We start from the raw sequence: 144,179 nt of genomic DNA, 5'->3' as shown, positions 1-144,179 counted from the left end.
AACAGGGACTGTTCCCCAGGACTGCCACATGGCAAATGTGGTGCCAATATTTAAAGAGGGGTCAAAAGGTGACCTCGGGAATTACAGATCTGTTAGAAAACCCTCAAACTATTTACATACAACGGAGGTTAAACTAAGAGATGCTATTTTGGATTATATTGATAAAAATAAATGTATGACCCCATATCAGCATGGCTTTATGAAGGATCGTTCCTGTCAAACTAACCTGATCAGCTTTTATGAGGAGAAGAGCTCCAGACTGGACCAGGGGCAATCGCTAGATGTCGTATATCTGGATTTTTCCAAAGCATTTGATACGGTGCCACATAAAAGATTGGTGCATAAAATGAGAAGGATCGGGCTGGGGAGAATGTGTGTAAGTGGGTTAGTAACTGACTCAGTGATAGGAAACAGAGGGTGTTTATTAATGGTACTTATTCTGATTGGGTGACTGTTACTAGTGGGGCACCACAGGGGTCAGTCTTGGGTCCTATTCTATTTAATATATTTATTAATGACCTTGTAGAGAGGTTGAATAGTAAAGTAGCAATCTTTGCAGATGATACTAAACTCTGTAAAGTGGTAAACACTATAGAGGACAGTGCACTGTTACAAATGGATCTGGATAGTTTGGGGGGTTTGGGCTGAGAAGTGGCAGATGAGGTTTAACCCTGATAAATGTAAGGTAATGCAAAAATCCGGGCTGGGATTATGTATTAAATGGGAGAACACTTGGGACGACTGATGTGGAAAAGGACTTAGGGGTCTCAGTTAATAGTAAACTTAGCTGTAGTGACCAGTGTCGGGCAGCTGCTGCCAAGGAAAATAAAATCATGGGGTGCATCAATAGGGGCATAGATACCCACGACAAGGAAATAATTCTACTGCTGTACAAATCACTAGTCAGACCACACATAGAATACTGTGTACATTACTGGGCACCAGTGTACAAGAAGGATATAGTGGAGCTGGAGAGGGTTCAAAGACGGGCAACCACAGTAATACGGGGAATGGGAGGACTAAAGTACCCAGAAAGATTATCAGAATTGGGGTTATTTAGTTTAGAAAAAAAGAAGGCCTAGGGGCGACCTAATAACTATGGGGGGATACCGTTAAATACCATGGAACCGCCATAACTTACAAAAATACCACGAAACACATTTTTTGGTCATACCACTCAGCACTAGTTTTAATACCCTTTTCTCATTGCGTAGTTGAAGCAACTTTGACAGGAATTCCAGCTTTCAGTCTTCTTGGGGATGATGCCACAAGGTTTGCACACTTGGACTTTGGGATTTTCTGCTGTTTTCCTCTATAGATCCTCTCAAGCTTTGCCAGGTTGGATGGAGACCATCAGTGAAAGCACATTTCAGGTCTCTCCAGAGATGTTCGACTGGCTTCAAGTCAGGGCTCTGATGGGGCCACTCAAGGGCATTCAACGTGTTCTTCGAAACTGCATGAGAATTTTTTTTAAATATTATTTTTTTTATTTTTTTTTAATACCCTTCTCCAGATCTGTTCCTCCACACAATCCTAAATGAGGAGAAAAAGGCAAAAAATAGAGAGGACAGGGCCTTGTGTAATTCTGCAAGCAACAAAGGAGACAATTAGATGACATCTCTTGGACTCTCACCTGTGCAGGCCATCAGTGTGTGGACCGGTAACCATGACATACAACCCATACAGATGAATGAAGATGCGGTGAAAAAGATGTCCTGAAATAACTCTGCCAAGCAAAGATCTAATTAGACTCTGTAGATGGTATATTTTGATAATTTTTTTTTTTTGTTAAAATAATAAAATGTTAAGTGGAACAGATAAGGATGACCCTTATGTTTCTAATGACTGATCAATATATTAATACTAATATGCTTTTGCTGATGCTGGAGAAAGATATTTGTTAACTACCCTTAACCCATACATCAGCTTGCAATCTGCTCATGACTAAGATGGAAACCTTGTAATGACGCCAGGAGGCCCAAGATGAGACATCAGAAGACAAAACATTTGAGGAAGATACAGACTGTATGGAAGGACAAAGATCTGGTTTTTCCAGTTCTGAGTGAGAGAGATGCATAAATGAACTTAAGCCAAGAAAGAAATGGATGCTAAATATTCTAATATATACAGAGATAAAGCTCAACTAAACAATCAAAATGTAACATACTGATTTTGATGTCATAACTAACCACCCTTTTGTCAAATGTAAAAACTAAATGTACTTGCTTAATTAAAGCAGAACTCTCTCTGAGAGCTCTCTGATAGCATTTGGGAACTATCTGAGCTTCTTGCGAGTTTATACCAACATTCTTTCTGGTGTATATTTCTTTATGTCAACACTCAGCATTATACAGCAGCAGTCACACACATATTAAGGCCTCTTCCGCAACTATCCTTGACATAACAACCATAAGCAAGGTGCATTTTGGATGTATAATCACCCTTTCTCAATTAAAGCACAGAAAAACTTTTTTTTGTACCCTGCTCCAGATCTGTTCCTCCACACAATCCTGTCTGTAAGCTCTACAGGCAGTTCTTTCCACTCTCATGGCTTTTTGCTCTGATATGCATTGTCAGCTGTGAGGCCTTAGGGTCTATTCACATGGCGGAATTCCACCTGAAATGAAAGCCCAATACACTTCTATGTGATTCCACACTACCGTTGACACTTCTGAAATCCTGTTTGCGGGATTTCTGAAGCGTCAACGGAAGTGCGGAATCCCATAGAAGTGTATTGGGCTTTCATTTCAGGCAGAAATTCCGACTTGTGAATAGACCCTTATATAGACAGGGCTGTGTCTTTCCTAATCACGTCAGTTCAACTAAATTTACCACAGGTGACTCCAGTCAAGGTGTAGAAACATCTGAAAGATGAAGTGTTATAGCAGCGGGTCTGAATACTTATGTCCATGCAACATTTTAGTTTTTCCTCTTGAATACATTTTCTAAAATTTATTTTTTTCCATTCTCATTATGGGGTACTGAGTGCAGATTATTTCGGGGGGCGGAATATATAAGATTATTATTATTTTATTTTATTTTTTTACCACAATGCCTCAACATAACAAAATGTAAATAAAAAAGTGAAAGGGTCTGAAGACTTTCCGAATGCATTGTAAAAAACCCTAGGCGCTTCATGGTAGTTTGGTGTCCGCTGCAGTGCCTACACACATACTAACAATGGCGTATATGTTTCTAATTGCAGCTCTCAGCCCTTATGTATTAACCCCACACAGCTGCCTGAATGAAATGCTTTTTATGAATGAATCAGGGAAATTGTTCCCAGGGACTGTACCAAGTAACAGAGAGAAGGTAGAAGGTAGTGTACACTTCATGAGAACCAGATGTGCGGCCAACATTGCGCTGTTAATAAGCATAAAAAGAGTTCTAACAGCAAATGTATAAAGCCAATTACTGTGAATTCCATATATGTATTTGCTACATTTCTGTGCATTCAGAATTATTCAGTATCAAAGAGACTTGTTAATCAGAACAATGTGAGGAGAACAGAAAGGTTTTGTTTCAGTTCCAGTCACAGGAAATGATGGAGCAGCCAGTGGAATGTGTATGTTTAGTCAACCAAAGATAAACTCTGCAATTTGATGTCCGTAAGAAAATAGATGTAATGTAATGCTTCTACATGTACACTTTGAAGTGCTGCCTGGGCTACTACTTGCAGAATGTGTCTTGTACCAACAAATTCCACATGGAGACTAAATCTAAGTGTGAATGCGGTGAGCAGCCATACCCTACACAGCTCTGAAGAATATAGAGTAACCGCAGAACAATGGAGCTTCTTTATTGAAAAAGAAACATGGAAATGTTACTCCAAGACCCAATGATGTCATTGTGTTCATTCTCCATAAACGCCAAGCTTGAGATATCTTATTTTGGCAATTTTTGCAGTAAATTGGAACGGCTTTCCTTATTCCCTTCCCCCAATGCATTGTACATGTATGGCGCTAGCGAGAGCTGCTTCCTACACAGAACCATAAATGTATGAAGCAGAAACGATACTGGCTCAGGAGCTGTGCTCACAAAATCCATAGAGGGTGTCCACAGGAACATACAGTTAACACCTCTCTGCAATGGCCGGGATCAGAGTTAACCTCAATCTAGGCTGTTTAAAGGGGTATTCCAGGATCTTTTTTCATTTGACTGTGCTACAGGGGCTGTAAAGTTAGCATAGTTCATAATATAGTGTCTGTACCTGTGTGTGATGGTTTTCTCACAATTCTTCTGTGATTTTCGCCCTAATATTTATTTTTAACAGCATACAAAGTTACTCATGTCTCATGATTTCCCAGGGTGTAGTGCATCAAGACCTGACATCACTAGTCAGGTGATCAGAGGGAGCCACACCGTTTTATTTTACAATACCACACACAGAAACCACATCCATGTGGCCAGAGACAAAAAGTGGAAACGCGGCCTTAGGGTAGGGTCAGATGTGCCGTATTTTGCTGCATATTTTTTGCAGCTGATTTTGCTACCCATTGACTTTAATGAGTAGGAAAAGCAGCAAATACACAGTAAAATCCGTCACGTGTGACCCTACATTATAGTGAACAATACATTTAGGTGAGATGAGTTGGATTCTTTTTTAGGGGGAGGGTGGAAAGGGAAAAGGAAGCGATTCTATCTTCTTACTAAGATATTGTGTAATACGGTTAATATGGTAAGTGTAGTTGTTTTTTTTTTTTTATTCCCTTTACAATATTTGGATATATGTTTTCATATTTACTATGTGAGATGAATGACACATTGGGGGAAATTTATCAAAACCTGTCAGGTGGGAAAGCTGACCAGTTGCCAATAGCAACCAATCAGATCACTTCTTTTATTTTTCAGAGGCCTTTTTCAAAGTAAAATAAAAAAGCAATCTGGTTGCTATGGGTTACAGCACTACTTTTCCTCTGCACAGGTCTTGATATATCTTCATAATCTGCTTTATTGTATTGGCTGGAATAGATACCACAATAGATGTTTTTTATTTTTTTATTTTTATTTATATTTCATAATCAAACATCATATAATGTTTTTTATTATTATTATTATTATTATTATTATATATTTTTTTACATTTAGTCCTACTTGACTTGACTCTAAGATCCTTTGATTTAGTTTACAATACACTACTATACGTTTGTATTCCCGTTGTACCTGCCACTATAAAACTGCAGGGTTGCTGATCGGTCTCCTGTGCACAAGAGCCTATAAGACTGCCTGTGAGGCTGGGTTCACATCACGTTTTTCCCAATACGGGACCGCCCATATGAAATGTATTTCAAAGAGCCGACTGAAGTGAACCAGTCGGCTCATTTTTGCCCGTATGCGGTTTTCTACCGGACCTAAAACCGTGGTTGACTACGGTTTTAGGTCCGGTAGAAAACCGCATACGGGCATACCACATACCTACATCTAAGAAGTGTACTATTTTGTAGCCTATTAACTCCTTAAGGATAAGCAGCCAGCCCTGTGATGTCACAGCCCTATATAATCTGCAGCCATATTGCGGCCAGCCACTTCATTCATTACACTACAGAGAGATAGGACGGACAGCCTGTGTGTGTGTGTTACACAGAAAAGCTAATTCCAGCAGCGTTTCATCTCCTAGTCACATCAGCGTTCTGGTGGACAGAGAGCAGTGCTTTTTTCCACTGAAAAGGATTTTTATTGCAGCCATTAATCTCCCAGTCACTTTCTACAGCATTGTATTACAGAGGCACATAGCTGTGTGTTGCCTCACACATTCTAACAAGCTGCCTCAACTTCATAAACCTTAGCAGAGGAGGCAGGAATAATTTTTCAGAGCAATTCAGTGTCTTTGTTCCACAACAAATCAAATCATCTGCTGGTTATACTAGTCTGTAGACAGTATAATATCCAGCAGTCCATTCCTAATAGTCTTTTATAGACTGCAATTTGGGGTTTAGTACACAGCTTTTGTGTGCTCCAGCACTGTTGTGTACTGGTGGTATTGTGCAAAAATAATATTTTTTTTTAAGCATTCTGTAGCGCATTTTTCTGCCCTCATAAGTGCATGCCACATACCTACATCTAAGTAGTGTACTATTTTGTAGCTGTTAACTCCTTAAGGATGCAGGGTGTACCTGTAGACCCTGAGTCTGCTCCCTTTCTATAATGCAGGGCCACAGCCGGGACCTCTAACAACGGCCAGGACTCGTGGCTAATAGCGCACGGCACTGATCACGGTGCCGCGTGCTATTAACCATTTAGACGCAGCGTTCTAAGTTAATCGCCACATCTAAAGTGAAACTAAACTGCTGCCGGTTTGCTCAGGGTTTGCTCAGCTGTAGGACACGGGGATGGTCCCCTTACCCGCCTTTTGGTGTCCGATTGCTGAATGACTGCTCAGTGCCTGAGATCCAGGCATGAGCAGTCAAGCTGCAGAATCATCGAACAATGGTTTTCTACGAGAAACCATTGATCAATGTAAAAGATCAGTGTGTGCAGTGTTATAGCCCCCAATGGGGGCTATAACCCCACTTTTCCCATTAAAAAAAACAAAACAAACTGTGTAAATAAAAATAAACATATGTGGTATCGCCGCATGTGGAAATGTCCAAAATATATTGTTTATTACCACCTGAGCCTGACGAAGCACTTTGGCGAGATAATAACCCGTCGCTCCATACCCCGGTGTCTCCACCACCTGCCTCCCCGCACTTGTCTCCCGTGTTTTGTTCGTATGAACGAATAAAGAAGCCGACACAGCAAGACCTGAGTGAGTGCTCCGTTTTTTTTTTCTTATTGATATATATTATTAATTAAACCGCAAGGTCAAGGTCATATACGCACTAAGTATTTCAGGCAAAGAAGTGCCAAGACATGCACAGAGGAGTGGCAGAGGTGTAAATTCATCAGGCGCAGGCAGAGGTCGCAGCAGAGTAGGGGTGAGAGGCAGCAGGAGTCGCAGCGAGACGCCTGAGCTCCTGGTATCAGCTAGTGGTTGTGTCTCGACCAGCAACCCATCTGCCATCATCGATTGGTTAAGACGGTCATCCACTTCATCACAAGTGACATCTGATACCCTAAGTCAACTATCGGTGGGTTCCTCAGACACAACCCTCAGTTGGCATGGCCCAGAAGCAGTCCCTGTCCTCCCATTGCCTCTGTCCTATGCTGTTCCCTCCCCTACAGAACTATTTTATGCTGTGGGTTCAGCTCCACTATTCACTGAGGACGATCTAATAGAGGACAGTCAGCAGCTACTGCCCAGCCAAGAGGTGGAGAAGACATCCGCCGCTTCCTCTGCTAGGCAGACAAGTAGTAATGAGGAGAGTGACGTGGGAGGTGGTGTTGCCAGCATTCCGGGTCCTGAAGCAGCCACATAAGGAACCTGAGGATGACATCATTGACGTGCAGACACTTGATGATGATGAAGCCGATCGCAATTGTGAGCCGGGTGCAGAAGGGGCTTCATCATCATTAGGAGAAGAGGGTTGCAGGTTGCCCATGAGGCAGCAGCTGAGCCAGCAAGGTGGTAGCAAGGTTGGCAGTCAGAATGGTGGCAGAAGTGGAAATTCTGGAGCCAAACATGCCTGGGGGCGACCACCTGCTTTGCGGCAGCCTACCTTCCAGGGAGGTAGTGGAACAGGGGTTCCTGGAGACGGCGGCAGTAGCAGTCAATTAGTGCAAACTGCTGGTGGGAAAATCAGCTACTCTGTGGTGTGGAACTTTTTCATCAAGCATCCGGAGGAGGTTAACATAGTAACATGCAAGACGTCTCGGCAGAAGGTGAAGCGTGGACAGGGTCCCAATGTCGGCACCACGGCCCTGAGTCAACACATGCTGTGCCATCATAAAGCGGCCTGGGAGAACCATGGCTCCAATGTAGTGGTCCAACTTGCTGCATCACGCAGTGGCACACCGCTCCCTTTTTCAGCCAGCCAAGGCTCCACCACCTCAGCCGAAGGAAGCTGTGTGTCATACCCTCCATCTGTTGCTCCAGATGCTCCTGCTCCTCCAACTTTTAGTCAGTCATTCTGCGAACAATCCATCGGTGAAGCCATGTCCAAGAGACAATAGAATGTGCCCACTCATCCAACGGCGCAGAAGCTGAATGTGCTCCTGTTCAAGATGCTGGTGCTGCAGTCCCTCCCTTTTCAAGTGGTGGACTCTGCACCTTTCAGAGAACTGATGGCGTGTGCCGAGCCAAGGTGGAGAGTGCCAAGCCGTCATTTCTTTGCGAAGAAGGCAGTACCATCCCTGCACAATTTTGTGGAAGATAAGTTGGGCCAGTCCTTGAGCTTGTCATTGTGTACCAAACTGCACGGCAGTGCCTACATCTGGAGCTGTATTTATGGTCAGGGACAAAACATGTCCTTTACGGCTCACTGGGTGAATGTGGTTCCTGCACATCCACGACACCAACTTTGACGGGTCACGCCGCTTCCTCCTCCACGCTTTCAGGCCTTTGACAGTGGTGTCACGCGGTTCTTCACATGGCTTGCCTTGGCGAACAGAGTCACACAGGGGAGGAACTGCTAAAAAAAAAAAGTCATTTGTAAAGAATTCGGAGCATGGCTTACTCCTGGAAAACTGGAAATGGGAACCATGGTGACTGACAACGGGAAGAACATCTTGTCTGCGCTGCAACTGGGAAGGTTGAGCCATGTGCCCTGCATGGCACACGTGTCAAATCTGGTTGTGAAGCAGTTCCTGAAATGTTTTCCCCATTTGCAAGACATCTTAACAATGGGAAGGAAACTTTGCATGCACTTCAGCCACTCGTACACCGGAAAGCACACCCTCCTTGAGCTGCAGCGTCAGAACGTTATCCCCCCCAACATAGTCTGCTTTGTGACGTTGCTACACGTTGGAATTCCACCCTTTATATATATATATATATATATATATATATATATACGAACAGAGAAAAGCCATCACCGATTTCTTGATGATCCAAGCGGATAGGGGTACTCCCCTGTGTAACTTCAAAGTCAACCAGTGGCAGCTCATACGCGACACCTGCCGTTTTCTCAGGCCCTTTGAAGAAGCCACATTATAAGTATGTCGCCAGGATTACGGGATGAACAACGTCATTCCACTGCTTCATTTCTTACAACACGTGTTGGAAATGATGGCTGTTCAGGGCAATGGAGACGTGGCGGCCACATGAGCCCCGTGGGGGCCGAACTGGAGAAGGAGGGGGAGGGGCACAGTGGAGCACAGTTTAGGTTTCGGCAAATGGGCGGTTTTTCTAGTAATCTGACTGGAGAGGAGGAGCAGGTGCAGCCAGAGGGTTATGAGGAAGGTGAGACAAGGGACCCAGACACACCAAGGCAGTATGCAGTGGAGATGGAGGCAGGGAGTCCCTCCGAGTCACTTGCACAAATGGCACGATGCATGTTCACTTGCTTGCGTAGTGACAGCCGAAATGTCACCATTCAGCAGCGGGATGACTTCTGGCTCTCTACCTTATTGGACCCACACTACCATCACAAAATGGGGGCCTTTTTAACACCCACTAAGTGGGAGGACAAACTGACCTACTAGAGACATCCTACGTAGTCAGTTGGCCGATGCCTGTCAGCGCCATTGTCCATCCTCTCACAGGTCTGATTCGGGGGGCCCTCTGCGCTCACCTTAAACTGCCATGGCTGCTGGGGAGGGGAGGGGTGGCAGGAGCAGTACCAGCTCCATCAGCAGCAGCCTGAGTCTACAGTCACTGATGAGTATCTTTCTTCACCCACATAGTGAAGCAACTCATCAGCAGCAGGTAGACCTGGAGCAGGACCTGAACCAGCAGGTGGTGGCATACCTTGACATGACCATGCCAACAAACCTTGAACATCCGCTGGACTTCTGGGAAGCCAAACTTGATTTGTGGCTGCAACTAGCAGAGTTTGCCCTGGAAAAGCTGTCCTGCCCAGCCAGTAGAGTGCCATCAGAGCTTAATGCGGCGGGGGCCATAATCACCCTAAGGAGAACTCATCTGTCCACGAAAAATGTGGAGAGACTGACCTTTGTGAAGAGGAATCAAACATGGATCAGCCAGGATTTCCAACCACCAATGCCTGATGCCTGAGAGTAGATTGACCATGGTTCCACACCAACACTTCACAAATATGTATAGTGCCAAACAGATTTAAGGAGCTGCTCTCCAGTTATAAACATTCTTCTGCATCAGACTTTTTTTTCACCCACCTTCATCACCGGGTACTGGTATTGCCACCCACCGCACCACTCTGTCACCGGGTCACTTTCAGGACTCCTGATGCTGCTGCTGCCACCTCCAGGCTGTTTCAGTCAGCCACTATATGGTCTCCTCATGCGTCAACCAACTCCAGGCTGTGCCATTCAGCCACTATATGGTCTCCTCATGCGTCAACCAACTCCAGGCTGTGCCATTCGGCCACTATATAGTCTCCTCATGCTTCAGCCACCTCCAGGCTGTGTCAATCAGACACTATATGGTCTCCTCATGCTTCAGCCAACACCAGGCTGTGACATTCAGACACTATATGGTCTCCCCATGCTTCAGACAACTCTAGGCTGTGCTATTTAGCCACTATGGTCTCATCATACTTCAGACACCACCAGGCTGTGCCATTCAGACACTATATGGTCTCCTCATGCTGCCACAAACTCCAGGCTGTGCCAATCAGGCACTATACGGTCTCCTCATGTTTCAGCCAACTCCATACTTTGCCATTCAGCCACTATATTGTCTCCTCATGCTTCAGTCACCTCCAGGCTGTGCCTTTCAGACAATTAGTGTTGAGCGGCATAGGCCATATTCGAATTCGCGAATATTCCCGAATATATGGACGAATATTCGTCATATATTCGCGAATATTCGCATATTCGTTATATTCTCGTTTTATTTTCGCATATGCGAAGATTCGCGTATGCGAAAATTAACATATGTGAATATTAACATATATAAAATTAGCATACGCGAAAATTCGCATATACGAAAATTAGCATATGCTAATTTTCGCATATGCGAAGTTTTGCACGCCAGTCTCACACAGTAGTATTACAGCCTTCTTTACACCACACAAGCTGGAAGCAGAGAGGGGTGATCACTGTGATGTGTACTGTGAAAAAAAAAAAAAAAAACAATATTCGTAATTACGAATATATAGCGCTATATTCGCGAAATTCGCGAATAATATTCGAATTGCGAATATTCGTGAGCAACACTACAGACAATATATGGTCTCCCCATGCTGCCACAAACTTCAGGCGGTCATTGAGCCACTATATGGTCTCCTCATACTGATGCCACCTCTAGGCTCTGTCATTGTGCCGCCATGTGACATGTGTCTCCTTGTTAGATTTGGTCCTTTGTAACCACACGCCGGGGCCAGGGACATTAAAACTTTGGAGTGTAATCTTAAATTTCAATTTCAAAATCTTCAATTTCAATTTTAAAATTCATCTTTTAATCTTAGGGATTGTAAAGCCCTATTGTCTACTCATGCTGCCGTTAGCTCCAGGCTGTGCCATTCAGCCACTATATGGTTTACTGATGCTGCTGGGCCTGGGACATTACCTAAAATATTTTATGGTAGCACTAGCTACCATCAATCTTCAATTTCAATTTTAAAATTCATCCTTTAATATTAGGGATTGTGAAGCCCTGTTGTCTACTCATGCTGCCACCAGCTCCAGGCTGTATCTTTGTGCCACCACATGGTCTCCTTATGCTGTTGGCACCTTAAATTAGACTTAATTTATCTAAAATCCTCAATTTAAAATTTCAAAAATATCTTTAATCTTCTCTATTGTGAGGCCCTATGGTCTTGCAAAGCTGTTGCCAGCTCCAGACTGGGTCGATCTGCCACTATATGGTCTCCTTGTGCTGCTGCCAATTCCAGGCTGTGTCATTCTGCCAGTGTATGGTCTCCTCATGCTGCTGCCACCTCTAGGCTCTGTCATTGTGCCGCCATGTGACTCCTTGTTATATTGGGTTTTTTGGTCTATAATATAAATCTAAAATAAATAAAAAAAAAAATAGCTTGGAGCGATAACAATGAACCATAATTGATTAAATGAAACAGTCGCACTTTCATAGGTCAGGGGGGCACTGAAAGGCAGGGGCTGGAACGGGTGGTATCTCGCCTGGCAGAAGACGCCATCTCGATGCTCACCAGAAAGGGTACTCAAAAAAAGTAAATAAATTCAAAATTAAATTCTATTAAAATTACATTTAAAAAAATCTCTTTACTGTCTTACATTTTTACACCATATTGTTTCCCTGCTGCCACATCGACGCTCTGCAGCAGTGATTCTAATAGCAATGTCTGTAATCTGCATGTGATACTCAATAATACAGCACACTCCCTATGCGTGTTAGGACAAGGTAAAGTGCTCTACACCCCTATTGAGGCTCTCTGTAGGCTAGATATTGGCCGTTTCTAATAGCGATTTGCTGTGAATAAATTCGGTCCAAACCAAATTTTTTCGGAAAATTCAGCGAATCGGCAAAATCGAAATTTTTCAAAAGTTCGCTCATCTCTACTAATTATCTTCTGTGGCTACCTAAGGCCATGCATGGTTCACATTGTGTTTTCGGTCACATTTAGCATGTACATCAGCAAAGCCCCCAACAACAATATACATGGTCATGTGGCTCAATGTCAGACAGAGGCCAGAAGAGTTTAATTTTGGTGTCCATATCACAAAAAACTGATTATGGAAAAGCATTGTAGACTATGCTATTCTATATGTCTAGATACTTAAAAACATTTCAATATTAGCCTGTGTGTGACAGATGCCAATCTTTGGTAAACTATCACTCAAAATGTATCCAACTAATGAAGCTCCAGTGACATCAATGTCAATTTCTATATACACGTCTCAACACTGAAATTACACAACCAGTTCTACGATCAGTAACACTGAACTGTCAGGCTATGTTCACATGTCAGAATGTCCGCACGGAAAATCTCTGTGCGGACATTCTGAAAACTGCAGACACTGACATGCCAGCACTAGGACTGCTTGGGAATGTGGCATCTCATAGATGGCAATGCATTCTGTGCGGAGGCCGCAGAAAGAACACTCTTTCTGCAGTTACGGGAATTAGAATTTTTGCGCCAGTTGTTTCTCATGATACATGGTCCCATTCATTCCTTCCTTTTCACAGACCAGTCGCCCTGGTCCCTTTGCTGAAAAACAGCCCCAAAGCATGATGATTCCACCACCATACTTCACCGTAAGTATGGTGTTCTTTGGATGCAACTTAGCATTCTTTCTCCTCCAAACATGACGAGTTGAGTTTTTAACAAAAAATTCTACTTTGGTTTCATCTGACCATATGACATTCTCCCAATCCTCTTCTGGATCATCCAAATGTTCTCTAGCAAACTTCAGACAGGCCCGGACATGTACTGGCTTAAGCAGGGGGACACACCTGGCACTGCATGATTTGAGTCCTTGGCCACGTAGTGTGTTACTGATGGTAGCCTTTGTTACTTTTGTCCCAGTTCTCTGCAGGTCATTCACTAGATCCCCCATGTGGTTCTGGGATTTTTGCTCAACGTTCTTTTGATAATTTTGACACCACGGAGGGAGATTATCAGTGGTCTTGTATGTCTTCCATTCTCTAATAATTGCTCCCACGGTTGATTTCTTCACACCAAGCTTCTTGCCTATTGCAGATTCAGTCTTCCCAGCCTGGTGCAGGTCTACAATTTTGTTTCTGGTGTCCTACGACAGCTCTTTGGTCTTGGCCATAGTGGAGTTTGGAGTGTGACTGTTTGAGGTTGTGGACAGTTTCTTTTATACTTATAACAAGTTCAAACAGGTGCCTGTCACGATGCCGGCTGGCAGGTAGTGGATCCTCTGTGCCAGAGAGGGATTGGCGTGGACCGTGCTAGAGGATCGGTTCTAAGTCACTACTGGTTTTCACCAGAGCCCGCCGCAAAGCGGGATGGTCTTGCTGCGGCGGTAGTGACCAGGTCGTATCCCCTAGCAACGGCTCAACCTCTCTGGCTGCTGAAGATAGGCGCGGTACAAGGGAGTAGACAGAAGCAAGGTCGGACGTAGCAGAAGGTCGGGGCAGGCAGCAAGGATCGTAGTCAGGGGCAACGGCAGAAGGTCTGGAATCACAGGCAAGGAACACACAAGGAACGCTTTCACTGGCACTAGGGCAACAAGATCCGGCGAGGGAGTGAAGGGGAAGTGAGGTGATATAGGGAAGTGCACAGGTGTAAACACTAATTGGAACCACTGCACCAATCAGCGGTGCAGTGGCCCTTTAAATCGCAAAGACCCGGCGCGCGCGCGCCCTAGGGAGCGGGGCCGCGCGCGCCGGGACAGAACTGACGGGGAGCGAGTAAGGTACGGGAGCCGGGGTGCGCATCGCGAGCGGGCGCTACCCGCATCGCGAATCGCATCCCGGCCGGAGGTGGTAACGCAGCGCCCCGGGTCCGTGGAACCGACCGGGGCGCTGCAGTGAGGGAAGTGTAGCGAGCGCTCCGGGGAGGAGCGGGGACCCGGAGCGCTCGGCGTAACAGTACCCCCCCCCTTGGGTCTCCCCCTCTTCTTGGGACCTGAGAACCTGAGGATCAGACTTTTGTCCAGGATATTGTCCTCAGGTTCCCAGGACCTCTCTTCTGGACCACAACCCTCCCAATCCACTAAAAAAAAAGTTCTTCCCCTGACCTTTTTAGAGGCCAAAATCTCTTTGACAGAGAAGATGTCCGAGGAGCCGGAAACAGGAGTGGGAGGAACAGATTTAGGAGAAAAACGGTTGAGGATGAGAGGTTTAAGAAGAGAGACGTGAAAGGCATTAGGGATACGAAGAGAAGGAGGAAGAAGAAGTTTGTAAGAGACAGGATTAATTTGACACAAAACTTTAAAAGGACCAAGATAGCGTGGTCCCAACTTATAGCTCGGGACACGGAAACGGACATATTTAGCGGAGAGCCATACCTTGTCTCCAGGGGAAAAAATGGGAGGAGCTCTTCTTTTCTTATCTGCGAATCTCTTCATGCGAGAAGAAGCCTGTAAGAGAGAATTTTGGGTCTCTTTCCATATGGTGGAAAGATCACGAGAAATTTCATCCACAGCGGGCAGACCAGAGGGCAAGGGGGTAGGGAGGGGGGGAAGAGGGTGACGGCCGTACACCACGAAAAACGGAGATTTGGAGGAAGATTCAGAGATTCTGAAATTATACGAGAATTCGGCCCAAGGTAGAAGATCTGCCCAGTCATCCTGGCGGGAGGAAACAAAATGTCGTAAATAGTCACCCAAGATCTGGTTAATTCTCTCTACTTGTCCATTGGATTGAGGATGGTATGCAGAAGAAAAATTTAATTTAATCTTGAGTTGTTTACAGAGAGCCCTCCAGAATTTAGACACAAATTGGACGCCTCTATCCGAGACGATCTGTGTAGGCAACCCGTGAAGACGAAAAATGTGTACAAAAAATTGTTTAGCCAACTGAGGCGCTGAAGGAAGACCAGGAAGAGGGATGAAATGTGCCATTTTGGAGAATCGATCAACGACCACCCAAATAACAGTGTTGCCATGGGATGGGGGTAAGTCAGTAATAAAATCCATACCAATCAGAGACCAAGGTTGTTCGGGGACAGGTAGAGGATGAAGAAAACCAGCGGGCTTCTGGCGAGGAGTCTTATCCCGGGCACAGATAGTGCAGGCTCGCACAAAGTCCACCACATCAGTCTCTAGAGTCGGCCACCAATAGAAGCGAGAGATGAGTTGCACAGATTTCTTGATGCCCGCATGACCTGCGAGATGGGAGGAGTGACCCCATTTGAGGATCCCAAGGCGTTGGCGTGGAGAAACAAAGGTCTTTCCTGGAGGAGTTTGCCTGATGGAGGCTGGAGAAGTGGAAATCAGGCAGTCAGGAGGAATGATGTGTTGAGGAGAGAGTTCAATTTCAGAGGCATCTGAGGAACGAGAGAGAGCATCGGCCCTAATGTTTTTATCAGCAGGCCGAAAGTGAATTTCAAAATTAAATCGGGCAAAGAACAGAGACCACCTGGCCTGACGAGGATTCAGCCGTTGGGCAGACTGGAGGTAGGAGAGGTTCTTGTGATCGGTGTAAATAATAACTGGAAATCTTGATCCCTCCAGCAGATGCCTCCATTCCTCAAGTGCTAATTTAATGGCTAGAAGCTCTCGATCCCCGATGGAGTAGTTCCTCTCCGCCGGAGAGAAGGTCCTGGAAAAAAAACCACAAGTAACAGCATGCCCGGAAGAGTTTTTTTGTAGAAGGACAGCTCCAGCTCCCACTGAGGAGGCATCAACCTCCAATAGGAAGGGTTTAGATGGGTCAGGTCTGGAGAGCACGGGAGCCGAAGAAAAGGCAGACTTGAGTCGTTTAAAGGCGTCTTCCGCTTGAGGAGGCCAAGACTTGGGATCGGCATTTTTTTTTGTTAAAGCCACAATAGGAGCCACAATGGTAGAAAAATGTGGAATAAATTGCCTGTAATAATTGGCGAACCCCAAAAAACGTTGGATGGCACGGAGTCCGGAGGGGCGTGGCCAATCTAAGACGGCAGAGAGTTTATCTGGGTCCATTTGTAGTCCCTGGCCAGAGACCAAGTATCCTAGAAAAGGAAGAGATTGGCATTCAAACAGACATTTCTCTATTTTGGCATAGAGTTGATTATCACGAAGTCTCTGAAGAACCATACGGACATGCTGGCGGTGTTCTTCAAGATTGGCAGAAAAAATCAGGATATCGTCCAGATATACAACAACACAGGAGTATAGTAGATCACGAAAAATTTCATTAACAAAGTCTTGGAAGACGGCAGGGGCGTTGCATAGACCAAAGGGCATGACCAGATACTCAAAGTGTCCATCTCTGGTGTTAAATGCCGTTTTCCATTCATCCCCCTCTCTGATGCGGATGAGATTATAAGCACCTCTTAAGTCCAGTTTGGTAAAAATATGGGCACCTTGGAGACGATCAAAGAGTTCAGAGATGAGGGGTAGGGGGTAGCGGTTCTTAACCGTGATTTTATTAAGACCGCGGTAGTCAATGCAAGGACGTAGAGAGCCATCTTTTTTGGACACAAAGAAAAATCCGGCTCCGGCAGGAGAGGAGGATTTACGGATAAAGCCCTTTTTTAAATTTTCTTGGACGTATTCAGACATGGCAAGAGTCTCTGGGACGGACAGAGGATAGATTCTGCCCCGGGGTGGAGTAGTGCCCGGGAGGAGGTCAATGGGACAATCATAAGGCCTGTGAGGAGGTAGAGTCTCAGCTTGTTTTTTGCAAAAAACGTCCGCAAAGTCCATATAGGCCTTAGGGAGACCGGTTACATGAGGAAGCACAGGGACACGGCAAGGTTTACTGGGAACCGGTTTTAAGCAGTCCTTGGAACAAGAGGGCCCCCAACTCTTGATCTCCCCAGTGGACCAATCCAGGATTGGGGAATGGAGTTGAAGCCAGGGAAGTCCAAGAAGGATTTCAGAAGTGCAATTGGGGAGGACCAACAGTTCAATCCTCTCGTGATGAGATCCGATGCACATTAGAAGGGGCTCCGTGCGGAAACGTATAGTACAGTCCAATCTTTCATTGTTTACACAATTGATGTAGAGGGGTCTGGCGAGACTGGTCACCGGGATGTTGAACCTGTTGACGAGAGAGGCTAAGATGAAATTTCCTGCAGATCCAGAGTCCAAGAAGGCCACAGCAGAGAAGGAGAAGGCAGAGGCAGACATCCGCACAGGCACAGTAAGACGTGGAGAAGCAGAGTAGACATCAAGGACTGTCTCACTTTTGTGCGGAGTCAGCGGACGTCTTTCCAGGCGGGGAGGACGGATAGGACAATCCTTCAGGAAGTGTTCGGTACTAGCACAGTACAGGCAGAGATTCTCCATGCGGCGTCGTGTCCTCTCTTGGGGTGTCAGGCGAGACCGGTCGACCTGCATAGCCTCCACGGCGGGAGGCACAGGAACAGATTGCAGGGGACCAGAGGAGAGAGGAGCCGGGGAGAAGAAACGCCTCGTGCGAACAGAGTCCATATCCTGGCGGAGCTCCTGACGCCGTTCGGAAAAACGCATGTCAATGCGAGTGGCAAGATGGATGAGTTCATGTAGGTTAGCAGGGATTTCTCGTGCGGCCAGAACATCTTTAATGTTGCTGGATAGGCCTTTTTTAAAGGTCGCGCAGAGTGCCTCATTATTCCAGGATAATTCTGAAGCAAGGGTACGGAACTGTACGGCATACTCGCCAACGGAAGAATTACCCTGGACCAGGTTCAACAGGGCAGTCTCAGCAGAAGAGGCTCGGGCAGGTTCCTCAAAGACACTTCGAATTTCCGAGAAGAAGGAGTGTACAGAGGCAGTGACGGGGTCATTGCGGTCCCAGAGCGGTGTGGCCCAAGCCAGGGCTTTTCCAGACAGCAGGCTGACTACGAAAGCCACCTTAGACCTTTCAGTGGGGAACTGGTCCGACATCATCTCCAAGTGTAATGAACATTGGGAAAGAAAGCCACGGCAAAACTTAGAGTCCCCATCAAATTTATCCGGCAAGGATAGTCGTATTCCAGAAGCGGCCACTCGCTGCGGAGGAGGTACAGGAGCTGGCGGAGGAGATGATTGCTGGAGCTGTGGTAGTAACTGTTGTAGCATAACAGTCAGTTGAGACAGCTGTTGGCCTTGTTGCGCAATCTGTTGTGACTGCTGGGCGACCACCGTGGTGAGGTCAGCGACAACTGGCAGAGGAACTTCAGCGGGATCCATGGCCGGATCTACTGTCACGATGCCGGCTGGCAGGTAGTGGATCCTCTGTGCCAGAGAGGGATTGGCGTGGACCGTGCTAGAGGATCGGTTCTAAGTCACTACTGGTTTTCACCAGAGCCCGCCGCAAAGCGGGATGGTCTTGCTGCGGCGGTAGTGACCAGGTCGTATCCCCTAGCAACGGCTCAACCTCTCTGGCTGCTGAAGATAGGCGCGGTACAAGGGAGTAGACAGAAGCAAGGTCGGACGTAGCAGAAGGTCGGGGCAGGCAGCAAGGATCGTAGTCAGGGGCAACGGCAGAAGGTCTGGAATCACAGGCAAGGAACACACAAGGAACGCTTTCACTGGCACTAGGGCAACAAGATCCGGCGAGGGAGTGAAGGGGAAGTGAGGTGATATAGGGAAGTGCACAGGTGTAAACACTAATTGGAACCACTGCACCAATCAGCGGTGCAGTGGCCCTTTAAATCGCAAAGACCCGGCGCGCGCGCGCCCTAGGGAGCGGGGCCGCGCGCGCCGGGACAGAACTGACGGGGAGCGAGTAAGGTACGGGAGCCGGGGTGCGCATCGCGAGCGGGCGCTACCCGCATCGCGAATCGCATCCCGGCCGGAGGTGGTAACGCAGCGCCCCGGGTCCGTGGAACCGACCGGGGCGCTGCAGTGAGGGAAGTGTAGCGAGCGCTCCGGGGAGGAGCGGGGACCCGGAGCGCTCGGCGTAACAGTGCCATTAATACAGGTGAGTGGAGGACAGAGGAGACTCGTAAAGAAGAAGTTACAGGTCTGTGAGAGCCAGAAATCTTACTTGTTTGTAGGTGACCATATACTTATTTTACCGAGGAATTTACCAATGAATTCATTAGAAATCCTACAATGTGATTTCCTGTATTCTTTCCCCCCATTATGTATCTACCTATGATGAAAATTACAGGCCTCTCATCTTTTTAAGTGGGAGAACTTGCACAATTGGTGGCTGACTAAATACTTTTTTCCCCCACTGTAACAATTCTGGAGCACTTAGAAGTCAATGTCCTGAGGTTCCTCTGTTATGAGTATGGACACAGCCCATTCAAAAGGGTGATTTTAACATTCAATTATTAATGTATTTATACATTTCCAGAACAGTGCTACAATGCAGAGTTCTAAGAAAGAATGTTCCAGAAATGTTACATCATGGGGAATATATGTATTGACAGGTCAGGAGAGCCAACAAATCCTCTTAAAGGGTCTATTCTCATGTACAGTATCCTGCACATATCTGATGCACATATTTGATGCACAGGATTTGAAGCTGTGTTCAGTCATTTCATTTACACTGAAATCTGCAGCATAAAATCCTGTTCATCAAATCCTGCGCATCAAATATATGCAGGATACTGTACGTGTGAATAACATCCTCATAGTTTAATATTTTGCTTGTGACCATGTATTATCTATACAGTTTTCTCTTGTCTGCAACATGAGAACACTCTTCCACAGACCACTTTATGGCAGTTTTATCTGTTATATTAGTCTTTGTATAGTAATAATGTACATTTGTCCTGGATTAAAAATGTGTGTACACCTGTCCCTGAGATTCGGCCATGTTCATATCACGTTTGTACCCTCCATGGCTTGAATACATTAACAATTGTCACAATTGGATCCCCATATATCTGTCCACAGGCCTCATCAATTTCAGTGGCCGTAACATAGTCAGTGAGTGACTACCTTTGGGTCATTTTCTCAGTGTATAGTTGTTTTGTCTCAGACTCACAAGTGCAGCAAACCACAGCTTTGTGTCCAAAACAGGTATATACTCTAGATGACTGTCTGATTTACATAAAGCAAAACTTACCAGCATTTGGGGCTATTTTTCCATGCCTCTAAGGTTTAAATCTCAGATCCGATCCTGTACAATGTGGGGTTCTATGGTGTAGAGCTTACCTGTCAGAAAGAGGGGGGAAAAAAGTTGCATACTTACCCAGTCTTGCCTGCAGCTCAGCTATGCTCCAAACTATTTCTTCTGTCAGAGCCCTGCTTGTCCTGTTTGTTCTGCACACAATTCCTGGACGATGGGACACAGATGATGCTGCTGACAGAGGAGGACAGCATCAAAGCCAAACGAGGCCCCTAGTGGACACGTATATAGGAAAGTGACATGACAGTGCACTCAGCCTATCACCAGCCGGGGCGGGGCATCGCTGCGGCCGGTGATACACCGACGGCTCTGCAGCGTCCCTGTCCCCAGGAAGTTGAATGAGGTTCGCACCGCAGGACCGTGAGGCCGGTACCGGACCAACGGGGGAACGTAGGAAGGTGAGTTAAAGTTTCTCTTGTTTATTTTTGCAGCCCGGGCACAGCAATATATAAAAGTCTTGCACTACAGTTGTCATTTAATTGTGCTTTATCATATATCTAAAGTTTAATGTGACAGTGCTCATTTAAGCAACAATAGTTGCCAAGAGCATAGAGACAAAAATCCATGCATCACTCATCAACCCTGAATTAATTTTACAGATTATTTTATTTACTATAAAATCATTATTTAAATAGGTTTCCTATTATATGAAGTGATGACACATCCTTAGTAGTGACAATATCCTGCTGCCGAAACGCCACCAAACCCTATAAAAAATGTTTTCGCAATAAAAGAAGTACAGTCCCTTAGGCACCTCTCTGCAGAACTCCACTAATTACTGTATTGAGGCCGTATTACACTGATCAGTTAGACACATCAAGGCAAACATTTAAATAAGAAAAAGTCAGCTCATAGAAGGTTACATTTATCAGAGCTTACATGTTTGTCAAGCTGTATAGAATGTGATATTGTATCTACATAAGAGTTATAAAGTACTATGTCGCCATCTAGTGGCTAATTAATAAAATGATCATCACAGAGAGATATTATCTTATTACGAAGTCTCAAGTTGTTAATGAATCTGAGAAATCTTTTGATGCACTTTTCTAACTTTATACTGCCAAGATTTTGATGCAAGGCGCAAAAAGTGTCTAAAACATACAAACGTGTCTTAAAGGGCTACTCCGCCCCAGACATCTTATCCCCAATCCAAAAGGTCTCGTCACGTCCCCTCCCATAGGCTTGCACTGAGGGGTCGTGGCATGACATAACGAACGGAGCGTGACTGATGTCATGAGCCTTCCCCCGCATCGCCAGTCATCCGGCAAAGTTAGCTCCGTGCACCGGATGTCTGGGGTGCCACAGCCGAGATCGTGGGGTATCCTTTGGATAGGGGGATAAGATGTCTAGGGGCAGAGTACCTCTTTAAATACTGAATAATGTGGAAAGAATGTATTCCTGTATTTTAACGCATTTGCAATAGTAAAACATCCCCACTTCCCCAATAATGTGTTTTGTTAATATCAATGACATGTGCTTAGGAGTCAGTATAATTGGATTTGACTATATAAACAGAATATCCCCAAGAGTAAAAGTTAAAAGCTGGTCAATAGGGGTCCTACCATTAAGACCACCACCAATAAGAAGAAGAATGGAGGCCCCATCACCCCTGAGTAAATTTAGCAGCAGTGGCAGCCCTTTTACCTTTTTCAGATTGTGTTATATTGTGGCCATGTACTAAAATAAAAATTATATTTGCCATCAATCTGCACTATATACTCCATGTAAAAGGAGAATTTTGGAAATTTATTAGAAAAGGAAAAAAATTATTTTGCATGGACATAAGAATTTAGACCTTTTGCTGGGACACTTAAAATTTTGCTATGGTTCCTTCCATTTCTCTTGATCATCTCTGAGATGTTTCTATAACTTGACTGGAGTCACTTGTGGTAAATTCATCTGACTGGACAGGATTTGGAAATACACAGCCCTGTCTATATAAGGTCTCACAACTGCTAATGTACATCAGCAAAAACTGAGCCATGAGGTGGAAAAAACTGCCTACAAGGCTTAGACAAGATTGTGTGGAAGCACAGAGCTGAAGCAACAAAATATTTCTCCTGCACTGAAAGTTCCCAAGAACACAGTGGCCTTCATAATTCTCAAATGGAAGATGTTAGTAACAAGCAGGACCCTTGCTAGAACTGGCCTTTCAACCAAACAAAGTAATTAGGGAGAAGGGCGGAATCTGCTCCACATACATTGCCGTCTATGGGGACAACAATGTCCATGTGGTCCTAGGGATGACAGATTCATTCAGCGCTGGCCGAACTCGGAATAAAAGACGGCCAGAAATTCCAAAGTTATAACCTGACCTCCTCAGTAAAAGGCACATGGAAGCTGCCTGGAGTCTGCAAAAACAGCATCTACAGAACTCTGTACTGTGAGAAACATGATTATCTGGTCTGATGAAACCAAGATGAAAGTTTTTGGCCTCAATTATAAGCATCATGTCTGGAGGAAACCAGGAGCTGCACATTACCTGCCCAATACCATCCCTACAGTGAAGCACAATGGTGGCTGCAGCCTCATATTCTGGGAGGTCTGGGTTAAAAGGGGTTGTGAGCTGCCCTGCCTTTCGGAGCTCTGCTCGCAGCGTCCGGAAGTTAATTACTCCGAACGCTATGTGCGGGCTTCCGTGTTCGCGGCCGGCCCCTCGTGACGTCACGCCCGCCCCTCAATGAAAGTCTATGGGAAGGGGGCGTGACAGCGGTCGCGCCCCCTTCCCATAGACTTTCATTGTGGGGGCGGGCGTGACATCACGAGAGGGCGGCCGCGAACACGGAAGCCCGCACACAGCGTTCGGAGTAATGAACTTCCGGACGCTGCGAGAAGAACTCCGAAAGGCAGGGCAGCGCACAACCCCTTTAAGAGAAAGCTGAATAAATATGGGTCTAGAGTGCTCTGGATCTTTGACTGGTCCGAAGGTTCACCTTCTATCAAGGCAATGGGGGAGATTTGTCAAAACCTGTGCAGAGAAAAAAAGTTGACCAGTTGTCCATAGCAACCAATCAGATACTTCATTCTTTGAAAAAGGCCTGTGAAAGAAGCAATCTGATTGGTTGATATGGGAAACTGGTCAACCTTTCCTCTGCAGAGGTTTTAATAATTCTCCACATAGACAAAAAAAAAAAACACAATAATGGCTTAGGGACAACTCTAATTTGAAGAGACCAAAAAAAGGTTTCCACCAACACTCAATCCAGCCTGACAGAGCTTAAAAAGGATCTGCAGACTAGAATGACAGAAAATCCCCAAATCCAGGTGCAAACCTTGTGGCCTCATCCATCCCCCCCAAAAGACTGGAGATCTGAATTGTAGCCAAAGGGCAACTAAGTACTTTTTTTTTTTTTTTTTTTTTAACTGCCACTTACTTTTTGAGCCAAAGTCAGAAGTGGATCCAGTAGGAAGAAGTATAAGTCATTCCATTATTTTTACCATTCCTTATGGGTCCACCTCTCTGGATAACTGTTAATCTTGGCATTACCTTTAAATCCATACAAGGTTCTTGTATTCATCTCGAATCATACTTTTCAGTAAACTTGCTACTATAGAGTATTTTAATCATCAGTATGTGGATTGCTAGATGCTGCAACCATTTTTTACAATTCACAAAATATTAGTTTGGGTGAAAAAAAAAAGTGGAAGAAAAATGTCTAAAAAAAAACAAACAAACATACTTGGTATAGCAACGTGTGGAACTGTCCCAACATACAAGGGGACCAAACTTGCTGAGCTTTTTGTCACAATGCATGCTACAAAAATGGAAGAAAAAAAATCTAAGTAAATTTTTTTCCAAAATGGTACAGATAAAAACTAATCAATAGGGGAGCAAAAAATTAAGCCATACAGCTTTGTAGGAGGATAATTGAGGAGTTAAAGGAGTACTCCCATGCTGCAGCATTCTAAACATTTTGTTCAGAATGCTTGGATAGGGAATAAGATGTCTAGCAGCGGAGAACCCCTTTAAATGAATACAGCAGTTTTGGAAAAGCAATTATTGACAGTACAATTTTTTTTATTTTTTTATCAGATCTTTTTATTAAGTTTAACAGTTTTATACAGAAAAAAAAAAAAAACAATGTCTGTCAGATTTACAGACTGGGAAGGGGCGTTCCCCAGCAGGCGTGACATTATCTGAAGCCATACAGGGCAGTTCAGTGTGAGATGAGCTATGATTGGCTAAGGCTGCACACACACACCCTCAGCACTCCAAACTGCATTTCCTGATTTTGGACTTCTGTCAGGCCAGCAGGAGTCCAAAGTCTGTGCAAGAGATGGGGGGGGGGGGGGGGGAATGTGCTCTGGACAAGTAGGGAGTCACTAGTGGCAGCTTTTTAAAAACACAAATGAAACATAGACTTCATTTTTTAAATTCAAAGTACATTAGAAAGATTTTTTATTTACCATTAGAGTGCAATAGGTTAGTTTTAATGATCGTGCCTATTTAAGTCAGCAACCATAGGGGAACTAGCCCTTATCCAGTACTGAGCAATAAGTTATCTAGCCTGATATAGTATACAGAGGATACCCAATTTAACCCCTAAGGGTTCAGTGTCACACCCTATCAGACCCAGTACACATGGCTTAGGCTCAAGTGGCACAACAATCCCAAATACCCTTCGAACCAGCAGAAGTATGTCCTTCCAGTAATGAACCAAGGATGGGCAGACAGTACAATTATAACAGGTAAAACATTTCAAACATGTTTAACCTGTTACAGCCATGCTATCAAAATCTATTGCAAAACACACTAAAAACGTAAAATAAATGCAGCATGTGAACGTAAACTTTTTCAGTTTGCTCTCCACTTCTGGTTTTGGCTACAAATACTGATGCATAACTGACCAAATCGTGCAAGTGTGAATAAGACATACTTCTACTCAAACCAGGGGACAGAAAAGCCATTAAAGGAGAACTCCAACCAAAACTAACTTATCCTTTATCCACAGGATCTCTGTAATGGGACCCAATGCTCAGTGAGTATTTGTATGGGAACAGTGAAGAGACCAAGACCAGAACTTGGGCATCCCCAGCGTTCCCACAGAAATGAATGGAGCGCAAGCTGTCTACCGGTAGAAGACACGCACTCCTCACTGACAGCCGGGGTCCCATTTCGGAGATTGCAGGGGTCCCAGTGGTCGAGACCCCCCCTCCCAGATCAGTTACTTTACCCCTATGTTGCGGATAGGCGTTAAGTTAGTTTTGGTTGGAGTGCTCCTTTAAAGGGGTACTACCGTGCTGACAACTTATCCCCTATCTAAAGAATAGAGGATAAGTTGCCTGATCGCGCGGGGTCCTGCCGCTGGGGACCCCCGTGATCTCGCACGCAGCACCCCGCTCTCATCAGGCCCCGGAGCAAACATCCGCTCCGGGTCCGATGACGGGGCCGGTGATCGTGATGTCACAGCTCCGCCCCCATGGGACATCACGCTCCGCACCCTCAATGCAAGTCTATGGCAGGGGCGAGACAGCTGTCTCGCCCCCTGCCATAGACTTAAATTGAGGGGGCGGAGCCGTGATGTCACTATACTCCGGCCCCATGATCAGCAGTCATCAGACCTGGAGCGATGTTCGCTCCGGGGCCTGATGAGAGCGGGGTGCTGCGTGCGAGATCGCGGGGGTCCCCAGCGGCAGGACCCCGCACGATCAGGCAACTTATCCCCCTATCCTTTAGATAGGGAATAAGTTGTCAGCACTGTAGTACCCTTTTAAATATTCAGAAAACTATTCTCTCTAGACTTTATATGAAACCTGACACCATGAATTTGTTATGACATATCTGATCTTTTCATGCTTAGGAGTCCAGTGGATGGTCCTATCATTGAGTGGCCCTGCCTACTGGACTCCTAAGAATAAAAGGGCTTTCAGCTACAAGTTACACTGAATCTTTTTCCACAAAGTTACATTTGATTATATAAAAATAATCAATCTGCTCAGCTCTTCCTGCAATGCAATGCGATGTTGACAGAATACATAGTTTTTTTTAAGGTGGCAGGTTCCCTTTAAAGCCCATACACACCATAATGTTCCAGATCAGTATTAGTCCTGCTCCATTTCTGCTGCTCACAAAATGTATAATTTACAAGAAATACACGTATGTGTAGGAAATATGTTTATTAGCCATTGTGCGCTAACAATAAATGGCGTGAAAAAAAAAATCCACTGAGCGCTTGATAATTGTTCCGAAATCTGCTGCCAAATCCAATGCTCTAAACATGAAAACTGAACAGAATGGAAAAATTACTGCTTCACATGTTTTGGGTGTTCACCTTCCCCTTAGTACTCTGGAAAGTATTTAGACACATTTTCTTTTAGAACTAGAAAGCTGACCAAACAACAATCTTCATATTTTACCAAGAAAAAAAAAATGATTATGTTTGCAGATCCTTGCACTTTGAATTACCGAATAGATCTTGGACAGACAGGAACAAATGTTCTTCTAGGACAGCGTTTTCCAGCCGGTGTGTCTCCAGCTGTTGCACAACTACAACTCCCAGTATGCCAGGACAGCCTTTCATGCTGGGAGTTGTTTTCCAACAGCTGTGTATAGACAGTCCTGGAGGTAGGATGTTGAATTAATTCAGCTGTTGATTAGCTGAGCCACAGTATTACGGAAGAATGGGGCCGGAGGATGCCACTTGAGGGAAAGGCAGTAGGTAAGTCAAAGTTTATTGTGTTACTGCTGGAAGTCTGGAGAGTATTTTTTAGTTTTAAATACAGTAAAATCTTCCAATAGCGGACACTCACAGGGAATAAGAAAATGTCCGCTATTGAGAGACGTCCCCTATTGGGAAAAAAGGCTCACAAAATCTTTCTAAATGACCAAATACTGTACTGTACTCACTCCAGAGTGTAATCACCTATAAAACATGATAAAGGAATACTACAGTAGAATCTCCCAGTGCTGTTTAATCACCCCTTATCCCTCCACCGTATCGTTTCATCCCCCTTCATAGCCTTGGCCCTTTACTGGGGTATTGGCTGTACCCCTGATGGCGGCCCTGTGTGCAAGGTAGGGCCGGCACATAAGCCTGGTTGTCCCCTATTGGGAGTATTTTGTCCCCAATTGTCCCCTATTGGGTGTGTCCGCATCCGTTATTGGGAGTGTCCCCTTTTCAGAGGGTGCAAATACATTAAGTCTTATAGGACTCTGCCAGGGAATTAAAAACTGTCTGCTCTTTTGAGATGTCCCCTATTGGGAGGTGTCTGCTAAGTGAGATTTTACTGTATTAAATGAGACAGTCCCTTTAAGGTTCATATGTAAAGACAGCCCTGGTGAAAGGATGATGGATTAAAGACAACCTGTCATGTTAAAAATATGATCTAATCCTCAGGCATCATATTATAGAGCAGGAGGAGCTGAGCAGAATGATATATATAGTAATAATGATATCTGAGGAAAGTTAAAGGATAACTACTAATTTACTTATGGGAAATCTCTGATAATTCTGGCCTAAGTAGTCATGTGGGTAGTCCTACTCATATCTAGCTATGTGCACATCTATACACAGATAGCTGTCAGTTACTGAACAGGACGCCTACCTGCCCAGAATTATCAGAGATTTCCATCAGAAATGACAAGTTATCCTAGAACCATTTCCCACAAAACTTTATATAATTCTGCTCAGCTCCTCCTGCTCTATAACTTGATACCTGCAGATTACCCTCCATTTTTAATGTGACAGGTTCCCTTTAAATGATTAAAAATAGATAAAAAATAAATAAATAAAAACACAACATAATTACCTAGCCCCCGTTTCTTCTCTCTTCTTCCAGCTTACAAGACAAGTGCAGGACCTTCTGGCTCAGCCAATCACTGGACAAGACACAGCACAACTAAGTATACTTCCCCCTTCCCGGTGGCCATTTAGGGCTGTCCCCAGTAGCAGATTTGTTTTAACAGCCTCCATTCTTAACAGGCTGATCTTAACTTTTGGAACATGGCTGCAGGGATGGAATAGTCTCCATTCAGCCCACAAAAAGAATTGTTAGGGAAGAACACAGTTAGGTGAGAAAGCCTGGGCAAGGAGAATGATCCCAAAGGTTTCTCAAAGCTTTTGCTTTATACACGTAGGCAATGCAGTGTTCACAAAACTATGTTGACAAAAGTGTCAATGCATGGATGTTAGTTGGCACTATGAAGTCAAGTACTGGGTTTCCTTGGCATGAGATATACCTAGACCTGTTGGCAGATGGTGAAATGTAATTAATTACCAAAGAGATCATGTGCAGAGGTGGCCATGATGATGATGTTCTTGTTGCCCATAGAGACCAATTACAGTACAGCTTTATTTTTCTTAATCTGGTCTTGAAATATGAAAGCTGAGCTCTGATTGGTTGCTTTGGGCAACATAGACAATTTTTATTTTTAACAGTTTCATACAGATTCTTCAGTGATCTATTTCACTCCTCAACAAATAGATTGAAAATAGAGAAGACGGGAACATAAAAGGTTTTCTTCTGAAGAAGCAGTCATTTATTTAAAATCAGGGCAGCTATGGATTCAGCTGAGAAGCCGTAACAGCATATTATGGTGGAGGCACAGGGGTGGTACCTGCATCACAGTTGCCAGCTGAGCTGAATTATACAACCAACACCCTGTACAGGATGGTGCAATATTGCAGCTATCGAAAAAAGGATCAATATATTTTATAGAAAAAAAAGCAAAAATTCTAAGATTAAAAAAATAATAATTTTTGTTTATAATATATATGTGTATATATATGTGTGTGTGTGTGTGTGTGTGTGTGTGTGTGTGTGTGTGTGTGTGTGTGTGTAAAATTGAGTAGCAGTATTAGTCCAGTGATGCAGATGCAAATAAAAAAAAATGTTGCAGTATCTTGAAATACCTTTTTTATTGGACAAATTTTGTAGGACAAGCTTTCGGGATTCCTCCCTTTAATCCCAAGCACGTACCTGTACGCCTGTGGGAATTTCGGGGACTGGACCGGGGTGACTGCTGATATCTAGCAGCAGCCGGGACCCCGTGCAAATGCCCAAACATTTGCATGGGGTGCCTGCTGCTAGATATCAGCAGTCACCCAGGTCCAGTCCCCAAAATTCACTCTCCAAATGCTCAATGGTGCTCCTCCTCTTCTGAGCATTGTAGTCCGCCAGCAGAGCACTTGACGTCCACACATGGGGTATTTCCATACTCAAGAAATGGGGTTACAAATTTTGGGGGGCATTTTCTCCTATTACTCCTTGTAAAAATGTAACATTTGGGGGGGGGAACCCTATTTTAGTGGAAAAAAAAATTTCCTCATTTACACAGCCGACTTTAAACGAAAAGTCAGCAAACACTTGTGGGGTGTTAATGCTCACTGGATCCCTTGTTACGTGCCTTGAGGGGTGTAGTTTCCAATATGATATGCCATGTGGGGAGGGGGGTCTGATGTTCTGGCACCATAGGGGTTTACTAAATGCGACATGCCCCCCAAAAACCATTTCAGCAAAATTCACTCTCCAAAATCCCATTGTTGCTCCTTCCCTTCTGAGCCCTCTACTGCACCCGTCGAACACTTGACATTCACATGAGGTATTTCCTTACTCGAGAGAAATTGGGTTTCAAATTTTCAGGGGCTTTTTCTCTTATTACCCCTTGTAAAGATTCAAAAACTGGGTCTAGAAGAACATGAGTGTAAAAAATTAAGATTTTGCATTTTCTCCTTCAATTTGCTGCTATTCCTGTGAAACACCTAAAGGGTTAACACTTACTGAATGTCATTTTGAATACTTTGAGGGGTGCAGTTTTTATGATGGGGGTCATTTATGGGGTATTTCGAATATGAAGACCCTTCAAATCCACTTTGAAACTGAACTGGTCCAAGAAAAATTCTGATTTTGAAAATGTTGTGAAAATTGCTGCTGAACTTTGAAGCCCTCTGATGTCTTCCAAAAAGTAAAAAACGTGTTAAAGGGGTACTCCGCCCCTAGACATCTTATCCCCTATCTAAAGGATAGGGGATAAGATGTCAGATCACCATGGTCCCGCTGCTGGGGAGCCCCGGGATTCCCGCTGCGGCACCGCGCTATCATTACAGCACAGAGCGAGTTCGCTCTGTGCGTAATGACGGACGATACACGGGACGGAGCAGCGTAACGTCATGGCTCCTCCCCTCGTGACATCACGGCCCGTCCCCTTAATGCAAGTCTATGGCAGGGGGCATGATGACCGCCATGCCCCCTCCCATAGACTAGTATTGAAAGGGGCGGGCTGTGACGTCACGAGGGGCGGAGCCATGACCTAACGATGCTCCGGCCCCTGTATTGCCAGTCATTAAGTGCAGAGCGAACTCGCTCTGTGCTGTAATGATAGCGCAGTGCCGCAGCGGGGATCCTGGGGCTCCCCAGCAGCAGGACCGTGGCGATCTGACATCTTATCCCCTATCCTTTGGATAGGGGATAAGATGTCTAGGGGCGGAGTACCCCTTTAACTTTATGATACCAACATAAAGTAGACATATTGTATATGTGAATCAATATATAATTTGGAATGTCTATTTTCCTTACAAGCAGAGAGCTTCAAAGTTTAAAAAATGCTAGATTTTAAAAAAAATTTCATCAAATTTGGGAATTTTTTTTAACCAAGAAATGATGCAGGTATCGACAAAAATTTACCACCAACATAAAAGTAGAATATGTCACGAAAAAAAAAAAACAATCTCGGAATCAGAATGAAAAGTAAAAGCATCCCAGAGTTATTAATGCTTAAAGTGACAGTGGTCAGATGTGCAAAAAACGCTCTGGTCCTTAAGGTGAAAATGGGCTTGGTCCCTAAGTGGTTAAGTCCAAAGCAAATCTAAGCTCACAAGCAGAAGACATGGGTCACATCTCACAAATATGCAGGGGTTAAGACAATAGATGTGGAGAATTCACATTAAGTTAAATAAATGTATTACAAGATACTGCAAAATTTTTTGATTTGTGATTTTTTTGATGTGTGTGTGTGTGTGTGTGTGTGTGTGTGTGTGTGTGTGTGTGTGTGTGTGTGTGTGTGTGTGTGTGTGTAAAAAGCCAGCTCTCAACACTACATTGATAGAATAACAAAAATGTTATGGTTTTGCAAGGTGTTAAAAAAAATTATAAAAAAGTTTAGTCTTTTGTGTAAAAATTAAGTCACAGAAGTTGTGTGCTGTCCCCTCCAATAGCAGCATTCACAAGCAGTTTACCTTAGAAATATATGTTCCTCTGTAAAAAAAAAAAAAAAAAATGATAAATCTAAATATGCAAACTATGCTTTCTGTGCAATGAAGGTGTTCTTTAGCTTGTATTATTTAGCACTGTGGCTCCATACTCCAGCCCCCTTCATAAATATTCATTCCTTGCTTTTCTGCACGCCTGCATGATCATGTGACTGCCCGGATGAATATTTATGAAGGTGGCTGGCGTATTGGGCCAAAAACCCATTGCTAATATCAGTTAAATAACTCCTACACAGAGCAGTACACAATTTAATCTATACATGAAACCAAGACAAAATATTCCATCTAAAAACATTTGGAGCCCCCGACAAGCCAATACTAGACTGGTCACCTAATGTATGCAGCGATAGTTTGGAAACATGGCAACATTATTACAGGAAGAAAAGAAAGGCAACTCCTTTACATTTGGTTTCCAGATCACCAATAGCACCAATTGTTATGCAAGGAGTTTGTGAAACAGAGCATTATGCTCATTCCTACACAGTGCCAATCTCAGGAAGGGGGAGACTTCCTCCGAAACACGTCAATTTACATATAGTTTTGTGTTGGAATGGGTAAAATTTATAAATATCCACATCTTAAACATTGGCCCAGATTTATCAAACTTTGTGAGATAAAAAAAAAAAAAAAAAAGTGTGATTTTCCCACAGCAACCAGTCACAGCTCGGCTTTCACTTTACCAGAGCTCTTTAGCTGAGCTGTGATTGGTTGCTGTAAGAAAATCACAAATTTTTCTCTCACAGTTTGATAAATCTGGGCCATTGTTTCTTCTGGGATACAACAGCATCTGGTGATATAAGGGTATTGTTCTTCGTTACTCCACCACATTTATACACATGGGATCAAAACGTCTGAGTGTAAGTCTCCAAGCATTATTCCCAAAGTAAATTACATATGTACAGAAAACTCCACATTGCACACTGTGCCTTTAATGCACATATAAATACATCCCTCATACAAGGAATATAATCTTATCTTGTAAAATAAAATAAAATACAAGCACAACAGCAATGGTCCATCAGTATGGCAGCCGGTCCAAAGATGCCAGTATTTGCTTTCTTTCTTCTGCAGTGGGCATTGCAGGGCTAACACCATCTCCTCTTCTTTTCAGCATAATTGTGTGCTATAATAGAAAAGTTTAGAGATTAAAAAGGGGTACTCCTTGGTGGGACCACTCGCTGAACCCCCTGTGATCTCCCAAACAATGTCAAAGCTCTTGTGCGCTGAGAGGGGTCAACACGTTTCCTCCATGCATCTCTATGGAAGAGCCGGAGACAGACGAATACAGCACAAAGAATATTGTGTTTTGGGCACCAGTAAAACAAGAAAGGCATAGTGGAGAGAGTCAAAAAAAAAAAAAACAAGAAAGATTAGGGTCATTTAGTTTAAAAAAAAATAAAAAATAATTAATGACCTAATAACTATGTATAAACATATCGGAGGCAATACATAGACCTCTTCTATGTATTCAGAAAGTCTTAAAAAAAAAAAAAAAAAAAAAAAAAAAAACACTCGATACTCCATTAATTTAGCAACTGTATTAAGGAAAAAAAATTTACATTTAGCATGGAGTATTAACTCTGTTTGCTATGGCACTGGAAATTTAACTTTTGGGCCCTCCTATTTATGTTGATCATCTTTGAGAGTTTCTTCATCTTGATCAGAGTCACTTGTGGTAAATTCAGATGACTGGACATGGTTTGGAAAGACACAGCCCTGTCTATATAAAGGTTCCAAAGCAGACAATGCATATGAGAGCAAAAACCAAGAAAGAACTGCCTGTAGAGCTCAGAGACAGGATTGTGTGGAGGGACAGATCTGGAGTAGGATATAAACAATTTCTGCTACACAGAAATACAGAGTACATGTATATATACACATTTTTTTTTTTTTTTTTTTAATTAAAAAGGCGAATAGCAAGCTAAACTATAGCCCATAAAATCTAAGCAGCCTGTAATCACTTTTTTCCCCGCATACTTACTAGGACATCTGTAAAGCCTGTCACATTCTGGAAATCCAAACAATTCTACCACATTATTGTTTTAAGATCCCAAAATTAGAAGTAGTTTACTATAGTTCACATGTTAAACTGCTGACAATGTTAGAGTGGATTCACAGCAAATTTGTTTCCATTTACATATACGTTTTATTCCTCTAAAAATAAAAATAAACATTTTAGCTGATGCTAAAAACGGTGATTTATACTCATTGATATTTTCTTTTCTGGGAGTCTCCACAACAGCACCCCTGAGATCAACTCCTCCTGCTTGGGACAAAAAACACTGAGATTAAAATTCCTCACCCCTTCTTGTCCACACCAGTGTATTTACAAAGAACATCACAACAAGAAACCAAAAGGGTGGGATATATGGATGTTGTCGTGGAGATTCCCAGAAAAGGAATCATCGGTGAGTATAATTCACTGTTTCCCCTATCGTCTCCATGACAGCAGCCCTGAGAAATACCAAAGATAAATTTAGGGAGGGACTATAGCACTAAGGATCTTGCGTCCAAAGGCCATATCCTCATTAGACATAACATCAATTCTATACATTTTTAGAATAGGTATGAAGACTTTTCCAGGTTGCAACCTTCCAAATCTGCTCTACAGATGCACCAGCTCTCTGCCCAGGAAGAGGAGACTGCTCTAGTAGAATGGGCTTTCATCTGAAGAGGTGGGGATTTACCTCTGGCTACATAAGCTTCCGAAATAGCTATTTTAATCCACCTGGCTATGGAACGCCTTGAGGCCTTCTTACCTCTATTAGGACCAGCTAATTGAACAAACAGATTATCTTTTCTCCATTGACTGGTTCTATCAATGCATTGGAGAACCGATCTTCTAACATCTAGAAGACTAAGATCTTTCCAGGTCCTTTTTTGGAGTTGAGCAGAAGGACGGAATTACAATGTCCTGTGATCTATGAAAAGAAGATACAATCTTAGGCAAAAAAAAATGTGGCTCAAGTTTAAATATGATTTTGTCATCCAAGATTCTGAGATAAGGTTCCTGGATAGAAAGTGCCTAGATTTCACTGACCTAGCTGTAGAGATAGTACTCTTAAAACTGTATTTTTTAGTAGCTAAGAGCTCAAAAGCTTAAAGGGATGAAATGGAAGAGCACTTAAGACTGTATTTAGGTTCCACTGAGGACAGAGATTTAGTACTTTAGGTCTAAGTCTACTAGTGGCCATGATGAACCTAGAAATTAACATATCAGCTAGTTTAACCTGATAAAGGATGCTATGGGCTGACACATGTACCTGAAGGTACTAGGGGAAAGGCCCAATTCAAATCCCTGCTGAAGGAAGTCTAAAATTTTTGAAATCACTGTGTGTCAATAGGAAAAATATATAAAAAGTCATCCCCACACCAAGAAATGTATTTCTTCCACACTTTAGAATAGACTTAAGAGGTAGTAGTTTTACTGCTTGCTAAGAGCGTACTTAATACCCTCTCGGAGAACCCTTCCTTCAGCAGAATGGACTTTTCAATTTCCATTCTGTCAAGCTGAGTTATTGAATCTGGCCGTGAAGAAACTGTCCCTGTGCCAAAAAGGTCTTTTTTAGCGGAGGAAGCCTTATGGGATCTTCTATACTTAAGGCTCTCAATAGAGAGAACCAACCCCTTTTCGGCCACCAGGATTAAAGTGCAAGGACTGTTCATTAGCTTTTGAAGGACCCGGGAAATCAGTGGAAAGGGAGGGAATGCATAACCTATCTTGAATGTCCAGTCCTGAGCTAGAGCATTGACTGCTAATGGAGAGTCCCTTGGATTTAGGGAATAAAATAGATCTACTTTGTGATTCTTTTTGCAAAGAGATCCACTTGCGGAACCCCATTGGTTCATTATTATTATTATTATTTTGAATGCCCAGAGGTCTGAAGACCATTTCCCTGGGACTATGAAGTGTCTACTTAGAAAGTCCGCTTCCAGATTCCAGGCACCTTTGAGGTGTACTGCCGTGATGGAAAGTATATTGTTTTCTGGCAAAGAAAATATTTGATTTGATATCGATTGAAGGGCAGTATGTCTTATGCCTTCCTGATGGCTTATGTAAGCTATTGCTGTCGTATTGTCCGAATAAGGATGGGACAATTCCTGCAACTTTGTTCCAACTCCTGAAGTGTCATCCAAATGGCCAGCAATTCTCTGAAATCTGAAGATTTCTTTACTGTTTGAATGAGCTCCCCATGCACTTTCATCGGTCATTATTAGCAGAGGGTTTGTCTGAAACCAGTTCACTCCTTTCTCCAGATTCTACCACTTGAGCTGGATCTTTAGATGTAGGGGAATAATTACTCTTCTGTCTAACGTTTCTTGAGACTTCTTCCAAATGGATAGTATCCATTCATGTAGAGGCCTGGAATGGAACTGGGCCCAGGCTACTGAAGGGATGCAAGATGTCATATGGCCTAGAGTGGACATTGCTGTCCTGATTGAGCAAGAGGGCAGGGCTAGAAAACGGGAAATTAGAGCACGAAGATCTACCCTCTTAGAATCTGAAAGAAACGAGGACTGAACTCTCGAATCTAAAAGGATATCTAGGAAGATTTTCCTCTGACTGGGAAGGAGGTCTGACTTCTCTAAATTCAGAATCCAGCCTAATTACTGGAAAACTACAATGGCTCTCTGAATGTAAAGTTCCAATTGAGGAACAGAGTTTGCTACTATCAGAATGTCATCTAGATAAGGGATAATTAGAATCAACTCTTTCCTGAGAATGGCAACTACTTCTGCCATGAATTTGTCGAAAATGCGGAGGGGGCAGAAGACAGGTCGAATATAAACAGAAAAACTGAAAGTGGCGCACACTGGACCCCATCGGATGGCAAATCTCAAAAAATGTGGGGGAATCTGAATGGATTGGAAGATGATCATAAGCGTCCCTCAGATCGATCGTCTCCATCACTGCCCCCTCCTTTATTAACTGAACAGCAGACTTTACAGTTTCCATCTTGAACTTCCTGTAAACCACAAATGTGTTCAAGGGCTTCAGATTTATAATTGTGCAATACTTCCCGTTTGGTTTGGATACTAGGAACAGGGAATAAAGACCTAGGCCCCCCTGAAGGATAGGGACCTCCCGGATAGCCCCAAGGCTGAGAAGGTCCTGAATGCCCCTGAGAATTAAATTGCTGCACTCTTGGAATCTGCTGGGTAATGACAAATCTTGGAGGGGGAGATGATGACAACAACAACGCGATCTGGTAACCCTGAGATGACCCCCTACTATCAAGGGATTGGGAATCAGAGACTCCAATCTGGGGCAAAATGGGAGAGCCTTGCCCCAACAGGCCTGGCATCACTGTTCAGGATTAGATGGTGTCTGTCTCTGGTTAAGAAAGATTTCTGCCTCTGCCCCCCCCCCCCTTTCCTATATGACCAACACCCCGATTTTCCTCTACCTCCCCTGGAAGATTGATCTGGGGACTTTATCTAGGGGAAATCATTTTTTCTTGTCTGCTGCTTTCTCTAATGTAGTGTCCAATTTAGGACCAAATACAAACTGACCATGGAATGGAAGAGAACAAAGTTTGTTTTTAGAGGTCATGCCTCCAGACCAAGATCTTAACCACAGCACACGTCTAGTAGTATTAGACAAAACAGCAGTGCGGGCAGATAATTTTACAAGAAGATTTTAAGTAGAGGCAGGGACGCTAAAATCTGCTCTTTTGGAGTATCAGACTGAAGATGAAATTCCAGTTGATCTAACCAGACTACAGTTCTGGCCACACAAGTAAAGGCTTCATTAGGTCTTAAAGGGAACCAATCATCAGATTTTACCCTATATAACGCTTGGTAAAGTGTTATATAGGGTAAACTTTATTTTCACCATTCCCGGGGGATGCTCCTGCCCCCAGGGATGGTGAAGATATGAAGTTATAAACTAGTCACCGCCGCCGCCGCCGCAAGTAGTCACCTGGGCGGGGAGCTCTTCTCATCTACTCCCGTTCTTCGGCTGGCAGCGACGCCCCCTCCGCTTGATTGATGGGCCGCGTCATCGCTCTGCTCCGTCTGTTCAGTGAGCAGAACAATGACGCGGCCCGTCAATCAAGCGGAGGGGGCGTCGCTGCCGGACGAAGAACGGGAGTAGGTGAGAAGAGCTCCCCGCCCAGGTGACTACTTGCGGCGGTGACTAGTTTATAACTTCATATCTTCACCATCCCTGGGGGCAGGAGAGTCCCCCGGGAATGGCGAAAATAAAGATTTTACCCTATATAACGCTTTGCCAATCATTATAAAGGGTAAAATCTGATGATTGGTTCCATTTAATAAAGAAGCCGCATCCTCCCAAGTCTTTTAATAAACTCTATACCTTTCAGTCCATAGGATCTTTCAACTGCGTGGCATCTTCAAAAGGCAGAGAGGCACATTTGGCTACTTTAGCAACTGGGACATCAACTTTAGGTATGGCGCCCCAAGTGCTAGAGTCTGAATCACTGAAAGGATATAGTCTTTTCAGATTCTTGGGAATAAATAAATTTTTCTCAGGTTTAGCCCATTAATCCTTTATAATCTTATGCAAATTAGGGTGAACAGGAAAAGTGAAAGTTTTCCTATCTCCTAACCACCCGAAGAGTTCATCCTGGATAAATCTAGCCTCCTGAACTTCAAGATTTAAAGTTGTACGGATAGATTTAATTAACAGTTCAATTTCATTAGAATTAAATAGGATTTTTTTAAAGTGAAGAAACTTCCTCCTCTTGAGGATTTTCTACACTCTCCTATTTCTGGGGAAACACTTCAGAATCAGAGAAGGAAACCGCCTTAGCTTATTTAACAGCTGAAATACACTGCTCAAAATTTTTTAAGGGAACACTTAAACAACACAATGTAACTCCAAGTCAATCACACTTCTGTGAAATCACACTGTCCACTTGGGAAGAAACACTGATCGACAATCAATTTCACATGCTGCTGTGAAACTGGAACAGACAACAGGTGGAAATTATAGGCAATTAGCAAGGAACCCCCAATAAAGGAGTAGTTCTGCAGGTGGTGACCACAGACCACTTCTCAGTTCCTATGCTTCCTGGCTGATGTTTTGGTCACTTTTGAATGCTGGTGGCATGAGACGGAGTCTACAACCCACAAAAGTGGCTCAGGTAGTGCAGCTCATCCAGGAAGGCACATCAATGCGAGCTGTGGCAAGAAGGTTTGCTGTGTCTTTCAGCGTAGTGTCCAAAGCATGTAGGCACTACCAGGAGACAGGCCAGTACATCAGGAGACGTGGAGGAGGCCGTATGAGGGCAACAACCCAGTAACAGGACTGCTACCTTCGCCTTTGTGAAAGGAGGAGCAATGCCAGAGCCCTGCAAAATTACCTCCAGCAGGCCACAAATGTGCAAATGTTCACTCTAACGGTGAGAAACAGACTCCATAAGGGTGGTATGAGGGCCTGACATCCACAGGTGGGGGTTGTGCTTACAGCCCAACACCATGCAGGACGTTTGGCATTTGCTAGAGAACACCAAGATTGGCAAATTCGCCACTGGCACCCTGTGCTCTTCACAGATGAAAGCAGGTTCACACTGTCACATGTGCTCAGAGTCTGGAGACACCGTGGCGAACGTTCTGCTGCCTGCAACATCCTCCAGCATGACCGGATTGGTGGTGGGTGAGTAACGATGTGGGGTGGCATTTCTTTGGGGAGCCGTACAGCCCTCCATGTGCTTGCCAGAAGTAGCCTGACTGCCATTAGGTACCGAGAGGAGATCCTCAGAAACCTTGTGAGACCATATGCTGGTGCGGTTGGCCTTGGGTTCCTCCTAATGCAAGACAATGGTATAGGATGCTTTAGTTACATCAAAGGACATTACATCAAAGTTGGATCAGCCTGTAGTGTGGTTTTCCACTTTGATTTTGAGTGTGACTTCATATCCAGACCTCCATGGGTTGATAAATTTGATTTATAATTTTATAATTAATTTGTGTGATTTTGTTGTCAGCACATTCAACTATGTAAAGACGAAAGTATTACATACGATTAGTTCATTCAGATCTAGAATGTGTTATCTATCTTTGTGTTGCCTTTATTTTTTTGAGCAGCGTACAATGCATTTGGAAAGTCTTCAGACCTTTTTACTTTTTTCACATTTTGTTATGTTGCTGCCTTGTGATAAAATATACAGAATATCCAAGTTTCCCCCCCATCATTGTGCACTCTGCCTCATAACTGAAAACTGTTAGTTTTTATATCTCAGAGTGAACCATAGATTCAATTTCTTGCATAAGGGTGGGAGACTCGTCCTTAACCACAGAGGAAATACAAGATTTACATAATTGTTTGGATGCAGACTCTGGGAATTCTTTAAAACACATTAAAGTGCAACTGTCATTTTTTAACCCACCAGACTACAATAAATGTTGTTCCTGATGACCATAAAGTGACTGCAACCATACCTTTATTGCTGTTCTTCCTTCTTTTATAAAACTTATAAAATCCTCATATTCAGCAGTCAGGCACAGTTGGATAGGCATGGTTTGGGGTTTGCAAAGCCCTGCCTCTGCCACGCCTATCCTCTTTCAGCCCTGGGACCGCTGTGTAGTAAGACACAGCGGTCCACAACGAATCCAGTGTGCATGCACCACTCTCAGACATGTGCGCTGCTGGCCTGAATTGACAGAACGAGCGCTCGCTCCTGCCATCTATACGGGATATGCTGTACTAGAGGAAGGGAACGAACAAACTCTCTGCCTCTAGTATCTGCACAACCTGGTCGCCAGGAGCTGAAGAGGATAACAACGGGCATTGTTTTTGGTAGAATCTATCAGAGCCAGACCGGAGGGGCACATGCGCTGTGGACCGCTGTGTCTTACTACACAGCGGTCCCAGCGCTGAAAGAGGATAGGCGTGGCGGAGCTTTGCGAACCCCAAGCCACGCCTATCCGACTATGCCTGACCGCTGAATAAAAGGATTTTATAAGTTATAAAAGAAGGAAGAGCAGCAATAAAAGGTATGACTGCAGTCACTTTATGGTCATCAGGAACAACATTATAGTATTCTGGGGGGTTAAAAAAATGATGACAGTTGCACTTTAAACATTTCTTATGTTTAGATCTTTGCTTTGATTTAACCAAAGAACCCGCAGAATCCTTGTCTCCCTGAAAATACAAGGGGGAAGGATCAATACCAAGCAATCGAAGAAGGGCCAGGGTAAAAACCCTTAAAGGCCCTCAGTACTCACGGAGCCGGGGACCACTGGAGGATCTGGAATCGTTGCTGCTGAGCATGATGCAGATTGGGAAAATCCAACACTGATCTGGAAGAGTAGCATCCATACAGGAGAGGTACTCTTTAAAAAAAAAAAAAAAAAAAAAAAAAAAAAAAAAGGCTGGTCTCCTGATTTGAAATTGCCGCTGAGAATCAGAAGTGACGTCAGACGCCAGTATTCAGTCTGGAAGGAGTAACAGCAAATCCCTCCCCGGCCGGAACTGACATCATTCTACGCTTGTGTCACTTCTGGAGCGCTCGTGCATGGCCTAAGAGTACTAGGCCGCGCCGGAAGAATGCAGCACAGCGGATCCGTGGACCAGATCACGCGTGCATCGGAACCTGGAAGGAGAGTGTCTCAGTGTTGATCTGGCCCTCCTCCGTACTCCCCAGTCCAGACGCTCCAAAGCAGACCGGACTGGTGGGAGAAGAAAGACAGGGGATCCTACATCCAGCTCCCCAAGTCTACTAGGCTCCGGTAAGGCCCCTCTTTTTTTTTGTAGGAGACAGATAGGAAAAAAATTGGTGTGGAATTTAACCTCTCAGTGTTTTTCCTGTCCCAATCAGGAGGAGTTGATTTCAGGGGTGCTGTCGTGGAGACTATAGGAGAAAAACAGATGCAGCTGTGCAATTCAGCAGAATCGGTTTCTTATTGACAAACATTATAAAAGTAATAACTGACTGCAATGTAAACTTTTTTTTGGCCGTACAGAAGAGCATAGCTGACTACCTTTTTGTCTACAGCCAAATCAAATGTACTACAATGAGAACAGCGAAGTAAAGACAAAAACGCAGTGTGAACCTTACCCTTAGATGGGAGCACAGACAGATCCATGAAAGGTACCATAAGGGTGGGTTCACACCACAATTTTTCTATACAGTTTTTGGATATGGTTAAAAAAAAAATAAAAAAAAACAACGTATGCAACCGTACAGCAAACCGTGGCCATAGACTTTCCATTCAAAACCGTATGCACCATATTGTATACGGTTGTCTCCTTTTTTTCGAACCCCACGGTTTTTTACATTTTTTTCTGGACAGAAAACCCTGGCCTACCACGGTTTTTGGTCCGGGTGAAAAACCGTATTGACCCGTATACGTTTTTTTTAACATGGGAGTCAATGGGAACCGTACAGAACTGTATGAGTGTCTGGTTCCATCCAGGTTTCACCTTATGGTTTTTGACTCTGCAGTGTTTTTTTTTCTTGGAATTTCAATCAAACAAGTGAAACTTTATTCATAATGGAGTGAAAAGTTCAAAACATATACTTTTTTTTTCTTTAAAAAAAAAAAAAAAAAAAAAAAGCGGATGCAACCGGAAATATTTTTCAAACCGTATACGGTTTTCAACCGTATACAGATAAAACTTTGTACACTCGTTTTGATACAGTTTAGTCAGGTTTTGAGGAATCAGTTTTTTTTTTTTAAATCAAAAACCTGATAAAAAACTGTATTGCAAAAACGTGGTGTGTTTTTTTTTCCTCTGGTGCCAAGTGTCAAAGAGGAGTTCCTAAGCCCCTGAAGTGCTGAGTGCAGGAACAGTTCCTTGCTCCCCCTTATATGCCTCTTTCTGCTTGATTCTGAGTTGAGCCCAGTCTCCAAATTTCCCACAGTCACACAATATGCATGCTCAGTGCAGAAATAAGATGCAGAAGCTGAGCCCTGTGTGTCAAAGTATAGGACGGGAGGAGTCCTTCCAGTCCTCAGCACTTCAGAGGCTTGGGAACTCCTCTTTGACAATCGGCACCAGAGAATCACATTTTTTTTTACATTACAGAAGTACAGGCAGATATATAAACAAAAACATTGGTCTCCTTGCCCTAACAGAGTCAGCAGTTTGAAACATGAATTGCAGATAAGGTTCCCCTTCAATTATAATTTTTATTTATGTTTTATATATCTAATTCAGTCATATTTTATATAACCCGTGAAAGGTCTGCACTTACCCAAAACTTTCTGCACTGTTTATATTTGTTAAAATAAGAAGCACATCGGTCTCTCTGGTAGCCATTGGAATCCATGCAATTTGTTGAAGCAGCACTTTCCTTTAAGAGAGGATGGAAATACTTTATCCATAATTTTACACAATTAACACAGTATTCACCTACAAAGATTGACAATTTCTCCTTCTTAGTGGGGTCCATGCAACATACAATATGTTGGAATGGTAAAGGGTGCTTTCACATAGCACAGATCCACTTAGGGCCGGGAGAAGGCAGTTTGGTGCCCTAGGCAGATCAGACAAATGGCGCAGAGAAGTGACTATACTCGCTATGCTTATTCTCGCTTAATCAGAACCCAGTGTCCAAGGGCAGCAGTCAGCGCGTGCGGATAAGCGGCACATTGTTAGCACGACAACCTAATCAGTGCACTACACTTTTAGTTTATCTAAAGGGTAGGGATAAGCAGCGCAGAGGCACTGCAGTGCGGGCACCTATAACCTCCCTCTTGCAAGTACATAGTGGAGTCGTAAGCAGTCATCTGCCCTTGCCTAACTTTTGTCCCTGGCCTGGGTCCACTGTGGATTTCCTGTGAAAAATCTGCAGCATACCCATATGTAAATCTGCAAGGACTGATTTTCCTGTGGAAAAGTCACACGCCCCCTAGGATTTAAAAAAAAGAAAACAAAATTTGTGAATGTAAATCTATATATCCTCAATTATATTGGCCAGACAAATCGGCATGATTGGGTATGGTTTTCCTCTACAGACTTACATGTGGGTATGATGTGGATTTTCTGCAGAAATACAGTGGGAATCTTTTTAGGTTTAAGCACCCTTAGGCTGTGTTGACACTACAGAATTTCGAAGCGTAATTCTGCTCAGAAATTACACTTGGAAATTCTGGTGAAGCAGAATCCCATTGCTTTCAATAAAATTCCACTGCATAGGCCACACTATGGAGTTTCTGCTGCTGAAACCTTGCGGTCGAAAGAATGGTCAAACTGATTCATTTAGTGTCGGCCGGACTGGGAATTATACAGCCTGGAAAATTTTTAATGCAAACCTAACCTTCGTGTTGAATTTCCCTGCAGCATCATCACAAGTGAAACTAGCCATTACACAATGCCCAGTCCAAATCAAACTGTCTGTATAATGCAGTACAGGACAGGTCCTCCAGAGCGGGAGATTATATTCTAATATTTATTCCTTTTAAATACAGTAAGATTCACATTATGAGGTAATCAAATGGTCAATAAAAATATAAAAATCTCTATTCTTAAAAGACAAATACTGATTCCAATATATGGACTTGGTTTTCATCACCAAAATGGGTAAAGGGTAGTAAAGAGGATTATAATGATTAATTGCAATGAAAATTTACTGCTAATAAAATTTAATACTACACACCTCAACATTGAAATTGCAACATCAAGAAAGAATTGTCTCTGAATTATGGAAATCACAGGATGATTTTAGAGGCATGTTTATGATATGCTAATGATAAAAAAAAAAAAATGGAAACTAAATATTCAAAACACCCTCTATGAACTACCCATGCAGAAAAGGATATACTTACATGCCTGGGCATGCTATTAATGAGGTTATTAACGGTTTTCTGAGAAATGTTCTACCATACTGAAGAACCTAGGTGTTCAAGAAGCCACCATTGAGTGGTGGATGGGAGACACGTTTTGATCAAAAAGTGTGCTAAGAGCCTCTATTTTTCAAGAGTGCTGCTGTAACCTTTTTTTTTGTATTTGCCACAGCAGCATGCACCAGTGTATTAGGTAGTTGTGCTGGCTATTTCTGTGTTTTTTTGTTGCAATGCAAGTTAGCCGTGTACCCCTCCCTGTTCACAGGAGGTTTTTAAATTGACAGTGAATCCTGCTTGTCACCCAGTCAGAGGCTATATGCATAGCAGAGGCGAGTAGAATGAGTGTGTTAGGGTCCCATCCGAAGTGAGGCCACCTCAATATGGTGGATGGGGGACAAATTTTGATCAAAAATTACGCTAAGAGCCTTGTTTTTTTTTTTTTTTACCAAAAGTGCTACTGAAGCCTTTTTGTAGACTTTCTACTAAACTGAGTGAACCTGGTGTTCAAGATATCAAGATCTACTGCTGACATCTTCCTTTGCAGTTACTGACCAATAGCATCCTAGATGTGTTTGATAGGAGACAAGTCCGTAATGTTGTAAAGCTCCTAGGACACTTGAGAAAATTTGCCATACAACAAAAATCAAGCCTCATCCCTCCTGTGCCTCGCATCTCCTCAGCCGCCTGTGTGGTCGAGCTGTGCCAGGGGTAGCGACTTCGGTGCCGCCTGCTGCAGCAAATCCATCCCGCTTTGCGGCGGGCTCTGCTGAAAGCCAGCGGCACCTTAGACTCCGCTCCCTGGTACGGTCCGAGCCATCTGCCACACAAGTCCAGCAGATACACATCCACCGGAGTTCCTGTCTTCTGAAACGTGAGTTTTACACCACTCCACACCATGATTCCAGGATTGGTGTGATGTTTCTTCATATAAAGCTACCCCTTAACAATGCCCTCTTTTCTCCAGGCCAGTCTTTGGCTATCACTGCGTATGAGGCAAATGTCACTGAAGGGGATATAATGCATTTAATGCAGTCTTGCGCTGCACCATGATGGAGCTTGAGATCGGGGGGAGCGAGATTAATGGAATGCCTATAGCTGGACATTTGGCTCATAGCCCAATGTTGTGCAAGTGCCTGTAGGCAATGTTTCTGTAGGCAATGTTCAAAATCCTAGGCTTGGTATGGCGACATCCAATTCTGTTCTTTAAGGATTCCTTTCAGTTTTTGAGAAGTGGCGATAACTGTAACCCTAATGAACAGGAGGCATCGCCCCAATCATACTGACTTGATCCGGTTTCTGAGGTTTTAAGTGCCTGAAAAAAATGTTTGCTTTTGATTTAATTTTTAGGGTGCGTTCACACGCCATTACTAGCAGCCGGTTTCACGCTGCGGGAATCCCACTGAGAGTTACGCTACCATTGATTTAAATGGGTCCACAGACAGTACGCAATAGTGTCAGATTTGCAGACTGTCCGCGGACCCTTTCAAATGAATGGTAGCGTAACTCGCAGTAGGTTTCCCGCAGCGGGAACCCGCTGCTAGTTACTAGCGTGTGAACGCAACCTTATACCACTGAAGGCCCTGCCACTGATTGAAACTAGGTGCTTGAATATTTGATCATTTGCAGATCTGCGTCACCTGCTACTTCCTCGATTTGCATAACCTTACAGCTTGTGCTTCTTGGTGTTGCGATTTCAAGGTTTGGGAGTGTATGTTGAAGTTTTCACTGAAATTCACTTATTAACAGCAGCACAAAGCATCCTAATACAGAGACCTTAAAAGGGTTATCCAGTGGGAGGGATTATTATTATTTAAACAACTTTACCCACTTAACAGTGTACATAAAAATTAAACCCAAACCTTTACTTACATCCAGCGTTGCCTACAGTGTCTCACTCCGGTCCCTGGCTGCGCTCCCCAGCATCAGGGCCCAGATGTCCCGCCTTGGACAGTAAATGGCTCAGGGGCAGTGTGACACTCTGGACCTTGACATCACAATTTCTGAGAGCAAGAAGAGCGCAGCCAGGGACCAGAACAGGACACTAAAGGCACTGCAGGAGGCAAGTTTTTTTTTTTTTTTTTTTTTTTTATACACTGGTAAGTAAAAACAAACAAACAAAAAAATAAAAACCTCCCGCTAGACAACCCCTTTAACATGACCCATGTAATCCACCAACCTCCAAACAGGGATTGACATCAGCAGCTCTCATATTCCTTTGTGGAGGCATCTTGTTCAAGAACTAAAATATACAAAATATAGGCTCAGGTTTCAAATCAGCACAGCAATATCTATAAAGTATTAAGCATCCCAAAAGTGACCAAACAGATCTAAGCTTTTGATGCTTTTTAAAGGGCTACTTCGCCTCTAGACATCTCTTCCCCTATCCAAAGGATAGGAGATAAGATGTCTGATCGCGTGGGGGCCCACTGCTGGGAACCCCCACGATCTCTCCTGCAGCACCCCTGTCATCTGCTGCGCCGAGCAAAAATAGCTTTGTGCCTGATGACGGGCAATATAGGAGCCAGAGTATTGTGATGTCACGGCCCCGCCCCCTCGTGACATCATTGCCCGCCCCCTCAATGCAAGTGTATGGGAGTGGGCATGGCATCACCACGCCCCCTCCTATAGACTTGCATTGAGGGAGCGGGTGTGATGTCCCGAGGGGTGGGGCCATGAAGTCTTGATAATCCAGCCCTTGTAGTGCACAACATCAGGCACGGAGCGAACTTCGTTCCGTACAGCAGACGACAAGAGGTGCTGCGGGAGAGATTCCGGGGGGGGGGCGTTCCCAGCAGTGGGGCCTCCGCGATCAGAGATCTTATCCCCTATTCTTTGGATAGAGGATAGGATGTCTAGGGTCGGAGTACCCATTTAAAATTAGACACTGGTGGTTAGCTAAAGTCATACTTTACTTCACTGAAGTTAGGTTTTAATACACCATCTACTTTTCCATTCTGCATTCTAATATATATATTTATTTTTTTACCAAACTTAATGCTATCTAAAATAGTCTAGATTTCAGAATATATGGTATTGTAGGGAACTTTTAGTTAAAGGGGTATTCCCCTTAAAGTTAGGATAAGCTATAATATTGGGTAGTGGTTTAATCTCTTGCGCATTCCTGATCCGAAGAATTAAAGGGCTGTCAGCACAGGGCCCCTTCAATTGAATTATGCTGCATGATCTGCAGTAAAAAGGCTCAGCTGCAGCAAACATTCATTAAAAGGGAGAATAATTTTTTGGCATACTCTAGGTTTAATATACTGTAAAGCTTGATATTGGTTTATTTACACTACATCTAGTGCTTGTTAACTATAGAAAACCTCATAATTCACACTAAAAACAGTAAAACTGAAGATTAAAAAAAAGTAGGCATATTTTAGAACTAATTAAAAATATAACTAAAATGGACAAAAAAAAACAAACAAACAATAATAATAATGTTAATATATATATATATATATATATATATATATATATATATATATATATATATATTATACACACACATACATACACACACACACACACACCTCTGTAGCAGAGGAGAAACTACTCCTGCAGCATTAGGCCACAGGGACCCACACCAAAGGTGGACATCCACAACCAAGAAAAGTACTTGTTCACATCGAATATTTGTACCTGTAGATTTACATCAGAATTAACAACAAAAAAGGTCTGTAGACCTGATCCACAGCCCTTGTGGGAGATTTATCAAAACCTGTGTATGTGGCGCCCAATTATGGGGTAATGTGTGCAGGGTGTTTGTATATGATCGTGACACCTGGCCACCGTTAACCTACATGGTCCAAGGATAGGACAGCTTCTCCTGGGCCAGGCAGGGGATAAGAAATACACCAATGCCAGGATAATTGTCTTTACTGAGGCAGGAGTAGATGTTACAATCCTCACAGCACAGATTAGAGGAAATGCAGAGTAACCCTTGGGAGCCCTGTAGACTTTCTGTGACTTGTAGTGTTTTACTTAGGTCTTTGGACTTAATACTGAGGCCTCCCACACTGACTAGGGTTCTGATAGTGTCCAATTAACACTAAACTGCCAGGATATCAACTATCACTGTGTGACTCGTCGACTCCCCAGGTATTCTGCTCACAATTAGGAATTTCTGACTCCTTCTAGGAGGGGAACACTTGCAGAATGGTGCGGTTTCTTGCTTGAAAATTTATTTTAGGCTTCCCTTAAATCAACTCACACTCCTGCTGTCTCTTCTCCACACTGCAGCTCACACTGAACACACACTCTTCAACAACAACTAAACTGCTCCTCCTTCCCCTACACTATACATGGTGTAGCTAGGCGGCCTCCTATTGGGCAACCAGGGTCAAATGCGTACTCTGCATCATGACTCCTTACAGATATCCTATACATTTCTATATAAATTAAAGACCATAAAGAATATTAAAGCATCATCTGATCAGTAGGGCTTAGCGCAGGCACCTGAAGCAATGTTTACCTGACAGGACGCACTCAGGGACACCTCATGTAGAGGAAGAGTGGTGCAGTTGCCTATAGCAACCAGAATGCTTCTTTCATTTCTAAAGAGGCCTGTGAAAAACAAGTAACCTGATTGGTTACTATGGACAACTGCACCAGTCACAGGATTTTGATAAATTTCCCCCTTCTCTTTTAGAATAGATCCCTAAGGTGTGATGAAAATAGATGAGCGAACTTACAGTAAATTTGATTTGTCACGAACTTCTCGGCTCGGCAGTTGATAACTTATCCTGCGTAAATTAGTTCAGCTTTCAGGTGCTCCGGTGGGCTGGAAAAGGTGGATACATTCCTAGGAAAGAGTCTCCTAGGACTGTATCCACCTTTTCCAGCCCACTGGAGCACCTGAAAGCTGAACTAATTTATGCAGGAAAAGTCATCAACTGCCGAGCCGAGAAGTTTGTGACGAATCGAATTTACTGTAAGTTCGCTCATCTCTAGTGATGAATATAGCTTGGTAAAGTCCAAAGCTACCTAATGTATTCATAATGCAGACATTTAAAATACACCTATCTTCACGAGGCCCAGAAGTGGTTTTGAAAAACGGAAGTTGCAGGGAAGGTAGGCTGTGCTCTTATGCCTTGTAGTGCTGACGGCCTTTAAAGTGTTACGGTCATTAAAAAACTTTCGACACGTCAAAAGTTTAGATCACTCAGCGTATTAGTATTGAAACCTCTTCCTAAAGAGCAGGGTGAAGCATGCAGTAGCACTCTTCTCTCCAAGGCTTGGTCATCAGTCCGACTGTTAGCAGGAAGAGAGCTCCATTATGTGAAGTAGTCACATGCTTCACCCAGTCTTAGGACTAAGGCCCCAACCAATCTAAACTTTTGACATGTTTGTGTAACTACAAGAGTGAAGGCTCAGACTACAAATCAACCCTGATTTAGCAAAACGTATACTGTCATAAAGCAGACCAAACAATATCACTAGTGGTTGATTGATACTTGTGGGTACCTTGCAGTACACCTTCTTTATCCCTCTCTGCATGATTGATGTACAGGGCGGAAGGAGAACTGATTGACTGACTGAAAATCAGTCACAGCAGTGTGGGAGGGGAGGAGGAGGCATGCATGCATGCTGCAGCTCAGCACCACCAGTTTGAATCTTCAGCTTGTGACAAAAGACTAAATAAATAAATTTATACCTACCTTTTCAAACAACGATCAGCAAAACTTAAGGTATGATTAATTTTACCTTTTTAACACCTATTTGCCTCAATCTCAACCAGAAGATTCTCTTTAAAACTTCAAAAAACACAGAAGCAAACCATAACTAAAGTTTTACACTCGCGCCAATAATACAGATATATAGAGAGAAGTTTATGTTGAGATTGATTTTTAAAAATCACTTATAGCTTCCATGTTACTACATGATTAAACAATATAACATTATTCTAGTTGGAATGAATTTTAAAAACTGCACCTGTTTCTAGATATTGCTCTTCTATATTCTTTATGGTGCCCCCTGGGGCTCTTTCTATTACCTCTCGGAACATTCACCATTTAATGAATAGGTTATGTTTGAAGTGAATGATTAATTTATAGGGCAACAACCCCTTTAATGCTACAAAACTTGTTGATTTAGGGGTGACCGCAATTAACCCAAATATCCCTCCTTTAGAACTGTGTCACCAGACAATGACCTACTGTTTTATGTTAAACATATTTTACAATTTTTGGTGGTGAAGTTTTTTTCCAACTATATAATGAAAAAAATGTTTTTGCCACAAGGACTAATAACAGGCTGAGACTTAATTTTGTGTCCAGATCCTTTTTAGCAGTGTTGCCCTTGTTACAGACAGAAGTCTAGTGAAAGGTCACCACAGTATATAGATACCACTGGATCCACTTCCATTCAGAATAGGTGAAGCTCAGAGCATCACTTCTCCCCTCCCTGTGAAATGACCTAGGCACAGGTCACAGAGCATGCCCAGACAACATTCCTGTTCTGGTGATCAGGTCTACCCAGTCATGGGGCTTGTAGTAAAGTATCTCTCTAAATGCTGTTAAAATCAATTCCGATAAGATGGGTGTCCCCATAATGTACAAAATTTTTTATTTAAAATATTAGATTAGAAAAAACAACCCAACATGTTTTAATTATCTTGTTCTAATCAGTAAAACAGAAATCTAGGCAAAACATTCACTTTAACCCGATAACGACCATGGACGTCTATGCTCGTCCAATGGCCGTTAACGGGGTATGACGTGGGCTCCCGACTCAAGCCCACGTCATACCGGACGGTCCCCAGCTGATTCCTGTAGCTGGGGGCCGGCGTTAATAGCAGACATGCGGCGATCGCCAAGGCCGGCTATTAACCCTTTAGATCGCCGCTGGGGTGGGGGGGGATCCACTACTGAGGTGGCCTGAAGGCTTACCTCTCCTGCTGCGGCGGCTCAGAATGAGCCCTGCCAGGCTTTATCAATCGAGCGCAGAGCACACAGATGTATGGGACTAAAAGTGTAAAAAATAAAAACACACACATTAACCCGTTCCTTATTAAAAGTTTAAATCACCCCCCTTTTCCCCAAATTGCTTATAAAAAATATCTGCACAGATCAGTGCGGAGAGACAACTGATACTGGGTGGTACAGTTGCCAAGGCAACTGTACGACGCCCTGTAAATCCCATTCATAGAGGGAGATTTATCAAAGCCTGCCCAGAGGAAAAGTTGTAGTCTGATTGGTTGCTATGGGCAACTCAGCTTTTTCCCTGGACAAGTTTTGATAAATCTCCCCCATAGTGCGTTGAACTCACTTGGTGTTGTATGGTTGACTTAGCAACTCTACACCTGCATCTCTCCACACCAGTCTGTCCAGATCAAGCAGGAGAGTAGCTGTGGACTTAAACTTTTAGCCTTTTTTCTCCAAGCATTAAGGGCATATGAACATTATAGATTCGCATTAAGGACAACTCTCACTCTACTAGACTTGGCTGAAGCATGAATTCCATGGACAGCCATTCGAATGTGAATAGGCACCATGTGATGTTAAACTTAAAAGGAGTAGTCCGGGAAACAAAAACAAAAAAAAATTTCAAACTTCCCCAGGCTGCCTACATTTGAATTATAAATTGTACATAAGTGACGTAATCTGCCCCAGCGCTGGTCTTCTTCCTGGTGCTGGGAGGCCATTTACATCACACTGCCGGTCAGTGGCTGTGGCTGGCTATTAGCTAAGCCACAGTGTGACGGATCAACTACAAAGAATCGTTGTGGAGGTGGGAGCAGGTTATCAGAGGTACAGGGAGAGCAGCGGCAGGTATGTACAGTTTTTTTTTTTTTTGCCGGCAACCTGGGGAAGTTTTAAATTTTTTATTTTGTATTCCTGAATCCGCCCAGTAATAACAAATAATCTTGTTGAGACACCCCCCATTAAAAGGGGTACTCCACTGCTCAGCGTTTGGAACAAACTGTTCTGAATGCTGGAGCCGGGGGCTCATGACGTCATAGCCCCCCCCCCCTCAATGCAAGTCTATGGGAGGGGGCGTGACAGCCTTCACGCCCCCTCCCATAGACTTGCATTGAGGGGCGGGGCATGATGTCATGAGGGGGCGGGCCTATGATGCCATGAGCTCCCGGCTCCAGCATTCAGAACAGTTTGTTCCAAACGCTGAGCAGTGGAGTACCCCTTTTAATGGGGGTGTCTCAACAAGATTATTAGTTATTACTGGGCGGATTCAGGAATACAAAATAAATCCACTGCTTTAGACTGCAGCTGGAGCACAATAACATCAATTAGTAGCGCTGTCTTGCTTATTTTTTTGTCTGAACTTACTGGGAGTGTACTAGAGAAGAATCTGCATTGGCCTAACTTCAACAAACTCTGCGCAGTGACAATGTGTTCATGCAGATGAAGGCATCTACTTGATTTTTGTGAAAATACTGATATAAGTGATATTGACAAACATCCCTCTAAAATTCAGAGATGGCCAACCTATCTTCACTTGTGGGCTCCACTCAACTGTGTGATGGGCCACAGCCACATTTAGGGTATGTTCACACGAGCGGATTTTTTTGCGGGTTTTCAGCTGCGTATTTGAAAGTGGGCGGGCTCTTCTCAGCAGATTTTCCGCGGTGGAATTTACGCTGCGGAAAATCCACCGCAAGCCCCATAGAAGTCAGTAGGGACTGCGACGGATTTTCCGCCACCATGGAAAATCTGCGGCGGACAGCCGAGAAGAGCCCGCCCACTTTCAAATACGCAGCGGAAAAGCCGCAAAAAAATCCGCTCGTACCCTTAAAGAGGTTATCTAAAAACTTATACCCTATCCTCAGAACATGGGATAAATGCCAGATCTCGAGGGCTGCAGATAGGGGATGAGTTTTGTTCTACTGAACTACTCCATTAAATACAAAATCCCCCTATATTGAGAGGCGTAGAAAGATAAAATGATGGAATGAAGGCCGAGGCTACACTGCGACTCTGTAGCACTGCTGGTTGATTTACAGCTGCTGTCCAGCAATTTGTATACAACTCAATGTATTGCTTCGGACTGCAGCTGTTACTAGATTCAAAGTGCTATATAAAATAAATAAATAAATAAATAAATAAAAATAAAAAATAAAACATATAGCTAAAGTCTTAGTTTGCAGACTTTTTTTAATTTTTTTTTTTTAGTTTGACATTTGGCAAACTGTTATCCTCCCACCATGCATGCACTGCTTTCAGAATAGAATACATTTTTATTAATGTTAACGTGGCTGTCCTATTGAAGCACTCATTAACTTATTGCTCCTTTTATAATCCTCACAGTGGAGGGCACCTGCCATAAGTGGCTTCTAAGCCACTAATTGGGAACATAGTGATGGAATCTGACTGCAATAGATCTCTGGGACTGTAGGTGCTGTTTGTTTGCATCTGCAAAGTATTTGTATAACAATTCTATGTAAAATTTTTATAAATGGAAGCAGTGACGGTAAACACTAATGTCCCTGTACCCACAACTAGAGATGAGCGAACTTACAGTAAATTCGATTCGTCACGAACTTCTCGGCTCAGCAGTTGATGACTTATCCTGCGTAAATTCAGCTTTCAGGTGCTCCCGTGGGCTGGAAAAGGTGCATACAGTCCTAGGACTGTATCCACCTTTTCCAGCCCACGGGAGCACCTGAAAGCTGAACTAATTTATGCAGGATAAGTCATCAACTGCCGAGCCAAGAAGTTCGTGACGAATCGAATTTACTGTAAGTTCGCTCATCCCAACTCACAACAGTAGGTATTGGCTCCCTGAGCTAAACTGCATTCACTCACGTCCATTCCTGCAATTCAATACACTTTCTCTATCCTGTACATCCTCTATAAAAGTGGTCTTAAACCTGCGGACCTCCAGATGTTGCAAAACTACAACTCCCAGCATGCCCGGACAGCCAACGGCTGGGAATTGTAGTTTTGCAACATCTGGAGGTCCGCAGGTTGGAGACCACTGCTTTATAATAAGCTATCACAGCAGTCTATGAAGGAGCACAATGAAATTGCAAACTACGATTATTCTAGAGCAGACAAACGCAACCTGCTGCAAAACTACAAACCCCAGCATGCCCAGACAGCCAAAGGCAAATAAGAAACCAGTGATCACAAACCTGCTGCTCTCCAGCTATTGCAAAACTGCAAGTGCCAGCATGCCCAGACAGCCAAAGGCTAATAAGGAGACCAGTGATCTCAAACCTGTTGCAAAACTACAACTCCCAGCATTCTGGGAACTGTGGTTTTGCAACTGCTGGAGAGCCACAGCATGGCCACCCCTGTCCTCCGCTACACTGACATGGTGCAACTTTTGACCAAGGATTCTGCCCTTACATTAGAACAAGCAGACGCAATCCCAACCTGTGGCTCTTGAGCATCCTAGAGAATGTTTCTACAGCTGGAAGGCCACAGGTTGGGGGAATCGCTGTTCGGGGGATCGCTGTTCTAGTCTATGGCAACAAGATGCAGGTTTCTGACAGTTCAAGGGTTTTGTCTACACGGCAAAAAAAAGCAGCCCAATATTTCTCGTCCAGTGATCCCCAACCTATGGCTTTTGAGTTACTACAAATCCCAGCAGAGTTTTTGGACAACAGCTGGAGAGCCACAGGTGGAGGATCCCTATCCTAGACTGTGCCAACATGGTGCAAACTTTGAGGGTACACCAATTCAAGCCCATAATGCAAACAAGCAGCTATTGCAAAACCCAAAACTACAACTCCCAGCATGCCAGGACAGCCTATGGTGGCAACAGTTGCGAGCCACTGTACTAGACAACAAGAAAGGGCACATTTTTGTGCAAAAAAAAAAAAGGGGATAGAAAAACATTCTTAACCATGATGGAAAATATGGCCAATGAAGACATATTTTCAACTTGCAGAATTGTTTTCTCATTGTGAGAATCAAACACACTTCCAAAATTCATAAAGAAAAGTAAATATTTACAATCCAGACATCAAACATAATCCAATGGCGGGAATACTGCACTGAGTGGGCAAGTGTCACCCACTAAAGGGGGAAACTAATGTGTCATGTGAAAAAGTGACAAGTCATGTGAGTGACAACCCGATTCTCCTTGGGTCAACCCATTTCCTAGAAAGACGTGAAGTTTCCTATCAGTGTGACCCAGAGCAGTCAGGCCGAGCACCCACATGCGACTCCTAGGAGTCATGACCCTGACAGGCAGCAAGGGCAGCAGTGTGACTGAAGGAGACATGTGCAGGGGCCGGTGTCATGTTGTGTCATTGTATGCTGTAGTGCAGATTGTGCGGTGCAAAGGAGCGTCCGCACTCACCTCCCAGCTGTGACCCAGCAGCCCCTGGCGGCCGAGAGACTAGGACAGAATGGTGACAATGCGGCCGGCCAGGAAGGTGACAACTACACCCTCTCAAAAGCCGGACAACTCCAATTCGAAATACGTCAACTTCTAGCCTCGCACCCCTTTAAGTACTAGGACATACTAACCTGCTGATTAAGCCCCGCCTGTCAAACATTGACATCTCAGCCACCCTATCGCGTACACGTTCTGTTGGACTGACAGCTCCTTCAGCCAATGATATAACGCACCGCCTCCTCTAGGTCTCCGCCTCAGCCCCGCCTCAAAACAGCGCTCATAGATGACTGACGTTCTCCGTAACCAATCACAGGCCGATGCGGTGACAGCACCACAAACGGGATTGGCGGAGCCCCTGAAGGGATCAAGCAAAGGGGCGTAGCGCGGGCGGAGAAAGGGGAGGGGATAGCGGTGGGCGCGTCTCCCGATTCAAGCTGGGCTGCACCGCAGCGCATACACTACAATGGCTGCTGGAGAGAGGGGAAAGCAAACAATTTCCAGGCCCGCAGCGTCCAGGCAAAAATATGGGAAAAAAATTATTAAAAAATCGGAAAGGCACCTAAACCCCGGAAATCGACCGCAGGAAGGATGTTAAAGCTCCCGCGGTGAGTTTTCAGGGGGTTTGGACTGGCGCAGCCACCTCTGAAGCATAGAAAATCAGGGTTATTTAAATTATGGGAAAGGGGGGGACGAGAAAAGGAGGAGGAGGGGGAGAAAGAGAGAGGAGGAAAAAAAGTTATTGGAAATCACCCCCTCCTCTCCTCCTGGTGCAGGGACTTTATTGGGAGAAAAATCCAGGGGAGAAAGTTTACTCAGAAAAGTCAGATTTATCTGTATTATTCTATTTATAAATATTTTTTTGGGAGCTGGCATGAGAATCTGAGGGAATGGCTCAGTGGGAGCAGTTCTGCTGCTTCTGGGGGGCTCCGGCACTTTTTGGGGGAGTTGGTGTCAATTGAAAGTAGTTTTGGTAAACTTTGGGGGGGAAGAAAAGAAGTTAGCAGGGAAGTTTTCCTTTTTCTTTCTTGCACTTAATATTGTGACAGGAGCAGAGCTGGGAGCGGGGAGAGGAGGGGAAGACATGAAAGCGAAGGGAGAGCGAGCTGGGGGAGCAAAAAGAAGTGCAAAAATTCCGCAAAAATCACACGTTCACCCCAAAGTCTCCAGATCTCCCCCAAAGTTTCTTCAGGGGCTTCACCTTCACCCTGTGCGGTTTAAAGCCGGATCTCTCGAGGTTCTCGCTGTATTTCCATGCTCTTCTCAGGAGGTGGGTATGGGCTGCTAGGTTAGGTCAGGAAAGTTGTCTGCCCCCCCCCCCCCCCCGACACCCCTCCACATCTTTACTAAAGGGGGTGTACGCTGATTTCAGGGATATACCCCTAAAGCCCCCCCTGAAAGTGGATGTGTGCCTGGATTCTGGCAGAGGGGGATGGAGGACGGGTTACTGGGACAGCTTGTTGTCAGTATCATAAACAACCAAAATGGAGGGAGTATAGAGGCATAAAACAAATAAAAAAATCATTAAAAATAGTTAAAAATCCCCAGTCGGGTTGTGTGCAGCGTTTTTGTGAATGGATCAGGTCCCGGTGACCCCCTGCAGCTCTGGAGTCACTGCAGGCTGCACTTAGGTGTTTTTTTATATTTTACTTTTTTTTTTTTTTTCCTGTAAGTTTTGGATAGTTTTAGCCTAACCCCTGGGTTACTGCATTGCCCTTGCTGGGTGACTATTTTTTGTTAAATCTGAGGATCTCTGCCGGCTTCTAATGTGTGGTTGTGTGTTGTTTTTTTGCCTTTTTATATAATCTGTGCCCAGGGCTTCTCTGGTTGGACAAGGTCCATGCATGGGGGCTAGCATTAGTGAATGTGTTTTTTAAGTGGTTTTGGAGGTGATGTAAATTATCTCTCTTGTCACTTTTCTACAGGCTAAAAAAAAAAACTTATCTTTGCAAAGCAAGCTCTTGCCTCCCCCCCCCCCCCCCCCTGCTGCTGTGAAACACTCAGCCATTGCTGTGCTGTGCTGTGCTGTGCTGTGCTGTGCTGCAGCCTGTGTTCTGGATAGTGCAGGACTGAGCTAGGGAAAGTAGCATCTTTAAGTGTTTTTGCTTTTCTGTTTTATACTTTTGCTACATTTCACCTGCTGGGACAATCCTCTATGACTTGTAGCCTTTCTGTGTATGAAGAATGAGAGGCATAGTGGATTGTCCTGAACTGCACTGATGTGTATTGTTGCTGATGTTGCTCCCACGTGGGGTTGGGGGATCTTTATCACATTCTATAAGTTCCCATGTTTCTGTGTATTGCCGGACACCTTGCATGCAAAACAAGTGTTGCTATTAGTTACATGTGTGCTAAAGTGAACACCTTCTAGAGCAGAGGTCTCCAACCTGCGGACCTCCAGATGTTGCAAAACTACAATTCCCAGCATGCCCGGACAGCCAACGGCTGTCCGGGCATGCTGGGAGTTGTAGTTTTGCAACATCTGGAGGTCCGCAGGTTGGAGACCACTGTTCTAGAGATACCAGTTGTTCAGATGTTGCAATGTACTGTGTGCAATACATCTTTCATGTTTGAGTAGCAGAGGGGGCAGCATACTTGTTAAATGGACTCTCTACAAAGTTACATTGTGTATTTTGATGTGTTGCATTGATCAGGGATTCCAGACAACTCCCTTAGTTCCCCTCCACTTGAAGATCTGTGGTGGGACCCCAAAGACAGGGCTATGACCTCCATAAGTGTTCCCCCCCCCAACTTGTGACTCTCCAGCTGCTTATAGAACTGCAGCTCCACAGCCCTTAGTCCTTAATGGATGCTGAGAAGTTGTAGTTTTGTAACAACTGGAGAGCACAGCATTTTTAAAGAAAAACCTGTAAAACAGGTTAGATGGCTGCTTATAATATTTCAAGTAGAAATGCTGAAAATTGACCATGTGGTTCTTAAGAGCCATGTCTTTGTTTAGCAGTACTACCCTGGTGACCTCAATCACAAATCCAGTGTACTGTCTCTTTAAATGACCCATGAGCATGCATAGTGCAGTTATTTGTATGTAAACAGCAGCATACCTTTAAATCTAATAGAACTCAAGTGATCTATAAAGACTGGAAATGCAATAGAAGTATATTATTTCATTGTATATTTAAATAAAAACTTAAAGGGGTATTCCAGGAAAAAACATATATATATATATATATATATATATATATATATATATATATATATATATATATATATGTCAACTGGCTCCAGAAAGTTAAACAGATTTGTAAATTACTTCTATTAAAAAATCTTAATCCTTTCAGTACTTATGAGCTTCTGAAGTTAAGGTTGTTCTTTTCTGTCTAAGTGCTCTCTGATGACACGTGTCTCGGGAAATGCCCAGTTTAGAAGCAAATCCCCATTGCAAACCTCTTCTAAAGTGGGCGTTTCCCGAGACAGGTGTCATCAGAGAGGATTTAGACAGAAAAGAACAACCTTAACTTCAGAAGCTCATAAGTACTGAAAGGATTAAGATTTTTTAATAGAAGTAATTTACAAATCTGTTTAACTTTCTGTAGCCAGTTGAGAGATATATAAAATATAATTTTTTTTCCTGGAATACCCCTTTAACTGGATTCATAGTTTTAGTTTCCTAGTAATGTTTTGCTTTTTTCTTTTTGTTTGTTTTTTAAGACCTTTTATGCTGTCTGCAATGCCATTGATTCTAATCCTGGTCAGTAAATTGTTAATGTTTGATACTTTTAGCAGTCTTATTTATCTACCTTTTAACTTTAACCTTTAACTCGAACAATTCTGCTTATGAGAAGATATACAGAATATCTTGCTGTGTTGTAATGTGTACACATCTTTATGCCTGTACTTTGTGTTGACTGAGTGACATGTTTTAAATATCCATGTGAACTTGGGCCTGTTCCAATACGTTTAATTGCAACCATTTATAAGTGACCTGTATTACAGGCGCCATAGCTGAATGATGATCAGATGCACAGGTGGGAAGCATTGCATTGTTTTGAAATGTGAATTACAGCAAAAGGTTCTAAGAACATTGTTGCCAAATCTTTGTTTTATAAAGAACTATTTATATTTTGTTTATCGTAAATATTTTTTTGTTATAATATTTTTTTTATAAAGGAAAGACTCCCCATTTTGCTGGAGGATCATAAATCCAGTTACTTATTATTCGAACTAGTAAAGGAATAAGAAAACGCTACAATATTACTCTGACTTTAATACTCTATAGCTGTTGCTACATTGAAATACCCCCTATAGATTTTGATAACATACTATATCAGGCTAACCATTTATGATTTCCTTTTTTATGGGTAGTTTATTTGGACTCTAAGATGTTTGTGATTAAACATTAAAGGTTTATCCACTTGCTATAGACAGCTTTATTACCTGTATCTGATGGGTTATTATTGGATATAGGCTGAATGTGGATTTTCTTTTTATGCTCTTATTATATACAAATAGGATATTGGGAAAGTATTACCTTTTTTATGTGTCCACTATAGCTACAGTTATTAAAATTTAGATTCCATAAAGTTTCTTTTCATCTAAATACCAAATTGTTTCCAAGTATTATATTAATTTAAAATGTTACATTTACCTCTCAAATTGAAAGTTGGTCATTAATTGACTTAAGGCTGTGTTTACATGTTCAGGTTTTTAATTGCAATTATTTAATACGAAGCCAGGAATGTATTTGAAAAGCAGAGAAAGTCTCTTTCCTTTTTATGTATCCTCCATCCATGATCTGTTTCTGACTTTGTATTCAGTAATTGCAATTAAAAACCTTAATATGTGAGCACACAACTAGGAGTCTAGGTATAAAGAAATGTATACATATATTTCTCATTCCCTTTAGCCTATTGGAACAAAGGTCTTTTAAGGGAGTTTTATGTAAACCAATGCAATGTTTTTAATGCAGTAATACCTTGTTTGTGATAAGACATGTGGTCTGTTTTCTCTATTAAGATATATTTTGTGCCTTGTCTATTGCTATCCTCCATTAGTTTTAAGCTCCCATCTGATTGGTGCTTTGTGTTCTTCAGATGGGATTTCTGTGTAGCTAACCTAGACCAATAGGATAGCGGAGTGAGTATTGTAATTTGACACTGCTGCAAACATGGTAGAACAAGAGAAGTGCAGGGCAGATACTATGATACTGAATCTACTTCCAGTCCAGTGTATTTATGTAAAGTTACATTTGTCATGCAGCAGAGGCTGGAAACCAGATATGTGTTATATGTCAAGCTTGTAATTGTCACACATTGTCCTTTGCTTTACATGTTTTAATTTAATGTAATTTTACTAATAAACCTAGACATCCATTGCTGTACACTATGATTATTGTGTGGTAAAGCAGCAATCATCTCATTACTGAAGTAAATAATATATTCTTGTAAAAGAGACCGGCTCATCATTTATAGCCCCTTTAATATAGTTCTATGACTTGTGTAGAATTCATTGTTCACTATTAAATATGTATTTCACATCAATTCCCTGCTAGATCATCTGTGGTCCTATTAGTTTAAGAACCTGCAATCTAAAAACAATCTACAAATAAAAAGCTAATTAAAAAAAACTACAATTTAATGTAAATGGCCATTCCTGATGTATTACATTGACCTATGAGCGTTTTCTATTTAGATATAAAAGTAATCTATATGTAGACAATATCTTTTAAATCTACGTTATGCATCACTTCATTTAGCTATGTATTTGTATTTTTTTATTTATTGTTTAAACGTTTACAACATTTGTAATGTTTGTTTTTCAATATTGTTCTTAGTTTTTGTCTGCCTTTTGGAGGCTAGATATACCTAGCGGCCATGATTGTATCCTATACTTGTTAACGTTATTGCAGGTGCAAGTGATAGATCAAATACGTATTACTAAAGTACAAGTGTGGCTCTGTAGGCGAGACACAACTAAACACCTATTTAGGATGACAGGTAAAATGTACAGATATTTTGTATCTTTCTCTAGTGAAAACAAGTCCCTCCTCCCTTCTTTACATTTGATAGAATTCATGTCCACTCAATGGGAGGGCTGATACATTGCACATATTTAGTATTCCCCAGACAGGGAAAACAAACAATAATGTCAAGCCTTTTAAAACTTATAAAGGTGTAGTAGACTGTGTGGCTATGTGAAATGCTGAAAATGATTTCCTCTGGCAGAAACAAGCAACTTCACTATAATTTAGGTCTAAAAATACTATATATGCAAGTAAGATAGTTGGTTTGGAATCCTATTAGAGAATAGAAGGTTGCCTTGTGTGGCTTCTTTATTGCTGAGAATGTTTTGTAGTAAACTAATTTGAGTTTTATGGCTTTTTTTCCCCACCTCTTTACAGTGGGTGCCAACATTGGCCAAGGGGACCCAGGAAGATGACATATTTTACATAGAGGTCCTTAAAGTTTGCATATGGTGTTCATAATATCAGTGTAGTAAACTCTTGTTCAAAATAGGGAATTCTTTTGATAGTGTACTCCTTGGTTGATCAGGGAGAAGTTGTAGGGCAATAAATCTATAAACTGTAGCATTTGTAGAACTTGGTAAAATGTAGAACCTCTTTAGAGCCATGTAGGAGGCTTAAGCTACATATTTTGTGCAAAACATGGGCAAATTAAATATTGGCAATGTTATGTCTGTTTTGTACTAAACTCTTTAATTTCTGTTGGTAGTCTTGTAGATAAATCTTCAATCCTCTCATATATAGGCATAAACTAATACTGATGTAATAAAAATAGAAAAGATAAGATAAAGGAGATACTAAACATTATGATGAGTCAATAGCTGACATAGTAGGAAATGTATTAAATGGACTGTGTGACTATTTGTCAAATGTTCATATTTGGTGTGAAAAAGGGTTATAAAAAGGTACTGTTGGAACAGTGTGACCATCTAGAATTCCAAAGTACAAGTCATCACTATAAACTATAGTCCATATAGAAAGGACACTTCATTCCTTTTATTTTAGACACTTTGTTTTGAATTTCTTGTTGAATTACAGTGTGGTGACCACTTACATGTCTTTGTTCCTGCATTTGTGTATCTGTGTTCTAGAACATTAGTGCAAGTTGGTTATCTTTACCCTATAAAAAACATTTTTGTGTTCCTATACAAAGACAGTTTTTATACATTAATAATTACATACAAAAAGTTTCTCCAGGGAGGTCTATTCTAATATCCTCTCTGTGTTGCTATTCTCTGTTGCAGAAAGTCCAGACACTTCATTTAGTTGAACACAAATTGATCTTTAAAATGTTTTTCCCTTTAGGGGAAAGTGTTCTCAAAGTTCAAACATATTTACGAATTTTTGGTGACTTTTTTCCCCTATTAATTTTATGTGGCACTGTCTATATTTAAAAAAAACTTGGAACTTTTCACTCTAGACTGACTTTAAAGATGACTTCTTAGCAGTAATACATTATCATCACAGGCAGAATTACAATTAAAAGCAACACCTACATATAGACACAAGGTCCACGGTTGACAATAGGTAATGGTCACAGTTCCCCTCCTCCAACCTCCCTCCTCAATGACCTCTGCACAGGTCACAGAGTGTCTAAAACTCCCATAGAAGTGAGCCAGTCCAGACCATAGGTTCTTATGGTCCATGTGGCTGCTGTAAATCATATCTTTAAACACTATTAAATGTAACCCAGGCAAGATGGCTGCCCATAAAGACATACAGAAAACAGAAAAAAAATGCAATCAGAAAATAAAAGCAAAAAATAAATAAAAAAACTAGACTAGTATTAATAAAAATAAATTGATCTGTCCCTTTAAGCATACAATAGCTCACGGAATGATTAGGAACCTCTATGGGCACAAATCTAAATCTACAATCAGAAGTAATTAGAATGAGCCATGGTTTGTAAAGAAAAATCCTTTTATTCCCTTGTATATGACCTTGTTAGAAGCTGTGTTTTAATCTTTCAAAGAGTATATGATGTATTTGTTTTCTGTAATCTATTCCATTTCCAGACTATAGCCAGTCTTTTATAGATTACAGTAGACAGTGCACACTATAATGTTCCTGTAACAAAAACAGTTTTTACTTGGATCTGCATCATTCTACCTTCATGTTTGTTCTGAAGCATGGCTAGAAGGGCAGCAATTTTGTGCAATTACTTATAAACTTTATTGAAAGTTTTGCTGCTCTATGAAAACCATTTACTGCTGAGGACACTTGTCAGGATGGGCTCCTCATTTAGTGACTCCTCAGTTAAAGTCTTTGTTTTGTGTTTTATGAGGGTTAAGGGAGGTTTTACAGATGTTTTAGGTATCAATTGATCTATTGATTCCTTTTCTATTGGTGATTATAAAAACAACTTCTCATCAGGGGTTGAGTAAAGTGTTGGCAAATAAAATTATTTAATTAAGATACTGTATCTTATGATTCTATAGAAGACCGTTATAAAGTTAAGACTGTTTTGATGTAAGAAGCAACGAAGTAGAATCTTCCACAAAGTTTTTTTTTGTAACTAGTATAAAGCTGCAGGATAAGAAACTGTTGAAATTGAAAATGTTTAAATATAAGGGTCGACAAATTCATGTGCTTTCGTATACAAATAACAAAATACCTGTATATAATTCGTATTCTTAGAGCTGCCCCTTTCACATGACTGAATGTAGATTTTGCTGTGTTCATGTCCTTCAAAAACAAACCTATGCAATGCTATAACTAAGGTCTGCTCACAAGAGAATGGATAGGGTTTCTCGTGTTCACTTACTGTAAATATGTATGACTGTTAGTTTCTAGTTATAGATTTTGCTTTGTTCAGGAAGTTGAGAAAACAGTAAAGTTTGAGGATCAGTTACTAGTCCTGACATGTCTGTTTTAGTAAATACTTCTATTGCACATGAGATGGCAATCCTTGAGTATCTTTTTCTTATATCTCTGTGCTGTTATTCCTCTTTTATTGCTATTAGAAATGTACGAATACATTGGCAACTGGTTGACACCAGTTTGGGTGTGTCCCTAAACGGACACTGTCCCATCCAGGCTAGGCATCTTGGACTATGTAGGAGTTTTAAAGGAGCATATCCCCTTTGACAAGGGGCATGGCAAAATCCAATTGTCAATTTATTCATATTTTTCTAGGAGCAACAAAATAGGGATGTCACATTGCAGATTTTAAGGAAGATTCTCCAGAATTGTTGTTTTTATGGGGAAAGGGAATAGCAATACCATGCATGGGCACTCTTTGCAGTTGGATCACTTTAATCATTATCTTGTCCTTAAGGAATTTGGGGGTCCTAACATATGCGTAACCCTTTCAGTACTTTTCTTATTTGCTATTAGATACCTAGATTTTACCCACCCTTTGGCTTATAGCTTGAAAGACAATTGATGCAATGACTGGTGTGATCCATGTGCTGTCCCAAATATTTAAGGATCGTTCAGGAACATTAACTGTTGAGTTTTCTATGACATGTTTGTCTGTGAAATATTTTCCACCACTTTTATTTTATTTTTTTTAATTTTTTTATTGACTTTTAGAATTTATAAGTTTGCATTGGAAGGGAATGCTCCTTTAGGATTTCTTATAATAGTATATTTGGATTTGCCTTTCTGTGTAGTTTTCAGGATTTAGGAGGTAATGATTTATTGTAACCCATCTACTAATATGATTATTTAGAGCTAAAGATGGTGACTAGAGGGACAGGTAGTCAGGGCAGTGAGCATACATTTCTTCTGTGACATAGATTTAATAGACGTTTTATTTATAGATCAAATGCCTGCTCAATGTCCCTTTCTGGGTAGATGGTTGTGTAAAGTGTTTAGAATATTTCATGCTGTGTTGCTTAAGGCATAGTTGTTTTGTTGGTTTATATTGATGTAAAATAACCATGTATTTAAAAAGAAAATGCTGTTTCATATGTCTTCAAGGGTTTATCCAAAAATATTTTATAAATAATTGTACCTATAGAAAATGTTATAATATGGGAACCATTGGTCATCCGCCAAATCCAGCTCCAGTGGTCTTCAGTGGTTTGTTTGCTCGCTCTGTAGTGATGGTGCATACATCCATGTGATTGACCTCTGAAGTCGTACCTAGCCAGTGATTTGCTGCATCAGTCTCATGTATGTCATCGCTGCAGGAAAAGTAAGCAAAAATAAGCAGGGGTTAACAGGTAAGTAATGGGTGGTTTATAAGTTTAAAACATTTCTTTAGGTACTTTATTATACTTTTGGAAACTCCTTGTAATACAGTTATTGGTATGCATTAAGGCACAGTTGTCTTTGTTATGCTCCATTTCGCCTCTTATTCAGTTGATTAAATCTACAAAAACGTTCATCAGTATTAGATTAAAAAGCAATTGTGTTCGAAATGTGTTTATAAATGAATTTGATTAGTATAAATAAAGCTTTAGTGGTGATTAAAAAAAATAATAAAATAGAATTTTGGCAAAACTTAACATGCCTAGGGCTGGCGAGTCTTTAATCCAGCCTAAGATATCTCCTCCTTTTTTATAGTTCGTTTATGGTGACAACAACTCTGGTTGCCACAATACGTGTTAATTTGAAAATAGCTGTAATTGGGCATTAACAAGGTTTCCCCACTCTTTATAAATAGAAGTTATCCTACCTGAAAATTAGAAGGTCCCTATTTGTAACCGTGACTATTGGATTGTGCATCAGCACCCCACCTGTGATAAGTGGCACCAGAGGTGTCTGGCAGCTTCTCACCCCTCCTGTTCCATGGAGATTAATATTCTCGTTCTGCTAAACGTGTTAATGGAGTGAGAGGTGATTTGAGTAAGGTCATTACTGGCCAAAAAAACCTATATAAAATTGTAACATGCATCCAGGGTTCATGGACATACAGTTGAGCTAAGCAGTGGATTTCTATTGACTTTTTATAGTATTTTCAACAGTCTGTGACAGATGCTCCTGGGGTCACCATCTTTTGAAGGATCAGGAAGGTCGGAGTGATTCATTTTTGGTTAGAGTAATGTCACCTGAAAGATTGATTATTTTTTTTTTTTTTTGGAGATGTTCTAGTTTAGTCTAAACTGTAACAGATTTTGTTTTATATAAATGCAGATTTTTTTTTTTCCTTTGGTGCAGCAATCTTGCTTGAGATGCTGCAAAAGCAGTTCCAGAGAGTTTCTTTACAGCAGGTGACATAGGCAACCTTAGTCTAAAAAGACTGCCTGTTAATTTCTGGGCATGCTCTGTGACAAGTACAAGGAGGACAGAATATCTATTGTCAGCAGTAAAATCCTGTGCTTTAGCTTTAGAGATGTCTCTTTTCACTGTAATCCTGCCTGTGATGAGGAGATCACTGCTGAGAAGTGATCTCTACAGATCAGCCTGTTCAGTGAGACAATATTTTGTTTTCTATATTGTTCAAAACAAAATTGCTGATTTTTCATTTGGTATTTATTTTTTCGAAATGAAATGATCTAAAGATAGATTTTTTTTTTTTAGTTTTTTTTATTTTAGTATTTTTTTTAGTTTTTTTTTTTTTATTGGTAGTAGCCTTATAAAATGACCCATGAAGACTGTTTAGTCTTCCCATTATGTACCATGTATGTACCATGTGTATTGCCAATACATATGTATCGGTGAATTGACCCTTATCGTGTTAACAGGACCTGTGTTAAGTATTAAAACAAAAAATAATTTTTAATAATTACCGTGTAGCCTCTGGGGTCCTGCTTCAATTCCCGAGATATAAGGGTTTTGCGATTGTTTTTCCTCCTCACTCAATTATCACAGGGGTAGGAACTGTATATTAAAAAGGGGTTTGCATGTTAGATTCTTGGTCTGACTATGAGACTGGGGGGTGTTATACCGTCTTGGAGGTGAGAATCTAGTTCATGACCCTCTGAACCTAGTATTCACCTTCTCTTTTAAAGTTTTCACACATCTGACAATTCAACAAAAAAAAAATCTTGGAAACTGAGGGTGTACCAAGAAAAAAATGAAATTAAATTATTTATTCATTTAAATATTAACCAGTTCCCTTTTACTAAGTGGATCTATCGGCTGAATATGCTTCCTTACATAAGGTCAGTATGTTACAGCTATAGCTTTGTACTCCTAGTAGCCAAAACACCTGAAATTGGGCTGTGCTATTCTGCAAGTAGAAGACCTATAGTAATATAGCAAACAGTTATTAGTCCACTGTATTCAGGAGAACTACCCCACTCCTCCCTACCACCATACTTTCCTATCTGCAGTGATTGAGAGGCACTTGTATATACAGGCATACATGACAACCTGTAAGTCCCTTCCTTGAAGGGTGGAGATGGCACAACCCTTGCCAAATTGTTTCAATCCTCCTGCTTTCCATAAAATTCTAGTGAGCTGTTAGGAGTATGGACCATTAGCTGTAATATGCTCCCCCCCTCTAAACAGGTCAGTTTATTTAGCAGAAGGATTCCCTATAAGATTAAGGTCACACATAGCGTATACGCAGAGTATTTCACACTGGACATAATCAGCAGGAAATATACTGCTTATTCTCCTATGAACAAACACAGGGCTACCCAGCGGCAGCCCTGTGTGTGCAGTGAGATTTTGAGGTGCTTTAATGTACAGTGGGGGGAAAAAAGTATTTAGTCAGCCACCAATTGTGCAAGTTCTCCCACATTAAAAGATGAAGCCTGTAATTTTCATCATAGGTATACCTCAACTATGAGAGGCAGAATGGGGGGAAAGAATACAGGAAATCACATTGTAGGATTTTTAATGAATTGATAAATTCCTTGGTAAAATAAATACACTGCTCAAAAAAATAACGGTAACATTAAGATAACACATCCTAGATCTGAATGAACTAATCGTATGAAATACTTTCGTCTTTACATAGTTGAATGTGCTGACAACAAAATCACACAAAAATTATAAATGGAAATCAAATTTATCAACCCATGGAGGTCTGAAAATGGAGTCACACTCAAAATCAAAATGAAAAACCACACTATAGGCTGATCCAACTTTGATGTAATCTCCTTTTAAAACAAGTAAAAATGAGGCTCAGTAGTGTGTGTGGCCTCCATATTCCCGTTTGACCTCCCTACAACACCTGGGCATGCTCCTGATGAGGTGACGGATGGTCTCCTGAGGGATTTCCTCCCAGACCTGGACTAAAGCATCCGCCAACTCCTGGACAGGCTGGTGCAACGTGGCGTTCGTGGATGGAGCGAGACATGATGTCCCAGATGTGCTCAATCAAATTCAGGTCTGGGGAACAGCCGGGCCAGTCCATAGTATCAATGCCTTCCTCTTGCAGGAACTGCTGACATACTCCAGCCACATGAGTTCTAGCATTGTCTTCCATTAGGAGGAACCCAGGGCCAACCACACCAGCATATGGTCTCACAAGGGCAGTCAGGCTACCTCTGGCAAGCACATGGAGGGCTGTGTGGCCCCCCCCCCCCCCCCAAAAGAAATGCCACCCCACACCATTACTGACCCACTGCCACACCGTTCATCCCGGAAGTTGTTGCAAGCAGCAGAACGTTCTCCACGGCGTCTCCAGACTGTCATGTGCTCAGTGTGAACCTGCTTTCATATGTGAAGAGCAATCTACAAATTTGCCAATATTGGTGTTCTCTGGCAAATGCCAAACATCCTGCACAGTGTTGGGCTGTAAGCACAACCCCCACCTGTGGACGTCTGGCCTCCATACCATCCTCATGGAGTCTGTTCCTGACCATTTGAGTGGACACATGGACATTTGTGGCCTGCTAGAGGTCATTTTGCAGGGCTCGAGCAGTGCTCCTCCTGCTCCTCCTGGCACCAAGGCAGAGGTAGCAGTCCTGTTACTGGGTTGTTGCCCTCCTACGGTCTCCTCCACGTCTCCTGATGTACTGGCCTGTCTCCTGGTAGCACCTACATGCTTTGGACACTACGCTGACAGACACAGCAAACCTTCTTGCCACAGCACTCATTGTTGTGCCATCTTGGATGAGCTGCACTACCTGAGCCACTTGTGTGGGTTGTAGTCTCATGCTACCACTAGAGTGAAAGCACCACCAGCATTCAAAAGTGACTAAAACATCAGCCAGGATGCATAGGAACTGAGAAGTGGTCTGTGGTCACCATCTGCAGAACCACTCCTTTATTGGGGGTGTCTTGCTAATTGCCTATATTTTCCACCTGTTGTCTGTTCCATTTGCACAACAGCATGTGAAATTGATTGTCAATCAGTGTTGATTCCTGAGTGGGCAGTGTGATTTCACAGAAGTGTGATTGACTTGGAGTTACATTGTGTTGTTTAAGTGTTCCCTTTTTGTTTTTTTGAGCAGTGTATTTGGCCACCTACAAACAAGATTTCTGGCTTTTACAGACCTGTAACTTCTTCAAGAGTGTTACCTGTATTAATGGCACCTGTTTGAACTTATCAGTATAAAAGACACCTGTACACAACCTAAAACAGTCACACTTCAAACTCTATGGCCAAGACCAAAGAGCTGTCAAAGGACACCAGGAACAGAATTGTAGACCTGCACCAGGCTGGGAAGACTGAATCTGCAATAGGCAAGCAGCTTGGTGTGAAGAAATCAACTATGGGAGCAAATATTAGAAAATGGACATACCAGACCACTGATAATCTCCCTTGATCTAGGGCTCCATGCAAGATCTCACCCTGTGGTGTCAAAATGACCACAAGAACGGTGAGAAAAAATCCCAGAACCACATGGGTGGACCTAGTGAATGACCTGCAGAGAGCTGGGACCCAAGTAACAAAGGCTACCATCAATAACACACTAGGACTCAAGTCATGCAGTGGCAGACGTGTTCCCCTACTTAAGCCAGTACATGTCTGGGCCCATCTGAAGTTTGCTAGAGAGCATTTGGATGATTCAGAAGTGGATTGGGAGAATGTCATATGGTCAGATGAAACCAAAGTAGAACTTTTTGGTAAAAAATCAACTAGTCGTGTTTGGAGGAGAAAGAATGCTGAGTTGCATCCAAAGAACACCATACCTACTGTGAAACATGGGGGTAGAAGCATCATGCTTTGGGGCTGTTTTTCAGCAAAGGGACCAGGATGACTGATCCATGTAAAGAATGAATGGGGACATGTATTGTGAGATTTTGAGTGAAAACCTCCTTCCATCAGCAAGGGCATTGAAGATGAAACATGGCTGGGTCTTTCAGCATGACAATGATCCCAAACACACCGCACGGTATACAAAGGAAAAGGAGTGGCTTGGTAGGAAGCATTTCAAGGTCCTGGAGTGGCCTAGCCAGTCTCCAGATCTCAACCCCATAGAAAACCTTTGGAGGGAGTTGAAAGTCCGTGTTGCCAAGTGACAGCCCCAAAACAAGCTCTAGAGATCTGCATGGAGGAATGGGCCAAAATACCAGCAACAGTGTGTGAAAACCTTGTGAAGACTTACAGAAAACGTTTGACCTCTGCCAATGCCAACAAAGGGTATATAACAAAGTATTGAAATGAACTTTTTGTTATATACCAAATACTTATTTTACACCATAATTTTCAAATAAATGCTTTAAAAATCAGACAATGTGATTTTTATGGATTTTTTTTTTTTCCCCCCCATTATGTCTCTCTCGTAGTTGAGGTATACCTATGATGAGAATTACAGGCCTCTTTCATCTTTTTAAGTGGGAGAACTTGCACAATTGGGGGCTGACTAAATACTTTTATGCCCCACTGTATACACCCTTTGTTGGCAATGACAGAGGTCAAACGTCTTCTGTAGGTCTTCGCAAGGTTTTCACACACTGTTGCTGGTATTTTGGTCCATTCCTCCATGCAGATCTTCTCTAGAGAAGTGATGTTTTGGGGCTGTCGCTGGACAACACGGACTTTCAACTTTCTCCAAAATTTTTTTTTTAGGGATCGACCGATTATCGGTATGGCCGATATCGGCCGATAATCACGATTTTGGGCATTATCGGTATCGGCAATTATCTTGCCGATAAGCCGATAATGCCCCGCCCCCCGCACCGCGACCGCCACCCCCTCGACCCGCCGCACCGCACCTCCGACCCACCGCACCGCGTCGCACCCCCCACCGTGATGCTAGGCGGTATACCAGTATGGATTTTTTCCCATACCGCTATACCGGTCGGGCCCCTCCCCCACCCTCCGAGTGAATAAAAAAATTAAACTTACCTGTAATGGGGGTGGTCCAGGCCATCCTTCCTTCATGTAGTGTCCGGGGGCGTTCCGGGTGGAGGGTGGTCCGGTCCGGGCTGTCCTTCTTCTCCCACGGTCTTCTTCTCCACTCCGGGCAGGCTCCGGCCTAGTACGCTGCATAGACGCCGCTACGCCGTGACGTCAGGTGCGTCGCTGAGCACGGGCGTCACTGCGCAGCGACGTCTATGCAGCGTACTAGGCCGGAGCCTGCCCAGAGTGGAGAAGAGGCCCGCCGGAGAAGGACAGCCCGGACCGGACCACCCTCCACCCGGAACGCCCCCGGACACTACAGGAACGATGGATGGATGGCCCGGAGCACCCTGGCAGGTAGGGGAGAGAAGCGGGTGGTGGCGGCGGCCTATGGCCCCGCAAAAGCCACTGCAGATCATTGATTTAAAGCGCCCGCTTTAAATCAATGATCTGCAGCGGTGTCGCAGGGGGTTAAATAGCCGATAACTTATACCGGAATATCGGTATAAGTTATCGGCTATCGGCCCTAACCTGCACCGATTATCGGTATCGGCCCTAAAAAACCGATATCGGTCGATCCCTAGTTTTTTTTATGGGGCTCAGATCTGGAGACTGGCTAGGCCACTCCAGGACCTTGAAATGCTTCTTACGAAGCCACTCCTTTGTTGCCCGGGCGGTGTGTTTTGGATCATTGCTGAATGACCCAACCACATTTAATCTTTAATGCCCTTGCTGATAGGGCTGGGCGGTATGACCAAATGTGTGTATCAAGGTATTTTTGTAACTTTTGGTGGTTCCACGGTATATAACGTTATTTCCTCCTTCCTACCACCCAAATTATCAGCCTAGCGCTGCCCTGTCCCCATCGGGATACTACTACTATTTTTTTTTTTTTTTTTTCCCTGGTCCAGTCTGGAGCTCACCGCCTCATAAAAGCTGGTCAGGTTAGTTTGACAGGACCGATCCCTCATAAAGCCATGCTGATATGGAGTCATACATTTATTTTTATCAAGAAACTCCAAAATAACATCCCTTTTAGAAAACCCTCAAACTATTTTCATACAACAGAAGTTAAACTAACTGGTCTAAAATTCCCAGGGTCACCTTTTGACCCCTTTTTTAAATATTGGCATATTTGCCATGTGCCATTCCTGGGGAACAGTCCCTGTCACTATAGAGTCCCTGAATATTAAAAATAGGGGTCTGTCTATTACATTACTTAATTCCTTTAGAACACGGGGGAATGCCATCCGGACTTGGCCATTTGACTATTTTGATTTATTGTAGGCGGCACTGTACTTCATCCTGGGTTAGCCAGGTGACCTATACTGGGGAGTTTACCTTATCTCTCTGTATTTCACCTGGGATTTCATTTTCCTCGGTGAATACAGTGGAAAAGAATTTGTTTTGATATATTTGCATATTCCTGATCCCTGTTTATACTTTCTTCCTCATAATTTTTTAAGGGGCCTACACTTTTTCATTTTTGACCTTTTTGCTATTTATATAGTTAAAGAACATTTTGGGTTTAGTTTTACTCTCTTTGGCAATGAGTCTTTCTGTCTCTATTTTTGTGACTTTTATCAGTTTTTTTTTTTTTACATATTTTACATTTTTCTCTATAGCTTTTTAGTGCTTCTTCACTGTGGTCCTGTTTTAGTAGTTTAAATGCTTTATTTTTGTCATTTATTGCCCCCTTAACGTTCTTATTCATCCATATTGGTTTTATTTTATTTCTGACCCTTTTATTCCCATAAGGTATATACCTCTTACAGTGAGAATTTAAGATATTTTTAAGTCTCCCCTTTAGTGTCAGTATTCTTGTTTTGGAGGACATTATTCCAATTTATATTAAGGGCCTCTCTGAGTTGATCAAACTTTGCCTTCCTAAAGTTAATTGTTTTTGTGGCCCCTCGAGAGATTCCCTTATTGAAGAACAAGTTATCATTTATTATATTATGATCACTATTTCCTAGGTGTCCTTCTACTTGTACATTAGTTACTGTCAGGTCTCTTGGTTAATATTAAGTCTAGTTGGGTGCCCCCTCTGGTTGGGCCCTGCACCATTTGGGACAGATAATTGTCTTTAGCTATAGTCAGAAACCTGTTTCCTTTATGAGATTCACAGGTCTCAGTCTCCCAGTTGACATCAGGATAAAGTCCCCCATGATTATCACATCATTCTGATTTGCCGCCTTGTTTGCCTCAATAATTGATCTTCTGCCTCTTCCATTATGTTAGGGGTTTGCTATAAGCCACCAATCAGAATTTTTTTTTCTTATCTCCATATATTTCTACCCATAATGACTCCACATTATCGTTTCCCTCCCAATTATCCTCCCACAGTGCAGCTTTCAGACTGGACTTTACATAAAGATAAACTCCTCCCCTTTCCTTTTTGTCCGATCCTTCCTGAATAGACTATATATCCCTTTATGTTGACCGCCCAGTCACAGCTATCGTCCAACCAAGTCTCTGTTATACCCACTATGTCATAATTCTCCTCAGACCTTTTCAACTCCAGTTCGTCAGTTTCATTGGTCAGACTTTTGCCATTAGTCAACATGCAATCCAATGGCATATGTTTTTTTTTCCTATGAAGCCTATCCCTATTAACTATTTTAACCCCTCCCTCTGCTCCACCCTCAGATACATTAATAAGTCCCCCCTCTCTATCTACACTTTCTTCCCCCTCTAGGTTATAGGTTCCCTCCCCTCCAGTCCCTAGTTTAAACACTCCTCCACCCTTCTAGCCATCTTCTCCCCAAGCACAGCTGCACCCTCCCCATGGAGGTGCAGCCCGTCCCTACGGTAGAGCTGGTATCCGACAGTCGGCCCAGTTCTCCATGAACCCAAACCCCTCCTTCCTGCACAAGCTTCTGAGCCACTTGTTTACCTCCCCAATCTCCCGCTGCCTCTCTGGTGTGGCTCCTGGTACAGGTAATATTTCAGAAAATAATACCTTGGAGGTCCTAGCCTTAAGCTTGCGGCCTAAGTCCCTGAAATAATTTTTAAGGACACTCCACCTACCATCATTTTTTAAGGACACTTTTACTTTGTCATTGGTGCCAATATGTACCATGTCTGCTGGGTCCTCTCCTGCCCCACCCAGCAACCTGTCAACTCGATCCGCGATGTGCCGAACTCGAGCTCCAAGAAGACAACACACTGTTCGGTGATCCCGGTCTTTGTGACAGATCGCGCTGTCTGTCCCCCTAATAATTGAGTTTCCCACTACCAGTACCTGTCTGGCCTGCCCTGCACTCCTCCCTCCCTCCCTCCTTACTGGATCAGACACCCCCCTGGCAGTCAGAGGCAGAGTCCTGCTGCAGTACTGCTAGCTCTGAAATGGCATCCCCCTCATCTGCCAACCGGGCAAACTTGGGGTGTGCCAGTTCAGGACTAGCCTCCCTGACACTTTTTTTTTTTTTTTCCTCTTCCCCGTTTTCTAACTGAAACCCAGCTAACTGCCTGACGGTCCTGCACCTCCGTCCCACTATCCTTCCCCACCTCAGTGAGCAGGAGACTAGTCTTCATCTTCTTTCCAGGTCCATAATTTGTTCTGGGGCCCACACGATTCTAGTTAGTTTTTTATATTGTGATTATCATTATTATTATTATTATTATTGGGGTGTCACATTTGTTTAATATTTTAATGTGTATTCAATTATATTTTATTTGTGTTGAAAGCACATTATTTTGGTCACGTATGTAATATTTATTAACATTGTTATTCATGCACTTATTTGTGTATATTTAAAGATGATCTGTATTTATGGTATTTTAATACTGGGTCACAACATGACAGTTTATGTAAAGAGTAGTTTTTCCCTGTATTGGTAACGCTGCTCTGCTTCATTGTGCGCATGCCCGCCACCATACCTGGTCAGCGACTTTCACTCCCGTGTCAGTGCAATGCTGACGGGCATCCCACGTCATGAGGGGCGTGGCTATGCCAGCCGACGGAATGACGCGGTGAAGTAACTGCGTGATACTGATCAGCGGTGATGCGGATGCGCTGTTCTGGAAGCTGTGCACCAGGAAGTTTACACAGCGTTCTGGAAGTTAGTTGTCTTCCTCCCCCTACATAAGTGAGGCACGGACACAGTAGTAATAGTCCCCTGAGGAAGGAGCGAAAGCTCGCTCAGGGTCCAGGACACAGTACCATTAGCGGCATGGTTGAGATGTCACTATTTTTACAATATGAGGTATTTGGGAGCGGCTTTGAATTGGTTCAGGATACTATGTATATAGTGTGGCCCACTGAGAAAATACTTTAGTGTATGGAGCAGCATGTATATGTGGCACTAATGTATGTACATTATATAGGTTGTTTCCAGTGTGGGACAATTTGGTATCACTTCAGTGCTACTAGTTGATACAATTACTGTGGTTATTGTTTACAAAGGTGCTGTACTGGCTCTTCTTGTCTGTACTTGTATGAGCATCTTGTAATGATTTACATTTTTTTTTATTTAAGCTATAACAACTTGTATGGTCTTTAGTGGATAAGAATTATGTCAAGATGTTCTATAATGGTCCAAATACACTGTCCTAGAACTATGCATATTAAATAAAGGGGACAGAATCGGTGTGGCCGGTTGGAAGTTTGGGGTTTAACCCCTTAAGGACTGAGCCCTTTTTCACCTTAAGGACTCAGCCATTTTTTGCAATTCTGACCACTGTCACTTTAAACATTAATAACTCTGGAATGCTTTTAGTTATCAATCTGATTCCGAGATTGTTTTTTCGTGACATATTCTACTTTAACTTAGTGGTAAAATTTTGTGGTAACTTGCATCCTTTCTTGGTGAAAAATCCCAAAATTTGATGAAAAATTAGAAAATTTTGCATTTTTCTAACTTTGAAGCTCTCTGCTTGTAAGGAAAATGGATATTCAAAATATTTTTTTTTTTTATTCACATATACAATATGTCTACTTTATGTTTGCATCATAAAATTGACATGTTTTTACTTTTGGAAGACACCAGAGGGCTTCAAAGTTCCGCAGCAATTTTCCAATTTTTCACAAAATTTTGAAACTCGCTTTTTTTCAGGGACCAGTTCAGGTTTGAAGTGGATTTGAAGGGCCTTCATATTAGAAATACCCCATAAATGACCCCATTATAAAAACTGCACCCCCCAAAGTATTCAAAATGACATTCAGTCAGCGTTTTAACCCTTTAGGTGTTTCACAGGAATAGCAGCAAAGTGAAGGAGAAAATTCACAATCTTCATTTTTTACACTCGCATGTTTTTGTAGACCCAATTTTTGAATTTTTGCAAGGGGTGAAAAGGAGAAAATTTTTACTTGTATTTGAAACCCAATTTCTCTCGAGTAAGCACATACCTCATATGTCTATGTTAATTGTTTGGCGGGCGCAGTAGAGGGCTCAGAAGGGAAGGAGCGACAAATGGTTTTTGGGGGGCATGTCACATTTAGGAAGCCCCTATGGTGCCAGAACAGCAAAAAAAAAATACATGGCATACCATTTTGGAAACTAGACCCCTCGGGGAACATAACAAGGGGTAAAGTAAACCTTAATACCCCACAGGTGATTCACAACTTTTGCATACGTAAAAAAAAAAAAAAAAAAATTCCCTAAAATGCTTGGTTTCCCAAAGGTTTTACATTTTTAAAAAGGGTCATAGCAGAAAATACCCCCCAAAATTTGAAGCCCAATTTCTCCCGATTCAGAAAACACCCCATATGGGGGTGAAAAGTGCTCTGCTGGCGCACTACAGGTCTCAGAAGAGAAGGAGTCACATTTGGCTTTTTTGAAGGAAATTTTGCTCTGGGGGCATGCCGCATTTAGGAAGCCCCTATGGTGCCAGGACAGCAAAAAACCCCACATGGCATACCATTTTGGAAACTAGACCCCTTGGGGAACGTAACAAGGGGTAAAGTGAACCTTAATACCCCACAGGGGTTTCACAACTTTTGCATATGTAAAAAAAAAAAAAAATGTACCTAAAATGCTTGGTTTCCCAAAAAATTTACTTTTTTACAAAGGGTTAAAGCAGAAAATACCCCCCAAAATTTGAAGCCCAATTTCTCCCGATTCAGAAAACGCCCCATATGGGGGTGAAAAGTGCTCTGCTGGCGCACTACAGGTCTCAGAAGAGAAGGAGTCACATTTGGCTTTTTGAAAGCAAATTTTGCTCTGGGGGCATGCCGCATTTAGGAAGCCCCTATGGTGCCAGGACAGCAAAAAAAAAAATACATGGCATACCATTTTGGAAACTAGACCCCTCGGGGAACGTAACAAGGGGTTAAGTGAACCTTAATACCCCACAGGTGTTTCACGACTTTTGCATATGTAAAAAAAATAATTTTTTTTACCTAAAATGCCTCTTTTCCCAAAAATTTTACATTTTTAAAAAGGGTAAAAGCAGAAAATACCCCCCAAAATTTGTAACACAATTTCTCCCGAGTACGGCAATACCCCATATGTGGCCCTAAACTGTTGCCTTGAAATACGACAGGGCTCCAAAGTGAGAGCGCCATGCGCATTTGAGGCCTAAATTAGGGACTTGCATAGGGGAGGATATAGGGGTATTCTACGCCAGTGATTCCCAAACAGGGTGCCTCCAGCTGTTGTAAAACTCCCAGCATGCCTGGACAGTCAGTGGCTATCTGGCAATACTGGGAGTAGTTGTTTTGCAACAGCTGGAGGCTCCGTTTTGGAAACAGTGGCGTACCAGACGTTTTTCATTTTTATTGGGGAGGGGGGCTGTGTAGGGGTATGTGTATTTGTAGTGATTTTTACTTTTTATTTTATTGTGTGTTAGTGTAGTGTAGTGTTTTTAGGGTACAGTCACATGGGCGGGGGTTCACAGTAGTTTCACGCTGGCAGTTTGAGCCGCAGCTCAAACTTGCAGCCGGATACTTACTGTAATCCTCCGCCCATGTGAGTGTACCCTGTACGTTCACATTGGGGGGGGGGGGACGTCCAGCTGTTGCAAAACTACAACTCCCAGCATGTACGGTCTATCAGTGCATGCTGGGAGTTGTAGTTTTGCAACCGCTGGAGGCTCCGTATTGGAAACAGTGGCGTACCAGACGTTTTTCATTTTTATTGGGGAGGGGAGGGGGGTTGTATAGGGGTATGTGTATACGTAGTGTTTTTTTCTTTTTATTTTGTGTTAGTGTAGTGTTTTTAGGGTACAGTCACACGGGCGGGGGGTTCACAGTAGTTTCTCGCTGGCAGTTTGAGCTGCGACAGAAAATTTGCCGCAGCTCAAACTTGCAGCCGGATACTTGCTGTAATCCTCCGCCCATGTGAGTGTACCCTGTACGTTCACATTGGGGGGGAACATCCAGCTGTTGCAAAACTACAACTCCCAGCATGTACGGTCTATCAGTGCATGCTGGGAGTTGTAGTTTTGCAACAGCTGGAGGCACACTGGTTGTGAAACACAGAGTTTGGTAACAAACTCAGTGTTTTGCAACCAGTGTGCCTTCAGCTGTTGCAAAAGCTACAACCCCCAGCATGTACGGACAGCGGAAGGGCATGCTGGGTCTTGTAGTTATGCAACAGCTGGAGGCATACTACTTTGGCTGGGGATGCTGTGGACTGTAGTTATGCAACAGCTGGAGACACACTGGTTTGCTACATAACTCAGTGTGCCTTCAGCTGTTGCAAAACTACAACTCCCAGCAGTCACAGACAGCCAACGGGCATGCTGGGAGTTGTAGTTATGCAACCAGCAGATGCATTACTACAACTCCCAGCATGCACTTTAGCTGTTGGTGCAAGCTGGGAGTTGTAGTTACACAACAGCTGAAGGTACACTTTTCCATAGAAAAAATGTGCCTCCAGCTGTTGCAAAACTACAAGTCCCAGCATGCCCATAAGGGCATGCTGGAAGTTGTGGTGGTCTGCCTCCTGCTGTTGCATAACTACAGCTCCCAGCATGCCCTTTTTGCATGCTGGGAGCTGTTGCTAAGCAACAGCTGGAGGCTGTCACTCACCTCCAACGATCCTCGCCGCACAGGTCAGTCCCTCGTCGTCTCCGCCACGGCCGTCGCTCCTGGGGCCCCGATCCCAAGATTGACGCCGGGGATCGGGGTGCACGTCACGCACCCGCTCACGTCCTCCAGAAGAGGGGCGGAGCGGGTTGCGGGAGTGACACCCGCAGCAGGCGCCCTGATTGGTCGGCCGTTAATCCGGCCGACGAATCAGGGCGATCGTGAGGTGGCACCAGTGCCACCTCACCCCTGCAGGCTCTGGCTGTTCGGGGCCGTCGGAGACGGCCCTGAACAGCCTGTAATTCCGGGTCACTGGAGACCCGATTGACCCGGAATCTGCCGCAGATCGCTGGACTGAATTGTCCAGCGATCTGCGGCCATCGCCGACATGGGGGGGCATAATAACCCCCCTGGGCGATATGCCCCGATGCCTGCTGAACGATTTCAGCAGGCATCGGGCACCGGCTCCCCTCCAGCTAGCGGCGGGGGGCCGGGATTTGACAGGACGTACTCAAACGTCCTGAGTCCTTAAGGACTCGGAAAAGGGGACGTTTGAGTACGTCCTGCGTCCTTAAGGGGTTAATGACCATTCTGGTTAGGCATTTGCCCATTGCTCTTGGTTATGACTGCCTTAGAGCATCCCGATACGCTTATATTTGATTGTACTAACTTAGTTTTGTTGGTAAAACACTTTATTTTATTTTTTTTTTTAAATGGTTATCCACCATAAGGGTGTTTTAGAACTTACCTGCCAGACAATAGTGGATATGCTTAGGAAGGATCTGTGCTTGTCTTTGGTTTAAATGGCTGTGTTGTGAGATTACCATAACGCTGTGGCATTCTTTTTGTGCACTGGGATTTCGTGTTGGGAGTTTTCTCTTTTACTACAAATCCCTTTTCTCCCACACATCAGCCACCCCACCCATTGAATCACAAACGAGCTGAAATCCATGCGAAAGACCAGTGCTTTCTAACCAGGGTGCCTTCAACTGTTGCAAATTACCTGTGATCACTCCACCCAGTAGAACAGGCTCCCTGTCATCACCTGACATGTGAGGTGGTATCTCTGCCACACTGCATCCTGGTGAATACCTGAGATAGGAGTAATTTCGTATGCTGTTAAAAATGAACATCCAGAGCAAAGATAACCTAAGAATGTGAGATCAACCATCAGAGACAGGTACAGACAATATATTATGAACTACACTAACTTTATAGCCCCTGTAGCATAGTCAAATAAAAAAAAAATGGAATACCCCTTTAAAGCTTTGTGTAGTATGCCGCTTAGAGGCGAAGATTACATTTTAAGGATAGGGTCCCACGTGTATATGCTGCGTATTTGCTGCTGCATATTTTCCTACTCATTGAAGTCAGTGGTTAGCAAAATTAGCTACAGAAAATATGCAGCATATAAACTACATGTGACCCTACCCTTAAGTATCTAAATGAGGGACATTTATTAAACTTTGTGCAGAGGAACAATGGAACAGGTTCCGATAACAACCAATCCGATGGTATCTTAAATTTTCTTTTCTTTTTTTAATATAAATGCTTTTGAAATATGAAAGCTAGCATCTGATCGGTTGTTTTAGGAAACTGCTCCACTGTCCCTCACAATGTTTGATAAATCTCCCCTATTATACATTTTTTTTTTATTCTCTTTTGGTTAATTTTTCTCCTAGGATACCTATGTACTTAGCTCCTTGCCGCAAAACGTTGTTTCTAAACGGCACGGGAGGGTTATGAATCGAGCTCAGTAGCTGAGCTCGCATCATACCCCACGGTCCCGGCTGCTATCAGCAGCCAGCACCCGTGGCTAATGCCGGACATGGCAGTCCAGGCAGATGTCCGGCATTAACTCTTTAGACGCAGTGATCAAAGTTGATGGCGCGTCTAAAGTGAAAGCTTCCCGGCAGCTCAGTCGGACTGATTTGGACCATCGCGGTAAAATCGCGATGTCCCGATCAGCTAGGATGCAGCAGAAGGGTGTCTTACCTGCCTTATGCGCGTCCGCCTGAAATCCAGGCTTGAGCAATCAACTGCCGATAACTCTGATCAATGCATTGAAATTCAATGGCATTGATCAGTGTATTGCATCAATGTACTGCATGTTATAGTCCCTTATGGGGGCTATAACATTGCAAAAAAAAAAAGTTAATAAAGATGATTTAACCCCTTTCCTAATAAAAGTTTGAATCACCCCCCTTTTCCCATAAAAAAAACCAGTGTAAATAAAAATAAACATATGTGGTATTTCTTCGTGCGGAAATATCCTAACTATAAAAATATATCTTTAATTAAACCGCACGGTCAATGTCGTACGCACACAAAAATTCCAAAGTCCAAAATAGCGTATTTTTGGTAATTTTTTATACCATAAAAAAAATGAATAAAAAGCGCTAAAATATTCCGATCAAAACATAATGTGTACCGATAAGGACTTCAAATCACGGCACACAAAAATGAGCCCTCATACTGCCCCGTACATGGAAAAATAAAAGTTATAGGGGGTCAGAAGAAATTTTAAACGTATACATTTTCCTGCATGTACGACAAAATCAAACCTATATAAGTAGGGTATCATTTTAATTGCATGGAGCTACACAATAAAGATGTTGTGATTTTTACTGAAAAATGTACTGCGTAGAAACGGAAGCCCCCAAAATTACAAAATGGCGTTTTTCTTCCATTTTTTCGCACAATTATTATTTTTTTCCTGTTTTGCCATAGATTTTTTTTTTGTAAAATGACTGATGTAGAATTGGTGTTACAAAAAATAAGCCATCATATGGAGTTTTAGGTGCAAAATTGTAAGGGTTATGATTTTTAAAAGGTTAGGAGGAAAAAATTAAAGTGCACAAATGAAAAAAAAATCTATGTCCTTAAGGACCAGGGGTTTTTCTGTTTTTGCACTTAAATTTTTTCCTCCTTATCTTTGAAAAATTATAACTCCTTCAATTTTGCGCCTAAAAATCCATATGATAGCTTAACTTTTGTGCCACCAACTCTGCTTTGTAATGACATCAGTCATTTACCCAAAAATGTATGGCAAAACGGTAAGAAAAATAACTGTGCGACAAAATTACATTTTTCGGTAAAAATTACACCTTCTCTTTATTCTGTAGGTCCATATGGTTAAAATTATACCCTACTTATAGGTTTGATGGGGGGAAAAAAACATAAATACATGCTGGAAAATGTATACGTTTAAAATTGCCATCTTCTGACGCCTATAACTTTTTTTTTTTTTCATGTATGCGGCGGTATGAAGGCTCATTTTTTGCACCGTGATCTGAAGTTTTTAGCAGTGCCATTTTTGTATTGATCAGACTTTTTGATCGCTTTTTATTCATTTTTTCATGATTTAAAAAGTGACCAAAAATACACAATTTTTTTGTGCGTACGCCACTGACAGTGCGGTTTAATTAACAATATGTTTTTAGAATTCGGGCATTTCCGCACGCGGCGATACCACATATGTTTGTTTCTATTTACACTTTTCCCATTTAAAAAAAAAAAAAACTTTTCTTAGGGAAGGGGTTAAATGATCTTAATTTTTTTCTACTTTTTTTTTTTGCAATGTTATGTTATAGCACTGCACACACTGATCTTTTACATTGATCAATGGATTCTCATAGGAAACCATTGATCGATGATTCTGCCCCTTGACTGCTCATGCCTGGATCTCAGGCACTGAGCAGTCATTCGGCGATCGGACACCAGGAGGTAGGTAAGGGGACCCTCCTCGTGTCCTATAGCTGGTCAGGATGACATGATTTCACCACGGCGGTCCCGAACAGCCCCCTGAGCTAGCTGGGGGTAGTTTAATTTCACTTTAGATGTGGCGATCAACTTTTGAAAGCCACATCTAAAGGGTTAATAGCGTGCGGCACCGTGATCAGTGCTGCGTGCTATTAGCCATGGGTCCCGGCCGTTGTTAGAGGCTGGGCCCAACCCCCTATGACGCAGGGCCTCTCCGTGGAACCGCCTTATAGAAAGGGAAAGGACCCAGGTACGCCCTTGGTCCTTAACAGGTTAAGGGGTTAAAGTGTATCTGTCATTAACAAAATTTTTTGATATAATGTAGATAATACTATATGTATATTTGTAATATACATTGATTATAAAATTTGTATATTTTTGGCTGAAAAAATGCTGTCCCTGCAGTCATTGCCTGCGTGTCTCTATAAAGGGGGTCAAAATACAGGAAGTGAGGGCGGGAAAAGTAGGGCTCTGTGCAGGCTCCTGTCTTGTCAATCATCCTGATGTGTGAGTCGGGATCATGTTACAGAGCCTCGCGGCCCGAAGCCCTGCCGGTCCTCAACAAGACCACTCTTAGAGTCACCTTTACTATTGGCTGGTAGTAAGATCTTTCTTAGACCTCAGTAGAAAACTTCCCAAAACATCATGCATCTATACAAACCTTTCTAGGCTTGCTGGCCACCTAGCTTCTGCCTTTCCTCATAGAAGTTGGGTCTAGCACGGAGACTAGCCTGCAGGTGTCATGACAAATTGCAAAATCTTTTGACCATGTTGGATGAAGATTTATATCTATATTTATGACCTGTGACAATTCGAAATTTTCAAGGTCTGGATATGTACTTCTCCAGGAACTATCTTCTGTGCTTGTCATCTCTGGTATTTCTTGACATACCAATTCTGTAGTCCATTGCAGATTTTATGGTGTGATGTAGACAATCGCCATCTGGCACTGTAGCTCATTTGCACCCATTTATCATCTTACCTGCGGCAGAAGTCTTTAATAGACACATTGGGGGGGGGGGAGACTATTGGGGATGAGTAAACAGCACTGGTGTAATATGTGGAAATAGTACTCTAAAGTAGGGCGGTGGTGGAAAAGTAAGAGGGCAAATAGATCTTGTTTGCAATCTCTGCGAATACAAGTTGTGGCTGGTATAAGGTTTTATGGCAGTCTAGGTTGAGTGAAGAAGGAAGGGGAAGGTGAGTAACTCAATCACCTGTGAGTAACTGGGTTTAACTGTACTGTACGGTGCTAACAGGCGTTTGCATAGATTTTCACTTTATTTCAGGTACAAAGTGGTGCACAAGTATTACTTGGCAACTGTATGGTGGTATTTAGGTGTACTATGTGATCATGTTTTGGTTCTGCAGTTTGGACCTTGTAAAGTAATGTAATTTACAAGGTGTAAAGTACAGCAGGCTCTACTCAGCAGAGAAAACAGCTGCTTTTTCCTCTGAACACTGGCAGTCACTCCTGCTCGGCAAATTCTGCTGTACTGACATTGTGCCCTGCCTCTCCTGTCCTGGGAACATAAGGGAACTTCTACTACTACTATTAGCAAGTGTTCTCTCTTAGCCAAGCAGTCCTAGGACAGTCAGGGCAGGCTGTACAGTACAACAGATGATGGGGTGCCAGTCTACAGGGAAAATGAATGTCTCCTCCAGAAAAGCATACAAGGAACCTTTCTGACCTATACAGTCGTATGCAAAAGTTGTGTGGTGTGGTGTGACATCACGAGCGGCGTGGAGTGACATCACGTCTCCAGTCCCGGAAACACAGAGGTTTCCTCAAGTAGCAGCCTGGCATAGAATGCAGGTGCTGCATGGAGATCGCGGGGGTCCCAGCGGAGGGTCCCCCGCAATCAGACATCTTATCCCCTATCCTTAGGATAGGGGATAAGATGTCTGTGGCCGGAGTACCCCTTTAACTTTTTAGCTTTATCAATAAACCTGTTTAATAAATACAACCTATGGAAAATCTAATTGGATGATCTGATGGTTTCCATTTGGTGAACAATATTTTAGAATATATATCATATATATTCTGTTCCATTCTTTATTCATCCTTTCCGTCTTTTCCTGTGTATAGTATTCTTGAATATAACTTTATGTTGGTCCTCTACTATAAGATTTCAATATATGACTGATAAAACCTTATTAATGATCACTCCTAAAAATAGTCTTTTGAATAAGCCTATTCAATAGCCAAAATCTTATAAAATGCATTTCTGAATTAAAGGTACTCATTTTTTTTTCTGCAAAACCCTCCTTCTGTCTTGCCCAATCCTTCAACATACCCTTGGTTATAACGTCTATCCCTTTCCTATCCTCCTATCCCCTGCTAACCGCTAATTTCGGGGGAACTATTTAACAGATTTTCACCAAGATATTTCCCCACTGTGTGGACAATATGCTTTTTAAGGTTCCTCCATGTTTTCACCATGGCAGCTACATCGGAGTGCCTTCAATGTAGGTACCATAGGTTTTTTCATTTGTGCCTTTATTCATTCCTCTACTGTGCCCAAAAATATAAATATGCAAACAAGTTGGCTTGGTGCACTCTGGACAATCTCTAGCCCCAAGTGCACTGTAATATCCGGCCATGTTCATGTTCCTCTTCTGTGAGATCTCACGTACTGTTGGCTTACAGTGCAAATTGTGCATGCACCGCAAAGATTGCTTCAACTGTAAATCAGTGCATGCACAATTGTCACTGTGAGCAGATAGTATGTGAGATTCAACAGAAGAGGAACATGAATATACATGGAGGCGCGTTAACATGGAAGATGCAGGCCGAAAATATCACTGTGCACTGAGGGCTAGGGACTGTCTAGAGTGCACTTAGCCACCTTATTTGTAAATTAATATTTTCAGTCACGGCAAAGGAACAGAGGCACAAATTAAAGTACCTAATATGTGTTTTTTTTTGGGTAATCGTTGTTGCCCATGGCGCTCACACCCTTTAGTTACCTTGGTTTCTTTATGTATAGTGGTAAAGCAGTTTTACATTTCTATATAATAAAGGTCAGTATAAATGAATAGCAATTGACAGCATTATAATTAAGCTATCTCATTAAGTGTAACCTGCCGACACCGTATTTACAAATATGCTTTTTTAACAACCCTCTGTGCCCGGGTTGCAAAATGAAACAATACAAACTTTAACTCCACTTCCTACGTTTCCCCCTTGTGCCGATATCGGTGTCCCATTCTCCGGTCCCTGTCTTCTTCCGCTTCCTGTGAGACGGTGAGTCATGCTGTGCTCAGCATATCACTGGCTGCAGCAATGTCCCGCTGCAGCCGGTAATACGCTGAGAGCAGTGTGACACACCGTCCCTCAGGAAGCGGAACAAGACGGGGACTGGAGAATGGGACACCGATATCGGCACAACGAGGATATGTAGGAAGTAGAGTTAAAGTTTCTTTTTGCAGTCCAGCACAGAGGGTTAATAAAAAAAGCAAATCCCCATAGTACTCATTTGAAAAAAAATTATAGTAAATAAATTATCCCATGTGGGTTACACTTTTTTTTCCTGATTCCTAAGCTTTTGAGTGAGCTCATTGGGCTGAGTACAGTTATATATTTTATTTATTTATATTAACACTAAGGACCTGGTTCCTTCCATTTTTGTAAAACATTTCCTGATGAGAAATGTGAGATGGCCAGCTCGATCTAAACTATTCATAGCAGAGTGGTGCTAAAGAATGAACTTTGGAGGGCATTGTAAACGTTACAAACACAATATAAACTTTAAAAGTTCTAGATGTTTTAAAATATGCACATACATAAATATATGTAAGCTGTAGGGTTGGTGGCGCTGTAGTAAAAATTGGCCAGTCATGACAGGTGAGCAGATTGGTTTGTCAACTTGCAGTCAAATTGACTCTGACTTTGCCTTTTACCTTGACAGCTGCATTTAAAGGAAATCTGTTACCAGTGTCACCTGCACTAACCTGTCGGTAGTAACCTGACGGTACTCATCTTGTCCCATTCTGTGGCAGGGATCTCTGGTAATCTTGTCCATTGGCTCCAGCTCCGGGCACCTGGCTTGGGCACGGGCGGGGCTTAGTGACGTCACTGCTGCTGTTCTCTAGCAATGGGACCCAGCAGGGAGCAGCAGTGGTGATGTCGCTATGCTCCGCCCATGCCCCAGACCGCTGCTGCTCTCTGCTAGGTCTCACAGCAGCGGTGACATCACTAAGCTCCGCCCATGCCCCAAGCCGGGTGCCCGGAGCTGGAGCTAACGGACAAGATTAACGGAGATCCCTGCCACGGAACGGAACAAGGTGAGTACCATTGTCATCAGTGTCACCTGCACTACCTGTCGGTATCGACAGGTTAGTGCAGGTGACACTGGTGACAGATTTACTTTTAAAGACATGGGCAAAATTGCTGTTACCCTTTTGTTAAAGACAAAATCAAAAACACAATGCTCTCTGAAATAACTTGAAACTGACAAAAGTAATAAAGGCTAAAAGTGTGCTGAAATGAAATTGAATTGTGGATCAACAGAATAATTTTGAAAAACAAAATAATGAAACTGTTATGGTTCTCTGTTTAGATTTATCAAAACCTGTGTAGAGGAAGAGTGGTGCAGTTGCCCATGCAACCAATCAGATTGCTTCTTTCATTTTTCACAGGCCTTATTAAAAATGAAAGAAGCAATCTGGTTGCTGTGGGCAACTGCACCACTCTTCCTCTACACAGGCTTTGATAAATATCCCCAATATGTTGTTGCCTACTGAGACAGTCACTGCAATCCAGAGATTTCTGTAACTCTCAATGAGACTTTTTCACTTGTTTCCAGGTATCTTGGCCCACTCCCCATAAGACACTGCTCCAGCTGTCTCAGGTATGAAGGTGTCTTTTCCAGACGGCATGTTTCAGCCCCTTCCACAGATGTTCAATAGCATTAAGATCTCGGCTCCTAGAAGCCACTTTGCAATATTCCAACGTTTTGCTCTTAGCCATTCTAAGCTGTGATTTGCCTGCGATTATCCTTTTGGATGACTTGAGACCAAGCTACCTGACACTGGGCAGCACATTTCACTCCAGAATGCCTTTTTAGTCTTGATGTTATTGTATCCTGTACAGATTCAAGACACCCTGTGCCAGATGCAGCAAAGCTGCCCCAAAACATAACTGAGCCTCCTCCATGCTTCACAGTAGGTACAGGGTTCTTTTCTTTGTATACTTCATTTTTGTGTCTGCTTCTATAGAACTGGTGGGACTTGCCAAAAAGCTCCAATTTTGTCTCAGCTTTCCAAAGGACAAGCCACAAAGCTTCTGGGACGAATGTCTATGGCAGTGTTTCCCAACCAGGTTGCCTCCAGCTGTTGCAAAACTCCCAGCATGCCCGGAGAGCCTTTGGGGTACTCTGCCACATACATCTTATCCCCTATCCAAAGGATAGGGGATAAGATGTTAGATCATTGGGGTCCCACCGTTGGGGACCCCCAACATCTCCATGCCAGCAGCGGTGTCATCAGGAATGCAGAAGCTTGCAGCTTCCGCATTCGTGATGTCACACCACGCCCCCTACATTCATGTCAATGGGAGGAGGTGTGAAGGCTAGGATGTCCATAAAAGTGAATGGAGGGGGCGTGGCGGCCGCATCACCAGTCATCAGGCACAGAGCAGATTTCACTCTGCACATCGAATGGAGGGGGCACGTGGGGGTCCCCAGCGGCGAGACCCCCGGGATCTAACATCTTATCCCCTATCCTTTAGATAGTGGATAAGATGTTTTTGGAGGAGTACCCCTTTTGAGGACTCTGCTTTCTCCTGGTTTTCTTCCTACCTCTCTTTAAGTGTCTCATTTTCCAGCTCTACTTCTTCCCCTCTTCCTCTTGCTGTCTGTGTTCCCCAGGGATCAGTCCTGGGCCCACTTTTCTCTCTACACAGTAGATTTGGTTTTCAGTACTATCTTTACACCAATGACGCACAGTTCTATACCTCTTCCAATGATATCACTCCTGCACTACAAAATAAGTCTCTGCTCTCTCAAACATCATGTATAAAAACTACAGCACTTCTTGTATTTCCTCCATCAAATTAACTACCCAACCCTTATGTGGCCATCTCAGTGTGTAGAACTACCAATACTCCTGGGCAGCTATCCTGTTGTCTTGAAGTTATGTTATACTTAGTCCCGTTCTCACTTTTGTAACCTACACTTCAAAATCGTAGTTAGAACCTGCCCTTTTCTTACTGTTTAAACAGCTAAAATATTGTTGTTACCTTAACTCCTTCTCGCCATGGATATTGTAACTCTTTATGAACAGGCCTTCCCTTCTGTAAACTCTCCCCTCTCTAGTCCATCCTAAATGCCACATCCATTGCCAGTCCATTACACTGATGTTTCCCCCTGTGTAAGTCATTATTTTGGCTACCCATTTTGTCCAGAATATAGTACAAAATCCTCACACTCCCCACAAAGCTCTCCACAGTGCTGCACCTCCCTACATCTCCTCCCTCATCTGTCTACCATCCTTAACATGTTCTTCACTCTGCTAGTGATCTGAAAGTAATCTCTTCTATAATCCGAAGTTCCGAACCTCACTCCCATCCACAAGATTTTGCTTGTGCTATGCCAGTTTTCTGAAACTCGATACCCCGACTCCTCAGACTTATAACCAACAACCACTGTTTTAAAGACACATTTCTTCAAGCAGGCCTACCTTTATTGGTCTCTCCTACTATTATTTGGCAGTTTCCCTACACTCTGCGCACTTTAAAGAGTACCTGACACCAAACTAAACTTTTACTATTTTGTTCCTTATGTTTATGTGATTGAAAAAACAGCCACTAGGTGGCTCTATTCTGTTCCCTGCCACAAGTCAAACAGTTAGCTTGGTTTCTTCCCAGCCTGTCAGGAGACCAAACTCTCAGGCTTCAGTGACATTGCACCTACTACGCAATACCCACTTTCTCCTGCCAAGAAGTCACACATTGTGAGCAAGGAGAAAGATATGATACAAAGCTTTGTAACCTCTTCAGCTTTTTAACCTCACAAGCTGACCCCGCATCATAGCAGGGTGGTCCCAGCAGCTATCAACATCTGGAACCGATGTCTAATGCTGGACATCACCAATCGCAGTGATGCCTGGCATTAACCCATTAGATGCTGCAATCAAAGATCGTCCCATCTAAAATAAAATAAATAAATAAAGCTTTCCCAGCAGCTGAAACCGTGGTGTCTCCATCAGCCTAGAGGATGGCGGGTGGACCCTTTCTTGCCTCCTCACTGTCCTATTTCTCCTGCGATGCTCCAGCCTGGAGCGATCGAGTGCAGATAACACTGATCTATGCTAAGGCATAGCATTGAACTGTGCATGCAATCAAAGATTGCGTGTAAGAGTCCCTTATGGAGACTTAAAATGTTGTTTAAAAAAAAAAAAAAAGTTATATACTAAAGGTTTAAATCGCCCCTTTTCCCAAATTCCATATAAAAAATATGTAAACATAATACAAAATATGTGGTATCGCGTAAATGTCCAAAATATAAAAATGTTATTTAAACCACACGGTCAATGGTGTATAGGTCAAAAAATTCCAAAGTCCAAAATTGCGTATTTTTGAGCATTTTGGATACCCTAAAAAAATGTATAAAAACTGAGGAAAAAGTCCCATCAAAGCAAAAATGGTACCGATAAAAAAATGAGCCCTCATATAGCCCTGTATACAGAAAAATAAAAAAGTTATAGGGGGTCAGAAGATGACCATTTTAAACATACAAATTTTGGTGCATGTAGTTTTATAATTTTTTTTTTTTTATAAAACCTACATAAATTGGGTATCCTTGTAACCGTATGGACCTACAGAATAAATATAAGGTGTCATTTTTACCGAAAAGTGCACTGCGTAGAAACGGAAGCCACTAAAAATTACAAAATGGCTTTTTATTTTTAAATTTTGTCCCACAATAAATTTTTTTGGGTTTCGCCATATATTTTGTGGTGAAATGACTGATGTCATTACAAAGTAAAATTGGTAGCGCATAAAACAAGCCCTTTTATATAGGTCTGTAGGTGGAAAACTGAAAGCGTTATGATTTTTAGATGGTGAGGAGGAAAAAACGAAAAAAAAACTTCTTAAGGTGTTAAAGGAAAACTAGTAGCGCATAAAATGGGGCGGTGCTTCATCGGCTTAATTTACATATTCATTGTCTGTGACTCCACATCCTAGTGGAGTCACTAAGCCCCACCCCCTGCGAAGCACGGACCACACTGTGCGATTCACTGAATTCAGCCGTGGATTCTGGGGGACATATCTCAGTACCTACTGCACATATTTAAGTAAGTGACACCTCGTTGGACTCCTGTTCACCCTCACTATAACCCAGTGTATAAGGTAAAGTGCAGGTAAACAGGCTGACAGATTTCCTATAACCTCTTCAGGACGTAGGGCGTATGCATACACCCTGTATCCTGAGTCCTTAAGGGCGAATGGGTATGCCTGTGGGAATTCCAGTCCCCGCTGCTAGCCGGTCGGGGACCGGACTGGGATGCCTGCTGAAATCCTTCAGGAGTCATCCCGGCACATCGCTGAGGGGGGTCCTGATAAGCGACCGACCAATAGCAGATCAGAGGCGGAGGGGTTAAAGTTTGGTTCCCCCGTTCTGCCCACCGACGGTAATCTGGGCAGAACGGGGGAACTGTAGCGTGAACGGTGGAGGTCCCTTACCTGCGGGCGGTGATGACGTGCGGCTCCCTGGTGCAGACTACGGAAGCCGGTGAGTAGTTGCCTGGCAACATCTGGAGGGCTACAGTTTGGAGACTACTATACAGTGGTCTCTAAACTGTAGCCCTCCAGATGTTGCAAAACTACAAATCCCATCATGCCCAGACAGCCGTTTGGGCATGCTGGGATTTGTAGTTTTACAAGATTTAGAGGGATACAGTTTGGAGATCACTGTGTAGTGGTCTCTAAACGGTGGCCCTCTAGATTTTGCAAAACTTTAACTCCCAGCATGCCCACACAGCAGTTTGCTGTCTGGGCATGCTGCGATTTGTAGTTTTTGCAACATCTGGAGGGCCACAGTTTGGAGATCACTGTGCAGTGGTTTCTAAACCGTGGCCCTCTAAATCTTGCAAAACTATAACTCCCAGTATGTCCAAACAGAAAAAGGCTGTCTCACCACGCTTGGAGTTGTAGTTGCGTACCTCCAGCTGTTGCATAACTACATCTCCCAGCATTCCCTTCGGCGATCAGTACATGCTGGGAGTTGTAGTTTTGCAACAGCTAGAAGCACACTGGTTGGAACATACTGAGTCAGGTAACAAAACCTAACTGAAGGTTTTCTAACCAGTACAGGGTACATTCACAAGGGTGGGTTTACAGTGAGTCTCCTGCTTCAAGTTCAAGCTGCGGCAAATTTTCTGCCACGGCACAAACTCCTAGCGGGAAACTTGCTGTAAACCCACCAGTGCAAATGTACCCGAAAAACATTACACTACACTAACACATAATTAAGGGTAAAACACTACATATACACCCCCTTACACAAAAAAAATTAATTGTTCCCATTTCTTCTGGGGAAGAACATACCCCATATGTGGATGTTAAGTGCTCTGCGGGCAAACTACAGGGCTCAGAAGAGGAGCGCCATTGGGCTTTTGAAGAGAAAATTTGTCAGGAATTGAAGGCCACGTGTGTTTAGAAAGCCCCCATAGTGCCAGAACAATGGACCCCCCCCCACACACACACACACAATTTGACCCCATTTTGGAAACTACACCCCTCACGTAATTTAATAAGGGGTACAGTGAGCATTTACGCCCCACAGGTGTCTGACACGGGTGTTTTTGGAAACCTTTTATTTTTCATTTGCACAACCCACTGTTCCAAAGATCTGTCAAATGCCAGTGGGGTGTAAATGCTCACTGCACCCCTTATTAAATTCTGTAAGGGGTGTAGTTTCCAAAATGGGGTCACATGTGGGGGTCCACTGTTCTGGCACCACAGTGGGCTTTGTAAATGCACAAGCCCCCCGACTTCTATTCCAACCAAATTCTCTCTCCAAAAGCTCAATGGCGCTCCTTCTCTTCTGAGCGTTGTAGTGCGCCAACAGAGCACTTAAAGGGTACCTCTCATCAAATAAACTTTTGATATATTTTAGATTAATGAATGTTGAATACCTTTCCAATAGCATGTCAATGAAAAATATGCTTCTTTCTATTGTATTTTTCCCGATCAGTCCTGTCAGCAAGCATTTCTGACTCATGCTGGAGTCCTAAACACTCAGAGCTGCCAGCCTGCTTTGTTCACAGCCAAACAGGCTGTGAACAAAGCAGGCTGGCAACTCTGAGTGTTCTCCTTTGTGAACAAAGCAGACTGGCAGCTCATAGTGTTTAGGACTCCAGCATGAGTCTGAAATGCTTGCTGCCAGGACTGGTAGGGAGACCCCTAGTGGTCATTTCAAGTGGAAAATTAAATAGAAGGAAGCATATTTTTTAATAACATGCATTATGAAGTTATTCTGCATACATTAATCTATAATATATCAAAAGGTTCAAGAGGTACCCTTTAATGTCCACACATGGGGTATTTCCATACTCAGAAGTAATGGGGTTACAAATTTTGGGGGACATTTTTTCCTATTACCCCTAAAATTTTTTTTACACATCTGACTTTAACGAAAAGTCATCAAACACCTGTGGAATGTTAAGGCTCACTGTACCCCTTGTTACGTTACTTGAGGGGTGTAGTTTCCAAAATAGTATGCCATGTGTTTTTTTTTTTTTTTTTCTGTTCTAGCACCATAGGGGCTTCCTAAATGTGACATGCCCCCCAAAAACCATTTCAGAAAAACTCGCTCTCCAAAATCCCATTGTCGCTCCTTCCCTTCTCAGCCTTCTAATGCGCCCACTGAGCACTTGACATACACATATGAGATATTTCCTTACTCGAGAGAAATTGGGTTACAGATTTTAGGAAGATTTCTCTCCTTTTACCCCTTGTAAAAATTCAAAAACTGGGTCTACAAGAACATGCGAGTGTAAAAAAAAATGAAGATTTTGAATTTTCTCCTTCACTTTGCTGCTATTCCTGTGAAACACCTAAAGGGTTTAACACACTTACTGAATGTCATTTTGAATACTTTGAGGGGTGCAGTTTTTATAATGGGGTAATTATGGAGTATTCCTAATATGAAGGCCCCTCCAATCCACTTCAAAACTGATCTGGTCCCTGAAAAATTCAGATTTTGAAAATTTTGTGAAAAATTGGAAAATTGCTGCTGAACTTTGAAGCCCTCTGATGTCTTCCAAAAGTAAAAACATGTCAATTTTATGATGCCAACATAAAGTAGACATATTGTATATGTGAATCAATGTATAACTTATTTGGGATGTCCATTTTCCTCATAAGCAGAGAGTTTCAAAGTAAAAAAAAATGCAAAATGTTCAAATTTTTCATCACATTTTGGAATTTTTCACCAAAAAATTATGCAAGTATCGACGAAAATTTACCACTAACATAAAGTAGAATATGTCACGAAAAAACCTTCTCGGAATCATAATGAAAAGTTAAAGCATCCCAGAGTTCTTAATGCTTAAAGTGACAGTGGACAGATTTGCAAAAAAGGGCTGCATCCTTAAGGTGAAAATGAGCTGCGTTCTTAACCCCTAAAGGACTCAGCGTTTTCCGTTTTTGCATTTTCATTTTTCCCTCATCACCTTCTAAAAATCATAACGCTTTCAATTTTGCACATAAAATTCCATATGTTGGCTTATTTTTTGCGCCACCAATTCTACTTTGCAGTGACATTATTAATTTTACCAAAATTCATTGTGCGACAAAATTGATGAAAAAGTGTCATTTTGTAACTTTGGGGGGCTTCCGTTTCTACGTAGTGCATTTTTAGGTAAAAATGACACCTTATCTTTATTCTGTAGGTACATGTGGTTAAAATGATACCCTACTTATACATTGGGGATCAAAAGTTTGGGCACCCCAGGTAAAAATTAGCATTAATGTGCATAAAGAAGCCAAGAAAAGATGGAAAATCTCCAAAAGGCATCAAATTACAGATTAGACAGTCTTATAATATGTCAACAAAAGTTAGATTTTTATTTCCATCATTTAAACTTTCAAAATAACAGAAAACAAAAAAATGGCGTAAAAGTTTGGGCACCCTGCAGAATTTATAGCATGCACTGCCCCCCTTTGCAAAGCTGAGACCTGGCAGTGTCATAGTTGTTCTCAATCATCACCTGGGAAGACCAGGTGATGTCAATCTCAAAGGTTTTAAATGCCCAGACTCATCTAACCTTGCCCCAACAATCAGCACCATGGGTTCTTCTAAGCAGTTGTCTAGAAATCTGAAACCGAAAATAGTTGGCACTCACAAAGCTGGAGAAGGCAATAAGAAGATAGCAAAATGTTTTCAGATGTCAATATCCTCTCTTCGGAATTTAATTAAGAAATGGCAGTCATCAGGAACAGGGGAAGTTAAAGCAAGATCTGGAAGACCAAGAAAAATATCAGACAGAACAGCTTGCAGGATTGTGAGAAAAACAATTAAAAACCCACGTTTGACTGCACAATCCCTCCAAAAAAATCTGGCAGACACTGGAGTTGTGGTACACTATTCCCCTATAAAGAGATACTTGTACAAATATGGTCTTCATGGAAGAGTCATCAGAAGAAAACCTCTTCTATGTCCTCACCACAAAAATCAGCGTTTGAACTTTGCAAATGAACATATAGACAAGCCTGATGCATTTTGGAAACAAGTTCTGTGGACCGATGAGGTTAAAATTGATCTGTTTGGCCGGAATGAGCAAAGGTACGTTTGGAGAAGAAGGGGAACAGAATTTAATGAAAAGAACCTCTGTCCAACTTGGGGTGGATCAATCATGCTTTGGGGTTGTATTGCAGCCAGTGGCACAGGGAACATCTCACGAGTAGAATGAAAAATGGATTCTATAAAATGACAGCAAATTTTGGATGCTAACTTGATGCCATCTGTGAAAAAGCTGAAGTTAAAGAGAGGATGGCTTCTACAAATGGATAATGATCCTAAACACACTCGAAATTCACGGGGGATTACATCAAGAGGTGTAAATTAAAGGTTTTGCCATGGCCTTCACAATCTCCTGACCTCAACATAATTGAAAATCTATGGATAGACCTTAAAAGAGCAGTGCGTGACAGACAGCCCAGAAATCTCAAAGAACTGGAAGACTCAAGATGTTATTTATGTAATTTATTATTGATCTTATTTATGTAACTTTATCTTGTATATAAAACATAGCTGGACCATTGTATCAATAAAGCACTTTCTGCCTTTTGTCTTAACTCCATTCCACATGGCTGTAAGCTTTTTGCAAGATGCACCCTCACTCTTCTTGTTTGAAAAATTAGTGTGTATTACTGCATTGTCTAATTGTAATCTATATATATAAAACTCAACGTGTGTATGTATGTGTGTATGTTCCAGCATCACGTCCAAACGGCTAAAGATATTAACATGAAACTTGGCACACATGTTACTTATGTCAACAACAAACATAGGATAGGTGATTTAACCCTTACTCACCCCCATTTGCCAGGGGCGGGGTTTATGTTTAAAGTCCCATACAAGTCTATGGGAAATATGTTACTGCATAACTTCCAAACGGCTGGAGATATTTCGATAATACTTGGTCACATGTTACTTATAGGTCCACTTAAAATACAGGATAATTAATTTAATCCTTAACTATCCCCATTTGTGAGGGTCAGGGTTTTTGTTTAAAGTCCCATGCAAATCAATGGGAAATGTATGTTGCCACATAACTTCTGTATGGTTGGAGATATTTCAATACCTGGTACACATATTATGGACCGGGGTAGGAGGTAGGGATATGAGGTTGGGATATGACAACAATATATGGGGACGGGTTATGAAGTCAAAAGCTTCCTCCCTTTTTTATTTTCCTCCCCAACAAGGAATAGGAAGGAAAAACTGGGCAACGCCAGGTACTCCACAAGTATAAATAAATATTTATTAACATTCTCCAGCACTGTACAGAGATTGTGATAACTCCCATCGGCCCCTTCCCCACTAAGGTTAATTTGGAATTTAGGTTGTAAGCCTATCTGTATGTTTTGACTGTGGGAGGAAACCCATACAAAACATAGGGAGAACATACAAACTCATTGCAGATGTTACCATTCTTTAAGATTTAAACCTAGGACCCCAGATTTTGCAACACAACAGTGTTAACAACTGAGCCACCATGCTACCAAAGAAGAGTTTCCATTACATGAGAATGTTAGTCATTACGCCAGTAATGGCGGACATCAGTGATTGTACAGAACTTGACATCTGAGGCAATGTGGTTGTTTGAATGCCTGATCGGAGCACCTGTGGCGAAGCCCAGCCATGCCTATGCTTTCTACATCACTTCTTGACCCGCTGCCAGAGAGTCAGAGGTCCTCAGTACATGTTGCCCTGATTTCCTGGCATGAGACCCGGCGTGACTTACCAGAGCGAGTGCTCGCTCCCTGCCTATAGCACAGGGCAGGTGCACGGAGGTTTCAGCCAGCAGGAGTGAGTTTTCGCTTGCTCTGGTAAGTCACGCCGGGCAGCGCGTGTCCAGGAAGTCAGTGGCACATGTGCTATGTCTCTCTGGCAGTGGTACAAATGGTGACGTAGGGAGGATATCTGACTGTTGCTGACCGGCACAAACATGGTTTTCACACGGATATAACACCCAGAAGCGCAGCGAAAGGTATGGCTGCATTACATGTGTTCACAACAGTAAGCTCATGTGGGTAGTGGGGGGGGGGGGGGGGGTGTTAAACAATGGTGACAGTTGTGCTTTAAATCAACCCTAACCTGCCCCTATTTGCAATGGTGGGGATCTTTTATCTGAATTCTCACGCAAGCCTAAGGGAATTCCGGTACATCTCCTGATCACATTACACTCGAGCTACAGAGATTGCCCTGAAATGTTATACTTCCAGCCGACTGTCCATCAGGCAAGTGCAGAAAGTAGTTCTAGCTGGGAACGGGATAAGAGGAACATCATTTAGGAAGACTGTGCTACGCTGGCTTCACTATTTGGGATTTCATCTGCCTCAAGAATCTTTTCAAAATTATACACCTTGTTCCATAGCAAGAAAACATGTTGCTTTTAATCAGCTTGATTCTAGACCTTCTTTTAAGCATTTTGAAGATGTGATGCCTCCTGTTAGACCTGGGTTTTATTGTGAATTAAAACGCTACCTAAATCCCTCTTTAAAGAAAGTGTTTTTAAGAATTCTCCTAGATTCAAAACAGCAAATACTACTTAAATGTTTCTAAAAGAAAACACTTCTCCCCATAAAAATTTATCACAGCAAAGCTATCATTTAACCAGAGAAGTTTAGTAAATTAAAGCCTATGATTGGTTGTTATTGGCAACAAAGACATTTAATTTTTTTCAGTCAACACTTTTTTTCCCCCATAATGGACCATAAGGACAGCCATGTCCATGTTGGGGAAAATTGCCTCTTCTGCAGCAGCCTTGAGTCAAACAGAAGATCATCTTTTCCAGGGCCCTCTATTCTATCCTGTTGCCTAAAAGTTCAAGCTAGCAGCCTTGATGCTAAAGGATTTATTCTAGGTAGGAAAGGGTTGTCTTACAATATCTACTGTTCAAAAAAGCCAAAAGTTACTTTTAGTATTTTAGAGTCTGGAAATCCTTTTGTTTTCGCTGTGGGAATGATTCCTCAGATACCATGTCTTCTTCATTTTCCAATATAGTTTACAACTAGCTCTCCTGTCCCATCCTCCTCTGCCGGCGGTGCCGCAGTTAGCATTGCGAGAGACACCTGCATGTGAACGCCGGGCTGTTACTCACCTCCTGCTTCCTCCACTGTCCTAGGTTGCCTGTGTGTACCCGCCCTCTAGGGGGCGCGCGCCGGCTCTCTGCCATTTAAAGGGCCAGTATGCCCTTAATTGGTTACTGCTGCTCGCTGACACTACAAGTGTCAGCACTTCCTGTTTCTCCTTGCCGGATCTTTGTGCCTTGCTGCCTAAGAGAGAGCATACTCCCTGTGTGTTCTGATATTCTGTGTACCAGTTCCTTCAGCTCTGTTCCCTGACCACACTCCAGTGCCGCCTGTCCTGACCTTTCAGCCTGTCCGCGACTACAATTTTGCCTTACCCTGTACCACATTACACCTTGGCAGCCTGTGTGGACGAGTCGTATCAGGGGTAGCGACCTTGGTGCTGCCTACTGCTGCAAGTCCATCCCGCTTTGCGGCGGGCTCTGGTGAAAACCAGCGGCACCTTAGACTCCACTCCCTGGTACAGCCCACGCCATCAACCACACAGGTTCAGCGGATCCACTTCACCACTGCCGTTACAGTAAGATTTGGCCATGGATCCCGCTGGGGTGCCTCTGCCTGATGTTACGGATCTTTCCACCATCTTGGCTCAACGGTTAGCTCGTCAGGTACAACAGCTGAATCGGTTGTCTGCTATGATGCAACAGCTTCTTTCCATCCATCAGCAACAACAGCAGCAGCCGCAACCTTTTCTAGAGACTCCTTCACTCCCTGCAGTTTCTTTCGGATCTAAGCTTAGTTTATCCTCGCCTATGAAGTTTGAAGGAGCTCCCAAGTTGTGTAGAGGTTTTGTGACACGGTGATCTATGCATTTGGAACTCATGGTGGATCAGTTCCCGACTGAGCGAACTACAGTATCGTTTGTGGTCAGTCTGCTGTCTGGAAAAGCCCTTGTTTGGGCTACTCGTCTTTGGAATTGTAATGATCCGGTGTCTTCTAACCTGCCGGCCTTTCTCACTGAATTCTGCAATGTCTTTGAAGAACCTGCACGGGTTTCCTCTGCCGAGACTGCTTTACTGAACCTCTGCCAAGGGGACCTTTCAGTTGGTGATTATGCGGTTCAATTCCGCACCTTTGCTTCGAATTGGCCTGGAGTGAAGAGGCCTTGCTGCACGAGATCCTCTGTCTACCCTAAGTGATCTAATCCTTTTGGCCACTCTGATTGATGTGCGTTTTGCTGAGAGGCAGGAAGAACTTTGTTTGGAGAGGGAACCTGTCCGAACATGGCGATTTCCCCATCTGGCACCCATGTTCCCACGTCGTCCTTTACAGTCTCCATCGCATCCTACAGAAGAGGCTATCCAGGTGGATCGAACTCTAACACAGCAGGAAAGAATCTGTCGATGCAGTGAGAATTTATGCCTCTATTGTGCCAGTCCAGAGCACGTTCTCAAAGACTTTTCTTTATGTCCACAGTGTTCGGGAAACGCAGCTATAGTACGTAGAAGAGCCGTCCCTGGGTGTAAAATACCACCTCTCCTCGTTTGACCATGCTGGTCCAAGTCTATACCTCTTCTAAGATCTCTGCCTCATCCTTTTTGGACTCCGATTCCGTAGGAGATTATATTGCTGCTTTCTTTGTTCATAAACATAGTCTCCCAGTGACTCAGCTTGCTAAGCCTTTGTTTATCTCTTCTGTCAATGGAGAACCTTAATTGTATGGTGCTTTTCCACACTGAACCTCTCATTATGTAAGTAGGAGTCTTACATAAGGAGAAGATTGAGTTCTATGTGCTTCCTGTACTTCTGAGCTGCTTCTTGGTCTAACCTGGCTTCAACGTCACACTCCGCGTCTCAACTGGAAATCTGGTGAGGTCACTCGTTGGGGACCTTTTTGCTAAAACCACTGTCTTGAGTCTACCCAGCCTAAGACTGTCTCTTCACCTCCTTCTATGTCGAGCCTGCCTCTTCCTTATCAGGATTATTCAGATGTGCTCTGCGAAAAGCAGGCAGAGTCTCTTCCACCACATCATTCTTTTGACTGTCCTATTGATCTACAGCCTGGGACTATGCCTCCCCGGGGAAGAATTTATCCTTGGTCAGTCCCAGAGACGCAAGCTATGGCTAAATATATCCAAGAGAACCTCCCAAAAGGGTTTCATCCAAAAATCCTCCTCCCCTGCTGGTGCTGGATTCTTCTTTATCGGGAAGAAGGATGGTTCTCTCCGTCCTTGTATAGATTACTGGGGATTAAACAAAATCATGATCAAGAATCGCTATCCTCTACCATTGATCTCTGAACTCTTTGATCGTCTATGGGGTGCCAAGATTTTCTCCAAATTGGCTTTGCGGGGAGCATGCAATCTCATTCAAATATGTGAAGGAAACAAATGGACGATGGCCTTTAATACCCGTGATGGACACTTTGAGCATCTCGTGATGCCTTTTGACCTTTGTACCGCTCCTGCTGTCTTCCAGGAATTTGTTAATGACCTCTTCCGTGATTTACTTTATACATGTGTAGTGGTGTATCTTGATCTTATGTTTTTCTTGCCAAATTTGGAGAAGCATCGCTCTGATGTCCAACAGGTTCTTCAGCGCCTCAGGGATAATCGTCTCTATGCCAAGCTTGAGAAATGCCTATTTGAAAGCTCAATTCTTCCATTTCTTGGTTACATTGTCTCCAACCAAAGTTTTACAGATAGACCCTGAAAAGTTGTCTGCAGTTTTGGACTGGCCTTCAAGCTTTACAATGCTTTTTGGCCTTTGCCAATTATCATCAGTTCATTCCACATTTTTCTTCCTTGGTCGCCTCGATTGTGGCTCTCATGAAAAAGAACTGTAATCCCAAGTCTTGGTTTCCTGAAGCCGAAGTGGCCTTCTCTTGTTTAAAATCTGCATTTGCCTTGGCTCCAGTCCTCTCAAGACCTAATCCTGAGAAATCCTTCTTTCTGGCGGTAGATGCTTCATCCGTAGGAGCTGGTGCCTTCTTGACAAAAAAAAAACTGTTGTTTTTTTTTTTTTTTCCTCAAAGACTTTTTCGCCTGCAGAAAGGAACTACTCTATCGAGGATCGGAAACTCCTCAATATTAAGCTTGCCTTAGAGTGGTGACATCTATTAGAGGGTTCTTCTCATCCAGTCAGCATCTATACGGATCATCAGAATCTCTTATACCTTCAGTCTGTTCAGCTCCTGAACCCTCGGCAGGCTAGATGGTCTCTTTTCTTTTCCAGGTTTAACTTCATTATACATTTCCGTCCTGCGTATAAGGATGTCTGAGCTGATGCCCTCTCTAGGTCCTCCGATGTGGTTGGGCTGGATTCCACTCCACGGCATGTTGTACTACCTGAGCGTTTTAGTTCTTCTGCTTTTGTTGACCTCTAGCATGTTCCACCTGGGAGATCCTTCGTGCCACCTCAACTGAGACAGAGAGTTTTGAACTGGGGACATTCTTTCTTTACTGACAGGACATTCAGGAGTACGGAAGTCCTTCCAGTTAATCTCTCGGCATTATTGGTGCCTCACCTAGAACGCAATGTCACAGATTTTGTCCATTCCTTTATCTGTGCCCACGACAAGTCTTCACAGCAGAGACCTGCTGGACTCTTACAGCCTATTCCGGAAACTCTCTGGTCTCACATTGCTGTGGACTTAATCACCGATCTGCCACCTTCCTGTAACGATACGGTCATCTGGGTGGTTGTTGATCGGTTCTCTAAGATGGCTCATTTCATTCCTTTACCTGGTCTTCCACCTGCTCCGCAGCTGGCGAAACACTTCCGTCAACATATCTTTCCCCTATGTGGCCTTCCTACTCACATTGTTTCAGATCACGGTGTGCAATTTGTTTCCAAGTTTTGCCGGGCCCTCTGTTCATGTCTAAAAATCAAGCTGGACTTTTCTTTGGCTTATCATCCTCATACCAACGGCCAGGTAGAAAGAGTTAATCAAATTCCGGGAGATTGGGTCGATCTCTTACCCTGGGCGGAGTTCTCCTACAACCACAAAGACTCAGTCCATGAAGACGTCTCCATTCTTTGTAGTCTACGGTCCTCTTCCTAGTCCTCCTCTACCTCTTCCAGCCTCTTCGGGTGTGCCAGCTGTTGATAAACACGTTCGAGATTTCATGTCCATCTGGCAGGAGACCCGGCGTTCTTTTATCTTGGACCGTGATCTGGTCTTTCATTTTATGCAACCTAAAAAGAGGGGGAGACCAAGGGGGGGTACTGTTACAACTAGCGCTCTGGCAAGACACGCTGGCTTCGAGCACTCTTCTGTCCCTTCCTCCTCTGCCGGCAGTGCCGCGGGACTTGCCCGCATGCGAGCACTGGGCTGTTACTCACCTCATGCTTCCTCTGCTGTCCCAGGTCGCCGGTGTGTGTACCCGACCTCTAGGGCATGTGCCGGCTCTCTGCGATTTAAAGGGCCACTATGCCCTTAATTTGTTACTGCTGCTCGCTAACATTTCCTGTTTCCCCTTGCCGGATCGTTGTGCCTTGCTGCCTAAGAGAAAGCATACCTCCTGTGTGTTCTGTTCTGCTATTCTGTGTACCATTTCCTTCAGCTCTGTTACCTGACAGCTCCAGTGCCGCCTGTCCCCGACGACAATGAGTTTGCCTCATCCTCCCTGTACCACTTTACACCTCGGCAGCCTGTGTGGATGAGTCTTATCAGGGGTAGCGATCTGGGTGCCGCCTGCCGCTGCAAGTCCACCCGCTTTGCGGCGGGCTCTGGTGAAAAACAGCGGCACCTTAGACTCCGCTCCCTGGTACGGCCCACGCCATCATCCACACAGGTTCAGCGTATCCACCACTGCTGTTATATTTAAAAGGGGCTTAAAGACCCATTACGTGTAAAGTCCAGATTGTGGATCTTAGTTCTTTCATTGATTCAAGTAAAGAGATTTAAGAGGTTTAACTCTTTTTATTAATGCAGCTTCCTGCATTAGAAAATGAAACTTGGGTCATCCCTGGAATTTTTACAAAGTGCTTAACAGCCTTACTAAACAAACCTCTGTTTACAATGTAACATTTACATCTTCTTATAGTCACCAATTCTAATTTTTGTATTAGGGATATGGTAAAATTCTGTTAATGAGTTGTCCTGTGAAAAATTTCTTATGGCCTATTCTAAGGATAGGGACCCTGGTTTTTATAGAGAGCATGTGCTGTAGACTGTACAAGTTCCATTCATTTCCATGGGAGCACCAGCCAGAATGCTGTACTCGTGCATGTCTGGCTCTCTCATACAAATGAAGTGTATGCATTTACAGAACGTGCTCTTTATGAAATCCAAGGTCCATGTTCTGAAGATCACAGGGACTGGCATTTATTTTTAAGATTGGCTGTGGCACTGATGTGGGTATAAGTATGGGAGCAACATTACTTTTATATGCTGAGGATTAAAGAGGTATTAACAAAATAACTCAATTTAATCAAAATTTTATTCAGAAGTAAATGAAAAGGATAAAATAAATTTGCAATTTATATTTTGTAGTTGACAAGAAATAATTGTCCAAACAGCACTGGAGATCCTGTTTCTTCTGGCTACAGTCTGCTGTAGTTCATGATCAGCAGGATGAGCATGCGTACTGCAGTTTGTCAGTGCATGCCGCTTTATTTGAGAAATCCATGCATGCCGATAAGGTTGTTGGAGTATGGGAACTTCAGTTTTTGGTGGGAAAACCTAGATTAATGGTAATTATAATTTTTATTTTTTTTAAATCATTTTAATGATATTTAAGTCTCCCCATTCTCTGACATTCATTTTAATTTTCTCTGTAGTAGTCATCCTGCTGCTGCTCGTGTAGTATGACTGCCTGTAATCCATGTGCATTAGCAATGGGGGGTGTGGTCAGACTTCACTACAGCCACTGTTGACATTACATTGCGTTGTATCCGGTAGCAATGTATACAAGCCACTTCTGCTTTTATGTTAAAAATAAAAAAAAATCCTAAAATAAAGTTCATTTAGTTATAGTCTGATCCATTTAAACTTGGGCTCAGCTAACATTTATGATTTAAACATATATATATATATATATATATATATATATATATATATATATATATGTGTGTGTATATAATATAATATTTTTTTTTTTTTGTAAGTTCACCAAAGTAAAAACACTTTTTTGTGACTTTTTGCTGTGGCTTCTAAAATTGTGTCCAGAAAAGTGTGATGTTCATAGGACTCTCTCCACTCTCACCCCATCATGATCTTCATATAAAATAATGGGTTATATAGGCAGTTTCCTTTTTTTTCTTCCAGTTTTTCCAGCTATCCATTTCTTGTGATCAAATTACTTGTTAATACAGCACACTGAGACAAACAATTAACGTATTTGGTTACTCAATTGTATAATACATCTATCTTGCCTGATTTTTTTTTATTTTTTTTTTTTCTCTTCTCTTCTCTCTGCATTTTAACCACCAGGCTGCCATCAATCTAGTATGGCTTCAACTTGCATTTGAGATTTAAAATCCCAAGATTGCAATTGTAGCTTTGTAGCTGGTAAAATGTTTTGTTGCCAGCCCAAGGGAAGGAAGGCAGGAGTATGACTTGTTGACTTCCTCCAGAGGGTTTGTTTTGTTGGTAACTGTTCTTTTGCAATTGAAATCACAAAATTTTCACAATGGGGCATTAAAGGTTGTGACCAAAAATGAAATATTACCATAAATGCTGTTTAAAACAGTAACCATCAACAATCAAAGAGGATATATCTTAAGGGGGTACTCCATTGGGAAAACATTTATTTATTGATTTTTCTCAACTAGTTCCAGAAAGTTAAACAGATTTGTAAATTACTTCTATTAAAAAAATCATTATCCTTCTAGTACTTTTTAGCAGCTGTATGCTGCAAAGGAAATTCTTTTCTTTTTGAATTTCTTTTTTTTCTTGGCCACAGTGCTCTCTGCTGACACCTAATGCCGTATCAGGAATTTGTACAGAGCAGGAGAAAATCCTCATAGCAAACCAATGCTGCTCTGGACAGTTCCTGACACGGACAGAGGTGTCAGCAGAGAACATTGTGGACATGACAAAAAAAAATTCAAAAAGCAAAGAATTTCCTCTGTAGCATACAGCTGCTAATAAGTACTGGAAGGATAAAGATTTTTTAATAGAAGTCATTTACAAATCTGTTAAACTTTCTGGCACCAGTTTATTGAAATAAAATTAAAAAAAATCCACCGGAGTGTCCCTTTAACAATTGCCGATAGGGAAAAGCAAAATAATTTCATAAAGGTTCATTCACCAAACCAAGGTGAAGGTTGAGCAGTCACTTGTGAGCGACCCATAGCAAGTCACCAGAAGTGCTGCAAGGGGTTTGTACATGCCCTGAGAGGGGTACTCCAGTAACGATGGGGATAAGCATCTGATTGCAATCGGTCCAAATGCTGAGTCACCCCACGATCTCCAGAACGGAGCCCTGACTCTCAAAAAGAGTGTGTGCTGCAGACAGCATGTACTCTCTTTCTATGGGAGCTCTAAAGATACCGGAGTACCGCACTATTGGGGAGATTCATCTAAACCTGTGCTGAGGAAAAGTTGACCAGTTGCCCATAGCAACCAATCAGATCGCTGCTTTTTTAATTTTTTTTCTTCAGAGGCCTTTTCAAAAATAAGTGATCTGATTGGTTTTTATGGCCAACTGATCAACTTTTCCTCTGCACAAGTTTTTGATGAATCTCCTCCAAGCTCTCTGAGAGTCGGGGCATCCAGCCTAAGATTTTAGATGCCTTTTAGATCTAGCATTGCTTTGAATATTATTTGAGACCTAAATCATTACCAATGTAAGAAGTTAGGTGTACTACTGTTCTTTTGCACTTGCTTCAATCCATTAAAAGGCATAAAATTGCTGTCTTAATTTAAGAACATCCGTGAATAGTCTTTTTGTAGGCAAGGAGGAAACTATAGTGAAAAATAGATGCTAAACCTACACGCAACACTTTGTAACTTTTGACTTTAATGAATGTGTTGATTCTATTTAAAATGGTATTGTTGTGCTTTACAGATCTAAGAAAATGGGAACTTCTACCGTCTGGTCTCCTCCAAGAAGTGCTAGCGGGACAGGTTAAGACCAGAAGCAGCCTAAAGTCAATCCAGGTGTGAAACCATCGGAATCTATCAAAATACAAAATTTTAAGTATGATTTTTATTTCTCTTAATAGGATAGTATTTTATAACCATTAAGGTCTGTTTTTTCTTCAACCATAAGGGTTGAAAATTAACTAAATTAAATGTTAGACAATCCGATTCCAATTTATGAGGTAAAAAAAAAAAAAAAAAAAAAAGCTAACGAAAATGAAGTAAAAAGTTTAAGTGCTCATGATCAGGCTTTTTTATTCAGTTTATACTACTTCCTTTTTCTTATGTTGTTGCTTTCGTAATTTTATTAGTATCAGGTTTTTCACACTTTTTTCTTCTGCTTTATTTATACGACATCCAGTAATTTTTGGTGTATAAAGTTTAAATGTTTTGACGTGCTATACTGTGTATTAGTATATGCATTTTTGAGCCTGAGTTGCTAAATATGTTTTAAGAGGTTTAAAAAGTGCTGCAGCAGCTCCAGCTGTCCAAAAACAGAGCAGCTGGTCATGGGAGAAATCTCATATTTGCTCTTGTTACCAGCAAAAGAATTAGTATTTTGCTTTGGGGTGATGTAGATATTAATAAATTAGGGCATGTTCATCTCTATTCCAATGCATATTTTGTGGCATACATTGAAAAACCAGCTTAACAGAATGCCGATGTATACCACAGCATAACCACGCTAGATCCATTCATGCCAATAAAAGGGACCATGCACACTGTCTGCGCTTGGACCGTGCCAGCATTGCCATTCCCAAATGCATTCTTCTCAATATTCTGCCAAAATAATGATTATGTAAATGTTTTCAGCTGCAGAATTTATATATATATGTGTGTGTGTATATATATATATATATATATGTGTGTGTGTGTGTATATATATATATATGTGTGTATATATATATATATATATGTGTGTGTATATATATGTGTGTGTATATATATATATATATATGTGTGTGTATATATGTGTGTGTATATATATATATATATGTGTATATATATATATATAATATATGAGAGAGAGAGAGAGAGAGAGATATATATATATAGATATATATAGATATATATATAATATATATAAGGGGTCAGTACTTTCCTCAGGGAGAGGACACCTCTTCAGGTGTAACGGAGATTCAGGTTAGGCCATTTAGCACTCCGCAGGCATTCTGGGTAGGCTGATACCAGGGAACACTACCTGAAAAGGTTGTGTAATGAGCTGCTTTGCATATTCCCCTATATATATATATATATATATATATAATATATACCGTATTTATCGGCGTATAACACATACTTTTTAGGCTAAAATTTTTAGCCTAAAGTCTATGTGCGTGTTATACGCCGATACCGCCCCAGGAAAGGCAGGGGGTGAGAGGCCGTCGCTGCCCGCTTCTCTCCCCCTGCCTTACCTAGGGTCTAGAGCCCTGCTGCCGGCCCTTCTCACCCCCTGGCTATCGGCGCCGCTGCCCGTTCTGTCCCCCTGACTATCGGTACCGGCACCGATAGCCAGGGGGATAGAAGGGGCAGCGGCACCCATTGCCGGCGCCGCTGCCCCGTTGCCTCCCCCCATCCCCGGTGGCATAATTACCTGGGTCGGGTCCGCGCTGCTGCAGGCCTCCGGCATGCGTCCCCTTCGTCGTTGCTATGCGCTGCACGGCGCGGCGCATGACGTCAGTGCGCCGCGCCATGCATAGCAACGACGCAGGGGACGCACGTCGGAGGCCTGCAGCAGTGCGGACCCGACCCAGGTAATTATGCCACCGGGGATGGGGTGAGGCAACGAGGCAGCGGCGTCGGCAATGGGTGCCGCTGCCCCTTCTCCCCCCCTGGCTGTAGGCGCCGCTTCTCTCCCCCTGGTACCGATAGTCAGGGGGACAGAACGGGCAGCGGCGCCGATAGCCAGGGGGAGAGAAGGGCCGGCAGCAGCGCTCTAGACCCCAGGAAAGGCAGGGGGAGAGAAGCGGGCAGCGACGGCCTCTCTCCCCCTGCCTTTCTTGGGGATGTATCGGGGTATACACGCACACACACGTACCCTCATTTTATCATGGATATTTGGGTAAAAAACTTTTTTTACCAAAATATCCTTGGTAAAATGAGGGTGCGTGGTATACCCCGATAAATACAGGCGCAGCACTCCAACAAAAAAGTGATTTAATGTCTCATGTCAGCATTACAATGTTTCAGCTCCTCCTGGAGCCTTTTTCAAGCATGCTTGAAAAAGGCTCCAGGAGAAGCTGAAACGTTGTAATGCTGACATGATACATTAAATCACTTTTTTTGTTGGAGTGCTGCGCCTGTATCTGGTTTTTATCTTGGATGGACTCTGATAAAGTCCTTTGGGACGCTGGCACCAATTCTCTGGTTGGACTGGATAAGTAGTGCTGCTTTATTTTGGGATTATATATATATAAAAATATATATTCTTATAAACAGACCAAATAAATTCCTTATTAGATGTTGGCTCACTGATGGCTAGTTTTCTGAATTATACCACAAAATATGTGTTGGAATAGATGTAAACTTGCCCTTACAGACTATAAATGAAGCAAACATTAACTAGATACAGATGTAGCAAACTTCAAATGCAATTTTAAAGGAATATGCTGTGTTTATATAAGGCTAACTTTAAAATGCATCAGACGTATACTCTTGGTGGGATGTCCCTGGCCATGCTTGTCCTACATGTAACTTTGGCAGATGCCTCTTAGGGGACATAGGGTCAAATGGATAAGAAAAACAAAATCTAAAAAAGATATAGTCATGGCCATAAATGTTGGCACCCGACATTTTTCTAGAAAATGAAGTATTTCTCACTGATAAGGATTGCAGTAACACATGTTTTGCTATACACATGTTTATTCCCTTTTGTGTGTATTGTAACTAAACCAAAAAAGGGAGTGAAAAAAAGCAGATTGGACATAATGTCACACCAATCTCCAAAAATGGTCTGGACAAAATTATTGTCACCCTTAACTTAATATTTGGTTGCACATCCTTTGGGAAAAAAATGAAATCAGTCACTTCCTATAACCATCAATAAGCTTCTTGCACCTCTCAGCCGGAATGCTGAACCACTCTTCCTTTGCAAACTTCTCTAGGAAGGGCGCCTTTTCCCAACAGCGATTTAAAGATCTCTCCACCGGTGTTCAATGGGATTTAGATCTGGACTCATTGCTGGCCAATTCAGAACTCTCCAGCACTTTGTTGCCATCTATTTCTGGGTGCTTTTTGACGAATATTAGGGGTCCTTGTCATGCTGGAATACCCAAGATCTCGGACGCAAACCCTCTGACACTGGACTGTACAGTGTGACCAAAAATCCATTGGTAATCCTCTGATTTCATGATGCCTTGCACACATTCAAGGCACCCAGTGCCAGAGGCAGCAAAACAAACCCAAAACATCATTGAACCTCCACCATATTTCACTGTAGGTACTGTGTTCTTTTCTTTGTGGGCCTCATTCTGTTTTCGGTAAGCCGTAGAATAATGTGCTTTACCAAAAATCTCTATCTTGGTCTCATCTGTCCACAAGACGTTTTACCAGAAGGATTTTGGCTTACTTAAGTTCATTTTGGCAAAATGTAGTCTTGTATTTTTATGTCTCTGTGTCAGCAGTGGGGTCCTCCTGGGTCTCCTGCCATAGCGTTTCATTTCATTTAAATGTCGACAGTTCGCGCTGACACTGATGCTCCCTGAGCCTGCAGGACAGCTTGAATATCTTTGGAACTTGTTTGGGGCTGCTTATCCACCATCCGGACTATTCTGCATTGACAACATTCATAAATTTTTCTCTTCCGTCCACGCCCAGGGAGATTAGCTACAGTGCCATGGGTTGCAAACTTCTTGATAATGTTGCACACTGTGAACAAAGGCAAATCTAGATCTCTGGAGATGGACTTGTATCCTTGAGATTGTTGATATTTTTCCACAATTTTGATTCTTAAGTCCTCAGACAGTTCTCTTCTCTTCTTTCTGTTGTCCATGATTAGTGTGGCATACACAGACACACAATGCAAAAACTAAGTGAACTTCTCTCCTTGTATCTGCTTTCAGGTGTGATTTTTATATTGCCCACCCCTGTTACTTGCCCCAGTTGAGTTTAAAGGAGCATCACCCGCTTTAAACAATCTTATTTTTCCACAATTTTGAAAGGGTGCCAATAATATTGTCCAGCCCATTTTGGGAGTTTGGTGTGAAATTATGTCCAATTTGCTTTTTTTCCTCCCATTTTTGGTTTAGTTCCAATACACACAAAGGGAATAAACATGTATATAGCAAAACACGTGTTACTGTTTTTAGTGAGAAATACTTGATTTTCTTGAAAAATTTCAGGGGTGCCAACATTTACAGCCATGACCTGTATGTATGTATATATATGATAGTGTAATTTTTTGAGGAATCTAGCTCCATGAAATAACATGGAGATCCACATTATTCTGTCTAACAAACCCCAACGCATACATCTTTAATGAAGGCCAAGAAAAAACACTTTTGCAATAGTGGGAAAAACACCCTTAAGGGTACCTTCACACGGACAAATCCGCAGCATATTTTACGCTGCGGATCAGCTGACGATGGACCCCTACAGTGTGCCTCAATCTGTGGCTGCTTATAGCGCCAATCCACCACTACGAGCAGACATGCCACAATGTGCAAGTCGCCACATTCTTGCGCAGTGTACTCTCACACATCTCGGATGCTCCCTGAGCTAGGCCAAGAGCAGCCGCGATGTGTGCGAGTGGTACTGCGCATGAGTGTGGCGACTCGCACATCACAGCGTGTCTGCTCGTAACGGCGGATTGATGCTATGAGCAGGCACAGATGGAGGCACAATGTGGGGGTCCATTGTCGGTGGATCCACAGTGTAAAATACAATGCGGATCTGTCCGTGTGAACGTACACTATGTTAGCAACTTGTCCAACCAAAAGTTGCCCTATGTGATAACATGGTTTAGGGGTACTCCAACAGATTTCTCTTTTATCTCTTTTGAAATAAACATGCAGGTTTATGGTGAATTTAAGGGAAATGGTTGTTGGATGGAAGTGTTTAGCCTAAGGCTAAAATACTACAGACATGTAACTGCTCGGACATGTAGTGCCTGCTGATACAAAACATTAAAGGGAAAATGACAACAGCATCACCTGCACTAACCTGCTAGTACTGAATATTAGTGCGGGTGACACTAATAAAATGGTGTTTACCTCTTTGGTCCCTAATTCACACCCACTTATAAATAGTTAAATACTCTGTCATCTGCACATAGGTGTTACATGCTGAGATCTTGCACATGTGCAGTGACTGTCAGGACCATGTTGGGTATATGAACATGCATGCACAGGATTATAGCAGATACATGCAAACGAGGTAGAATTTGAATATTTAGTAGGGTTAGTGAAGTAGGAACTAGCCATGAAGGAAGGACCAGTGCACCTCTGGGCTAGAGAATGCTCCAACCGTACAAAAAAAGGCCTCATTTACATGTTCAGAGTTTATTGTAATCTATCGATAAGGGCGCCTAGAAAAATAAGGTAAACACCCTTTTGATCAGCGTCACCCACTCTTAGGCTAGGTTCACACTACGGCATTTCTGCCTTCAATTCTTCTGTGAAATTGCAGACACAAATTCTGCGTACTACAATGTACTAGCTAGTCAATGGGTTTTCCGTCCACCAATTTTCACTTCGTAATTTTTTAAACAGAATTTGTGAATTGAAAATTTGCATTCAGATTTCTGCCTGAAGAATGGTCGTGCTCATTCTTCAGGCGGATTTACTCGCGGAACATAGTCGACGCTAGGACATTGCCGTCCCCAATAGACTGGAATGATTCAGTTGGTGCTGGCCTCACTCGGAATCTCTAGACGGAATTTTTCTGTCTAGAGATTCTGTAGTGTGAACCTAGCCTTACAGGCAGTACCAGAACGTTGGTGCTAGTGATGCTGCTGTCAGTTTCCCTTGAACACCTTGAAATATACTACATGTTACTACGAATTACGATATATTGCATGATTTTTTTTTATATTTTTTTAAACAATTCACATTGAAACCTTTAAGTATCTTAATTATCAATAAATTAAAGGGGTTCTCTGATGGAAAACTTTATTTTTTATTTTAGATTATTATTATTATTATTTATTTTTTTTTTAAATCAACTGGTGCCAGAAAGTTAAACAAATTTGTTAATTACTTCTATAAAAAATTCTTGATCCTTCCAGTACTTATTAGCAGCTCAATACTACCGAGGAAATTCTTTTCTTTTGGGATTTCCTTTCTGTCATGGCTGTCTGTCAGTGCTCTCTGCTGACACCTCTGTCCAGAGCAGGATATGTTTGCTATGGGGATTTTCTCCTGTTCTGGACAGTTCCTAACATGGACAGAGGGGTCAGCGGAGAGCACTGTGGTCGTGACAGAAAAGAAATCCAAAAAGAAAATAATTTCCTTTGTAGTATCAAGCGCTAATAAGTGCTGGAAGGATTAAGATTTTTATAATAGAAGTACAGTCAGGGCCGTGAATGTTGGCACCCCTGAATATTTTCTAGAAAATGAAGTATTTCTCACAGAAAAAGATTGCAGTAACACATGTTTTGCTATATACATGTTTATTCCCTTTGTGTGCATCGGAATTAAACCAAAAAAAAAAACATAATGTCACACCAAACTCCAAAAATGGGCTGGACAAAATTTTTGGCACCCTTTCAAAATTGTGGAAAAATAAGATGGTTTCAAGCATGTGATGCTCCTTTAAACTCAACTGGGGCAAGTAACAGGTGTGGGTAATATAAAAATCACACCTGAAAGCAGATAAAAAGGAGAGAAGTTCACTTAGTCCTTGCATTGTGTGTCTGTGTGTGCCACACTAAGCATGGTCAACAGAAAGATGAGAAAAAAAACAGTCTGAGGATTTGAGAACCAAAATTGTTGAAAAATATCAACAATCTCAAGGTTACATGTCCATCTCCAGAGATCTAGATTTGCCTTTGTCCACAGTGCACAACATCATCAAGAAGTTTGCAACCCATGGCACTGCAGCTATTCTCTCTGGGCGTCAAAGGAAGAAAAAATTTTTATGAAAGGTGTCAATGCAGGATAGTCCAGATGGTGGGTAAGCAGCCCCAAACAAGTTCCAAAGATAGTCAAGCTGTCCTGCAGACTCAGGGAGCATCAGTGTCAGCACGAACTATCCGTCGACATTTAAATGAAATGAAACGCTATGGCAGGAGACCCAGGAGGACCCCACTGCTGACACAGAGACATAATAAAGCAAGACTACATTTTGCCAAAATGAACTTGAGTAAGCCAAAATCCTTCTGATAAAACGTCTTGTGGACAGATGAGACCAAGATAGAGCTTTTTGGTAAAGCACATTATTCTACCGTTTACCGAAAACAGAATTAGGCCTACAAAGAAAAGAACATAGTACCTACAGTGAAGTATGGTGGAAGTTCAATGATGTTTTGGGGTTGTTTTGCTGCCTCTGGCACTGGGTGCCTTGAATGTGTGCAAGACATCATGAAATCTGAGGATTACTAACGGATTTTGTGTCGCACTGTACAGCCCAGTGTAAGAAAGCTGGGTTGAGTCAGAGAACTTGGGTCTTCCAGCAGGACAATAACCCCAAACATATGTCAAAAAAGCACCCAGAAATGGATGGCAACAAAGCGCTTGAGAGTTCAGAAGTGGCCAGCAATGAGTCCAGATGTAAATCCCAATAAACACCTGTGGAGAGATCTTAAAATTGCTGTTGGGAAAAGGCGCCCTTCCAATAAGAGACCTGGAGCAGTTTGCAAAGGAAGAGTGGTCCAACATTCCGTCTGAGAGGTGTAAGAAGCTTATTGATGGTAATAGGAAGCGATTGATTTCATTTTTTTTTTTTTTTTTTCCCAAAGGGTGTGCAACCAAATATTAAGGGTGCCAATAATTTTGTCCAGCCCATTTTTGGAGTTTTGTGTGACATTATGTCCAATTTGCTTATTTTTTTCGTCCCTTTTTTTTGTTTAGTTCCAATACACACAAAGGGAATAAACATGCGTATAGCAAAACATGTTACTTCAATCCTTTTCTGTGACAAATACTTCAGTTTCTAGAAAAATTTCAGGGATGCCAACATGTACAGCCATGACTGTAATTTACAAATCTGTTTAACTTTCTGGCATCAGTTGATTTAAAAGAAAAGTTTTCCACCGGAATAACCCTTTAATGGGCATTTGATTAAAGCCAAATAGTCTGATTTGTGTGTGTGCATTTTTTTCTTGTCTCTTCTTTTTTTTTTCTTTGGTTAATGCTTACAGTGGCATTGCTTTATTTTATTTAGGTTGCAACTCCATTATATTATAGTTATTTTATATCATTTTTCTTTTTCCAGTCCCCTTTTGTTTTTTTTCCGACCACATGGAACTTGCGAAGCCACCAAAAACGCTGTCACTTAGTGAAGTTGGGCAGTTGCCAGTTGTCCAACAAGAAGGCCTGGTTTAGGCTGCGATGGCCACTGTCATTCCTGGTGATTTGTCAGAAGTAAGAGATACCCAGAAAGTCCCTTCAGGGAAGCGTAAACGTGGTGAAACAAAACCAAGAAAAAACTTCCCTTGCCAACTGTGTGACAAGGCATTTAACAGTGTTGAAAAATTAAAAGTTCATTCATACACTCACACAGGAGAGAGGCCCTACAAGTGCACACAACAAGACTGCACCAAGGCCTTTGTTTCCAAATACAAATTATTAAGGTATACATTCTTATTTATCTTTCTGCTTACATTAAAGAAAATTCAGATTTACCCAGAGTGCTGGGCACTCCTTGCACCTCCAAACTCAATGAAATTTGGGTGCCATATAATGAAGTGTATATAATCAATGTTTTTATTATTTTGCGTGCCTAAGAGGTGTAGCTATAAAGGGTTTAGTGGTAGCAGACTCTCCCCATCCCAGGGCTCTAACGTATCAATGGCCCCTCTGCCACACGAGCTGTAAGTATTATGAGTGGCATATGTTAAATGGTGGGGGGGGGGGGGGGGGGCAGTTCTGTTAAAGATTTTGTAATGGGGCACAGTAGCCAAAAAGTTACTACATATTAAAAAATGCATTGCTCTAGATGGTAAGGATTATGTTTCCTATACAAATCAGGTTCCATGTATTTAAGTGAAGTTAAACAAAAGCACAGTGGCAGTAGTATTAGATATCTGCCTGTTACAACTTCAAACCTCAGTATCCGAATGAATCCAAGTTTGGGGGTGGAAGGAGCACCCAGTACTTTTGGCAAAAATGAAGTTTTAGTGTTGGCCAGAATTTTTCCTTTATGTTTCTGCCCACTTGCAGCTATTATTGTTATATGTTTGACAGTAACTCAATGTACAAAATGATACTTCAGTTTTTATTTATATCTAAATGTCATCAAACTAAATTACAAGGTGCTAAATGTTAAAATACTGTTCCCTAAAAATTCTATTTTTTTAATTTTTTTGCTTTTGTGTTGGTTATAGTTATTTATGTGTTGTCTTTTTGTTTTTTTGTTTCTTTTATCCTTGTTTAAAGGCATATGGCTACACATTCTCCCGAGAAAACCCACAAGTGTAATTATTGTGAGAAAATGTTTCACCGGAAAGATCACCTAAAGAATCACCTTCATACGCATGATCCCAATAAAGAAGCATTCAAGTGCGAAGAATGTGGAAAGAACTATAATACCAAGCTGGGTTTTAAACGTCACTTGGCCTTGCACGCTGCTACAAGTGGAGACCTCACATGCAAAGTATGCTTGCAGACTTTTGAAAGCACAGTGGTGCTGCTAGAGCACCTAAAGACCCATGCAGGCAAATCTTCCAGTGGTGTTAAAGAAAAAAAACACCAATGTGAGCATTGTGATCGTCGCTTTTACACCCGCAAAGACGTCCGCAGACACATGGTAGTGCACACTGGGAGAAAAGACTTCCTTTGTCAGTATTGTGCACAGAGGTTTGGGCGTAAGGATCATCTAACCCGTCATATGAAGAAAAGTCACAATCAAGAACTGCTGAAAGTGAAAACGGAACCTATGGATCTGTTAGATCATTTCACCTGCAGCGTTCCCATTAAAGATGAGCTGCTTCCCGTGATGTCCTTATCTTCCAATGAGCTGACATCAAAGCCATTTACAAACAGTTTGCAGTTGAACCTCTATAACACACAAATTCAGTCCATGCAGAGTTCTGCAACACACCAAATGGTCGCTCCGCCATTGTCTTTGGGCATGCCATGCCCAATAGATATGGATCCTGTCCATCCTTCTCACCAGCTGTCGCTGAAATACCCACTCAATTCTACCTCATATGCAGTTTCAATGCCTGATAAGGAACAACCATTGAAAGTGGAGATTGAAAGTTACCTTATGGAATTGCAAAGTGGCATGGCACCCTCCTCCCAGTCTCCTTCATCTAAGTTAGGTTTGGATCCTCAAGTAGGTCCATTAGATGACAGCTCTGATGGAGTATCCCTCTCTAAAAGCTCTGTTTCGATTAGTGAACCTCTCAATGCATCTTCACTGGACTTTAACCAGTTGTTTAATTTCATACCAGCCAATGGCCCTCCGTACAGTACACCTGTATCAATTGGGAGTTTAGGAATGGGCTACTCTCAAGAGGAGGCCAGTTCATCGATGGCACAACTCCCCCCACAACCACAGGATCCTCAAGACCCTAGCAATAATATATGTTTTGGTTCTTTACACTCACTATCATCTGCTTTTACGAGCAACCTAAATACAACCACGACATTGCCACGATTTCATCAAGCTTTCCAGTAGGATTGAATACAATGGATTGCTTTAGATAGCTGTTTTTTTTTTTTTTTTTTTATCTTAGTGCCAATGAAAAGGCTTTCGAAACACCTCTCATAGTCTATTCATTAGCAATCTTGTTAAGCCAGTACATTGTTAGCTTTTCACCTTTTTACAAGTGTCTTAATTGTTTACTTTGGTATTAGAAGCCTTACTATATGCGGTTGTATTTTATACTGCCAGCTGTCTTGTTTAATTTTTTTTTGTTTCTACCTGTAGAAATTGATCTTTTTGGCTCAGCTTCCTATGAAATAATTCATAGCAGTCAAATTTCACTTAAAGAAGAATTGTGGCTGAAATACTCATTTCTGATGGTTTTGTGTGATAACCTGACATACGTTACAGTGATAAGTGAAATCTATTTCTTATTCAATTGGCAACATGTAGGTGATGAAGTGTAACCTATGTGTACCTGCCTGCATCCAACTGGCAAGCAACTTCAGTATTATGCAATACAATCGTTTGTAAAATGTTGGTTGCACTTTTGCATGAACCAGAATTGAGAATTCATTGACAAAATAGTCCTCTTTACCCTCATGGTTGGCATTTAAACATTTTTTATTTTTTTATTTTTATATAATTACCATTTCTTGCCAGAAGATTGTATGGAAATGCCTCAACCTGTAGTATTTGACTACTACATATGTGCCTTCAATAAGCCAGTGTCCTATATATCTATATATGTTATTTTATGCGACTATCTGTTGGAATGGTTCTGTACTGCCATTCATCAGATAAACGCTGCCAGCACTTGCAAATATACTTGGTTAGGTTTTTGTTTGTTTGTTTTTTTTTTTGTTTTTTTTATTACCAAGATTTCACATCAGGACTCTATTGAGTTGCGTAAAAGCATATTGCTTACACCACTTTTGCTTGGTAACCGTTATATCTTGCCCCATCAACATGCTCTGCTATCTGTTAGACATTAGGAAGAAAAACAGAGTCTATAGCTGAAGAGTATGGTTAATATATATAAATATATATAAAAATAAATTAGTTATAAATAATGCATACCAGATGAAATGTGGCAGGGCATAAATATAAACATTATGGGAATTTAAAAGTTTCCATTTTATTTTCTTAGTAAGACTTTTTAGCTATTTTGTTCTTCCTGTAACTTGTAAATATTCATTATATGTCTAACAGTATTTTCTTTTTAAAGGCATTATATAGTAGGGATAGTATTTTTTTAAATGCAAACTGCTTTTTGTGTTTCAGAGTTAAATACGTGAAAACAAAAAACACAAAACTAACAAATCTGTGCTTATGGATTGCACACACAGCTTTGATTTAAAACTTTATCCTATAGTTTCTATGAAACAAATTAATGGCTTTCATTGAGCATGTCGTGTTCAACGTTGCCTTCTTTTTCTTCTCAAAATAAAAAATAGAAGGGAATATCTGAAATATTTGTTAGGAACCATTTTGCGGGAGTTTTTTTTTTTCTTCTGATAATACGTGCTATATCAGCTATTGCTCGTATTTTCAGGTCTATGTACAACACATTAATTTGTGCTTGGTATTTGTTGTGTTTGAAATTAACAATTGTTTGTGTAGATTTTTAGTGTTTTTATGCACAAGATGGTTTATATCGCAACAAATATTTCCGAATTTCAGTCTCTCCTCATTCCCATTTATTTCTAGCCAAAACATCTGAATATCATAGTTTCCGATTATTTTATGCCACCGTTTATGTAGGCGAAATAAAATTTTTGCCACATCCTGCATCATGGCCTTATATTGGATTTTTGGGGGTAAAAAAGTGCCATATATTTATATTGTAATAGTATACAGTGACCCCCCGACATATGATCAAATCGACATACGATAGCCTCTCAGAGGCCATCGCATGTCGATGTCATCATCGAAAGACGATGCTTTTTTATGTCGGGCCCATCGCATTAAGTGCTATCCGGCAGCGCAAAATGCTTAAGCTGCTGCCGGATAGCAGCTTAATGTTCCCCGTGTGGTGCGGTAAGTATTACTTACCCCTCCACGATGCTCCGGGGTGCCCTCCAGGTCCAGCGCTGGTCTTCCGGTGTCTTCTCGGCCCTCTCCGATGACATCAATACGCTGCTGCGCACATCATCCAATAGGAATGGCGTACGCAGCGGCGTAATGACGTCGCTACGCAGGCCCAGTAAGGCCTTGCGGAAGACAGCAGAGGACCGGAGAAGACCAGGAGAGCCCAGCGGAGGCCCGGGGTCACCATCGGGAGCGGCGGGGACACCATCGCGAGCGGCGGGGACAGGTGAGTACAGCTTCCTATACTTTACATTGCACGAATCCCTCAACATACGATGGATTCGACAAACGATAGCTCGTTTGGAACGAATTACCATCGTATGTTGAGGGACCACTGTACTATGTTTCAGTTACTATTTGGATTTAGAATTTTATGTATTTGTATGTGAAATAAATATATATAAAATTTGTGCCCTCTCCCTTAAAGGAATAAATAGCCAATTTTTTTAAGTCAAAGAATTTTTTTCTTTTAAAGAATTGTATTCCATTCAGAAAAAAAGACAATATGTTGAACCTCAATAGGTCATCATGGCTTCAAATGGGCTATAACGTAACAGTTGTCTTACCCTAAACTTAAAACATATGAGCAGTTAATTTACTAATGCCTTAATAAACAGCCCCACTATGTTCATTATATCCTTATTTCTATTTTCCAATACCTATTGGCCACTTTTTAGTATTGGACATGCATTCTCTTATACACACAGGAGCACTGGATGAGTCCATTACTAAGAGGTTTGATGTTTTGTTTCCAGAATTATTCTGTTTAAAGTGTCCCTCCAATGTTAATTTGCCACCTGAACTTTAATTCGGATATCAAGAGACGCAACCACACATTAGTTGGTGGGTTTGGCAAAGTGTTTGTATGCCACCCATAAAGCATGGTTTTATATCTGATAACCCAACTTGCCCACGTTTGCTGTTTTATCTCTCCACATCCAAAGTTCAGGTAGCAGACTAACAATGGAGGCATACTGTAAGTTTAACATTTTCTTCTATGCTTGGTACATTCTGTATGTTTGTTGAATATCCAACCTCTAATTTGTGGATTACAATGAGTTGTTAATTTTAGCCAGTACTTTTTATTTTTATTTTTTGGCATCAACATATGCTTACTGATACATGAGCCAGGCCTGTTTGCATTGAGAATATGAATGTTAAGAAGACCTAATTTCAGGATCATTTACTAGTTAGCTTGATGTGTGTCATAGGCCAATATTTTGTAAAAAAAAACAAAAAAAACAGAAAAAAATATTAAGCTTGGTTGACCTCTGTTACACATATTTTGAGATATAGCACTTTTTTGGGAAATTTAAAAAAAAGCTAAAAACATTGAAACCTTTTATGACAAAATTAAGGTAATGCTTTTTATTATAGACTCTTTCTTAATGTGTTTGTTTTCCATTAGATGAAAAGCATGTAGGACTTTAGTAAAAATGCTTTGTGTACAAAATGATAAACCCTAGTTTTGAACAGGTACAACTTTATTAACAGTGTTTGCTTATCAGTTTGCTATATTGCACAAACCAATGTCTCTATCTGTTTTTGTTATTTTAAGAAAAAAGAAAATATATTTTGCTGCCAGAGATACTTGTGGAGTATTGCAGAATTTCACAGTGGATTCTAATCACACAAGTGTTATCGCTACTTTCAGTGGTTACTGAGAAGGATTACACATTTCATGACACGCTGCCTTCTTCTTTAGTCAATATACCATATAAACAGGCACGCACAAAAGATTTCAGAATGTTGTAATACTTTGGATCTATAGCACTCTTAAATTGTAACCTTTGCCTGTTGTCGCCCAGTTGCTGCTGTATTACATCCCAGCTGGGCCTGCTTTTCCCATGTAAAATTTTATATTTGCCCACCTCACGGTGTAAACTTGGAAAGGTCATCAACAAATCATTTTCATACCAAAAAGCGAGAAATTTTGTTATACATTAATTTGCAGTGTTTCTAGCATATAAAACCTTTTGTCATTTTTCTTTTTCTTTTAATGTATCCCTGTTTGTGCTGCCTCTAATGTATGATGTTTGCTCTGAGCAAATTCAGTTTCCTTCCCCTTCTGGCAGCTGACAACATAGTCCCTTCTTACTTTCTCTGCAGATGGGCATCATGAGATCTAGAGTAGTGAAGGTAGAGATTGTGTGACATCCAGAGATCTAGTTGTGGGGAGAGCGACTGAGCATGTGTCCACTAGCAATCAGCTCATTAGGTGGGCGTCCACATTGCTAGGCACTTTGAACACCAGTAGGCATCATGCCATGTAAGTAAATGTCATAACTCTTTCCTGAACAGTAAATGATATATATATATATATCTTGCTACATAGTCAAATTGTTATCAGTAAAGTTACATCATATAAGCCCAATAAAGTAAACTATTGCTGTAATGTAATAAGCACCTAGGGAATGATACAAAGGCCATACATATGGACAGATGTCTCAAGAATAGTGAGTGAAATCATCTTCTCATCCTAGAGGCATTGCAGGCACTTAACCCCTTAACGACGCAGGATATAAATGGGTCTTGGTGCGGTGGTACTTAACGCACCAGTACATACATTTACATCCTGTACATAACCGGCAGGTCCTGGCTGCTAATGGCACACATATGCAAATACACTCATGTGTGCCATTAACCCCTCAGATCAATACAGATCACGGCATCTGCTGCAGCGCTGTCACTAAAATGGATGATCGGATCGCCGGCAGCACTGCCACGGGGATCCGATCATCCAGCATGGTGGCCGGAGGTCCCCTCACCTGCCTTCCGCCATCTCCAGGGGTCTTCTGCTCTGGTCTGAGATCGAGCAGACCAGAGCAGAAGATGACCGACAACACAGATCAGTGCTACGCCCTATGCATAGCACTGAACAGTATTAGCAATCAAGTGATTGCTATAGATAGTCCCCTATGGGGACTATTAAAGTGTAAAAATAAAAGGAAAAAAATACTCTCCCCCGATAAAAATGTAATTTGTCCCTTTTTTCCCATTTTACCCCCAGAAAGTGTAAAAATAAATAATAATAATAATTAATAAACATATTTGGTATCGCGTGCATAAATAGCCGTACAATTAAAATATAATGTTAATGATCCCATATGGTGAATGGAGTGAACGTAAAAAAAAGCATTTTATTCCCCACAAAAATTGAAAAATGTAGTTTTATATTAGCAAAGGTGGGATCAATAAAAAGTACTGATCACAGCGCAAAATATGAGACCTCATACCACCCCATATACGGAAAAATGAAAGTTATAGGTCCGTAAAATAGAGGGATTTTAAATGTACTAATTTGGTTAAAAAGTTAGCGATTTTTTTTTAAAGTGGTACAATAATAGAAAAGTATGTAATCATGTGTATCATTTTAATCGTATTGACCCACAGAATAAAGAAAACATGTCATTTCTATCGTAAATTGTACAGCGTGAAAATGAAACCTTCCAAAATTTGCAAAATAGTATACAAATAGTATTTTGTTGGTTGCACCATAGATTGTATGTAAAAGGAGTGATGTCATTACAAAGGACAACTGGTCACGCAAAAAACAAGCCCTCATACTTGTCTGTGGATGAAAATATGAGTTATGATTTTTAGAAGGAGAGGAGGAAAAAATGAAAACTTTAAAATAAAATTTGTTGAGTCCTTAAGGTTAAAATGCGCTAAGTCCTTAAGGGGTTCCCTTTCTAAGAAGCTAGGGATAATCATTGTGAGGGGTTTTCTAACTCATTGAAAAACCTCATTTGACATTATCAGGTGTCCCTGACCCTCACAAGCAGTATTTCCCCTTTACAATGTCTTTATGGCTAGCATTATATAGATTCCATTTATAGAAAAAAACTGTTCCCCAAAGTACACTCACCACCCAAAACATTAGGCAAATACTATTAAACACATAACTATTACCTATCAAAGGCTTGCTTAGCCAGCTAATATTTCCCCAAACTTCCTCATAAACATGCATGTCAGCCAAGGTTGCATTGAAAATGGGTTAAGCGCCTCAGTAAGCCCTTATCTCTAAGAAAGGTTGATGTGTTAAAATTCAACATGGCCAATCCTTGTTACCCTCCAGTGACATTGTCATTGGAAAGTCAGGCTGCTGTAATTTACACAAAATTTAAGGTGGTACCGATGGACATCAGTATAGGGAAAATGAAGACCTGTTAATGTGGCCATACACATTTAAGAATGTTTGACCGGCCAACAGCTATCACCAGATCTCCCCATACACATGAACATTTGCCAAGGCACTGCCACATAGCTCTGAGAAGAAAAAAGACCTAGGTAGTTAAAATCCAATTTACCTGGTCCTTCTCTCTCCTGATATCATCTGTTGGGGAAGAGTTGGGAGGAAAGCTCACACTTAAGACAAGGTGGTTTTTGTTGACTATTGACTTAATTGTATGGGGACCTATAGGCTATTCTGTCTGTGATAATAGCTCTTATCAGGCAATTCCACAATGGACCCATTGCTAGGAAACCTGAAAGAGGGCTGGGAATGTCCAAAACAGACACTCTCTTGAAAGCATAATCTATTTTGTACGCATATTTCAGTGTCCCCTTTGAATATAATCCTAGATTATTGCACATGTGAGTTGACACTCGGTAACCTCTGTCTACTATCCTATAGCCCTACCGATGTATGCACTTATTTTAAGCATGCTATATTAATATTATTATAAATGAAATAAAAAAAGAATGCTCATAACTTCCTGTGCAGAACAGACTTCTCTGTACAAAGGTTGTTACCTGTATATCCTGAAGATGCATGTCATAAAGTAATCGAAAACCGTTTTGGTCATTTTGGAATGAGACACCATTTTACCTCAAAAAGTAGTACCAACTTTTATTTTTTTAAGAAAAGATGTTCTCCACCAAAGTGAAGTTAAATGATTCCACATTACCCTAGGACCTAAAAGAGAAGGACCAGCATATATTAATGCATTAGGTCCTGTGTATGTTTGTTTGGAAATCACCAGTACAATAAATAGTTTGTCTATTGGTACGTACATCTTTCATATTGACCTTTTTATTGATGAACATAAGGCAAAGGGCAAACAGTGTTTAACAAATGGTGGCCCTAAAAGGCTGCCATTTTTGTCTTGCCTAGGTGGAAGGCAATGTGTCTTGATATGTTTTCTTGCCATGAAAGTGACTTTACGGTTACTAATCATGTGTAAACACTTTTCAGTAAAAGCTTCAGTGGTACAATCTAACCAGAATGAATGTCTCTTCTCAAAAACACTCCTGCAATATTGTTCTGTTGGATCATCATGCTGCTAATGTAACTAGGGAAACCGTTCTTTAATGGTGCTACAACCTTCCTGTCACTTACAGATGTATTTTTACCATAGAAAAAGGACTATTTTATTATAGCAATAGTTGTATGATATATTTTTATACTGTGATCTAGTTTACCCTTTTATTGAACTTTGTAAAACACCACAGCATATTAATATGCACTTACAGAAAAAAAAGAAAAAAGTAAAAAAACTAAAAAGGCAATGAACGTGCCGATTCATATATATATATATATTTCTTTTTCCTCCAAAACGTGCCAGATTTTTGTTCACTTAAGTAAATATACAATGAATGAAATGGACGTAATATATAGTGGAGAGTGAAGATCACACTGTGTATTAGGAACTGCCATTTACATTTTTGTATTACTATTGAAAACTTTTTGGGACGGATAAATCTCTTCTGACTTTTTGACAAAATTATATCTTCTATCAGTGGGGGAAAAAAAACACGTTTGGATTTACAAGTGCTAAAAAAATTTTTTTTAGTTTATACAATAAAACGTTTTTAAAGTCAAAGTGGAAGAAATTGCATTCCAGACTAAATTTTATTGTATCTTGCATAAAAAAAATTATAAAGAGATATGGGAATTTGTGTTGCTTATCATGTAAATGTACTTACAATGTATTCACAAACTACTGTTGTATTTGTATAAATATAGACAAAAAGATTGCATATATATTTTTGTGTATAAGCTCTGTAAAATAGCAATCACAATATGAAGCTGCAGCAGGTTGTCATGTTGAGCATTTACATCCAAAGAGACAGACTATTTATTGTCCAGATTCTCTGATACTAAAAGATACCTTGCTGCTATTTTAAACAATAGAGCTGCAGCTTCTCAAGGCCTACAGTGTTTGCTGTACAAAATATGTGAACTCCACAAAATCAATAAAATTGCAGAATGGTTTAGATAACAAATATACACGTGCCCGACTGTTTTAATTCATGTGTTTTGTGGTGTCTTTGGTGGTTGTCCTAAAGTTAGGATCAGACTAGCAACATGGCTTCCATTCATAATGGTGAGATGGATTGGCCAGTTGACAGATCCAAGTTATTACCAACAAATCCAAGCGGTCATCAAAAGATCCTTTTGCCTTTAATTACACGAGAGAACATCAAGAGCTCAGATCTGCACCTGCCGCACCTAAACATGGCTCACCAGGGGCGCCTCCGGCTGCTGTCCAGTCAGGCTACAAAAGAAGAAATGCCCAGCAGCAGAGTAGGCAGTAAAACAAGGTTTCTTTAAGAGAATCTTTTATCTGCATTACCTGCACTTACCTGTTGTTATAGGCTTGTAGTGCGCGTGACACTGATGAAAATGATACTTGCCAGTCACCGCTCTGTTCCACCGCAATCCCAATCCGAAATGACCTGCTTGGTGCACAGGGGACGTCTGTATGGCGATCCACAGAGGCGGTGCCCAGAAAAGGAAGAGTTACTCTGTGGATTTCCGGCCAGATGTCACCATGCACAGAGGGGCTTAGGAATGCCCCTCATGCACCAGGCAGGTCACCTCCATATAACTAAGAACAGAGATTGCAGCGGAACGGAGACACAAAGCTTGGGACCGGTAAGTATAATTTTCATCAGTGTTAACCACATAACAAGCCTGTAACGTGTGTGCAGGTGATACTGATGAGAGGTTCTCTGTAAATATGAATTAAAATAGTACAGAGCAAATACATCAACACGTTTTGGGTCTTGATGACCATTAGTCATGGTATCATACAATAATGGGTTGCTAAAACCTGAAATGCATTGGTGTGTTTTCTCTGTACTGTTAGAATTCAGCTTTAATAAAGAAGCATCATTTTACTGCACACCCTTTTTGCTAATGTTTGTCTTTTTTTTCCTGCAAGAATACCACTGCATGTTATACTGTTAAGGGTAGGGGAAGCCCAAAAGAGGCACCAAATAATGTGAATTTTCAGATAAAATGACATCCTGCGCTATCATATACACACATGGTTTTAAGGATTATTCCGACTGGAAGCATTAAAGGGGTACTCCTCCCCTAGACATTTTATCTGCTATCCAAAGGATAGGGGATAAGATGTCAAATCGCTGGGGTTCAGCTGCTGGGGACCCCCCAGGATCTCTGCTGCGGCACCCCGCTATAATTACTGCACAGAGCAGACTCGCTCCGTGCATAATGACGGGCAATACAGGGGCCGGAGCATCGTTACGTCACGGCTCCACCCCCCTCGTGACATAATGGCCCGCCCCTCAATACAAGTCTATGGGAGGGGGCGTGGTGGCTATCACACCCCCTCCCATAGACTTGCATTAAGGGGGCGGGCCGTGACATCACGATGCTCCGGCCCCTGTATCGCTGGTCATTACGCATGGAACGTGTCTGCTCTGTGCAGTAATGATAGCGGGGTGCCGCAGTCAAGATCCCGGGGGTCCCCAGCAGCGGGACCACTGCGATCTGACATCTTATCCCCTATCCTTAGGATAGGGGATAAGATGTCTAGGGGCGGAGTACCCCTTTAAAGGGGTTATCCAGGGATAAAAACACAGAGCTAATTTCTTCCAAAAAAAGCACCATGCCTGTCCTCAGGTTGTGTGTGGTATTACAACTTTGTTCTGTTTAGATGAAAGGAGCCAAGTTGTAATATCACATACAACCTCAGGACAGGTATGGTGCTGTTTTTGGAAGAAATTAGCTCTGTTTCTATCCCTGGATAACCCATTTAATCAGCACTTCACTGTATCGTTCATATATGCTAAGGGGGGCATCTAACTGCTAGGACCCCACTGGTCACCTCTGTTCTCCCTTACCCAGCTGCAAGGTTGGAGGATTTTAAATGGAGCCGAAGGACACATGCTTAACCAAACACTCAATTCAAAGTCTCTGGCACTGACAGAAATAGTTGAGCACATAGCTAAGTCAGTGCCATCGACTTTGAATAGATTAGCAGGGTGCATGTTTGACTGTAAACTAATTATAGAAAAAAGTAAGGTAGCTCTACAATAGGAGGAAGGGATCGAACGAGAACTGGTAATTAGGTTGTGTACTCTATACAACCTCACAGTAAAACAAGAAGAGAAAAGTTAACCGTTCTCTAGTAAGATCCAAAGTATGTGAACCCTTTGGAATTATATGGATTTCTGCACAAATTGGTCATAAAATATCTGATCTTCATCTAAGTCACAACAATAGACAATCACAGTCTGCTTAACCTCTTCAGGACATAGGGCGTATGGATACGCCCTGCATCCCGAGTCCTTAAGGACCGAGGGCGTATCCATACGCCCGTGGGAATTCCGGCCCCCACCGCTAGCCGGAGGGGAGCCGGGGCCGGATGCCTGCTGAAATCGTTCAGCAGGCATCCCGGCATATTGCCCAGGGGGGTCATTATGCCCCCCCATGTCGGCGATCGCCGCAGATCGCTGGACAATTCACTCCAGCGATCTGCGGCGATTCCGGGTCAATCGGGTCTCCAGTGACCCGATGACCAGGAATTACTGGCTGTTCGGGGCCGTCTCTGACGGCCCCGAACAGCCAGAGCCTGCAGGGGTAATGTGGCACTGGTGCCACCTCACGATCGCCCTGATTCGTCGGCCGGATTACCGGCCGACCAATCAGGGCGCCTGCTGCGGGTGTCACTCCCGCACCCGCTCCGCCCCTCTTCTGGAGGACGTGAGCGGGTGCGGGACGTGCACCCCGGGTGCTGGGGACCCCGATCCCCGGCGCCCCTGTTGGGATCGGGGCCCCAGGAGCAGCTGCGGCGGCGGGACTGACCTGCAGCGTCTGGATCGTTGGAGGTGAGTGACAGCCTCCTGCTGTTGCTTAGCAACAGCTCCCAGCATGCAAAAAGGGCATGCTGGGAGCTGTAGTTATGCAACAGCAGGAGGCAGACCACCACAACTCCCAGCATTCGCTTATGGGCATGCTGGGACTTATGGTTTTGCAACAGCTGGAGGCAAATTCTTTCTATGGAAAAGTGTACCTTCAGCTGTTGTATAACTACAACTCCCAGCTTGCACAAACAGCTAAAGTGCATGCTGGGAGTTGTAGTGGTGCATCTGCTGGTTGCATAACTACAACTCCCAGCATGCCCGTTGGCTGTCGGTGACTGCTGAGAGTTGTAGTTTTGCAACAGCTGAAGGCACACTGGTTGTGAAACTCAGAGTTTTATTTTTTTTACCTAACTCAGTGTTTCACGACCGGTGTGCCTCCAGCTGTTGCAAACTACAACTCTCAGCAGTCACCGTACACCATGCACCGTACATGCTGGGAGTTGTAGTTTTGCAACAGCTGGAGGCACACTGGTTGTGAAACACTGAGTTAGATCACAAACTCAGTGATACATAACCAGTGTGCCTACAGTTGTTGCAAAACTGCAACTCTCAGCAGTCACCGACAGCCAACGGGCATGCTGGGAGTTGTAGTTATGCAACAGCTGGATGTCCCCCCCTATGTGAACGTACAGGGTACACTCACATGGGCGGAGGATTACAGTAAGTATCTGGCTGCAAATTTGAGCTGCTGCAGCTCAAATTGCCAGCGAGAAACTACTGTGAACCCCCGCCCGTGTGACTGTATACTAAAAACACTACACTACACTAACACAAAAAAAAAAAAAAGTTAAAAACACTACATATACCCATACCCCTACACAGCCCCCCTCCCCAATAAAAATGAAAAACGTCTGGTACGCCACTGTTTCCAGAACGGAGCCTCCAGCTGTTGCAAAACAACTCCCAGTATTGTCGGACAGCCGTTGACTGTCCAGGCATGCTGGGAGTTTTGCAACAGCTGGAGGCACCCTGTTTGGGAATCACTGGCGTAGAATACCCCTATGTCCACCCCTATGCAATCCCTAATTTAGGCCTCAAATGCGCATGGCGCTCTCACTTTGGAGCCCTGTCGTATTTCAAGGCAACAGTTTAGGGTCACATATGGGGTATCGCCGTACTCGGGAGAAATTGTGTTACAAATTTTGGGGGGTATTTTCTGCTTTTACCCTTTTTAAAAATGTAAAATTTTTGGGAAAACAAGCATTTTAGGTAAAAAAAAAATATTTTTTTTACATATGCAAAAGTCGTAAAACACCTGTGGGGTATAAAGGTTCACTTAACCCCTTGTTATGTTCCCCGAGGGGTCTAGTTTCCAAAATGGTATGCCATGTGGGTTTTTTTTTTGCTGTCCTGGCACCATAGGGGCTTCCTAAATGCGGCATGCCCCCAGAGAAAAATATGCGTTCAAAAAGCCAAATGTGACTCCTTCTCTTCCGAGACCTGTAGTGCGCCAGCAGAGCACTTTTTCACCCCCATATGGGGTGTTTTCTGAATCTGGAGAAATTGGGTTTCAAATTTTTAGGGGTATTTTCTGCTATTACCCTTTTTAAAAATAAAAAATTTTTGGGAAAACAAGCATTTTAGGTAAAATTTTAATTTTTTTTTTACATTTGCAAAAGTCGTGAAACACCTGTGGGGTATTAAGGTTCACTTTATCCCATGTTACATTCCCCGAGGGGTCTAGTTTCCAAAATGGTATGCTATGTGTTTTTTTTTTGCTGTTCTGGCACCATAAGGGCTTCCTAAAGGTAACATGCCCCCCAAAAACCATTTCAGAAAAACGTACTCTCCAAAATCCCCTTGTCGCTCCTTCCCTTCTGAGCCCTCTACTGCGCCCGCCGAACACTTTACATAGACATATGAGGTATGTCCTTACTCGAGAGAAATTGGGCTACAAATACAAGTAAAAATTTTGTCCTTTTACCCCTTGTAAAACTTCAAAAATTGGGTCTACAAGAACATGTGAGTGTAAAAAATGAAGATTGTGAATTTTCTCCTTCACTTTGCTGCTATTCGTGTGAAACACCTAAAGGGTTAAAACGCTGACTGAATGTCATTTTGAATACTTTGGGGGTGTAGTTTTTATAATGGGGTCATTTATGTGGTATTTCTAATATGAAGACCCTTCAAATCCACTTCAAACCTGAACTGGTCCCTGAAAAATACAGAGTTTGAAAATTTTGTGAAAAATCGGAAAATTGCTGCTGACCGTTGAAGCCCTCCGGTGTCTTCCAAAAGTAAAAACTAATCAATTTTATGATGCAAACATAAAGTAGACATATTGTATATGTGAACCAAAAAAAAAATGTATTTGTAATATCCATTTTCCTTACAAGCAGAGAGCTTCAAAGTTAGAAAAAATGCAAAATTTTCAAATTTTTCATCAAATTTACGGATTTTTCACCAAGACAGGATGCAAGTATCGACAAAAATTTACCACTATGTTAAAGTAGAATATGTCACGAAAAAACAATCTCGGAATCAGAATGATAACTAAAAGCATTCCAGAGTTATTAATGTTTAAAGTGACAGTGGTCAGATGTGCAAAAAACGCTCCGGTCCTTAAGGCCAAAATGGGCTCCGTCCTGAAGGGGTTAAATTAATAAAGCACAAAGAATTAAATGTTGCCATGTTTTTATTGAACACACCATGTAAATATTCACAGTGCAGGTGGAAAAAGTATGTGAACCCTTGGATTTTTGAACTGGTTGAACCTCCTTTGGCAGCAATAACTTTAACCAAATGTTTCCTGTAGGTACCGATCAAACGTGCACAATGGTCTGTAAAGAGGAATGGTCAAGAATTACTCCCGAACAGTTTCAGTTCAGTTTAGTTATTCTTGGGATGTCTGATGTGGATCGCTTTCTTGAGGTCATGCCACAGCATCTCTATCGGATTGGGGTCAGGACTCTGACTCAACCAATCCAGAAGGTGTATTTTCTTCTGTTTAAGCCATGTTATTGATTTACTTCTATGCTTTGGGTTGTTGTCCTGTTGCAACACCCATCTTCGGTTCAGCTTCAGCTGGTGGACAGATGGCCTTGAGTTCTCCGGCAAAATGTCTTTATAAACTTGGGAATTAATTTTTCCTTTGATAGCAATCTGTCCAGGCCCTGACGCAGCAAAGCAGCCCCAAACCATGATGCCCCCCACCACCATACTTCACAGTTAGGATGAAGTTTTGATGTTGGTGTGCTGTGCCTCTTTTTCTCCACACTTAGTGTTGTGTGTTTCTTCCAAACAACTCAACTTTGGTTTCATCTGTCCACAGAATATTTTGCCAGTACTGCTGTGGAACATCCAGGTGCTCTTGTGCAAACTGTAAATGTGCAGCAATGTTTTTTTTTTTTTTTTTTTTTTTTGTGGACAGCAGTGGCTTTCTCTGTGGTATCCTCCCATGAAATCCATTCTTGTGTAGTTAGACTTTTGTAAGTCTTTAGCAGACTCTCTAGGATTCTTCACCTCATTGAGCAGTCTGCGCTGTGCTCTTGCAGTCCTCTTTACAGAATGGCCACTCCTAGGGAGAGTAGCAGCAGTGCTGAACTTTCTCCATTTATAGACAATGGGCCTCATTTACGAAGCTAAAACCGAGCAGTTTTTTTTTTTTTTTTTTTTGGTGCAGTGTCTCTGCGCCAGTGTGTGCCAGGAAAATCCGACAAACTTGATATTGCACAGTGAAAAGCCGACCTATTTACTATTGAATTCACAGAAAATCCTGTGGATAAATGGCTGGAAATTTCCACCTAGAAAAAGCTGGTTGGAAAATTTTCCCGACTTTTCCCCATAGTAAATAGAGAGGAATTCTGCATGTCTGAAACTACATTTCTCACTAGTAAAACCCCTACACTCTTAGTAAATGAGGCCCAATTTGTTTTACCGTGGACTGATGAATAGCAAGGCTTTTTGAGATACTTTTATAACCCTTTCCAGCTTTAGGGGTTCACATACTTTTTCCACCTGCACTGTGAATGTTTACATGGTGTGTTCAATAAATACATGGTAAGAGTTAATTCTTTGTGTGTTTATTAGATAATCAGACTGTGATTGTCTATTGTTGTGACATAGATGAAGCTCAGATCACATTTTATGACCAATTTCTGCAGAAATCCATATACCGTATTTATCGGGGTATACCACGCACTGGCCTATAACACGCACCCTCATTTTACCAAGGATATTTGGTAAAAAAAAGTTTTTTTACCCAAATATCCATGGTAAAATGAGGGTGCGCGTGTATACCCCGATACACCCCCAGGAAAGGCAGGGGGAGAGAGGCCGTCGCTGCCCGCTTCTCTCCCCCTGCTTTCCTGGGGTCTAGAGCCCTGCTGCCAGCCCTTCTCACCCCCCTGGCTATCGGCGCCGCTGCCCGTTCTGTCCCCCTGACTATCGGTGCCTGCAGCCAGGGGGAGAGAAGCGGCGCCGACAGCCAGGTGTAGAGAAGGGGCAGCGGCACCCATTGCCGGCGCCGCTGCCCCGTTGCCACCCCCCATCTCCGGTGGCATAATTACCTGTTGCCGGGGTCGGGTCCGCGCTGCTGCAGGCCTCCGGCGTGCGTCCCCTGCGTCGTTGCTATGCGCTGCACGGCGCGGCGTATGATGTCGCCGCGCTGTGCATAGCAACGACGCAGGGGACGCATGCCGGAGGTTTGCAGCAGCGCGGACCCGACCCCGGCAACAGGTAATTATGCCACCGGGGATGGGGGGAGGCAACGGGGCAGCGGCGCCGGCAATGGGTGCCGCTGCCCCTTCTCTCCCCCTGGCTGTCGGTAGCCAGGGGGTGAGAAGGGCCGGCAGCAGGGCTCTAGACCCCAGGAAAGGCAGGGGGAGAGAAGCGGGCAGCGACGGCCTCTCTCCCCCTGCCTTTCCTGGGGGTGTATCGGCGTATAACACGCACATAGACTTTAGGCTAAAAATTTTAGCCTAAAAAGTGCGTGTTATACGCCGATAAATATGGTAATTCCAAAGGGTTCACATACTTTTTTTCTTGCAATTATATATAGCGTATGGGAGCTTGTTGTGTGCAATGGATCAGATATATTACTTGTTTATACAGTATTGATGTTGTATCCAATAAGTAGAAAAAATAGAAATCAAATTACATCATTAAATTAGTATATGATTATAAACTCGAGCTGTCTGCAGGGCCCTCGCAGGAGCTCACTGTATTTAAACGTAAATAAAAATATTTCATATAAAAAATGAAAATTATAATGTATAAAACAGAATATAGTACTGCCACTTAAGTATAAAAATGAGTCCTGGTCAAAGCTTATCTAAGGGGATATTGCAAAGGTATGATAGTTCTAGTTCCTGAAAGATAAGTAGAAAATCTTGTTTTCTGATCGTAGGAAAGCAACATGATGTTACAAATAGATGCTGTGCGTCCGTTGGTGGTGTAGTAGAATCCTGTAGTGGAAAAAAGGTGATAGGTGCTATTCACCGTAATGTAGGTGGTATGTCCTATTTGATTTTGTCTATCCGTTGGTGGTACAGTGGTAAACCTATGCAGGAAACCTATTGGAGGAAATCTGGGCGTTCTGTGCACTGCTTACCGATCCCGATGTTCGGTCCCGAGGCGTTCTCACACTTACCCGCCTATGGTTCCAGCCGGATAGTGGTATCGTCTGTCTTGGTTGGCGATCCACTGTCGCTGGTTAGCCTGGGGAGGGAGAGATCGCTGTGTGATGTCTGGAGTCTGAGAAGTCTTGTAGATGCAGCAGGCGGCGTCTTCCACGTGGGTTTAGTGCGCCGGGTGCTAAAGTCTTGTCTTTATGTCGGATGGGGATAAACTTAAAAGATCTTGAAGTGGCAGTGCTGTATTGCTAGTAGGCTAGACTCATTGCGGAGCGTGCTATGCTCCTTTTTCAATAACTGTGCATATTTAAAATGGAGATGTGGTGGCTTTTTATAAGGATACTTCAGGTCTGATTGAATAATGGTTCACAGATTGGAAATAAAACCTGGAATGGATTTAAAGGGGGGTTGGTATTGGTTAGATATGGCATGGAATGGTGATAAGGTTAGGAATTGGACTACGATATATTTAAATAATATATGAAGCTGTATTTCAACAATAAAGACGCACAAGGTGAAAAATACATAATTACATTAAAAACATAAATTATGGTGGCGTAATAGGTGTGTGTGTGTGTGTATAGAGGGGGGAAATAATAATTAAATGTTTTAATAAAATAAAAAAAAGAATTAAGAGAAAAATATAAAAAAAATTAAATTGCAATGGAAAATGAATAAATGGGAAAATTTTATTATAAGGAGATAGCTTAGGTGGGGATCTAGAAGTGTGTATACAGATACATATATTCAATGATGGACAACATATTACATGAAGTATAGCATTATAATGTATAATCAAGTATAAATATATATTTAATGGAGTAAGACTTATCTTTTAGAGGGTATAGGTACAGCGACCCTTCGACCTACGATGGCCCGGTGGCAGCTGAAGCAGTCAGCACTGCCGGATAGCCGTTTATGCAATGGCCCCGACATACAAAAGCATTGTATGTTGATGCTGCCTCTGAGAGGCCATCATATGTTGAAATTATCGTATGTCGGGGCCATTGCATAAACGGCTATCCGGCAGTGCTGACTGCTTCAGCTGCCACCGGATAGCCGTTTACGGTGCCCCGTGTGGTCCGCTGACTATCACTTACCTGTCCTCGGGGCTCCGGCGCGTCCTCTTCGGCATCGTCGGCTCTCTCCATCATCGCTGTGCACGCTGTCCCGTCATCCAATAGGAGCGGCGTGTGTAGCGATGTGATGGCGGCGACTGAGAGTGCGGATGCCGGGGAAGCAGAGAACTTGCCGGAGCGTCGGGAATGCGGCAACAGCGATGGACGACGACATCCCGGGCAGCAGTGACTAGCGGTGACGGGTCCGGAGCGGCGGGGACAGGTGAGTACAACTTCCTCTAACAGTGGTCTACAACCTGCAGACCTCCAGATGTTGCAAAACTACAACACCCAGCATGCCCGGACAGCCAATGGCTGGAGGTCCACAGGTTGTAGACCACTGTCCTATACTTTACATTGCACCGATCCCTCAACATGCGATGGTTTCAACAAACGATGGTCCATTTGGAACGGATTACCATCGTATGTTGAGGGACCACTGTATATGAAAGAATATATTGTACAGTGTATATAATGTAGAGGAAAATTAATATAGGGAAGGGTAGACTCTTGTGCAGGAGGAGTCATGGCACTGGGTAGGCATTCTGGCTCATGATTCCTCTTGCAGCAGGGGTCAGACTCCAACTATAAAAAAAAAAAAAAAAAAAATTCTAACTCTGTGTATAGCCCTTTCGGGATTAAAGGGGTACTCCGCTGCCCTGTGTCGGAAGCTCCGCTCCCCAGTGTCCGGAAGTTTATTGTTCCGAACGCTGTGTGCGGGCTTCCGTGTTCAGGGCCGCCCCTCGTGACATCACACCCGCCCTCTTCGTGACGTCACACCCGCCCCCTCAGCGAAAGTCTATGTGAAGGGGGCGCGATGGCCGTCACGCCCCCCCTTCCCATAGGCTTTCGTTGAGGGGGCGGATGTGACGTCACGAGGGGCAGCCCTGAACACGGAAGCTCGCACACAGCGTCCGGAACAATAAACTTCCGGACGCTCGGGAGCGGAGCTTCCGACACAGGGCAGTGGAGTACCCCTTTAATGTGTCCATTTGATAGATCATCTTAGCTTCTGACCTAGACATTTTTTTAATAAAATTTCCTCCTCCTCCAGTCTGGGGGAATAGACTGGAGGGCTGCATAGCTGGTCCCTCTGATATGGCCGTTATGGCATTCCTTGGAATGTGCAGACAGTAAGTTTTTCAAACCCCATTTTGATGTTGTAAAAGTGCTCTGTGATATGTTTTTTTCAGGGTTCTTGATGTCCGACCAATGTACTGTTTCTTACAGGGACATTGAATAATGTAGATAATACTTTTTGCGATTGCAGGTTGAAAGTTCTTTGGTGTAAACTGTATTGTTTGAGTTTGAGGTCACTGTTTCTGTTTTGTTGGGAAGGTGGTGATCTTACAGTTATTGCATTTTATGCATCTAAAAGAAAAAAAAACCTTTGCATCTGATAACGTTGATTGGTGGTTATGTTGACGTATGGTTTTTGTGGTTTTTGTTGTGGGAGCAATTTTGAGGCCTAGATTTGGTGCTCTTGTATAAACAATGGAGGCTTGTGATGGTAGTGTTGGTCCTAATATTTTATCTGTTTGCAGTAAGTGTCAATGTTTATTGATCTTTTTTTTTTTTTTTACTTGGCGAAAGGTAAAATGAGTTTGGCTCCTTGTTGTGGGGTTTGATGTTTGTGACAGTTTGTCTATGAAAAAGGTTTCTCTATTTAGTTTATTTTTATACTTAAGTGGCAGTGTCAAGGTTGGCTGCAGTTTAGGCCTCAAAATGTGTGTGATTGCCGCTGTATACTGCTGAGTGTCGACACAAGAAATATACAACAGACAAAAAGTTGGTATAAAACTTTCTCAGCAGGAAGCTCAGGAGCTGTCCCAAAGAGTTCTGAGAGTTCTGTTTATTACATGGAAGTACATTGGTGTTTACATTTGACAAAAAGGGAGGTTAGAGATCATGTCAAAATCATCATGTTATATTTTGATTGGTTATTTGAGTATTGCGTCTTTATATATTAGCATATTTGAGCATTCATTTCTTTCTTGGCCATAGTTCACTTATGTTGCCCTCTCACTCTTCTACCGGAAAATTACGGATTTCTCTGTCCTTCTGCACAGTCTATATCTCTTAAAATATTTTGTCTTCCAACTTTCAGCCTCTTCTTATTTTACTACTTCTGGCCTCATCCCAAGGTCCTCATCTTAGTTATACCCAAATAGCAAGCTGATATATAGGTTAAGGGTAGGTAACAAATATCTTTCTGCAGCATTAGCATATAAGTATTAATATATTGATAAATTTTAACAGCAGTACTATATTCTGTTTTATACGTTTATTATATTTTGGTTTTAATAAAATATTTTTACGTTTAAATACAGTGAGCTTCTGCAAGGGCCCTGCAGACAGCTCAAGTTTATAATCATATACTAAATAAATGTGTATATTTTAATTATGTAATTTGATTTCTTTTTTTCTACTAATTGGATATAACATCAATACTGTATATACAAGTAATATTTGATTCATTGCAAACAACAAGCCCCCATACACTATATATACACAAGGACCATTTCAAGGAATGGTTACCTTTTCTCTTCTTATTGATAAACTAATTATAGTCATGTGGGAGAGGGGTGGAAAAGTCTGGCATTTATAACCTGTCGGTGGATAGATGATAAATTCTTCTTGTTGAAATACACCTTTTGGGTTTTACCAAAAATGTAGAGTTTAAATGGAAAATAGTTTAGCTGATATGTAACAATATTGCAGTCCAGATAAAGAAGAAAAAAAAATTGTCATGCATATTTATGTACAGTGAAACCTCCCCAAGAGACCACATCTTCATGAAGAGTATTCCCATATCCACAGACCAGATATCCTGTGCAAAATTTCAAATTTTAGAATACATAATGCAGAGCAGATAAGGAAACTACAATAAATTATCAGAACAGAATAGCATAGACGATTGATCAGGATAAAAAATTAATAGTACAGCATAAACCGTGTAGATGTGAATAAATTTAAAGGGGGATTCATAGGAGCACAGCTGGAGGTTCAGTAAAAAAGAAAAAAAGCACCGCCAAACCTAAATACAATCAAGGTGACCATATGGAAGATGTATACAATGACATTGGCTATCCCTCAATACTGATGTTAAAATTGAGACATTCACCAGTATATCCTTAGATGACGGACATACCAGAGCCCGCACACCAGCGCCAAGGTTTCTCAAGTGGCACGGGACCTAACGCTAACCTACCTGTGCGTGATAAGCAAAAACCAGGGGCCAGTGGGCAATTACAGCAGCATTAGGCCGACTTGCAGCCTCCTCCCAAGTACCCTCCAGTGTGGCTACAAGCACACACATACAATGGGAGGAGGGAGGCAGACTACAAGCCCCACCTATGTTGGCTGATATGTGTGCCGGCCTCACAGGTGAACCTTAATGCTGCCTTAATAGTGATGAAGGCGCATTAAATGTGGAGTTTATACACCTCCAAGTATAGGATTTAAACAACAACAAAGACGTGGTCTCAAATGGCAGGAGGTGTTCAACCCCAAATACAGTTGTGCATATATACTGGGGGAGCAGATCCTGCCCTTGTGGTCTGTTGCTAAGGGCGATCCCCAGCATAAAATGCATACAATGGAGGATGCCTGCAACAGACTACAAGTGCCACAATGGCATCCTACACCAAATAAACGGTGTGGATGTGTAACAATTAGAATAATACAATACAGGAATTGTATTCTTCTAATTGTTACACATCCACACTGTTTATCTGGTGTAGGATGCCATTGTGGCACTTGTAGTCTGTTGCAGGCATCCTCCATTGTATGCATTTTATGCTGGGGATCACCCTTAGCACCAGACCACAAGGGCAGGATCTGCTCCCCCAGTATATATGCGCAACTGCATTTGGGGTTGAGCACCTCCTGCCATTTGAGACCACGTCTTCATTGTTGTTTAGACCATATGGAAGGCCAGAGACTGACTACAAGCTACAGGAAGGTTAACCTCTAAACAAAGTAAAGTGGATTGTAAATCAAAAGAAGCAAAGTAGAGAGCACAGAGAACCAAGATTAAAAAAAAAGGTAGTCAATAAGGAAAGAGGACAGAGAAGTGTCCCAATACACTAGCCAAGGTAGTTATACCAAGAAGAGCAGGTAATAGGTTTTGTTCAAGCTCGCTGTTGGATATCCCATTTTTCTCACATTTCTAATTCTACTGAGAAGACCAATGGAGGAAGGGGGGCGTGGACTGGTTCCAGTTGAGAGGGATAAGACATTTGGATACAGCTAGTATGTATAGAAGTATCACAGTGGTAAATGGGACAATAAAGAAAGTGTAGAGGAGTCAAGGGAACAGCAAACTCTAAAATATATTTAAAGGGGTACTCTGGTGGAAAACAATTTCTTTTTTTCCTTATCCTTCCAGTACTTAGCTGCTGTGTGCTCCACCGGAAGTTATTTTCTTTTTAAATTCCTTTTTTCTGTCTGACCACCGTGCTCTCTGCTGACACCTCTAGCCATGTCTGAAATTATCCTACTTTGGGCAATTCCTGACATGGACAGAGGTGGCAGCAGAAAGCACTGTGGTCAGGCAGAAAACAAATTCAAAAAGAAAAGAACTTCCTCTGTAGTATGCAGCAGCTGATAAGTACTGGAAGGGTTAAAATTTGTAACTAGAAGTCATTTACAAATCTGTTGATTTCAAAAATTTTATTTTCCACCGGAGTACCCCTTTAATGGCTGACTGCTACATTCCTAGGGACAGTCCCAAAACATGTGCAAAAGGGTGTTATGGGATTTCCCACTCCTTCAGCAGGTGTTCAGGAAAGTAGGATTATACTGATGAAGGATACCAGAGAATTAATACTATTATATTGAGTCCCCTTGTACTGGGTGGATAAAGACGATTTAGCTGCTTTTTGGTCACACTTCCTCCTAACATGCCAAAGCGGGATTACACTGATATTAGACCTTAGGAGGATAACTTACCCCCCCCCCCCCCCCCCCCAAAGCCCGATATGTTTTAAATGGTGTAAGTTTGGGGCAGGTGAGGGAGCCGAAACTGGGACTGGAATAGATATCGGATGTGCAAAAAGAGGGCAAGTAAAGCAAAGATTTTTCCCGTAAAGTGTCAAAAGTATGGTATTTTCTAGTAAGAAGGTGGACAAAGTCATGGAAATAAAATAGACCAGCCCGAAACCATGGTTGTCTGAGTGGATTAAACTTACTGGAAGATTTGGTGTGAAAAGAAATAAGGTAGGTTTGAGTTACATTCTATGCGAGAATTTGGACCTACACATAGACCAAATGCACTTGGTAAAAACCACTGGGGAAAGGTATTCTATAGCTTAACTAAAATAACTGGGAAGAACCTGTTACTTATACACAAAGAATGTTCCCTGGTCTTCTCGTGCAGTTCTTGGAAACAATAAATCATGTGTCAGGTTTTAGTAATGACTGCACATATATTTTTCTTTGTACCTATCTGTACATCGATGTCCTAACACATTTTCTAGCCATTTTTCCCTAGGCCATAACTGACATTGAAGTAAATGCAGTAAGGAAACATTGTGCTTTGTTACAATATTCACATTGACCAAGAAATGAGGGAAGTGAAAAAGTGCATATATGAAGCCGACTATTAAGTGGCAAAAAAAATGATGTAAGCTGCTATATTGGTGGAAATTAGTGTTTCCAGTTACAAAAGGAAGAGCACCGACTGCTGCTTTCTGAACAGCTGAGATATTTGAGACAGACTGGTTGCTTGCCCAACAGCTTCCGTTCTTCAATGGGTTGTAGAACAATTATTCCATAACAATTATTCCCTCTTCAGTGACTTGGATATTCAACTCAAGGCTGGCTTGGCACTTCAACTGCTATGTTTACACACAGTTGTGTAAGAAAAATGTGTGAACATTTCCACTATACTGCTCAATATTTAAAATCATTTTATTACAAATTATTTTATAAACTTCTCTAAACTATTATTCAGTTTATACTGAAAGTGTCCACAGTTCTCTAAACTATTATTCGGTTTATACTGAAAGTGTCCACAGTTCTCTAAACTATTATTCAGTTTATACTGAAGGTGTCCACTATGTTCAACAATTAAAAGAAATGTAAACAATAGAAATATTACACTTTCAAGCTTTGGCTACTATTGTATACACAGGGTGTTAGTTTCTTTTAAATATATATCATCCATTTAAGATGTTTTGTTCACTGTTTTAACACTAGTAATCTATTTGCCATATTAAAGGGAATGTATTATCAGAAAATTACTTATTGTTTAAGGCTTTTTTTTTATGTTAAGCATATTTTAGATATTTTAGGTGATTTCTATTTTTAATTTGAGTTTTTTTTAACATTTTTATTTAAAAAAAAATTCTAAAATCTTACAGATTTCATTCTGGTTGCTAGTCCTTAAAGGGGTACGCCACTAACCGGTGCCAGAAAGTTGAACAGATTTGTAAATTACTTTTATTAAATATCTTAATCTTTCCAGTACTTATCAGCTGCTATATGCTCCACAGGAAGTTTTTTCTTTTTGAATTTCCTTTCTGACTGACCACAGTGCTCTGTGCTGACACCTCTGTCCATTTCAGGAACTGTCCAGAGCAGGGTAGGTTTTCTATGGGGATTTGCTCCTACTCTGGACAGTTCCTAAAATGGACAGAGGTGTCAGCAGAGAGCACTGTGATCAGACATAGGAAAATTAAAAAGAAAATTACTTCCTGTGGAGCATATAGGTGCTGATAAGTACTGGAAGGATTAAGATTTGTTTTAATAGAAGTCCTTTACAAATCTGTTTAACTTTCTGGCACCAGTTGTTTTAAAAAAAAAAATGTTTTCCAGTGGAGTACCCCTTTTAAACTAAACTGAAACTTGTTCTGAAGAGTACTTTTTTTTAAGCAGGATTATTATCATCACTGGCAGGGTGACAATAGTATATACAGTCATAGCCGTAAATGTTGGCACCCCTGAAATTTTTCAAGAAAATGAAGTATTTCTTACAGAAAAGGATTGCAGTACCACACGTTTTGTTATACACATGTTTATTCCCTTTGTGTGTATTGGCACGAAACCAAAAAAAGGGAGGGGAAAAAAAGCAAATTGGACATAATGTCACACCAAACTCCAAAAATGGTCTGGACAAACTGTTGGCACCTTTTAACTTTAATATTTGTTTGCACACCCTTTGGAAAAAATAACTGAAATCAGTCGCTTCCTATAACCCTTAATAAGCTTCTTACACCTCTCAGCCGGAATGTTGGACCAATCTTCCTTTGCAAACTGCTCCACGTCTCTCTCTTATTGGAAGGGCACCTTTTTCCAACAACAATTTTAAAATCTCTCCTCAGGTGTTCAATGAGATTTAGATCTGGACTCATTACTGGCCACCTCAGAACTCTCCAGCACTTTTTTGCCATCCCTTTCTGGGTGCTTTTTGATGTATGTTTGGGGTCATTGTCCTGCTTGAAGAGCCAAGATCTCGGACGCAAACCCAGCTTTCTGTGCTGTACAGTACGACCCAAGATCCATTGGTAATCCTCAGATTTCATGATGCCTTGCACATATTCAAGGCACCTAGTGCCAGAGGCAGCAAAACATCATTGAACCTCCACCATATTTTACTGTAGGTACTGTGTTCTTTTCTTTGTAAGCCTCATTCCATTTTCGGTAAACCGTAGAATGATGTGCTTTACCAAAAAGCTCCATCTTGGTCTCATCTGTCCACAAGATGTTTTCCCAGAAGGATTTTGGCTTACTCAAGTTCATTTTGGCAAAATGTCTTGCTTTTTATGTCTCTATGTCAGCACTGGGGTCCTCCTGGGTCTCCTGCCATAGCATTTCATGTCATTTAAATGTCGACGGATAGTTCATGCTGACACTGATTCTCCCTGAGCCTGCAGGACAGCTTGAATATCTTTGGAACTTGTTTGGGGCTGCTTATCCACCATCCGGACTATCCTGCGTTGACACCTTTCATAAATTTTTCTCTTCCATCC

The 144,179-nt window shown here is 42.3% G+C and overlaps 2 protein-coding genes across 12 annotated transcripts; one reads left to right on the top strand and one right to left on the bottom strand.

Annotated features, from left to right (window-relative positions):
• Window positions 1-31,550: 31,550 nt before the first annotated feature.
• On the bottom strand, window positions 31,551-56,081 carry CHCHD7 (coiled-coil-helix-coiled-coil-helix domain containing 7). Of its 2 annotated transcripts, none has more exons than XM_056521973.1 (4): window positions 55,998-56,081; window positions 46,736-46,798; window positions 42,969-43,067; window positions 31,551-32,926 (listed from the first exon to the last, which is right to left on the bottom strand). In XM_056521973.1, exons 2-4 carry the CDS (start codon window positions 46,784-46,786, stop codon window positions 32,822-32,824), a joined length of 255 nt encoding a protein of 84 aa, XP_056377948.1. In that variant the 5' UTR covers window positions 46,787-46,798; window positions 55,998-56,081; the 3' UTR covers window positions 31,551-32,821. The 2 variants fall into 2 exon arrangements, with proteins under 2 accessions (XP_056377948.1, XP_056377947.1); XM_056521972.1 differs by lacking the exon at window positions 55,998-56,081 and adding an exon at window positions 55,828-55,972.
• Window positions 56,082-56,340: 259 nt separating this feature from the next.
• Window positions 56,341-126,607, top strand: PLAG1 (PLAG1 zinc finger). Of its 10 annotated transcripts, none has more exons than XM_056521963.1 (6): window positions 87,861-87,996; window positions 88,518-88,562; window positions 88,805-88,875; window positions 107,488-107,619; window positions 115,932-116,289; window positions 117,095-126,607. In XM_056521963.1, exons 5-6 carry the CDS (start codon window positions 116,048-116,050, stop codon window positions 118,338-118,340), a joined length of 1,488 nt encoding a protein of 495 aa, XP_056377938.1. In that variant the 5' UTR covers window positions 87,861-87,996; window positions 88,518-88,562; window positions 88,805-88,875; window positions 107,488-107,619; window positions 115,932-116,047; the 3' UTR covers window positions 118,341-126,607. The 10 variants fall into 10 exon arrangements, with proteins under 10 accessions (XP_056377940.1, XP_056377937.1, XP_056377945.1 ...); XM_056521964.1 differs by having other exon boundaries at window positions 88,805-88,879; XM_056521968.1 differs by lacking the exon at window positions 88,805-88,875 and having other exon boundaries at window positions 107,488-107,579.
• Window positions 126,608-144,179: the final 17,572 nt, after the last annotated feature.

Source organism: Hyla sarda, chromosome 5 (assembly GCF_029499605.1).
Source record: "Hyla sarda isolate aHylSar1 chromosome 5, aHylSar1.hap1, whole genome shotgun sequence".
Classification (NCBI taxonomy): Eukaryota; Metazoa; Chordata; class Amphibia; order Anura; family Hylidae; genus Hyla; species Hyla sarda.
This window is presented reverse-complemented; position numbering and strand designations above follow the sequence as displayed.

Bases quoted from the DNA above. Each gene is read 5' to 3' on its own strand.
- PLAG1 (XM_056521965.1), top strand. From the start codon at position 116,048: ATGGCCACTGTCATTCCTGGTGATTTGTCAGAAGTAAGAGATACCCAG. The intron at 116,290-117,094 runs GTATACATTCTT...CCTTGTTTAAAG, and splicing joins TCCAAATACAAATTATTAAG to GCATATGGCTACACATTCTC.
- CHCHD7 (XM_056521973.1), bottom strand. From the start codon at position 46,786: ATGCCTCCACAAAGGAATATGAGAGCTGCTGATGTCAATCCCTGTTTG. The intron at 43,068-46,735 runs GTTGGTGGATTA...CCTCTCTTAAAG, and splicing joins ATGTCAATCCCTGTTTGGAG to GAAAGTGCTGCTTCAACAAA. The intron at 32,927-42,968 runs GTAAGTGCAGAC...TTTCTATTATAG, and splicing joins AACAGTGCAGAAAGTTTTGG to CACACAATTATGCTGAAAAG.